Below are 144,179 nucleotides of genomic sequence, written 5' to 3' on the forward strand. Positions count from 1 at the left end.
CGATCGTGCTTATGCCGCTATAGAAGGCCAGCACATATTCACAATTTCTGCACTATGCGAGAAATTACGAACAGTACTGGGCCCATACAAATTCGTTGACCAGTACCGTGGCGATCTCGCGAGTGTACTCCAAGCTCCAAACGAGCACATCTTAGACTTCATCAATCGCGTTAAAGACCTTCGAACCGCGATTCAAGATGCCACAGATATTGGCCTTGATTACGAAGAACTAGATCGCTTCGTAGTAGATTGTTTTCTACGAGGTCTCCTTCCCCAGCTGCGTGCCGAAGTGCTTCATTGCCCTTCGCGAAATCCTGCCACTGTTTTCGAAGCAGCCATCTCTGCTTACAGGCAGTATGAGTCAGACCAGACTCGTCGACGAGAACTGATCCGCGAAGAAAACCGAGTCAGCTTCTCTGATAACCGGCCGTATCGCCAGCGTTCCACGTACGAGTCCGCTCGTGACATTCCAGAGCGAACTCAAGAACGCCGCGATAACAGACCGGACTTGTCTCAGCAGTCCTCGAGAAACTCAAACCGGGACTCTTATCGCTCCCCGACGCCGCAACGGCGATGGGAAAATAATCCTCGCGACCAAAACACGTACCGCGATGGTCGCACAGATCGCCCCTCAAGCCCTAACAAGTTTTGCAACTACTGCAAAGTCCCCGGGCACGATATTCACGAGTGCCGTAAGCGCGCTTTTAATAATAATAGGAGGTCGGGAAACGAGTCCGGCCTCCCGACCGAAGCCAACCCCAGGCGGGAGGCCGCATCTTCAACTCAAACTACAGCCCGCACCCAAACAGCTATCCGGACGAACGACCAGTCCAACGATTCGTCTCAGCAGTAAATCTTGCTGCAGACTCACCAATTCCGCGCGTAAAAATCTCCGCCCCTCAATTACAAAAGAAGTGTGAATTTTTGCTAGACACGGGTTCGGAGATCAATTTAATTCGTGCGTCAAGTCTAGAACCAAATCTACCTATAGATCATACAAACACTATAGAAGTCCAAGGAATAACCGAGGGATCCATTCCAACTCTCGGTCAAATTAAAATACACTTACAGGGTCAAAACCCTATCGAATTTCATGTCTTGGAAGAAAACTTCCCAATTAACATCGACGGAATCCTCGGTTCTCCCTTCTTCAGAAGAGGAGCCGAGATCTCCTTTGCGAATGAATACATAACGATAGGAAACATTCGGGTTCCCTTCTCGAACCCTTGCGCGCCCACGGCTGAGCCTCGCGATGAATTGACAGCAGAGGTTATTTCAATGCCTTCGTCTATGACCAACGATCTCGTTAAAACTCTAGCCGCCAAGCGTGAGGAACATTCGGCAAGGAACGTTCGAGTGTCATCCTCAAATCCTCGTGCACCCGCGGTCAGACCTTGCAGAGCTCCGGTGACGGAGGTTATTTCAATGCCTCCTCGGGATTCGATCGAGTACTCCCTAGAGAAAAACGCCGTGAAAAGCCGGCCGGAATCGAAGGAGACTCGAGAGATATCGGAGTACACTGCGGGAAGTCGGGTCGTGGAGCGTGAGGATCGAGTCCGAACAAAGACTCCTCCGAAATCCGAAGAATTCGTCCTCGAACCTCGTACCGTTGCGTGCATAGCGGTCGACGTCGAAGGACCCAAACAGGGATATATCCGCCATGTTAATGTAGCGCCGGATGTATTCCTGGGTGACTGCGTCGTCACCAATCGTAAAGGCAAAGCGAGCCTCCGGTGTTTTAACACCTCGTCGGAAAGAGTTTCATTTCGATTGCCCCCATTGGAGATGGAAGAAATCGAGTCGTACTCTCCCGACCTTTCTAATTCCGGGAACCATCCCGACGTATTCGGTAACCATCCCGACCTTTCTAATTCCGGGTATCATCCCGACGTATTCGGTAACCATCCCGACCATTCTAATTCCGGGTATCATCCCGACGCATTCGGTAACCATCCCGACCTATCCAATTCCGGGTATCATCCCGACGTATTCGGTAACCATCCCGACCTTTCTAATTCCGGGTATCATCCCGACGTATTCGGTAACCATCCCGACCTTTCTAATTCCGGGTATCATCCCGACGCATTCGGTAACCATCCCGACCTTACTAACTCCGGTAACCAGCCCGATTCTTATACTAACTCCGGTAACCAGCCCGATCCTTATACTAACTCCGGTAACCAGCCCGATTCTCATACTAACTCCGGTAACCAGCCCGATTCTTATTCTAACTCCGGTAACCAGCCCGATCTTTATACTAACTCCGGTAACCAGCCCGACTTTTATACTAACTCCGGTAACCAGCCCGATCAATTCCAAGACCAACTCCATTCCTACGACAATCAAAGATCTTCAAGACCCATATGTAAGCAGGTCTGTTCTATATTGCACAATAAACCCAGTGACAGTTCTAAACCAGAGAAGGATATCAAAGCCTCCAAAGTAAAAGAACTTCATAACTTACTTCGAAATCATATCTTTGATGATCCACAGAAACTCGATTCCTTTCAACTTCCATCTGCACGTTGCCATGCGAAGCGAAACGAATACGATAAAATTAATCTCTGCGCTACAGCGAAATACGCGTCAGGAAGAAAGAAATATAAATCCGAGTACCCTCGCGATAAAGGATACCCCTATGGGAATAAGCGAGCGAAATTCGAAGCCCAGCATCGGCAAAATCTCCTTCGACCACCGGAAGATATAGAACAAGTATTCCTACTCAAAGAACCCCGCAAAGGCAAATTCGATGCGCAATATACGGGTCCTCACGTAATTTGCGACATCCTAGACTCAAACAATGTAAAAATTAAAGTAGGGAACCATTTTAAGATTGTACATGCAAACAAACTCAAGCGTGCGCCGAATAATCCAACGCAAACCCCGCGTCAGCGAAACGTGACACTCATCTGGACACAGATAAGAAAAGACAAAAGTGTTAGTGAACAAAGTGATTCCCCACCCACCCTAAACCCCGAGAAAAGACAGTCGAAAAATGAACATTGCGAATACGACTTGTCGGACATTACAAAACCAGCCCCAGCCCCACGTGCCGACACCGACAACATTTCAGTGCGACCAGTGTTTCGTACAAATATAGGAAATACTCGCCGAGAACTGTGCTCCCTGCGCGGAGTACCCCCGGACGATGCATCGCATGAATGAGTGTGTGGTCGAGTGTTGAGCGAGAAATTTCTTCCTTGTAAGAAATTTCTTTTCCGCGTTGGGAGGTGTTACGTCGTCCGATGTACGACGTTGGCCTTGTACACACACTATGTATACAAGGTCTGATCTACATAAGATCCATACACCGTCCCCTAGACATAAGAACATAATATTAAGATCTCATATATTCTATTGTTCTAATCCTTATCTCCGTCTCTACCCATCACCATAACTTCACCTCGATCAACACCTTACCTCAGTTTCAACCCATCACCACGACACATAATGCAATAAAGTATTGCATCACTCTGGAAGCATCTAGAAGCTTCTAGAAACGTCGAGAAGTCCAAAGACTGCTGCATCAGCAGTCCCACGCTCGTAGAGGGCAATAGGACAGCCACGAGACTGCAGCGTCAGCAGAAATGCACGTGCAGTCCCCGGGAGCGAAGACGCTGCTGCGTCAGCGGTTCTCCCACTCCGACGACCGAAGAACAAAGAGACTGCAGCGTCAGCTATCCCCACTCCGAACGAAGGAGGCAAGGCAGAGCGGACGCTTGCATCAGTCCGCCTCCATCTCGCGACTCGAGCAGTCCGCCTTCAGCCAGCGACTCGCACAGACGTGCCTACCTGGCCTCAGCCGCCAGTCCGGCTTCTTCCGACTTCAAGAGCAGACGTGTTCAGTCTAGCTCCGCGAAAGTGAAGTGTGTCGATCCTTCACTCCTAATTCCAATTCCAATTCCAACTCTAACTCAACTCAACTCAAGTCCTAATTCTCATACATTAATCCTATAACATATTACAATATCCATTATTCATTAATCCAATTACTACTCCTATTATAATACTACTTACATATTGTATACCAGTGTACTTACCAGTTCTTATTTAATATATCGTTGTTATACCAGTGCTTCGATCTTGTTATTCTTGTGTTAGTTCAACACCATCTTCCAATTCAGTTCTTGCATCGAATATATTAAACTCGTGACATATCCGGACTTGGTCTAAAGTGCGCAGTGGAAACGCTGAGCCGCCAATAAGGAATTTGAAGCGAGTCATAGAGAAGTTCTCGTGCCACGTCTAGAATTGGTCTAAAGTGCGCAGTGGAAACGCTGAGCCGCCACTATAGACGTGAAGCGAGTTAACTACCAAAAAGGTTAATAACAAGTGGAAGTTCATTTTCATTATATTATTAATATTCCATCATTACTATTCCTTACCCATGCGACGCCCACGTCGAGCGGGACGCAAGTATCAACTTGCTAAATTGAGACGCGCGTTGAGAAATAAAGCGGTGCTCGATCAAATCATTGCCACTACCGAGTGGACAGAACTTCTGGGAACCACCGAGCACATTCCGTGTGACGCGTCCGATTACGTTTCTGTATACGGTTGCCCTTGCAACCCTCCTAAAGAGGTCAACCACGCGGACCTCTCGCGAGCTCCGACGCCAGTTCTACATCCGGTCGATTGTCCAGAGGTGATCGACATAGCCGACGACGACGACAGCCGAGACACGATCATCGTTCCCAGGGTCCGTTGCCGAATCATCCGTGACGTTCCTCTGCCAGCTCATCAACGTGTCGTCTTGCGGCCAGCATCCAAGGCCACTAACGTCGTCCCGAACCGAGCAGCAGCAACTTTGCCAGATCTTCCCCACCTCGAGGACATCTGTATAGAAGATCCGATGTACGACACCTACTGTCAGTACCGCCAGTTCCTGCTGCAACAATATTATTAGGCGTTAATACAACATTGCGGTGAGTCGTATAATAACTTGTATAATTGCTGAATCCTGTAAACTCACCGTTCTCGTTGCATTATCTCGCGCGTGATTCTTGTCGGGACACTTCTTGTAACCGCGTCGGACGTTCTTTTCTTGACTGCATCCATAGCAATATCGGTTGTCCTAGTGCATATGACAGCCCGCGGCTGTCTCGGCACGAAAGACCACTCCTCATTTTAATCATAATATCTCAACCGTCCGTCTGTCACTGTTCTCTTTTCTCTCTCCTGGTACCTGTAACAAAAACACAGTGACGGACGTGACAAGGCGATACCATGTTCCGTGCAGTCTATAATATGGGGGAAGTAGCTCATTGCATGGCTTTTCTGTCCCCGTATTTGAAATGATGTGGTCCCTTGGCTTCAGGAATTTTGATGTGTTCCGATACGTGATGGGTAGCTCATCATAACACCGTTCGGTTTTCCTCACTTGGACCGTGACTGGTATGCACTTTATTATGTGCACTACCTCTCCTGCTGGAACTGCGATAAATCCGACATCCTTCATGATGGCAGTGGCAACTTCTTCGGGTGCTGAATGTAATAATGTGAGGGCGTTCTGGAGAATCTGACGCTCTAGCTCACACTTCTGACGGATTACATCTTTGTAGAGTTGAGAAAATTGTTTCCGGAGGTGCTTCTCCACGTAAACAAATTTGCTGTTGACATACGTGAAGATGTCCAGATTGTTGACCAAGGTGTGTGTTTTCTCCTTGAATTTTCCTGAACTTCCAACTTCCAGAATGAACAGCTTGGGGTGTTCCGTTCGGATTATGACATATCCGCAAACTGAAGATCTGCCTGTCTCCGTGAGTGCAAAAGTCGTGTCCTGCGATGCTACGGTATACAGGGTTGGAGAAGGATTCACCTTGGAGGATAGTTTAGTGGCTATCCCTTCGTACAAGACATCATAATTATTGAATTTGCACGAGTCCGTCGGCGTGGTTTCCCAGAACGTATGGCCATCTTGTGCGTCTAAGCAGCTTCCTTTTTGAAGGGGGCAGGTTTGCCCAGTTTGTAGATGAATCTGTCCGGTTGACAATCTGATTGGAGCGATGTAGTCGCGGATCGTGATTCGGACTAAAGCTTGTACCACGACATCGGTCCAAGTCCCAAACGGATCACTATACGTGGTTCCAGCGCAGCTACCATCATTCTGAATAACTCCTGCTAACGTGAGGCCGTGAGAGGAGGTCGAGTTCGGCTGAATACCTGTGATCTGGGCGGCTGGGGTGATGAATATTGTCCCCGTCGTGTGTAGGCTCGAACAGGTTTCGCTGGAGATCGGTAATATATAGTCTTGTCGACCATTGGATACTACCGAATTATGTGAGTGCATGCCACAATAGTATATGGTTCTGTCTATTCCGATATGGCATTGCAAGACACGAGCTTGCGAGAATTCAGCTAGCTGCAGGAGCTGAATTCTTTCTAAATTTTCAGCTGGTGCGATGTCTTCTGGCTCGCAGTTAAGAGTGTCAATGGTTGAATACGTGGTAATATTCAAGGTTGAACCTCCACAGTCATATCCAATGAGTGTTGAGGCTTGCGTGGCAATAGAGAGCAAGATAGCTGCTTGTATCGGCTGCATGGTTGCTGTTATAGCGTTGTCGAGAGACTGATGATCTTCAGGGGTGACGGTTTCTCCTTGAAGATCTCGTTGCGTCGCAGGGATATCGTCTTCCTGCTGTGGAGTGGGGTGATGCTGACCAGAGGTTTTAAATTTCGCTCTTGGGTCGCTGCGATAGTTTATCGTTGGCGTAACGATATTGGAGCCTCTGTTAACGCTAGGAAGATTGAATTCGTTTCGCAAGATACATAACGAAAGCTTATAATCAGACTTAGTTGTCTCGGGCGAGTATAATATATCGGCTTTATTTCTTTTTCTTGCTGACGCGAATCTCGCGGAATTGTATTTGCCAGACGCATGGACTTTGTTTTCGGTCGCACGGATACTTGATCGTTGAAGCTGCAAGAGGTCTTGTTCCGGCGAGGATTTGAAGATAGGAGTTTGTGGCAAAACATAAACTCCTTTTGATTTAACTTTAGGAATGGAAATGTTTTCTAAATTGTTTTCGTATGAACATTCTAAAAGTTCATCTGAGGCGAAGGCGTTGATGTTTCTTTCCACACAGGACTTTGAATATAAATCGTCGGGATGGTTACCGGAATTCTTTAAAGAATCGGGATGGCTACCGGAATCGTCGGGATGGTTACCGGAATTATTTAAAGAATCGGGATGGCTACCGGAATCGTCGGGATGGTTACCGGAATTATTTAAAGAATCGGGATGGCTACCGGAATCGTCGGGATGGTTACCGGAATTATTTAAAGAATCGGGATGGCTACCGGAATCGTCGGGATGGTTACCGGAATTGATAGAAGACGCGAGTTGATCGTTAACGATCGTCTCGTGCGCGCGGCACGCACGAGCATTGAATAAGTCCGAATTGACTTCGGCTTGAATATTCGAAAAGGGAACCTCGATCTCTTCCACCTCCAACGTAGGCAGGGAGAAGGACGCCACTTCGGACGATGCGTTAAAGCATCGCAGGTATGCCTTTCCGTTACGGTTGGTGACTAAACAATCACCTAAGAACACATCGGGTTTTACATCTACTTTTCGCACATACCCTTCGCTTGGGCCCTTTACGTTGACGGCTATGCAGGCGGCGGTACGGCTTTCGACGGAATATTCCCGAGGATTCGAAAAGGGAATACGTAGGTTTTTATACTCTACGCATTCCTTCGCAAATGATATCTCTGCTCCCTCTCTGAAGAAGGGGGAGCCTAAGATACCATCTATATTAATTGGAAAACTGTCAGGCAGAACGTGTAGCGTGACTTTAATGGAATTTGCTAGCTCCGCATTGATATAACCGAGGGTCGCAATTTCTCCTTCTGTCACGCCATGGACGTGTATGACGCTGTCAGTTTTTAGATGAACGTCAGATTTGATACCAGACGCTCGGATTAAGTTGACCTCGGACCCGGTGTCCAAGAGGAACTCACACTCTTTTGAGAAGAGTGACGATTTTGCTTTTATTCGAGGGATAGGGGAGTCCGGCGCGAGATTTATTGCCGAGACTAATTTCGCGGATGGTCGTTCATTCTGCTGACCGTCCGGGTTATCTCTCCTATCTACTCGAATTTCATCTACTGCTGGTCGTCGCTGATGACGGCCAGCTGTGTTGCCTTTTGGCGATTCTCTTGGGATGCCTCCCGTCCTTTGGTCGCGTTTGTCGGGAGGCTTGATTCGTTTCCCGACTCATTTCTACTGTAATATTCGCGGCGGCGACATTCGTGTATGTCATGTCCCGTGCGCTTACAATATTTACAATACTTTTGATTCTCCGTAGGAAAGCGATCGCGACCTGGGGACTGGGAAGCGCGATCTTCGCGTTTATACGTTTCGCGCTGATTTGATTGCGACGGTTCGTGACGTCGCGGAGGAGGAGAGCGATACGCGTCTCTGTTATCGGGTTTCCTGTCTCGCCAGGATTCGCGAGGTGAAAAGGAAGGTCGTTGATCTTTCCTTTCCGAAGATCTGTTGCGCTGCTCAGGCGCATTCCTATCATAATAAGAGTTGCTTGATCGCTCTGGTGTGCGATTACGAGAGTCGGAGAATGCAACGCGGCGTCCGTCGTCGCGATAACGAACACGGTCAAGCTCGTACTGTTTGTACGCGGTTACTGCTTCATCGAATATTTTCTGTAATTCGAGTGACGCACAGAGCCTGACCTCGGCTCGAAGCGCTGGGATAAGACCACGCATGAAACAATCAATTGTGAATTTGTCAATCTCGTCTAGATTGGGGACCCCGCGGCCTGAATCTATGATCGCCGTTCTAAGGTCCTTTACTCGCGTAATATAATTCAACACGTGCTCGGACTGTCCCTGGTGTATCGAAGCTAATTCTCCGCGATACTGATCGATGAATTTATATGGGCCTAGTACATCTTTCAGGCGGTTGCACAATTCAGAGATTGTGTTAATATTTACGTCTTCAATCGCGGCGTATGCCTGTCCTCTAAGCTTATTGCATACTAATCTAGTGAGGGTACGCTCAGCTGTGGCTGGAACAGCTTCCAAGGCTCGCTTGCACGCGCGAACGAATTGTAGCACGGTTATGGAGGTGCCGTCAAAGGTAGGCACAAGTTCAACCGCTTGTTTAACGGTGAAATTCGAAGAATCGTGCATTATGGGTTCGCGGGGCGCAACGACTGGGCTAGCTGGAATTGATTGAGAATCTCTGGCCGATCGGATTTCTGCTATCTCGCGGCGTATATCCTCATACGTTACTCTTTGCTCACGCGTTTCTGTTTCGTATTGCAATTTGAGTTGAGTCAACGCGGCGGTTTGATTAATGAGAGCTGCTTCTCTACGAGCTAAATCTTTCTGGAATTCAATTAATTCCTCTTCCGTAGGAGGAACCTTCTTTCTAGCCTCGCTACGCGTTTCCATGATTGCGTCGCTTGAAAATTTCTAAGTATGAAATTCGCGAAAAATAATCCGACTATATAACGTGGGCGAAGGGGCGTTTTCTAAACCGCCCGTCGCACTTTAACGTTCACTAAAACTCTCGATGAATTTGTACTGAGTACGAACATCGCGAAAAATAATTTGAGTATGTAACGTGGGCGAAAGGGCATTTCCTTCACTGCCCGTCGCACTTTTAACTGACACTATGCTTTCACGGACTCTAAGTCTACTGCGTTAAATTGTCAAACAATGATGGAACGCGCAGGGGTTCGCGTGCTAACACTGATTCTATTTTTATTCCTCGATGCCGTGCTTCTAACATCGGTGACCAACGACTGTCCTACCGACTGCGCCAAATTTGTCACAACAAATTTTGGCAGAGGTAGGACACATGACGTATCCTACAAAAGTGTTGACGGTGTCTCTAACATCGGTGACCAACGAGTGTCCTACCGACTGCGCCAAATTCTGTCACGTCAATATTTGACAGGAACGATCTCCAATGGTTGACAGCTGGCGGCTACGGTATTGTAGACGGATGCGCTCGTTGAGGAAACGGCGTGGACGCTGTACGATACCGTGAATCTAACTCACGAATATCGTCCGCGTGATTGACGATATTTTAACTAGCGAAAACGGGCGTGGACGCTGTGCGATCCCGTGAATTTATCTCGCGAATATCGTCCGCGTGGTTGACGATATTTTGATTCGAGAAAACGGACGTGGATGCTGCGGAGCTTGCTATGCGAGCAAGTCTATCACTATCACGCACGTACGCGAACACGTTGAAACAGGAAATTGAATAAGGAATACTATTCGCGAACTTTCCAGTGAGAACTCTATCTCTAACTAACAACGTGTCACTTCAAACTACGAAGTTAGGAGCAAGGAAATAATAATTGGGATTTAGATTGACTCTGGTAAAACAAAGTATATTATAAACGTAAAAGAATACAAAGGTGTGACGTCGGTCGCACCTCCGACGTTAGCTTTAAGACTACATGTAAAATTAGATACATAAGAGCGAGCGTTCCCCTTTAAAGATTCCAAAACTCCTAAAAAATCCTTCATAACAATGAATCCTTAACACCACGTACATCTGACTGAAATCCATCAACATAACCTAAAATCCAAAATCTGTCAAAATCCTAAAATAGCCAAAAATGGCCCAAACTCGAAGATTAAAATATCATTGGACTCGTGAGCGAAAATCATGAAACTAACCTAAAAATTTGTAGGTTATGTTCTCAATTCGCGTTTGTTTAGACTTTACCAAAATTTCGATTTTTGGTAATTTTCAAAAGTACTTAGAATATTTTCAAACATATGATCGGTCGACAAATGATGTCAACTAATCATATGACATATAAAATTTACATCGAAACGCCTTGCAAAAGCAAGCGCTCGAAAATATTCTAAGTCCCAATTTATTTAAATAAATAAATAGGTACGCCAATGGTTACCACTTAATTTTCGAGTCCTGCACCACTGGGAACGAAAACTGCTGACTCTAGTGCGGCGGCCATCGCGCTGTTTACGACGAAGACCGGCACAAAGAGGACACGGTCCCCTTTTGCGAAGTCAGCATTTTTCGAACGAACGTTATTCGTCGACGAACGTTCGATTCTCCCCAGTCCTCTCCGGGGACCCGAGTGGGTCAGTCGAGTTTTCGTCAATCTTCCAAGTCCAGACTATTTAGACATAGTCTTTCCAAATCCAGATTGTTTAGACACAATCTTCCCAAATCCATACTGTTTAGACACAGTCCCTAATACCATTCAGTAATATCGTATTCTTATTCGTTTAATTCAAATATTACTTCGTTTATTCAATTAAACATTTTTATTGCGTTTCATATTTCGTACTTAGTACGTATTTCGATTTCGTTAATAGTAAGCATCTTTACCTTTGTATTCTTTTACGTTATTAATATACTTTGTTTTACCAGAGTCAATCTAAATCCCAATTATTATTTCCTTGCTCCTAACTTCGTAGTTTGAAGTGACACGTTGTTAGTTAGAGATAGAGTTCTCACTGGAAAGTTCGCGAATAGTATTCCTTATTCAATTTCATGTTACGTGTTCGCGTACGTGCGTGGTAGTGATAGACTTGCTCGCATAGCAAGCTCCGCAGCATCCACGTCCGTTTTCTCGAATCAAAATATCGTCAACCACGCGGACGATATTCGCGAGATAAATTCACGGGATCGCACAGCGTCCACGCCCGTTTTCGCTAGTTAAAATATCGTCAATCACGCGGACGATATTCGTGAGTTAGATTCACGGTATCGTACAGCGTCCACGCCCGTTTCCTCAACGAGCGCATCCGTCTACAATACTGTAGCAGCCAGCTGTCAATCATTGGAGGTCGTTCCTGTCAAATATTGACGTGACAGAGTTTGGCGCAGTCGTCAATCCTTGAAGGTCGTTTCCAGCCATTTGGATCAACGCCTGTCAAGCAGAGCGGACCGAATTCAAGGTCATCAGCGCAACCGTAGCCGTTCATCCGTTGCGAATTCATTTCTCGTGTCAATCGACAAACAAGCGAAGCGTAAAAGTAAGTGGAACATATTATCGCGTATGTTTCAGGGTCGCGTGCATCTTTCATCTGTGTAAGACTGCATGCAGGTGTCGGCATCGGGTCCTAGTCTGTTGATAAAAAGACCAACACTTTTATTAAATGTCAGTCAGTGGAAGAGCAGAGTAGCCGGGCCGCGGTATTCTCTTCTCTTGCTCTTATAGCCCCGCCAGGACGTGACAAATTTGGCGCAGTCGGTAGGACACTCGTTGGTCACCGATGTTAGAGACACCGTCAACACTTTTGTAGGATACGTCATGTGTCCTACCTCTGCCAAAATTTGTTGTGACAAATTTGGCGCAGTCGGTAGGACAGTCGTTGGTCACCGATGTTAGAAGCACGGCATCGAGGAATAAAAATAGAATCAGTGTTAGCACGCGAACCCCTGCGCGTTCCATCATTGTTTGACAATTTAACGCAGTAGACTTAGAGTCCGCGAAAGCATAGTGTCAGTTAAAAGTGCGACGGGCAGTGAAGGAAATGCCCTTTCGCCCACGTTACATACTCAAATTATTTTTCGCGATGTTCGTACTCAGTACAAATTCATCGAGAGTTTTAGTGAACGTTAAAGTGCGACGGGCGGTTTAGAAAACGCCCCTTCGCCCACGTTATATAGTCGGATTATTTTTCGCGAATTTCATACTTAGAAATTTTCAAGCGACGCAATCATGGAAACGCGTAACGAGGCTAGAAAGAAGGTTCCTCCTACGGAAGAGGAATTAATTGAATTCCAGAAGGATTTAGCTCGTAGAGAAGCAGCTCTCATTAATCAAACCGCCGCGTTGACTCAACTCAAATTGCAATACGAAGCAGAAACGCGCGATCAGAGAGAAACGTACGAGGATATACGCCGCGAGATAGCAGAAATCCGATCGGCCAGAGATTCTCAATCAATTCCAGCTAGCCCAGTCGTTGCGCCCCGCGAACCCATAATGCACGATTCTTCGAATTTCACCGTTAAACAAGCGGTTGAACTTGTGCCTACCTTTGACGGCACCTCCATAACCGTGCTACAATTCGTTCGCGCGTGCAAGCGAGCCTTGGAAGCTGTTCCAGCCACAGCTGAGCGTACCCTCACTAGATTAGTATGCAATAAGCTTAGAGGACAGGCATACGCCGCGATTGAAGACGTAAATATTAACACAATCTCTGAATTGTGCAACCGCCTGAAAGATGTACTAGGCCCATATAAATTCATCGATCAGTATCGCGGAGAATTAGCTTCGATACACCAGGGACAGTCCGAGCACGTGTTGAATTATATTACGCGAGTAAAGGACCTTAGAACGGCGATCATAGATTCAGGCCGCGGGGTCCCCAATCTAGACGAGATTGATAAATTCACAATTGATTGTTTCATGCGTGGTCTTATCCCAGCGCTTCGAGCCGAGGTCAGGCTCTGTGCGTCACTCGAATTACAGAAAATATTCGACGAAGCAGTAACCGCGTACAAACAGTACGAGCTTGACCGTGTTCGTTATCGCGACGACGGACGCCGCGTTGCATTCTCCGACTCTCGTAATCGCACACCAGAGCGATCAAGCAACTCTTATTATGATATGAATGCGCCTGAGCAGCGCAACAGATCTTCGGAAAGGAAAGATCAACGACCTTCCTTTTCACCTCGTGAATCCTGGCGAGACAGGAAATCCGATAACAGAGACGCGTATCGCTCTCCTCCTCCGCGACGTCACGAACCGTCGCAATCAAATCAGCGCGAAACGTATAAACGCGAAGATCGCGCTTCCCAGTCCCCAGGTCGCGATCGCTTTCCTACGGAGAATTAAAAGTATTGTAAATATTGTAAGCGCACGGGACATGACATACACGAATGTCGCCGCCGCGAATATTACAATAAAAATGAGTCGGGAAACGAATCAAGCCTCCCGACAAACGCGACCAAAGGACGGGAGGCATCCCAAGAGAATCGCCAAAAGGCAACACAGCTGGCCGTCATCAGCGACGACCAGCAGTAGATGAAATTCGAGTAGATAGGAGAGATAACCCGGACGGTCAGCAGAATGAACGACCATCCGCGAAATTAGTCTCGGCAATAAATCTCGCGCCGGACTCCCCTATCCCTCGAATAAAAGCAAAATCGTCACTCTTCTCAAAAGAGTGTGAGTTCCTCTTGGACACCGGGTCCGAGGTCAACTTAATCCGAGCGTCTGGTATCAAATCTGACGTTCATCTAAAAACTGACAGCGTCATACACGTCCATGGCGTGACAGAAGGAGAAATTGCGACCCTCGGTTATATAAATGCGGAGCTAGCAGATTCCATTAAAGTCACGCTACACGTTCTGCCTGACAGTTTTCCAATTAATATAGATGGTATCTTAGGCTCCCCCTTCTTCAGAGAGGGAGCAGAGATATCATTTGCGAAGGAATGCGTAGAGTATAAAAACCTACGTATTCCCTTTTCGAATCCTCGGGAATATTCCATCGAAAGCCGTACCGCCGCCTGCATAGCCGTCAACGTAAAGGGCCCAAGCGAAGGGTATGTGCGAAAAGTAGATGTAAAACCCGATGTGTTCTTAGGTGATTGTTTAGTCACCAACCGTAACGGAAAGGCATACCTGCGATGCTTTAACGCATCGTCCGAAGTGGCGTCCTTCTCCCTGCCTACGTTGGAGGTGGAAGAGATCGAGGTTCCCTTTTCGAATATTCAAGCCGAAGTCAATTCGGACTTATTCAATGCTCGTGCGTGCCGCGCGCACGAGACGATCGTTAACGATCAACTCGCGTCTTCTATTAATTCCGGTAACCATCCCGACGATTCCGGTAGCCATCCCGATTCTTTAAATAATTCCGGTAACCATCCCGACGATTCCGGTAGCCATCCCGATTCTTTAAATAATTCCGGTAACCATCCCGACGATTCCGGTAGCCATCCCGATTCTTTAAATAATTCCGGTAACCATCCCGACGATTCCGGTAGCCATCCCGATTCTTTAAATAATTCCGGTAACCATCCCGACGATTCCGGTAGCCATCCCGATACTTTAAAGAATTCCGGTAACCATCCCGACGATTTATATTCAAAGTCCTGTGTGGAAAGAAACATCAACGCCTTCGCCTCAGATGAACTTTTAGAATGTTCATATGAGAACAATTTAGAAAACATTTCTATTCCTAAAGTTAAATCAAAAGGAGTTTATGTTTTGCCGCAAACTCCTATCTTCAAATCCTCGCCGGAACAACACCTCTTCCAGCTTCAACGATCAGGTATCCGTGCGACCGAAAACAAAGTCCATGCGTCTGGCAAATACAATTCCGCGAGATTCGCGTCAGCAAGAAAAAGAAATAAAGCCGATATATTATACTCGCCCGAGACAACTAAGTCTGATTATAAGCTTTCGTTATGTATCTTGCGAAACGAATTCAATCTTCCTAGCGTTAACAGAGTCTCCAATATCGTTACGCCAACGATAAACTATCGCAGCGACCCAAGAGCGAAATTTAAAACCTCTGGTCAGCATCACCCCACTCCACAGCAGGAAGACGATATCCCTGCGACACAACGAGATCTTCAAGGAGAAACCGTCACCCCTGAAGATCATCAGTCTCTCGACAACGCTATAACAGCAACCATGCAGCCGATACAAGCAGCTATCTTGCTCTCTATTGCCACGCAAGCCTCAACACTCATTGGATATGACTGTGGAGGTTCAACCTTGAATATTACCACGTATTCAACTATTGACACTCTTAACTGCGAGCCAGAAGACATCGCACCAGCTGAAAATTTAGAAAGAATTCAGCTCCTGCAGCTAGCTGAATTCTCGCAAGCTCGTGTCTTGCAATGCCATATCGGAATAGACAGAACCATATACTATTGTGGCATGCACTCACATAATTCGGTAGTATCCAATGGTCGACAAGACTATATATTACCGATCTCCAGCGAAACCTGTTCGAGCCTACACACGACGGGGACAATATTCATCACCCCAGCCGCTCAGATCACAGGTATTCAGCCGAACTCGACCTCCTCTCACGGCCTCACGTTAGCAGGAGTTATTCAGAACGATGGTAGCTGCGCTGGAACCACGTATAGTGATCCGTTTGGGACTTGGACCGATGTCGTGGTACAAGCTTTAGTCCGAATCACGATCCGCGACTACATCGCTCCAATCAGATTGTCAACCGGACAGATTCATCTACAAACTGGGCAAACCTGCCCCCTTCAAAAAGGAAGCTGCTTAGACGCACAAGATGGCCATACGTTCTGGGAAACCACGCCGACGGACTCGTGCAAATTCAATAATTATGATGTCTTGTACGAAGGGATAGCCACTAAACTATCCTCCAAGGTGAATCCTTCTCCAACCCTGTATACCGTAGCATCGCAGGACACGACTTTTGCACTCACGGAGACAGGCAGATCTTCAGTTTGCGGATATGTCATAATCCGAACGGAACACCCCAAGCTGTTCATTCTGGAAGTTGGAAGTTCGGGAAAATTCAAGGAGAAAACACACACCTTGGTCAACAATCTGGACATCTTCACGTATGTCAACAGCAAATTTGTTTACGTGGAGAAGCACCTCCGGAAACAATTTTCTCAACTCTACAAAGATGTAATCCGTCAGAAGTGTGAGCTAGAGCGTCAGATTCTCCAGAACGCCCTCACATTATTACATTCAGCACCCGAAGAAGTTGCCACTGCCATCATGAAGGATGTCGGATTTATCGCAGTTCCAGCAGGAGAGGTAGTGCACATAATAAAGTGCATACCAGTCACGGTCCAAGTGAGGAAAACCGAACGGTGTTATGATGAGCTACCCATCACGTATCGGAACACATCAAAATTCCTGAAGCCAAGGGACCACATCATTTCAAATACGGGGACAGAAAAGCCATGCAATGAGCTACTTCCCCCATATTATAGACTGCACGGAACATGGTATCGCCTAACACCGTCATTGATGGAGGCCATCACTCCTTCGGAGCTTCACCCCCTCGCCAAGTCAACCTGGAAATACATAGATCCGAAGAACTTGGCAACGGGAGGCATTTATTCACAAGACGACCTGGACAAACTACAGGATCATATAATGTTTCCTGTAGAGAAGGTAGCAGTCATAAATTCAATCGCACAGGGTGCGACGGGAAGACAGTTTGCAGCAGGAAACATTAATATGTTCAATCTGCTCGATGAAAACTCCCTACAGCAGATAGCGGAGTCTACAGCACAGAAATTATGGTCCGGATTCACTACATTCGGATCAATAAGTGCTGGAATAATCGGAGTGTACGTAGCGATTCGAACGATCAAAACAATCATCAGTACGATCGTTAACGGCATCGCATTACACTCACTATACGGCTGGAGCCTGCATCTCGTCGTCGCCATCTGGAGTTCACTGACCCGGTTCTTTATATTCATGAAGCAGAGAGACAACAGGACTTCAGCGGCCATCGAGGACAAAGCCAGTGATAGTGCCAGTGTCGGAGAATTCCGAACCCGTCCTCCCTTGACGAAACGAACGTTAATTTGCGATTCCCTTGACCCAGCGTTGCGAGACAGGGATGACATTTCAGTGCATCCTGTCTACCGCCACCCAGAGGCAGAGATTCCACTGCGTGAAATCTCTTCTCTAAGGGGGGAGGTGTGACGTCGGTCGCACCTCCGACGTTAGCTTTAAGACTACATGTAAAATTAGATACATAAGAGCGAGCGTTCCCCTTTAAAGATTCCAAAACTCCTAAAAAATCCTTCATAACAATGAATCCTTAACACCACGTACATCTGACTGAAATCCATCAACATAACCTAAAATCCAAAATCTGTCAAAATCCTAAAATAGCCAAAAATGGCCCAAACTCGAAGATTAAAATATCATTGGACTCGTGAGCGAAAATCATGAAACTAACCTAAAAATTTGTAGGTTATGTTCTCAATTCGCGTTTGTTTAGACTTTACCAAAATTTCGATTTTTGGTAATTTTCAAAAGTACTTAGAATATTTTCAAACATATGATCGGTCGACAAATGATGTCAACTAATCATATGACATATAAAATTTACATCGAAACGCCTTGCAAAAGCAAGCGCTCGAAAATATTCTAAGTCCCAATTTATTTAAATAAATAAATAGGTACGCCAATGGTTACCACTTAATTTTCGAGTCCTGCACCACTGGGAACGAAAACTGCTGACTCTAGTGCGGCGGCCATCGCGCTGTTTACGACGAAGACCGGCACAAAGAGGACACGGTCCCCTTTTGCGAAGTCAGCATTTTTCGAACGAACGTTATTCGTCGACGAACGTTCGATTCTCCCCAGTCCTCTCCGGGGACCCGAGTGGGTCAGTCGAGTTTTCGTCAATCTTCCAAGTCCAGACTATTTAGACATAGTCTTTCCAAATCCAGATTGTTTAGACACAATCTTCCCAAATCCATACTGTTTAGACACAGTCCCTAATACCATTCAGTAATATCGTATTCTTATTCGTTTAATTCAAATATTACTTCGTTTATTCAATTAAACATTTTTATTGCGTTTCATATTTCGTACTTAGTACGTATTTCGATTTCGTTAATAGTAAGCATCTTTACCTTTGTATTCTTTTACGTTATTAATATACTTTGTTTTACCAGAGTCAATCTAAATCCCAATTATTATTTCCTTGCTCCTAACTTCGTAGTTTGAAGTGACACGTTGTTAGTTAGAGATAGAGTTCTCACTGGAAAGTTCGCGAATAGTATTCCTTATTCAATTTCATGTTACGTGTTCGCGTACGTGCGTGGTAGTGATAGACTTGCTCGCATAGCAAGCTCCGCAGCATCCACGTCCGTTTTCTCGAATCAAAATATCGTCAACCACGCGGACGATATTCGCGAGATAAATTCACGGGATCGCACAGCGTCCACGCCCGTTTTCGCTAGTTAAAATATCGTCAATCACGCGGACGATATTCGTGAGTTAGATTCACGGTATCGTACAGCGTCCACGCCCGTTTCCTCAACGAGCGCATCCGTCTACAATACTGTAGCAGCCAGCTGTCAATCATTGGAGGTCGTTCCTGTCAAATATTGACGTGACAGAGTTTGGCGCAGTCGTCAATCCTTGAAGGTCGTTTCCAGCCATTTGGATCAACGCCTGTCAAGCAGAGCGGACCGAATTCAAGGTCATCAGCGCAACCGTAGCCGTTCATCCGTTGCGAATTCATTTCTCGTGTCAATCGACAAACAAGCGAAGCGTAAAAGTAAGTGGAACATATTATCGCGTATGTTTCAGGGTCGCGTGCATCTTTCATCTGTGTAAGACTGCATGCAGGTGTCGGCATCGGGTCCTAGTCTGTTGATAAAAAGACCAACACTTTTATTAAATGTCAGTCAGTGGAAGAGCAGAGTAGCCGGGCCGCGGTATTCTCTTCTCTTGCTGTTATAGCCCCGCCAGGACGTGACAAAGGTAAAGATGCTTATTATTAACGAAATCGAAATACGTACTAAGTACGAAATATGAAACGCAATAAAAATGTTTAATTGAATAAACGAAGTAATGTTTGAATTAAACGAATAAGAATAAGATATTATTGAATGGTATTAGGGACTGTGTCTAAACAGTATGGATTTGGAAAGATTGTGTCTAAACAATCTGGATTTGGAAGATTGACGAAAACTCGACTGACCCACTCGGGTCCCCGGAGAGGACTGGGGAGAATCGAACGTTCGTCGACGAACAACGTTCGTTCGAAAAATGCTGACTTCGCAAAAGGGGACCGTGTCCTCTTTGTGCCGGTCTTCGTCGTAAACAGCGCGATGGCCGCCGCACTAGAGTCAGCAGTTTTCGTTCCCAGTGGTGCAGGACTCGAAAATTAAGTGGTAACCATTGGCGTACCTATTTATTTATTTAAGTAAATTGGGACTTAGAATATTTTCGAGCGCTTGCTCTTGCAAGGCGTTTCGATGTAAATTTTATATGTCATATGATTAGTTGACATCATTTGTCGACCGATCATATGTTTGAAAATATTCTAAGTACTTTTGAAAATTACCAAAAATCGAAATTTTGGTAAAGTCTAAACAAACGCGAATTGAGAACATAACCTACAAATTTTTAGGTTAGTTTCATGATTTTCGCTCACGAGTCCAATGATATTTTAATCTTCGAGTTTGGGCCATTTTTGGCTATTTTAGGATTTTGACAGATTTTGGATTTTAGGTTATGTTGATGGATTTCAATCAAATGTACGTGGTGTTAAGGATTCATTGTTATGAAGGATTTTTAGGAGGTTTGGAATCTTTAAAGGGGAACGCTCGCTCTTATGTATCTAATTTTACATGTAGTCTTAAAGCTAACGTCGGAGGTGCGACCGACGTCACAATATATATATATTGCTAGCAATAAGTACACACCCATTGTAACACGAACATAATAGTTATAAGTGCATGTTACCGTCGTGCGTAAGCGATCCACGCACCGCCTATTCTCCGCTCTATCTTTCATTTTCCTTTCCCATTCCACTCATAAATCTTATTCCAAACCCAATCCCGTCAACTGTCCCTGTTGCCACGCGACGTTCGGTAGTACGTCATCGCGCCAGCGATCCCTACTCCTCGCGTTAGCGCTCCCTGACCTGCCAACCATTCCCACTCCTAATTACCCACTCCATTGACACCTCCCAAATCTAAGGAGCTCAATGGAGCATCCCATTCTTTTTAGCAGTTCCATTCCGGACTCCACCTGGAGTCATCCCCTCTCTTCTAAATCTCGCGTTCTAGTTCTTGCGTTATTAACATTAAGTATTCTGTGTAGCCTTCAACGGCATATTCCTTCAGTTCCTTTTTATTAAAGTTCACATTTTGCATTTAAATCGACCTCTAATTATTCCGACTCCCTAACACTCGTCGTATGTGGTATCGAATCCTTCGTTGCATTCTTCACACAGATTCTTTATATATTGTGTGACAGAGCCCATCAGGTAGCTCGGTACAATCTACGGATTCTGTGTGAAGCCAGCTATTGTTTCTACTAACGTAAATTCACGCTTGTTACCCGCACGATACCACATGCCTCGTCGCGCCGGGCGTAAATACCAATTGAAGAAGCTCCTCCGCGACTACTTCCGCGAAGAGGCCGTCAAAGACGAATTCACTAGAGTCATCGGTGTGCGCGGAGTTCCGATAATCATTCGCGATACGACATTCACAGGGAAAGTTCGCATCGTTCCGATCCAGAAGGAGCAGATTCCTTGGAGGGCACCTGTTCGACTTTCGCTGCAGCCTATCGATCTCGTCAGAGATCGATCCTCTTATCAGTCAGCTGAGCACGCTGCCTACCCGGCTCCCCAAGACTAACGAAGGCTGGGGGATTCATATTACGAGAACGGCGACCAGTATCGCTGTTGACTAGGTCAGGGTCCGGCCCTCGACCTCGCTCGAGACCGATCTTCTTATCTGCCGGCCGAGCGCGTGGCACGCCCGTGTTACGTCACGCCCCACGTCCTAGGCAAAGAAGATGACCCCAGGAGGCGGCACGTGGAATTGAAGAGGAAACGGTCTTTTACGCCAAGACAGCCAGACGGGCAGTCATATGCGCTAGGACACCGATAGTCATTTGAGACCGACACCCGCTAGCAGTCAACGCGGATGGCGATACTTCTACGCTGACGCAACGAACGCGGTGAGTTGACATGGAACAAAAGGGGTTACAAAAGATACGAATTCTCACCGGTTAGTTGTTGTATCTTAGTAGTACTGTTGAAGGAGCTGAGCTCGTCGGTCAGCATGGGTCTGGTATAACGGGTCGTCCAGACAGATCTCATCGAGATGAGGAAGGTTTGGCAGCTGTCTCGCTGGGGTACGCACGACAATGCGTCTGTTGGACGGTAGGTACTCGTCCTTGATGATCCTACAGCGAACGTGCGGCAAGATTATGGTGCTCCTGCTGTCATCGTCATCAGAGCTGGTGACGAGATCAATGACCTCGTAACGAACGGCAGGCGGGTTGTTGTTGTCACTGGACAGGTTTATGGTATTCCTGACGTCGTCGTCGTCGTCAGAGATGTCAACGAGATCGGCTATCTCGTAGCGACCAGCAGACGGTTTGGTGACAGGTGAAGAACGCGAGAGGTCCGCGTGGTCGACCTCTGTGTTCGGAATCGGACGGCACGGACAACCGTATACCGATACGTAATCTGACGCGTCGCACTCGATATTCTCGGTCGTTCCGAGAAGTTCAGTCCAATCAGTCGAACTTAAGACGCGGTTTAAGATGGCTGTTTGATTTAATGCCCGTTTGAACTTGGCCAGTTGATACTTTCGGCCTGCACGACGTGTACGACGCATAAGGGATGGGTATGGAAGGAACTGTTTCGGAAGAGTTAATACTCTGAAAATCCTTTTGTCGGATTTTGTCTAAGTCCCAAACGTGAAAGAAAAATTGGCCAGGGGTTCCCCGTAGGCGCTGGCCAGAGGTAATTTACCTGACTCGAAAATGTCCACTCGTTAATCGGCACTACCCAGCAGAGCAGACGAACTGGCCTCCGAGCCGGGTCACCGTGCGACAACGAGGGCACTATTAAAACAGTCACTTCACTTTAGACACTGATATGTTTCCTTTCACAAACTGTCACTTTAACTTCGATAATCTTTTGACTAAGTGTCACCTCGTTGACGTATTGCCTCGGCGGAGCTGTAAGCTTCTCCCTTTGTGACCGAGGTTGAACACGTAAGCGAGAGCTCAATTATTTATTATTAATATTAAATGCGTTTATCTGATTTGGAAAGTTATTATTTCCAAACGTCTACTCGTCAACCACTACTTCTCAGCGGAGCGGACGAACTGACCTCCAAGCCGAGTTCTGTATGATTAACGAGGGCACGATTCGAATTTCGAAAAGAAACTGTCACTGGATTTAGTAGAATGATGTGGAAATTAACTTCACGTAGCACTGGTAAAATATAATATATATATTGAAATAAAGAACGTTGAGTACACTTGAGTATAAACTTGGTAGTATAATAATAAATGAATTAAACGTAATAATCGTATACGGAGTATGAGTTAGTAAGAGTTAGAATTGGAATTGATTTAGGAATTGAATTGGAATGGATTTGGAATAGAATAGTAGAACAAACGTCGATGAACGTCGAAGCGCGAATTAGAAGAGCGCAGATCGACACGTCTGCTCGCTTCGCTGGCTTGGGCCAGACTGACTGATGTCGTTGTGTGAGAATGGAGTGAGCGCAGACCGACACGTCCGCTCACTTCGCTGGCTAGCACCAGACTGATGCAAGAGGCAGCTCTGCGTAGCCTCCTTCGCTCGGAGTGGGGGTTGCTGACGCTGCAGTCCCTTTGTCCTCGCTCGTCGGAGTGGTGACGGGCAGTGATGCCAGAATCATGGGTCGTGGGTTTTTTCCCCTCCGCTCGCTCAGCCGACTCGACCCCCCACTATGACGCACTGTCGTCGCCACGTTGCTTCTACTGCGCACGCGCTACACACGAACGTATCTCTACTCTGTCCGTGTGAGTGCCTGTTCGATTGCACGCGCGCTACACACACTAGCGTACCTCTACTCTGTCCGTGTGCACTGCTTGTGCGCTTGCGCCAGCCACAATCTATTTTTAGCACTCTCCATCCACATCCACGCCTGCTTGACGGAAACGAAACTGATTCTGAAATTCGGCCGTCGAGCCGTCGCGTCGAGCGTATCAATCGCAATCTGGAGCTAGCCTTCGAGTCCCCGCGTGCAGCGAGTTTTATTTTTATTTTTCATTACTTTTTTAATTACATTTTTTAACCTTCCAAAAAATTTAAATATATATTATATGTATATTCGTAAGTTTGAACCCTTTATCTCAACCAGGAGGGTAGTGAAAGGGTAAAAACTAATTATTGGTTTTTCCCACATTTTCCCTATTTAATGGTATACTTAAAAATTCTAGAAAAATTCTACAAAATTGTAGATATTATTCCTTATGATTGTGAATTTTTTCAGATTTTTTGCAAATAGTAAGTATGAAAAATCGTATAGCCGGATATAAGATGGTCAAAAGTGCTCATCCAAATTAATTTTTAATCACACCATGTTCAATAAAAAATTACGAAAAAATTCATTAACATTCTGCCTAATAGCATACACGCGATTGAGACCAATTTCAAACTTTTTGGTTGTAAATAGCCAATGGGTATAGCCGGATAAGATAGTCAAAAATGCCCTTTATCGATGTGCCATTCGATAGAACACCAAGAAAAAACATACTGTGCAAAATTTCAACCCTGTATCTCGATCGGGAGGGTAGTTATATATCGGGTAAAATCGAAAAGTCAGTTTTTGGCCTATTTTCCCTAGTTAATGACGTTTAGAAATTCTGAAAAAAATCTGACACATGTCAAGAACCCAAATACATACTTTGCAATTAGTTTCAGATTTTTAAAAGGGAAATCCTGCTTGTAAAAAATCAAAAACCTCAAAAAAATCGAAAATATGCAGATTTCACATGGAAGTTCTAGAGTGTCCACATTTGTATTTTTACAGTAGCAGTATATTGTTATAAGTATTGTTCATGAATTTTTTCAGATTTTTCGGTTTGGTGCGCTGTTGTTAAAAAAAATAAAAGCCGATATTTTCGACGTTTTTTCCGCGAAGAACTAAGCTAACCTTAAAATTGTTACGTTCTATTTATTCTGTAAGTCTATCAGGCTCTGATAAACCTTGAGCATTCTACAAAAGCAATTAAAAAATGAAATCAACTTAATTAATATTTCTACAGTATAGACATTACATCTAGAAATATAAATCACGTTTCCAACAATTCAGTTGGCTCAGCGCGTTAGGCGTTCGATTGTGGACCGGCCTATGCTAGATTCGCGCCCGTCGTGTATTTTTTTTATTTCATCTCAATTCTCTTCTTTTTTTATATCTAACTTCACACTAGTCAAGGATATTTTTGTAGAATTCTTTTAAAAGCAATATTAAGAAATTTAAAATGTATTTTAAGGTAAAATACACCAAATATAGTAGTTGTGTCTAACAGAGTCCTAAGGCGAGTAAAGAAAAGAAAAGGTAAACGTATAAAGGTGAACAAAGGTAAAAGTTAATGAAACATCAAAAGTTTGTCATTCTAAATATGCTTTTATAGATCCGTTAGTTTATTGACAAGTATCGGAACATCTGCTTTCACTGTGAAATATTTCATTAGCAACCCTGAGTGGTACATACACAACAATTGCTGTTCCGCATAAGAGACGAGGTACCAAATTGAATGCCTCAAAAGAAGTAAACAACAATAGAGCCACTTCTACAACTTGAATTTCTTTCTTTTCTCTATAACAAAGTATTTAAAACTCGAAGACACATAAATGGAATTACTGCTGAAAATGTTGAGTACTGCCAGAAGTTCCTCCAATTTTCAACATAAATAAATCTTTCAATTCATCGATAAAATAAAATATGCTTTACAGAAAACACGATAAAAAGAAACTGAGATAATTAAGATCCACACAAGCTATGTATGTATTATAATTTTTTTGCGAATTTCACCTTAAAATATTTTTTTTGAATATGTAGATATTGCTTCTAAAAGAAATCTACAAACACACCATTGATTATTATATAGTCAGACATAAAAAAAAAGAATTAATCAAGTAAAAAAAATGTATACCTATGCCGGGAGCGAACCTAGTATAAGCAGATCAACAGTCGAACGCCTAACGCGCTTTTTTTTTTTTAAACATGTTTATTGAATATATTAGTACAATCAGAGTTAACAGGAGTCAACAAACATAATAAAAATCTCCACACAGTATTGCTATGTTAAGCTGATTGTTCGCTCGCGTGCGAATCTCGGTGCTTGACAAATCTTTGGACGGTGGAAGAATAAATAGGAACTGTGTAACGGTTGGATTACTTGTAAGCTGAGGCGCCTTAACGGATAATGGAAGGGAGAATGGGGAAAAAGTTTTATTTAAAAAAAACCCCCTTAACAGTCTTTGGTATAGGATGTTTGCTTAAGTACTACTTAGGGACTAACTTATTACTAACAACGATATATACATATTGTATACATATAATATTAGGTAGCTATCGTGCCACGGTACAATATGATGATGTTGAGTTTTACATGTAGATCTCTCAAGTCATTTAAGTGGCCCTAGTGTGATGTTGGGCACTATAATTTTCCGCTCGAGTCGCTCTCACATGTGAGTGTCATTTGGTGAGAGCCACCAGCATTTTTTTTTATCTAGTCGATGAAAATCTTGATGATCTTTCCTAGGTATGAACGCCTAACGCGCTGAGCCAACTGAATTGTTGGAAACGTGATTTATATTTCTAGATGTAATGTCTATACTGTAGAAATATTAATTAAGTTGATTTCATTTTTTAATTGCTTTTGTAGAATGCTCAAGGTTTATCAGAGCCTGATAGACTTACAGAATAAATAGAACGTAACAATTTTAAGGTTAGCTTAGTTCTTCGCGGAAAAAACGTCGAAAATATCGGCTTTTATTTTTTTTAACAACAGCGCACCAAACCGAAAAATCTGAAAAAATTCATGAACAATACTTATAACAATATACTGCTACTGTAAAAATACAAATGTGGACACTCTAGAACTTCCATGTGAAATCTGCATATTTTCGATTTTTTTGAGGTTTTTGATTTTTTACAAGCAGGATTTCCCTTTTAAAAATCTGAAACTAATTGCAAAGTATGTATTTGGGTTCTTGACATGTGTCAGATTTTTTTCAGAATTTCTAAACGTCATTAACTAGGGAAAATAGGCCAAAAACTGACTTTTCGATTTTACCCGATATATAACTACCCTCCCGATCGAGATACAGGGTTGGAATTTTGCACAGTATGTTTTTTCTTGGTGTTCTATCGAATGGCACATCGATAAAGGGCATTTTTGACTATCTTATCCGGCTATACCCATTGGCTATTTACAACCAAAAAGTTTGAAATTGGTCTCAATCGCGTGTATGCTATTAGGCAGAATGTTAATGAATTTTTTCGTAATTTTTTATTGAACATGGTGTGATTAAAAATTAATTTGGATGAGCACTTTTGACCATCTTATATCCGGCTATACGATTTTTCATACTTACTATTTGCAAAAAATCTGAAAAAATTCACAATCATAAGGAATAATATCTACAATTTTGTAGAATTTTTCTAGAATTTTTAAGTATACCATTAAATAGGGAAAATGTGGGAAAAACCAATAATTAGTTTTTACCCTTTCACTACCCTCCTGGTTGAGATAAAGGGTTCAAACTTACGAATATACATATAATATATATTTAAATTTTTTGGAAGGTTAAAAAATGTAATTAAAAAAGTAATGAAAAATAAAAATAAAACTCGCTGCACGCGGGGACTCGAAGGCTAGCTCCAGATTGCGATTGATACGCTCGACGCGACGGCTCGACGGCCGAATTTCAGAATCAGTTTCGTTTCCGTCAAGCAGGCGTGGATGTGGATGGAGAGTGCTAAAAATAGATTGTGGCTGGCGCAAGCGCACAAGCAGTGCACACGGACAGAGTAGAGGTACGCTAGTGTGTGTAGCGCGCGTGCAATCGAACAGGCACTCACACGGACAGAGTAGAGATACGTTCGTGTGTAGCGCGTGCGCAGTAGAAGCAACGTGGCGACGACAGTGCGTCATAGTGGGGGGTCGAGTCGGCTGAGCGAGCGGAGGGGAAAAAACCCACGACCCATGATTCTGGCATCACTGGTGACGGGTGCAAGACTGCTGACGTTGCAGTCTCTTTGTCCTCGCTCTCGACAGAGTGGTGACGCGTGCAAGACTGCTGACGTTGCGATCTCTTTGTTCTCGAGGTGGCGTTTACTCGAGCGGAGTTGAGGATTTGAACAAGTTGTAAGTGTAGATGAGGGTTTGAACAAGTGAAAGTAAGTTCGGAGTGATGGTTGGGTTTAGAACAACTGGGAGAGTCGAGATTTAAGTAGTGATGGGTATTAGAATGTGACGTCGGTCGCACCTCCGACGTTAGCTTTAAGACTACATGTAAAATTAGATACATAAGAGCGAGCGTTCCCCTTTAAAGATTCCAAAACTCCTAAAAATCCTTCATAACAATGAATCCTTAACACCACGTACATCTGATTGAAATCCATCAACATAACCTAAAATCCAAAATCTGTCAAATTCCTAAAATAGCCAAAAATGGCCCAAACTCGAAGATTGAAATATCATTGGACTCGTGAGCGAAAATCATGAAACTAACCTAAAAATTTGTAGGTTATGTTCTCAATTCGCGTTTGTTTAGACTTTACCAAAATTTCGATTTTTGGTAATTTTCAAAAGTACTTAGAATATTTTCAAACATATGATCGGTCGACAAATGATGTCAACTAATCATATGACATATAAAATTTACATCGAAACGCCTTGCAAAAGCAAGCGCTCGAAAATATTCTAAGTCCCAATTTATTTAAATAAATAAATAGGTACGCCAATGGTTACCACTTAATTTTCGAGTCCTGCACCACTGGGAACGAAAACTGCTGACTCTAGTGCGGCGGCCATCGCGCTGTTTACGACGAAGACCGGCACAAAGAGGACACGGTCCCCTTTTGCGAAGTCAGCATTTTTCGGACGAACGTTATTCGTCGACGAACGTTCGATTCTCCCCAGTCCTCTCCGGGGACCCGAGTGGGTCAGTCGAGTTTTCGTCAATCTTCCAAGTCCAGACTATTTAGACATAGTCTTTCCAAATCCAGATTGTTTAGACACAATCTTCCCAAATCCATACTGTTTAGACACAGTCCCTAATACCATTCAGTAATATCGTATTCTTATTCGTTTAATTCAAATATTACTTCGTTTATTCAATTAAACATTTTTATTGCGTTTCATATTTCGTACTTAGTACGTATTTCGATTTCGTTAATAGTAAGCATCTTTACCTTTGTATTCTTTTACGTTATTAATATACTTTGTTTTACCAGAGTCAATCTAAATCCCAATTATTATTTCCTTGCTCCTAACTTCGTAGTTTGAAGTGACACGTTGTTAGTTAGAGATAGAGTTCTCACTGGAAAGTTCGCGAATAGTATTCCTTATTCAATTTCATGTTACGTGTTCGCGTACGTGCGTGGTAGTGATAGACTTGCTCGCATAGCAAGCTCCGCAGCATCCACGTCCGTTTTCTCGAATCAAAATATCGTCAACCACGCGGACGATATTCGCGAGATAAATTCACGGGATCGCACAGCGTCCACGCCCGTTTTCGCTAGTTAAAATATCGTCAATCACGCGGACGATATTCGTGAGTTAGATTCACGGTATCGTACAGCGTCCACGCCCGTTTCCTCAACGAGCGCATCCGTCTACAATACTGTAGCAGCCAGCTGTCAATCATTGGAGGTCGTTCCTGTCAAATATTGACGTGACAGAGTTTGGCGCAGTCGTCAATCCTTGAAGGTCGTTTCCAGCCATTTGGATCAACGCCTGTCAAGCAGAGCGGACCGAATTCAAGGTCATCAGCGCAACCGTAGCCGTTCATCCGTTGCGAATTCATTTCTCGTGTCAATCGACAAACAAGCGAAGCGTAAAAGTAAGTGGAACATATTATCGCGTATGTTTCAGGGTCGCGTGCATCTTTCATCTGTGTAAGACTGCATGCAGGTGTCGGCATCGGGTCCTAGTCTGTTGATAAAAAGACCAACACTTTTATTAAATGTCAGTCAGTGGAAGAGCAGAGTAGCCGGGCCGCGGTATTCTCTTCTCTTGCTCTTATAGCCCCGCCAGGACGTGACAAATTTGGCGCAGTCGGTAGGACAGTCGTTGGTCACCGATGTTAGAAGCACGGCATCGAGGAATAAAAATAGAATCAGTGTTAGCACGCGAACCCCTGCGCGTTCCATCATTGTTTGACAATTTAACGCAGTAGACTTAGAGTCCGTGAAAGCATAGTGTCAGTTAAAAGTGCGACGGGCAGTGAAGGAAATGCCCTTTCGCCCACGTTACATACTCAAATTATTTTTCGCGATGTTCGTACTCAGTACAAATTCATCGAGAGTTTTAGTGAACGTTAAAGTGCGACGGGCGGTTTAGAAAACGCCCCTTCGCCCACGTTATATAGTCGGATTATTTTTCGCGAATTTCATACTTAGAAATTTTCAAGCGACGCAATCATGGAAACGCGTAACGAGGCTAGAAAGAAGGTTCCTCCTACGGAAGAGGAATTAATTGAATTCCAGAAGGATTTAGCTCGTAGAGAAGCAGCTCTCATTAATCAAACCGCCGCGTTGACTCAACTCAAATTGCAATACGAAGCAGAAACGCGCGATCAGAGAGAAACGTACGAGGATATACGCCGCGAGATAGCAGAAATCCGATCGGCCAGAGATTCTCAATCAATTCCAGCTAGCCCAGTCGTTGCGCCCCGCGAACCCATAATGCACGATTCTTCGAATTTCACCGTTAAACAAGCGGTTGAACTTGTGCCTACCTTTGACGGCACCTCCATAACCGTGCTACAATTCGTTCGCGCGTGCAAGCGAGCCTTGGAAGCTGTTCCAGCCACAGCTGAGCGTACCCTCACTAGATTAGTATGCAATAAGCTTAGAGGACAGGCATACGCCGCGATTGAAGACGTAAATATTAACACAATCTCTGAATTGTGCAACCGCCTGAAAGATGTACTAGGCCCATATAAATTCATCGATCAGTATCGCGGAGAATTAGCTTCGATACACCAGGGACAGTCCGAGCACGTGTTGAATTATATTACGCGAGTAAAGGACCTTAGAACGGCGATCATAGATTCAGGCCGCGGGGTCCCCAATCTAGACGAGATTGATAAATTCACAATTGATTGTTTCATGCGTGGTCTTATCCCAGCGCTTCGAGCCGAGGTCAGGCTCTGTGCGTCACTCGAATTACAGAAAATATTCGACGAAGCAGTAACCGCGTACAAACAGTACGAGCTTGACCGTGTTCGTTATCGCGACGACGGACGCCGCGTTGCATTCTCCGACTCTCGTAATCGCACACCAGAGCGATCAAGCAACTCTTATTATGATATGAATGCGCCTGAGCAGCGCAACAGATCTTCGGAAAGGAAAGATCAACGACCTTCCTTTTCACCTCGTGAATCCTGGCGAGACAGGAAATCCGATAACAGAGACGCGTATCGCTCTCCTCCTCCGCGACGTCACGAACCGTCGCAATCAAATCAGCGCGAAACGTATAAACGCGAAGATCGCGCTTCCCAGTCCCCAGGTCGCGATCGCTTTCCTACGGAGAATCAAAAGTATTGTAAATATTGTAAGCGCACGGGACATGACATACACGAATGTCGCCGCCGCGAATATTACAATAAAAATGAGTCGGGAAACGAATCAAGCCTCCCGACAAACGCGACCAAAGGACGGGAGGCATCCCAAGAGAATCGCCAAAAGGCAACACAGCTGGCCGTCATCAGCGACGACCAGCAGTAGATGAAATTCGAGTAGATAGGAGAGATAACCCGGACGGTCAGCAGAATGAACGACCATCCGCGAAATTAGTCTCGGCAATAAATCTCGCGCCGGACTCCCCTATCCCTCGAATAAAAGCAAAATCGTCACTCTTCTCAAAAGAGTGTGAGTTCCTCTTGGACACCGGGTCCGAGGTCAACTTAATCCGAGCGTCTGGTATCAAATCTGACGTTCATCTAAAAACTGACAGCGTCATACACGTCCATGGCGTGACAGAAGGAGAAATTGCGACCCTCGGTTATATAAATGCGGAGCTAGCAGATTCCATTAAAGTCACGCTACACGTTCTGCCTGACAGTTTTCCAATTAATATAGATGGTATCTTAGGCTCCCCCTTCTTCAGAGAGGGAGCAGAGATATCATTTGCGAAGGAATGCGTAGAGTATAAAAACCTACGTATTCCCTTTTCGAATCCTCGGGAATATTCCATCGAAAGCCGTACCGCCGCCTGCATAGCCGTCAACGTAAAGGGCCCAAGCGAAGGGTATGTGCGAAAAGTAGATGTAAAACCCGATGTGTTCTTAGGTGATTGTTTAGTCACCAACCGTAACGGAAAGGCATACCTGCGATGCTTTAACGCATCGTCCGAAGTGGCGTCCTTCTCCCTGCCTACGTTGGAGGTGGAAGAGATCGAGGTTCCCTTTTCGAATATTCAAGCCGAAGTCAATTCGGACTTATTCAATGCTCGTGCGTGCCGCGCGCACGAGACGATCGTTAACGATCAACTCGCGTCTTCTATTAATTCCGGTAACCATCCCGACGATTCCGGTAGCCATCCCGATTCTTTAAATAATTCCGGTAACCATCCCGACGATTCCGGTAGCCATCCCGATTCTTTAAATAATTCCGGTAACCATCCCGACGATTCCGGTAGCCATCCCGATTCTTTAAATAATTCCGGTAACCATCCCGACGATTCCGGTAGCCATCCCGATACTTTAAAGAATTCCGGTAACCATCCCGACGATTTATATTCAAAGTCCTGTGTGGAAAGAAACATCAACGCCTTCGCCTCAGATGAACTTTTAGAATGTTCATATGAGAACAATTTAGAAAACATTTCTATTCCTAAAGTTAAATCAAAAGGAGTTTATGTTTTGCCGCAAACTCCTATCTTCAAATCCTCGCCGGAACAACACCTCTTCCAGCTTCAACGATCAGGTATCCGTGCGACCGAAAACAAAGTCCATGCGTCTGGCAAATACAATTCCGCGAGATTCGCGTCAGCAAGAAAAAGAAATAAAGCCGATATATTATACTCGCCCGAGACAACTAAGTCTGATTATAAGCTTTCGTTATGTATCTTGCGAAACGAATTCAATCTTCCTAGCGTTAACAGAGTCTCCAATATCGTTACGCCAACGATAAACTATCGCAGCGACCCAAGAGCGAAATTTAAAACCTCTGGTCAGCATCACCCCACTCCACAGCAGGAAGACGATATCCCTGCGACACAACGAGATCTTCAAGGAGAAACCGTCACCCCTGAAGATCATCAGTCTCTCGACAACGCTATAACAGCAACCATGCAGCCGATACAAGCAGCTATCTTGCTCTCTATTGCCACGCAAGCCTCAACACTCATTGGATATGACTGTGGAGGTTCAACCTTGAATATTACCACGTATTCAACTATTGACACTCTTAACTGCGAGCCAGAAGACATCGCACCAGCTGAAAATTTAGAAAGAATTCAGCTCCTGCAGCTAGCTGAATTCTCGCAAGCTCGTGTCTTGCAATGCCATATCGGAATAGACAGAACCATATACTATTGTGGCATGCACTCACATAATTCGGTAGTATCCAATGGTCGACAAGACTATATATTACCGATCTCCAGCGAAACCTGTTCGAGCCTACACACGACGGGGACAATATTCATCACCCCAGCCGCTCAGATCACAGGTATTCAGCCGAACTCGACCTCCTCTCACGGCCTCACGTTAGCAGGAGTTATTCAGAACGATGGTAGCTGCGCTGGAACCACGTATAGTGATCCGTTTGGGACTTGGACCGATGTCGTGGTACAAGCTTTAGTCCGAATCACGATCCGCGACTACATCGCTCCAATCAGATTGTCAACCGGACAGATTCATCTACAAACTGGGCAAACCTGCCCCCTTCAAAAAGGAAGCTGCTTAGACGCACAAGATGGCCATACGTTCTGGGAAACCACGCCGACGGACTCGTGCAAATTCAATAATTATGATGTCTTGTACGAAGGGATAGCCACTAAACTATCCTCCAAGGTGAATCCTTCTCCAACCCTGTATACCGTAGCATCGCAGGACACGACTTTTGCACTCACGGAGACAGGCAGATCTTCAGTTTGCGGATATGTCATAATCCGAACGGAACACCCCAAGCTGTTCATTCTGGAAGTTGGAAGTTCGGGAAAATTCAAGGAGAAAACACACACCTTGGTCAACAATCTGGACATCTTCACGTATGTCAACAGCAAATTTGTTTACGTGGAGAAGCACCTCCGGAAACAATTTTCTCAACTCTACAAAGATGTAATCCGTCAGAAGTGTGAGCTAGAGCGTCAGATTCTCCAGAACGCCCTCACATTATTACATTCAGCACCCGAAGAAGTTGCCACTGCCATCATGAAGGATGTCGGATTTATCGCAGTTCCAGCAGGAGAGGTAGTGCACATAATAAAGTGCATACCAGTCACGGTCCAAGTGAGGAAAACCGAACGGTGTTATGATGAGCTACCCATCACGTATCGGAACACATCAAAATTCCTGAAGCCAAGGGACCACATCATTTCAAATACGGGGACAGAAAAGCCATGCAATGAGCTACTTCCCCCATATTATAGACTGCACGGAACATGGTATCGCCTAACACCGTCATTGATGGAGGCCATCACTCCTTCGGAGCTTCACCCCCTCGCCAAGTCAACCTGGAAATACATAGATCCGAAGAACTTGGCAACGGGAGGCATTTATTCACAAGACGACCTGGACAAACTACAGGATCATATAATGTTTCCTGTAGAGAAGGTAGCAGTCATAAATTCAATCGCACAGGGTGCGACGGGAAGACAGTTTGCAGCAGGAAACATTAATATGTTCAATCTGCTCGATGAAAACTCCCTACAGCAGATAGCGGAGTCTACAGCACAGAAATTATGGTCCGGATTCACTACATTCGGATCAATAAGTGCTGGAATAATCGGAGTGTACGTAGCGATTCGAACGATCAAAACAATCATCAGTACGATCGTTAACGGCATCGCATTACACTCACTATACGGCTGGAGCCTGCATCTCGTCGTCGCCATCTGGAGTTCACTGACCCGGTTCTTTATATTCATGAAGCAGAGAGACAACAGGACTTCAGCGGCCATCGAGGACAAAGCCAGTGATAGTGCCAGTGTCGGAGAATTCCGAACCCGTCCTCCCTTGACGAAACGAACGTTAATTTGCGATTCCCTTGACCCAGCGTTGCGAGACAGGGATGACATTTCAGTGCATCCTGTCTACCGCCACCCAGAGGCAGAGATTCCACTGCGTGAAATCTCTTCTCTAAGGGGGGAGGTGTGACGTCGGTCGCACCTCCGACGTTAGCTTTAAGACTACATGTAAAATTAGATACATAAGAGCGAGCGTTCCCCTTTAAAGATTCCAAAACTCCTAAAAATCCTTCATAACAATGAATCCTTAACACCACGTACATCTGATTGAAATCCATCAACATAACCTAAAATCCAAAATCTGTCAAATTCCTAAAATAGCCAAAAATGGCCCAAACTCGAAGATTGAAATATCATTGGACTCGTGAGCGAAAATCATGAAACTAACCTAAAAATTTGTAGGTTATGTTCTCAATTCGCGTTTGTTTAGACTTTACCAAAATTTCGATTTTTGGTAATTTTCAAAAGTACTTAGAATATTTTCAAACATATGATCGGTCGACAAATGATGTCAACTAATCATATGACATATAAAATTTACATCGAAACGCCTTGCAAAAGCAAGCGCTCGAAAATATTCTAAGTCCCAATTTATTTAAATAAATAAATAGGTACGCCAATGGTTACCACTTAATTTTCGAGTCCTGCACCACTGGGAACGAAAACTGCTGACTCTAGTGCGGCGGCCATCGCGCTGTTTACGACGAAGACCGGCACAAAGAGGACACGGTCCCCTTTTGCGAAGTCAGCATTTTTCGGACGAACGTTATTCGTCGACGAACGTTCGATTCTCCCCAGTCCTCTCCGGGGACCCGAGTGGGTCAGTCGAGTTTTCGTCAATCTTCCAAGTCCAGACTATTTAGACATAGTCTTTCCAAATCCAGATTGTTTAGACACAATCTTCCCAAATCCATACTGTTTAGACACAGTCCCTAATACCATTCAGTAATATCGTATTCTTATTCGTTTAATTCAAATATTACTTCGTTTATTCAATTAAACATTTTTATTGCGTTTCATATTTCGTACTTAGTACGTATTTCGATTTCGTTAATAGTAAGCATCTTTACCTTTGTATTCTTTTACGTTATTAATATACTTTGTTTTACCAGAGTCAATCTAAATCCCAATTATTATTTCCTTGCTCCTAACTTCGTAGTTTGAAGTGACACGTTGTTAGTTAGAGATAGAGTTCTCACTGGAAAGTTCGCGAATAGTATTCCTTATTCAATTTCATGTTACGTGTTCGCGTACGTGCGTGGTAGTGATAGACTTGCTCGCATAGCAAGCTCCGCAGCATCCACGTCCGTTTTCTCGAATCAAAATATCGTCAACCACGCGGACGATATTCGCGAGATAAATTCACGGGATCGCACAGCGTCCACGCCCGTTTTCGCTAGTTAAAATATCGTCAATCACGCGGACGATATTCGTGAGTTAGATTCACGGTATCGTACAGCGTCCACGCCCGTTTCCTCAACGAGCGCATCCGTCTACAATACTGTAGCAGCCAGCTGTCAATCATTGGAGGTCGTTCCTGTCAAATATTGACGTGACAGAGTTTGGCGCAGTCGTCAATCCTTGAAGGTCGTTTCCAGCCATTTGGATCAACGCCTGTCAAGCAGAGCGGACCGAATTCAAGGTCATCAGCGCAACCGTAGCCGTTCATCCGTTGCGAATTCATTTCTCGTGTCAATCGACAAACAAGCGAAGCGTAAAAGTAAGTGGAACATATTATCGCGTATGTTTCAGGGTCGCGTGCATCTTTCATCTGTGTAAGACTGCATGCAGGTGTCGGCATCGGGTCCTAGTCTGTTGATAAAAAGACCAACACTTTTATTAAATGTCAGTCAGTGGAAGAGCAGAGTAGCCGGGCCGCGGTATTCTCTTCTCTTGCTCTTATAGCCCCGCCAGGACGTGACAAGAACAAGTTTAGGGAAAGTTGTGGGTGAAGTAGTGATGGGTTTAAGAGGTTGTTATGTACTTAATATTTAGTCTTAACCTAGAATCGAGGTACGGTCCTCGATTCGACCAACGTCGGAGGTCGTCCGACGTAACACCTCCCTCGCCGGAGAAGAGATTTCTCGGAATGAAATCTCTCGGTCCGAGGTTGTGTTCGGTGAACGCTCGCATTACAATTTTTGGTCTTGAGACGCATCGTTAGTGAGCGATCCGCGCAGGGAGCTCAGTTCTCGGCGCACGTTGACTGTATTAACAGTACGAAACACTGGATGCACTGAGATGTTGTCTGATTCTGCGCGAGGAGTTGGGGTAGGTTTCGCAATGTCCGACAGTCTATAATCGCAATGTTCATTATCTGACTGTCTTTTATTGGGGTCTTGGGAGGGAATGGGCTCACTTATGTCATTTTCACTTTCACTTTTCCGATATCTGACAGCGTATGTGTATGTTTCGTCTCTTTGTTTCAGGAAAATGAAGAATCTTGTCAAGGAACTCCAGATGGCGACGATGAGGTGGAGGCTCCAGCCGTATAACGAATGGAGAGCGATGCCATTGATGATTGTGCTGATAATAGTTTTTATTGTGCGAATTGCCACATATATTCCTATTAATCCAGCGGTTACGGATCCGAACGTGGTAAATCCTGACCATAACTTCTGTGCGGTAGATTCAGCTATTTGTTGAAGCGACTCTTCGTCGAGCAGGTTGAACATGTTAATATTTCCTGCTGCGTATTGTCTACCTGAGGCGCCTTGTGCAATAGTATTTATTACGGCTACCTTTTCTACAGGGAACATTATGTGATCCTGCAGTTTGTCGAGGTCGTCTTGCGAATATATGCCTCCAGTCGCAAGGTTTTTGGGGTCCACGTATTTCCATGTGGCCTTAGAGATTGGATGGAGTTCTGACGGTGCAATAGTTTCTGTTAGTGATGGAGTGAGTCGGTACCATGTTCCATGTATTCTGTAATATGGAGATAATAACTCGCTGCACGGCTTCTCTGTACCGGTGTTTGAAATAATGTGGTCCTTTGGTTTCAGGAATCTTGAAGAATTCTTGTACGTGACGGGCAGTTCGTCATAACAGCGTTCCGTTTTCCGGATCTGGACTGTCACTGGGATACATTTGATAATATGGACCACTTCACCTGCTGGGACTGCAATAAATCCAGCGTCTTTCATGATGGCGGTTGCCACTTCTTCAGGGGCTGTGTGCAGCTGAGTGAGTGCGTTCTGGAGAATTTGTCGTTCTAGTTCGCACTTTTGACGAATGACGTCCTTATATAGTTGAGAAAATTGTGTACGGAGATGTTTCTCTACGTAGACGAATTTGCTGTTGACATAGGTGAATATGTCGAGATTGTTGACGAGGGTGGGTGACTTCTCCTTGAATTTCCCTGACTTCCCCGTTTCTAGTATGAACAGTTTTGGATGTTCTGTACGGATTATGATAAATCCGCAGACTGAAGATCGTCCTGTCTCGGTTAGTGCAAATGTTGTATCCTGAGAGGCAACTGTATACAAGGTTGGCGAGGATTTTAACTGTGGGGATAGCTTGGTCGCTAGCCCTTCGTATAGAACATCGTAGTTGTTGAATCTGCATGAATCTGTTGGTGCGGGTTCCCAGAATGTGTATCCGTCCTGCGAATCGAGGCAGTTGCCTTTCTGAAGAGGACAGGTTTGTCCGGATTGTAAATGAATTTGTGCTGTGGATAGCTTTATCGGTGCAATGTAGTCCCGTATCGTGATGCGTATTATGGCTTGCACCACGACGTCCGTCCAGGTTCCAAAAGGATCGTTGTAGGTTGTGCCTGAGCAGCTTCCGTCATTCTTGATTTCTCCTGCCATTGTGAGGCTACGAGAGGTTGTGGAATTTGGCTGGACTCCTGTGATCTGTGCCGCTGGCGTAATATACAGAGTTCCAGTAGTGTGTAGATTAGAGCATGTTTCACTGGTGGTGGTTAGGAGATACTCTTGTCTACCATTGGCGACGACGGAATTATGCGAATGCATGCCACAGTAGTAGATCGTTCTGTCTATTTCAATGTGGCATTGGAGGACTCGGGCTTGCGAAAACTCGGCTAGCTGCAGAAGTTGAATTCGCTCTAAACTCTCGATCGGTGTGACATCTTCGGGTTCGCAATTCAGGTTATCGATGGTAGAGTACGTAGTGACGTTGAGTGTCGGTCCACCGCAATCATATCTAATGAGGGTATAAACTTGCGTGGTAATGGTGCATAGGATGGCAACTTGTAACGGATACATGTTTGTGGTTGCGAAATTGTCTGAAGACTGGAGCTCCTCTGGAATGATCCTATCTTCCGAGGGGCTGAGTCGTGATGCGACAAGCTTATCTTCCGGCTGTAGAAGGAGATTTTGTCGACGCTGGGTTTCGGATTTCGCTCGTTTGTCGGTGTTGACCGGACGCGTGATTAACGCGGATTCTAATTTCGCGTCAGCGGAGGACTGTAATGAAATCTCCTGGGAGGGTTTCTTATCGCAAGTCGCAGGAGATGCTACAATCATTGTTCGCGGGTTATCGCAGAGGTATAGTATAATACGAAATTTGTTTCTCCTTTTTGCTGACGCGTATTTTACAGACGTATAATTCCTAGATGGATGAAACTCGCTTTGCGGTGCACGGATACTTGACCGTTTAGATTGGAAGAGATCATGTTCCGGCGAAAAATCAGAGGTAGGTTTTTGAAATGAAATATAGACTCTCTTTGACTCTGATTTAGAAATTATCGCGGGATGATCTTTTATGATCGACTCGTATACTCGGTCTATACGAGGTAGAGTTTTATGCTTTATTTTATGTAGACGTTCTGTCGTCTTTAGAGAATCAAAGGCGGGGACATTTCCTTTCAACCTAGACTCGGAATAGAAACAATCGGACTTGATACCGGAGCTTGTAGAATAAACCTTCATAGGTTTGAATTCGTGGGAGTCTTCTTTGGACTCTGGATTAAAATTGTCGGGATGGTTACCGAATACGTCGGGATGGTTACCGGAATTGAAAAGGTCGGGATGGTTACCGAATGCGTCGGGATGGTTACCGGAATTAGAAAGGTCGGGATGGTTACCGAATACGTCGGGATGGTTACCGGAATTAGAAAGGTCGGGATGGTTACCGAATGCGTCGGGATAGTACCCGGAATTAGTTGAATAACGCTCGATCTCTTCCACCTCTAACACGGGTAATCGGAATGAGATCGGACGCGGAGATGTGTTGAAACATCTGAGGCTCGCTTTGCCTCCGCGATTAGTGACTACACAGTCACCGAGGAATACATCCGGCGCTACGCTGACGCGGCGGATATATCCCTGTTTCGGGCCCTGTACGCTGACTGCAATGCAGGCGGCTGTTCGTGGCTCAACGGCAAACTCATTAGAGTCTGCTGCAGTCCTTGATTCGGACTGTTGATTTTGATTTTTGCGCTTATCGACCGGTTCCTCTACGATATTATTCGATGTGATACGAATCTCTCCCGGTTGCACCCGACGTTTTGAGAGAGGGAATGTTTCTTCCTCTGTCCTTGCGGCGTGCTTTTCAAGAGAGACCTCCGTCTTTGGAGAAGGCATTGAAATAACCCTCGTCATTGAACTATCGCGGGGCTCAGTCGGCAGTGCGCGTGAATTAGAGAACGGAATTGAAATGTTTCCGACTAAAACGAATTGTTTTGCAAAGGAAATCTCAGCTCCTCCTATAAAGAAGGGCGAGCCGAGAATCCCGTTAACACTGACTGGGAATTCGTCCCCGAGCACGTGGAATTTGATAGGGATTGTCCCCTGAATGAATATAACGACTTCGCCGAGTGTTACTATGGAACCCTCGGTTATTCCATGAACTTCGATCGTGCTCGTGGGATCAATGGTTATCCCAGGTTTTAAACTAGACGCGCGTATCAAATTGACTTCCGAGCCCGTGTCTAATAAGAATTCACTTTTCTCGCGAAGCTGAGGGGCGGAGATTTGTACGCGCGGGATCGGCGAGTCTACTGTGACGTCGGTCGCACCTCCGACGTTAGCTTTAAGACTACATGTAAAATTAGATACATAAGAGCGAGCGTTCCCCTTTAAAGATTCCAAAACTCCTAAAAAATCCTTCATAACAATGAATCCTTAACACCACGTACATCTGACTGAAATCCATCAACATAACCTAAAATCCAAAATCTGTCAAAATCCTAAAATAGCCAAAAATGGCCCAAACTCGAAGATTAAAATATCATTGGACTCGTGAGCGAAAATCATGAAACTAACCTAAAAATTTGTAGGTTATGTTCTCAATTCGCGTTTGTTTAGACTTTACCAAAATTTCGATTTTGGGTAATTTTCAAAAGTACTTAGAATATTTTCAAACATATGATCGGTCGACAAATGATGTCAACTAATCATATGACATATAAAATTTACATCGAAACGCCTTGCAAAAGCAAGCGCTCGAAAATATTCTAAGTCCCAATTTATTTAAATAAATAAATAGGTACGCCAATGGTTACCACTTAATTTTCGAGTCCTGCACCACTGGGAACGAAAACTGCTGACTCTAGTGCGGCGGCCATCGCGCTGTTTACGACGAAGACCGGCACAAAGAGGACACGGTCCCCTTTTGCGAAGTCAGCATTTTTCGAACGAACGTTATTCGTCGACGAACGTTCGATTCTCCCCAGTCCTCTCCGGGGACCCGAGTGGGTCAGTCGAGTTTTCGTCAATCTTCCAAGTCCAGACTATTTAGACATAGTCTTTCCAAATCCAGATTGTTTAGACACAATCTTCCCAAATCCATACTGTTTAGACACAGTCCCTAATACCATTCAGTAATATCGTATTCTTATTCGTTTAATTCAAATATTACTTCGTTTATTCAATTAAACATTTTTATTGCGTTTCATATTTCGTACTTAGTACGTATTTCGATTTCGTTAATAGTAAGCATCTTTACCTTTGTATTCTTTTACGTTATTAATATACTTTGTTTTACCAGAGTCAATCTAAATCCCAATTATTATTTCCTTGCTCCTAACTTCGTAGTTTGAAGTGACACGTTGTTAGTTAGAGATAGAGTTCTCACTGGAAAGTTCGCGAATAGTATTCCTTATTCAATTTCATGTTACGTGTTCGCGTACGTGCGTGGTAGTGATAGACTTGCTCGCATAGCAAGCTCCGCAGCATCCACGTCCGTTTTCTCGAATCAAAATATCGTCAACCACGCGGACGATATTCGCGAGATAAATTCACGGGATCGCACAGCGTCCACGCCCGTTTTCGCTAGTTAAAATATCGTCAATCACGCGGACGATATTCGTGAGTTAGATTCACGGTATCGTACAGCGTCCACGCCCGTTTCCTCAACGAGCGCATCCGTCTACAATACTGTAGCAGCCAGCTGTCAATCATTGGAGGTCGTTCCTGTCAAATATTGACGTGACAGAGTTTGGCGCAGTCGTCAATCCTTGAAGGTCGTTTCCAGCCATTTGGATCAACGCCTGTCAAGCAGAGCGGACCGAATTCAAGGTCATCAGCGCAACCGTAGCCGTTCATCCGTTGCGAATTCATTTCTCGTGTCAATCGACAAACAAGCGAAGCGTAAAAGTAAGTGGAACATATTATCGCGTATGTTTCAGGGTCGCGTGCATCTTTCATCTGTGTAAGACTGCATGCAGGTGTCGGCATCGGGTCCTAGTCTGTTGATAAAAAGACCAACACTTTTATTAAATGTCAGTCAGTGGAAGAGCAGAGTAGCCGGGCCGCGGTATTCTCTTCTCTTGCTCTTATAGCCCCGCCAGGACGTGACACTACTGCGAGGTTAACTGCAGAGACGAATCGTCGATCTGGTCTTCGGGGAGCTCGTTCGTTCGAACGGCGGTCTGCGTGAATGTTTGGTTGCGCTTTGTTGGGGCGGCCTCCCGCTGTTGATTCGTTCCTGTCGGGAGGCCTGACTCGTTTCCCGAGCGCAGGTTATTGTTATAGGCTCTTTTTCGACATTCGTGAATGTCATGCCCGGGAGTTTTGCAATAGTTGCAAAACTTGCGGGGCTCTCCCGAACGTCTGTCGCGATTTGAATTCGGGTCCCGGTTTTCGCGCTGCGGGTTTTGTTCGCGAGGGGTTTCGGATCGCCACTGCGGAGTTGGAGAACGATAAGAGTTGCGGTTCGAGTTTCTCCACGAGTCTCGACGTTGGTCGGACCCGTTATCGCGACGCTCATCCGGTCTGTTGTCGCGACGTTCAGGGATGCGTTCGCGAGAATTGAAATTGTCAGAAGAGCGTGGGCGATAGGAGCTTCTGTTATCTGAGAAGCTTACCTTGCGGGAATCGTCACGATTAGATTCGCGACGACGGTTTTGATACAGCTCATATTGCTTATATGCAGAGATGGCTGCTTCGAAGATCTCTGCCGAATTCTGAGAACGGCAATGCAAAACTTCGCTGCGAAGTTGTGGGAGTAGACCGCGAAGGAAGCACTCGACTGTAAAACGATCGATTTCTCTGCAGTCGTAATGTCCTTCGGTAGAATCGCTGATGGCGGTTCGTAAATCTTTGACTCGATTTATGAAGTCAAGAATATGCTCATTGTTGCCCTGGGCTACGCTTGCCAATTCGCCACGGTACTGGTCCACGAATTTGTAGGGTCCCAGTACTGTTCGTAGCTTATCGCAAAGTTGTGAGATCGTACGTATGTTTTCGCCTTCAATGGCAGCGTACGCACGATCGGAAAGTTTATTGCAGATTAGTTTAGTAAGGGCACGTTCTATGGATTCGGGGATAGAATCACGCGCGCGTTTGCAGGCGCGGATGAATTTTAGGACGGGAATCGATGTTCCGTCGAATTTGGGTACGAGTTCTGCGGCTTGTTTCAACGCGAAATTTCCTGTTGGCTCATATTGCGGGGTTTCGCGTGGCTCTGATAATGAAGGTTCTCGCGTGTTAGAGACGTTACTGGGGCCTGGTGTAGGCGCTTGGTGACGTAAGTTTTGGTTCAAGGCTTGAATATTGTGGAGCTCTTTGCGTATTTCATCGAGCATGTTATTTTGATTCTGTGCGTCTTCTTCATATTTAAGACGCAATTTAGCAATGAATTCGGTTTGCTCTTTTAAATATTCCTCTTTACGGGCGAGATCTTGCGCGTAAAGAAGTAGCTCTTCCTCGGTTGGCGGAGGAAGGTCTTGATTAGGATCCGCTCGGGGATCCGTTTGGGATCGTGTGATTGGGCGAGACATTTTGCGATATTAGTGTGAATTCTTACTCGACACACGATATAGAGAACAAATGTCAGACGTACAAAAACAATTTGTTAATGGTTCGACTACCGGCGACCGTTTTCGTGTCCTACCGACTGCGCCAAATTTTGTTACGTCACGCCCCACGTCCTAGGCAAAGAAGATGACCCCAGGAGGCGGCACGTGGAATTGAAGAGGAAACGGTCTTTTACGCCAAGACAGCCAGACGGGCAGTCATATGCGCTAGGACACCGATAGTCATTTGAGACCGACACCCGCTAGCAGTCAACGCGGATGGCGATACTTCTACGCTGACGCAACGAACGCGGTGAGTTGACATGGAACAAAAGGGGTTACAAAAGATACGAATTCTCACCGGTTAGTTGTTGTATCTTAGTAGTACTGTTGAAGGAGCTGAGCTCGTCGGTCAGCATGGGTCTGGTATAACGGGTCGTCCAGACAGATCTCATCGAGATGAGGAAGGTTTGGCAGCTGTCTCGCTGGGGTACGCACGACAATGCGTCTGTTGGACGGTAGGTACTCGTCCTTGATGATCCTACAGCGAACGTGCGGCAAGATTATGGTGCTCCTGCTGTCATCGTCATCAGAGCTGGTGACGAGATCAATGACCTCGTAACGAACGGCAGGCGGGTTGTTGTTGTCACTGGACAGGTTTATGGTATTCCTGACGTCGTCGTCGTCGTCAGAGATGTCAACGAGATCGGCTATCTCGTAGCGACCAGCAGACGGTTTGGTGACAGGTGAAGAACGCGAGAGGTCCGCGTGGTCGACCTCTGTGTTCGGAATCGGACGGCACGGACAACCGTATACCGATACGTAATCTGACGCGTCGCACTCGATATTCTCGGTCGTTCCGAGAAGTTCAGTCCAATCAGTCGAACTTAAGACGCGGTTTAAGATGGCTGTTTGATTTAATGCCCGTTTGAACTTGGCCAGTTGATACTTTCGGCCTGCACGACGTGTACGACGCATAAGGGATGGGTATGGAAGGAACTGTTTCGGAAGAGTTAATACTCTGAAAATCCTTTTGTCGGATTTTGTCTAAGTCCCAAACGTGAAAGAAAAATTGGCCAGGGGTTCCCCGTAGGCGCTGGCCAGAGGTAATTTACCTGACTCGAAAATGTCCACTCGTTAATCGGCACTACCCAGCAGAGCAGACGAACTGGCCTCCGAGCCGGGTCACCGTGCGACAACGAGGGCACTATTAAAACAGTCACTTCACTTTAGACACTGATATGTTTCCTTTCACAAACTGTCACTTTAACTTCGATAATCTTTTGACTAAGTGTCACCTCGTTGACGTATTGCCTCGGCGGAGCTGTAAGCTTCTCCCTTTGTGACCGAGGTTGAACACGTAAGCGAGAGCTCAATTATTTATTATTAATATTAAATGCGTTTATCTGATTTGGAAAGTTATTATTTCCAAACGTCTACTCGTCAACCACTACTTCTCAGCGGAGCGGACGAACTGACCTCCAAGCCGAGTTCTGTATGATTAACGAGGGCACGATTCGAATTTCGAAAAGAAACTGTCACTGGATTTAGTAGAATGATGTGGAAATTAACTTCACGTAGCACTGGTAAAATATAATATATATATTGAAATAAAGAACGTTGAGTACACTTGAGTATAAACTTGGTAGTATAATAATAAATGAATTAAACGTAATAATCGTATACGGAGTATGAGTTAGTAAGAGTTAGAATTGGAATTGATTTAGGAATTGAATTGGAATGGATTTGGAATAGAATAGTAGAACAAACGTCGATGAACGTCGAAGCGCGAATTAGAAGAGCGCAGATCGACACGTCTGCTCGCTTCGCTGGCTTGGGCCAGACTGACTGATGTCGTTGTGTGAGAATGGAGTGAGCGCAGACCGACACGTCCGCTCACTTCGCTGGCTAGCACCAGACTGATGCAAGAGGCAGCTCTGCGTAGCCTCCTTCGCTCGGAGTGGGGGTTGCTGACGCTGCAGTCCCTTTGTCCTCGCTCGTCGGAGTGGTGACGGGTGCAAGACTGCTGACGTTGCAGTCTCTTTGTTCTCGAGGTGGCGTTTACTCGAGCGGAGTTGAGGATTTGAACAAGTTGTAAGTGTAGATGAGGGTTTGAACAAGTGAAAGTAAGTTCGGAGTGATGGTTGGGTTTAGAACAACTGGGAGAGTCGAGATTTAAGTAGTGATGGGTATTAGAACAAGTTTAGGGAAAGTTGTGGGTGAAGTAGTGATGGGTTTAAGAGGTTGTTATGTACTTAATATTTAGTCTTAACCTAGAATCGAGGTACGGTCCTCGATTCGACCAACGTCGGAGGTCGTCCGACGTAACACCCGACTCACCCAGGGCGAACGGAGCCCGGAAGGATCATCTTACGAGAGCGGCGGCTAGTATAGTTATTGTCTAGGTCAAGATCCGGTGAGTGCTATCTGTAAACTGTAGGGAACCCGTAGCGTCGTGACCCGAGTTAGACACGGTTAGACTCGCCGTGTGGACTCAAAAGCTGAGTTAATTATTAGCGTCTTGATCCGCGAGCTCCTTTGTTGTTTTAAGCAACAAATTTAGATCGCGGGACGTAACAAAGAGTACATTAATTATATGTAGATATAACACGTGCCACGGAAAAATGAGTAGATTGTTCGATTTTTAATATTAATGTGATTTTGAATTAAAATATTGACAACGAAGAGCGAAGGACTACAAAATTACACGAATGTATAGAATTGATTTCACAGCTCCCGAATAATTCTGTGTGAAAAAGATAATTTAGATAAGTATTTTTTGCCTATAAAATATAATAATTTTTCTGAGTAATGAATACGATACTTTGTGATTTTTTATATTTTTCTTTTACATGTGGTGTACAAAGCAGATCTACTAGCAGAACTATTTTAATTGGAACGCGCGGTCAGATCCTGATTATTGCAAGAAAAATGTTCTCACGGTGAGTAATATGTAACTTGTGATCTTGAAAACCATTATATTCTTAGATAGAAAGCATTAATAATTGAAGTTTATACACGACATATATGATCGTGCTTTATACAATCTTTTTTAAACCAGTTAATCAGCGTGTAATGTCACAGCAGCGTTTAGAATGATAACTGTAAATGTATACTGAATTTCCCCAATCAGATGTACCTTCTTTGATATAGATATATAAACCCTTTTACTTGTCATTTTAACTACATAATATAATGTGAGAAGTAAACCTTGCGGTTGAGTTTTAATTCTTGTATTTTGTCACGTCCTGGCGGGGCTATAAGAGCAAGAGAAGAGAATACCGCGGCCCGGCTACTCTGCTCTTCCACTGACTGACATTTAATAAAAGTGTTGGTCTTTTTATCAACAGACTAGGACCCGATGCCGACACCTGCATGCAGTCTTACACAGATGAAAGATGCACGCGACCCTGAAACATACGCGATAATATGTTCCACTTACTTTTACGCTTCGCTTGTTTGTCGATTGACACGAGAAATGAATTCGCAACGGATGAACGGCTACGGTTGCGCTGATGACCTTGAATTCGGTCCGCTCTGCTTGACAGGCGTTGATCCAAATGGCTGGAAACGACCTTCAAGGATTGACGACTGCGCCAAACTCTGTCACGTCAATATTTGACAGGAACGACCTCCAATGATTGACAGCTGGCTGCTACAGTATTGTAGACGGATGCGCTCGTTGAGGAAACGGGCGTGGACGCTGTACGATACCGTGAATCTAACTCACGAATATCGTCCGCGTGGTTGACGATATTTTGATTCGAGAAAACGGACGTGGATGCTGCGGAGCTTGCTATGCGAGCAAGTCTATCACTACCACGCACGTACGCGAACACGTAACATGAAATTGAATAAGGAATACTATTCGCGAACTTTCCAGTGAGAACTCTATCTCTAACTAACAACGTGTCACTTCAAACTACGAAGTTAGGAGCAAGGAAATAATAATTGGGATTTAGATTGACTCTGGTAAAACAAAGTATATTAATAACGTAAAAGAATACAAAGGTAAAGATGCTTACTATTAACGAAATCGAAATACGTACTAAGTACGAAATATGAAACGCAATAAAAATGTTTAATTGAATAAACGAAGTAATATTTGAATTAAACGAATAAGAATACGATATTACTGAATGGTATTAGGGACTGTGTCTAAACAGTATGGATTTGGGAAGATTGTGTCTAAACAATCTGGATTTGGAAAGACTATGTCTAAATAGTCTGGACTTGGAAGATTGACGAAAACTCGACTGACCCACTCGGGTCCCCGGAGAGGACTGGGGAGAATCGAACGTTCGTCGACGAATAACGTTCGTTCGAAAAATGCTGACTTCGCAAAAGGGGACCGTGTCCTCTTTGTGCCGGTCTTCGTCGTAAACAGCGCGATGGCCGCCGCACTAGAGTCAGCAGTTTTCGTTCCCAGTGGTGCAGGACTCGAAAATTAAGTGGTAACCATTGGCGTACCTATTTATTTATTTAAATAAATTGGGACTTAGAATATTTTCGAGCGCTTGCTTTTGCAAGGCGTTTCGATGTAAATTTTATATGTCATATGATTAGTTGACATCATTTGTCGACCGATCATATGTTTGAAAATATTCTAAGTACTTTTGAAAATTACCCAAAATCGAAATTTTGGTAAAGTCTAAACAAACGCGAATTGAGAACATAACCTACAAATTTTTAGGTTAGTTTCATGATTTTCGCTCACGAGTCCAATGATATTTTAATCTTCGAGTTTGGGCCATTTTTGGCTATTTTAGGATTTTGACAGATTTTGGATTTTAGGTTATGTTGATGGATTTCAGTCAGATGTACGTGGTGTTAAGGATTCATTGTTATGAAGGATTTTTTAGGAGTTTTGGAATCTTTAAAGGGGAACGCTCGCTCTTATGTATCTAATTTTACATGTAGTCTTAAAGCTAACGTCGGAGGTGCGACCGACGTCACACCTCCCCCCTTAGAGAAGAGATTTCACGCAGTGGAATCTCTGCCTCTGGGTGGCGGTAGACAGGATGCACTGAAATGTCATCCCTGTCTCGCAACGCTGGGTCAAGGGAATCGCAAATTAACGTTCGTTTCGTCAAGGGAGGACGGGTTCGGAATTCTCCGACACTGGCACTATCACTGGCTTTGTCCTCGATGGCCGCTGAAGTCCTGTTGTCTCTCTGCTTCATGAATATAAAGAACCGGGTCAGTGAACTCCAGATGGCGACGACGAGATGCAGGCTCCAGCCGTATAGTGAGTGTAATGCGATGCCGTTAACGATCGTACTGATGATTGTTTTGATCGTTCGAATCGCTACGTACACTCCGATTATTCCAGCACTTATTGATCCGAATGTAGTGAATCCGGACCATAATTTCTGTGCTGTAGACTCCGCTATCTGCTGTAGGGAGTTTTCATCGAGCAGATTGAACATATTAATGTTTCCTGCTGCAAACTGTCTTCCCGTCGCACCCTGTGCGATTGAATTTATGACTGCTACCTTCTCTACAGGAAACATTATATGATCCTGTAGTTTGTCCAGGTCGTCTTGTGAATAAATGCCTCCCGTTGCCAAGTTCTTCGGATCTATGTATTTCCAGGTTGACTTGGCGAGGGGGTGAAGCTCCGAAGGAGTGATGGCCTCCATCAATGACGGTGTTAGGCGATACCATGTTCCGTGCAGTCTATAATATGGGGGAAGTAGCTCATTGCATGGCTTTTCTGTCCCCGTATTTGAAATGATGTGGTCCCTTGGCTTCAGGAATTTTGATGTGTTCCGATACGTGATGGGTAGCTCATCATAACACCGTTCGGTTTTCCTCACTTGGACCGTGACTGGTATGCACTTTATTATGTGCACTACCTCTCCTGCTGGAACTGCGATAAATCCGACATCCTTCATGATGGCAGTGGCAACTTCTTCGGGTGCTGAATGTAATAATGTGAGGGCGTTCTGGAGAATCTGACGCTCTAGCTCACACTTCTGACGGATTACATCTTTGTAGAGTTGAGAAAATTGTTTCCGGAGGTGCTTCTCCACGTAAACAAATTTGCTGTTGACATACGTGAAGATGTCCAGATTGTTGACCAAGGTGTGTGTTTTCTCCTTGAATTTTCCCGAACTTCCAACTTCCAGAATGAACAGCTTGGGGTGTTCCGTTCGGATTATGACATATCCGCAAACTGAAGATCTGCCTGTCTCCGTGAGTGCAAAAGTCGTGTCCTGCGATGCTACGGTATACAGGGTTGGAGAAGGATTCACCTTGGAGGATAGTTTAGTGGCTATCCCTTCGTACAAGACATCATAATTATTGAATTTGCACGAGTCCGTCGGCGTGGTTTCCCAGAACGTATGGCCATCTTGTGCGTCTAAGCAGCTTCCTTTTTGAAGGGGGCAGGTTTGCCCAGTTTGTAGATGAATCTGTCCGGTTGACAATCTGATTGGAGCGATGTAGTCGCGGATCGTGATTCGGACTAAAGCTTGTACCACGACATCGGTCCAAGTCCCAAACGGATCACTATACGTGGTTCCAGCGCAGCTACCATCGTTCTGAATAACTCCTGCTAACGTGAGGCCGTGAGAGGAGGTCGAGTTCGGCTGAATACCTGTGATCTGAGCGGCTGGGGTGATGAATATTGTCCCCGTCGTGTGTAGGCTCGAACAGGTTTCGCTGGAGATCGGTAATATATAGTCTTGTCGACCATTGGATACTACCGAATTATGTGAGTGCATGCCACAATAGTATATGGTTCTGTCTATTCCGATATGGCATTGCAAGACACGAGCTTGCGAGAATTCAGCTAGCTGCAGGAGCTGAATTCTTTCTAAATTTTCAGCTGGTGCGATGTCTTCTGGCTCGCAGTTAAGAGTGTCAATAGTTGAATACGTGGTAATATTCAAGGTTGAACCTCCACAGTCATATCCAATGAGTGTTGAGGCTTGCGTGGCAATAGAGAGCAAGATAGCTGCTTGTATCGGCTGCATGGTTGCTGTTATAGCGTTGTCGAGAGACTGATGATCTTCAGGGGTGACGGTTTCTCCTTGAAGATCTCGTTGTGTCGCAGGGATATCGTCTTCCTGCTGTGGAGTGGGGTGATGCTGACCAGAGGTTTTAAATTTCGCTCTTGGGTCGCTGCGATAGTTTATCGTTGGCGTAACGATATTGGAGACTCTGTTAACGCTAGGAAGATTGAATTCGTTTCGCAAGATACATAACGAAAGCTTATAATCAGACTTAGTTGTCTCGGGCGAGTATAATATATCGGCTTTATTTCTTTTTCTTGCTCTTCTTCTTCTTCTGAGGGAATACTCTCTTCTCGCTCATCGAAGACATCTGGTCCGGTCAAGGAAGGCGGAAATATAGGAGAAAAGGAAAGAGTTTCTTCGACTCCCAGATCCCGTAGTAATCCTTGATCGGCGATTGAAATAAGAGGCGGGGATGCTGCGCGGGGGTCATCAGAATGCGATGGCGTACCCATCGATGGTCCCGGTGACGAGGCTGCCGATGATCTTCTCCTTTTTGGGGGCATTGACTTCGGTGGGGGCATGAGAATTGAATCGTCTCTATCTTTCTTCCTGCGGCGTGCGTCGAAAAGAGGAGTCCCCGGGCTTGACAATGGCGTCCTAGGCGGAGTCGTTTCCTCTGAATCGGTCCATGAGATGGGCAATGCCACCGGATTCCGGGATAGGGCATCCGCATTAGAGTTGGCTCTGCCAGGTTTGTAGATAACCTGGTATTCGAACTCTGCCAATTTTAATCTCCACCGGAGGAGCCGGGATGTGGGATCCTTTACGGATGTCATCCACACCAGCGGTCTGTGATCGGTGATGAGTAAGAATTTCCTGCCGTAAATGTACGGGCGGAAATATTGGACGGCGAATATTATGGCTAAACACTCCTTTTCTATTGTGGAGTAGTTTAGTTCAGCGCCGTGAAGGATACGTGACGCGTACGCGATAGGGCGATCCTTTCCCACGTCGCCTTGGCTTAGGACAGCGCCGATCGCGTACCCTGAGGCGTCGCACGTTACGTTGAATGGTTTCCCAAAATCTGGGTACTGGAGGACAGGCTCCGTGCACAATGCCTGTCGTAAAGTCTCGAAGGCTTCCTCCTGCTTTGACCCCCACACGAATTTCGTATCCTTGGTAAGGAGTTGGGTGAGGGGTTTGGAAATATGAGCGAATCTATCTATGAATCTGCGGTAATAGCCCGCTAGACCTAAAAATTCGCGGACGTTCTTTGCGTTTTTCGGTCGAGGATAATTTTGGACCGCGTTAATTTTTTTAGGGCATGGCCGTACGCCATCCTCGCTAATCTGGTGTCCTAGGTAAGCCACCTCTCTGTGCAAAAACCCGCATTTAGACGGTTGTAATTTCAAATTGGCGGCTCTCAATCGGCGAGCCAATTTATCAAATTTCGCTTTGTGTTCTTCTAGGGAACGCGCGTATATGACTATATCGTCAAGATAAACGAAGAGTTCGTTACCCTGGAGACCGGTTAGGATCGTATCCATTAGTCGCTGGAACGTAGCCGGCGCATTACGCAATCCGAACGGCATTCTATTATACTGGTAGTGTCCGAACGGAGTTGAGAAGGCGGTTTTTGCGGCGTCCTCCTTTTCCATGCCTATTTGGTGAAACCCGCTTGCCAGATCAAATACGCTAAAATATTTGGCACTACCCAGCTGATCTAAGATCTCGTTTATGCTGGGCAGTGGATAAGCGTCTGCTATTGACTTCTCGTTTAAAGCGCGATAGTCAATTACCATTCTCCATTTCTTATTTCCTTCGGCATCCGCTTTCTTCGGTACGATCCACAAAGGGGAGTTATACGGTGAACTAGAGGGTGCGACTATATCATTTTGTAAGAGTTCACACATTTGTTTGTCGATCTCCTCTTTGTGAATCGGCGGATACCGGTATTGCTTGGTATGTACGGGGATGTCGTCCGTCGTGGGGATTTTATGTGTTACAGCGTTAGTTTTCCCCAGACGATCCCCTTGAAGGTGGAAGAGATCATTATTCTCCTCCAATAAAGATTTGACATGGTCTATCTCGTCGTGATCGAGGTGATCCATGGGAATAGTTTCCATAAGCTCATTAACGCGAGCATTACGGGACTTGGTAATGGAATGGACCCTTTTGGGTATGAATTCGAAGCCTTTCATAAGGGGTTTCGAGTATGAGTGATCGGGATGGTTACCGGAATTGCTTAGGAAATCGGGATGGCTACCGGAATCGTCGGGATGGTTACCGGAATTATTTAAAGAATCGGGATGGCTACCGGAATCGTCGGGATGGTTACCGGAATTATTTAAAGAATCGGGATGGCTACCGGAATCGTCGGGATGGTTACCGGAATTATTTAAAGAATCGGGATGGCTACCGGAATCGTCGGGATGGTTACCGGAATTAATAGAAGACGCGAGTTGATCGTTAACGATCGTCTCGTGCGCGCGGCACGCACGAGCATTGAATAAGTCCGAATTGACTTCGGCTTGAATATTCGAAAAGGGAACCTCGATCTCTTCCACCTCCAACGTAGGCAGGGAGAAGGACGCCACTTCGGACGATGCGTTAAAGCATCGCAGGTATGCCTTTCCGTTACGGTTGGTGACTAAACAATCACCTAAGAACACATCGGGTTTTACATCTACTTTTCGCACATACCCTTCGCTTGGGCCCTTTACGTTGACGGCTATGCAGGCGGCGGTACGGCTTTCGATGGAATATTCCCGAGGATTCGAAAAGGGAATACGTAGGTTTTTATACTCTACGCATTCCTTCGCAAATGATATCTCTGCTCCCTCTCTGAAGAAGGGGGAGCCTAAGATACCATCTATATTAATTGGAAAAATGTCAGGCAGAACGTGTAGCGTGACTTTAATGGAATTTGCTAGCTCCGCATTGATATAACCGAGGGTCGCAATTTCTCCTTCTGTCACGCCATGGACGTGTATGACGCTGTCAGTTTTTAGATGAACGTCAGATTTGATACCAGACGCTCGGATTAAGTTGACCTCGGACCCGGTGTCCAAGAGGAACTCACACTCTTTTGAGAAGAGTGACGATTTTGCTTTTATTCGAGGGATAGGGGTGTTACGTCGGACGACCTCCGACGTTGGTCGAATCGAGGACCGTACCTCGATTCTAGGCTAAGATTAAATATTAAGTACATAATACCTCTTAAACCCATCGCTATCAAACTCTTGTTCTAAATCTAATATCTCTTAAACCCATCGCTATCAAACTCTTGTTCTAATTCTAATACATCTTAAACCCATCACTACTTCACCCACGACTTTTCCTAAACTTGTTCTAATACCCATCACTACTTAAATCTCGACTCTCCCAATTGTTCTAAACCCAACCACCACTCCAAACTCTCAATCTTACCTAACACTTGTTCAAACCCTCATCTACACTTATAACTTGTTTAAACCCTCATCTACACTTAACACTTGTTCAAACCCTCATCTACACTTACAACTTGTTCAAATCCTCAACTCCGCTCGAGTAAACGCCACCTCGAGAACAAAGAGATCGCAACGTCAGCAGTCTTGCACGCGTCACCACTCTGTCGAGAGCGAGGACAAAGAGACTGCAACGTCAGCAGTCTTGCACCCGTCACCACTCCGACGAGCGAGGACAAAGGGACTGCAGCGTCAGCAACCCCCACTCCGAGCGAAGGAGGCTACGCAGAGCTGCCTCTTGCATCAGTCTGGTGCTAGCCAGCGAAGTGAGCGGACGTGTCGGTCTGCGCTCACTCCATTCTCACACAACGACATCAGTCAGTCTGGCCCAAGCCAGCGAAGCGAGCAGACGTGTCGATCTGCGCTCTTCTAATTCGCGCTTCGACGTTCATCGACGTTTGTTCTACTATTCTATTCCAAATCCATTCCAATTCAATTCCTAAATCAATTCCAATTCTAACTCTTACTAACTCATACTCCGTATACGATTATTACGTTTAATTCATTTATTATTATACTACCAAGTTTATACTCAAGTGTACTCAACGTTCTTTATTTCAATATATATATTATATTTTACCAGTGCTACGTGAAGTTAATTTCCACATCATTCTACTAAATCCAGTGACAGTTTCTTTTCGAAATTCGAATCGTGCCCTCGTTAATCATACAGAACTCGGCTTGGAGGTCAGTTCGTCCGCTCCGCTGAGAAGTAGTGGTTGACGAGTAGACGTTTGGAAATAATAACTTTCCAAATCAGATAAACGCATTTAATATTAATAATAAATAATTGAGCTCTCGCTTACGTGTTCAACCTCGGTCACAAAGGGAGAAGCTTACAGCTCCGCCGAGGCAATACGTCAACGAGGTGACACTTAGTCAAAAGATTATCGAAGTTAAAGTGACAGTTTGTGAAAGGAAACATATCAGTGTCTAAAGTGAAGTGACTGTTTTAATAGTGCCCTCGTTGTCGCACGGTGACCCGGCTCGGAGGCCAGTTCGTCTGCTCTGCTGGGTAGTGCCGATTAACGAGTGGACATTTTCGAGTCAGGTAAATTACCTCTGGCCAGCGCCTACGGGGAACCCCTGGCCAATTTTTCTTTCACGTTTGGGACTTAGACAAAATCCGACAAAAGGATTTTCAGAGTATTAACTCTTCCGAAACAGTTCCTTCCATACCCATCCCTTATGCGTCGTACACGTCGTGCAGGCCGAAAGTATCAACTGGCCAAGTTCAAACGGGCATTAAATCAAACAGCCATCTTAAACCGCGTCTTAAGTTCGACTGATTGGACTGAACTTCTCGGAACGACCGAGAATATCGAGTGCGACGCGTCAGATTACGTATCGGTATACGGTTGTCCGTGCCGTCCGATTCCGAACACAGAGGTCGACCACGCGGACCTCTCGCGTTCTTCACCTGTCACCAAACCGTCTGCTGGTCGCTACGAGATAGCCGATCTCGTTGACATCTCTGACGACGACGACGACGTCAGGAATACCATAAACCTGTCCAGTGACAACAACAACCCGCCTGCCGTTCGTTACGAGGTCATTGATCTCGTCACCAGCTCTGATGACGATGACAGCAGGAGCACCATAATCTTGCCGCACGTTCGCTGTAGGATCATCAAGGACGAGTACCTACCGTCCAACAGACGTGTTACGTCGTCCGATGTACGACGTTGGCCTTGTACACACACTATGTATACAAGGTCTGATCTGCATAAGATCCATACACCGTCCCCTAGACATAAGAGCATAGTATTAAGATCTCATTATTCTATTGTTCTAATCCTTATCTCCGTCTTTACCCATCACCATAACTTCACCTTGATCAACACCTTACCTCAGTTTCAACCCATCACCACGACACATAATGCAATAAAGTATTGCATCACTCTGGAAGCATCTAGAAGCTTCTAGAAACGTCGAGAAGTCCAAAGACTGCTGCATCAGCAGTCCCACGCTCGTAGAGGGCAATAGGACAGCCACGAGACTGCAGCGTCAGCAGAAATGCACGTGCAGTCCCCGGGAGCGAAGACGCTGCTGCGTCAGCGGTTCTCCCACTCCGACGACTGAAGAACAAAGAGACTGCAGCGTCAGCTATCCCCACTCCGACCGAAGGAGGCAAGGCAGAGCAGGCGCTTGCATCAGTCCGCCTTCAGCCAGCGACTCGCACAGACGTGCCTACCTGGCCTCAGCCGCCAGTCCGGCTTCTTCCGACTTCAAGAGCAGACGTGATCAGTCTAGCTCCGCGAAAGTGAAGTGTGTCGATCCTTCACTCCTAATTCCAATTCCAATTCCAACTCTAACTCAACTCAACTCAACTCCTAATTCTCATACATTATTCCTATAACATATTACAATATCCATTATTCATTAATCCAATTACTACTCCTATTATAATACTACTTACATATTGTATACCAGTGTACTTACCAGTTCTTATTTAATATATCGTTGTTATACCAGTGTTTCGATCTTGTTATTCTTGTGTTAGTTCAACACCATCTTCCAATTCAGTTCTTGCATCGAATATATTAAACTCGTGACATATCCGGACTTGGTCTAAAGTGCGCAGTGGAAACGCTGAGCCGCCAATAAGGAATTTGAAGCGAGTCATAGAGAAGTTCTCGTGCCACGTCTAGAATTGGTCTAAAGTGCGCAGTGGAAACGCTGAGCCGCCACTATAGACGTGAAGCGAGTTAACTACCAAAAAGGTTAATAACAAGTGGAAGTTCATTTTCATTATATTATTAATATTCCATCATTACTATTCCTTACCCATGCGACGCCCACGTCGAGCGGGACGCAAGTATCAACTTGCTAAATTGAGACGCGCGTTGAGAAATAAAGCGGTGCTCGATCAAATCATTGCCACTACCGAGTGGACAGAACTTCTGGGAACCACCGAGCACATTCCGTGTGACGCGTCCGATTACGTTTCTGTATACGGTTGCCCTTGCAACCCTCCTAAAGAGGTCAACCACGCGGACCTCTCGCGAGCTCCGACGCCAGTTCTGCATCCGGTCGATTGTCCAGAGGTGATCGACATAGCCGACGACGACGACAGCCGAGACACGATCATCGTTCCCAGGGTCCGTTGCCGAATCATCCGTGACGTTCCTCTGCCAGCTCATCAACGTGTCGTCTTGCGGCCAGCATCCAAGGCCACTAACGTCGTCCCGAACCGAGCAGCAGCAACTTTGCCAGATCTTCCCCACCTCGAGGACATCTGTATAGAAGATCCGATGTACGACACCTACTGTCAGTACCGCCAGTTCCTGCTGCAACAATATTATTAGGCGTTAATACAACAATGCGGTGAGTCGTATAATATCTTGTATAATTGTTGAATCCTGTAAACTCACCGTTCTCGTTGCATCCTCTCGCGCGCGATTCTTGTCGGGACACTCCTTGTAACCGCGTCGGACGTTCTTTTCTTGACTGCATCCATAGCAATATCGGTTGTCCTAGTGCATATGACAGCCCGCGGCTGTCTCGGCACGAAAGACCACTCCTCATATTAATCTTCATATCTCAACCGTCCGTCTGTCATTGTTCTCTTTTCTCTCTCCTGGTACCTGTAACAAAAACACAGTGACGGACGTGACAAATTTGGCGCAGTCGGTAGGACATCGAAGTGGTCGCCGATATTTGCATTAATAAGCCGACGCGTGTCAGTGCGAAATTCACATTTCTAAATCCCATTCATATCTTTCAAAATGTCTCGCCCAATCACGCGATCTCAAAGGGATCTCCAAGCAGATCCTAACGCAGACCTTCCCCCAATGACCGAGGAAGAGTTACTCCTTTATGCGCAAGACCTCGCCCGTAGAGAGCAATATCTCAAAGAAGAAACTGATTTTATTGCCAAATTGCGTCTCAAATATGAAGAAGACGCACAAAACCAAAAGAATATGCTCGACGAAATACGAAAAGAGCTTCATAACATCCAAATCACGAGTCAAAGCCTACGTCAACAATCGCCTACACCAGGCCCTAGTAACGTCTCTAATATGCGGGAACCTTCACCGCCAGAGCCACGCGAAATCCCACAGTATGAACCTACTGGTAATTTCGCTCTAAAACAAGCCGCCGAGCTTGTCCCTAGATTCGACGGTACTTCGTCTTCCGTCCTACAATTCATACGTGCATGCAAACGCGCGCGTGACACCGTACCGGCCACTGCAGAGCGTGCCCTCACGAAATTGCTCTGCAATAAACTCCACGCTCGTGCTTATGCCGCTATAGAAGGCCAGCACATATTCACAATTTCTGCACTATGCGAGAAATTACGAACAGTACTGGGCCCATACAAATTCGTTGACCAGTACCGTGGCGATCTCGCGAGTGTACTCCAAGCTCCAAACGAGCACATCTTAGACTTCATCAATCGCGTTAAAGACCTTCGAACCGCGATTCAAGATGCCACAGATATTGGCCTCGATTACGAAGAACTAGATCGCTTCGTAGTAGATTGTTTTCTACGAGGTCTCCTTCCCCAGCTGCGTGCCGAAGTGCTTCATTGCCCTTCGCGAAATCCTGCCACTGTTTTCGAAGCAGCCATCTCTGCTTACAGGCAGTATGAGTCAGACCAGACTCGTCGACGAGAACTGATCCGCGAAGAAAAACGAGTCAGCTTCTCTGATAACCGGCCGTATCGCCCGCGTTCCACGAATGAATCCGTTCGTGACATTCCAGAGCGAACTCAAGAACGCCGCGATAACAGACCGGACTCGTCTCAGCAGTCCTCGAGAAACTTAAACCGGGACTCTTATCGCTCCCCGACGCCGCAACGGCGATGGGAAAATAATCCTCGCGACCAAAACACATACCGCGATGGTCGCACAGATCGCCCCTCAAGCCCTAACAAATTTTGCAACTACTGCAAAACCCCCGGGCACGATATTCACGAGTGCCGTAAGCGCACTTTCAATAATAATAGGAGGTCGGGAAACGAGTCCGGCCTCCCGACCGAAGCCAACCCCAGGCGGGAGGCCGCATCTTCAACCCAAACTACAGCCCGCACCCAAACAGCTATCCGGACGAACGACCAGTCCGACGATTCGTCTCAGCAGTAAATCTTGCTGCAGACTCGCCAATTCCGCGCGTAAAAATCTCCGCCCCTCAATTACAAAAGAAGTGTGAATTTTTGTTAGACACGGGTTCGGAGATCAATCTAATTCGTGCGTCAAGTCTAGAACCAAATCTACCTATAGATCATACGAACACTATAGAAGTCCAAGGAATAACCGAGGGATCCATTCCAACTCTCGGTCAAATCAAAATACACTTACAGGGTCAAAACCCTGTCGAATTTCATGTCTTGGGAGAAAGCTTCCCAATTAACATCGACGGAATCCTCGGTTCTCCCTTCTTCAGAACAGGAGCCGAGATCTCCTTTGCGAATGAATACATAACGATAGGAAACATTCGGGTTCCCTTCTCGAACCCTTGCGCGCCCACGGCTGAGCCTCGCGATGAATTGGCAGCAGAGGTTATTTCAATGCCTTCGTCTATGACCAACGATCTCGTTAAAACTCCAGCCGCCGAGCGTGAGGAACATTCGGCAAGGAACGTTCGAGTGTCTTCCTCAAATCCTCGTGCACCCGCGGTCAGACCTTGCAGAGCTCCGGTGACGGAGGTTATTTCAATGCCTCCTCGGGATTCGATCGAGTACTCCCTAGAGAAAAACGCCGTGAAAAGCCGGCCGGAATCGAAGGAGACTCGAGAGATATCGGAGTACACTGCGAGAAGTCGGATCGTGGAGCGTGAGGATCGAGTCCGAACAAAGACTCCTCCGAAATCCGAAGAATTCGTCCTCGAACCTCGTACCGTTGCGTGCATAGCGGTCGACGTCGAAGGACCTAAACAGGGATATATCCGCCGTGTTAATGTAGCGCCGGATGTATTCCTGGGTGACTGCGTCGTCACCAATCGTAAAGGCAAAGCGAGCCTCCGGTGTTTTAACACCTCGTCGGAAAGAGTTTCATTTCGATTGCCCCCATTGGAGATGGAAGAAATCGAGTCGTACTCTTCCGACCTTTCTAATTCCGGGTATCATCCCGACGTATTCGGTAACCATCCCGACCTTTCTAATTCCGGGTATCATCCCGACGCATTCGGTAACCATCCCGACCTTTCTAATTCCGGGTATCATCCCGACGTATTCGGTAACCATCCCGACCTTTCTAATTCCGGGAACCATCCCGACGCATTCGGTAACCATCCCGACCTTACTAATTCCGGGAACCATCCCGACGCATTCGGTAACCATCCCGACCTTTCTAATTCCGGGAACCATCCCGACGTATTCGGTAACCATCCCGACCTTACTAACTCCGGTAACCAGCCCGATTCTCATACTAACTCCGGTAACCAGCCCGATCTTTATACTAACTCCGGTAACCAGCCCGATTCTCATACTAACTCCGGTAACCAGCCCGATCTTTATACTAACTCCGGTAACCAGCCCGACTTTTATACTAACTCCGGTAACCAGCCCGATCAATTCCAAGACCAACTCCATTCCTACGACAATCAAAGATCTTCAAGACCCATATGTAAGCAGGTCTGTTCTATACTGCACAATAAACCCAGTGACAGTTCTAAACCAGAGAAGGATATCAAAGCCTCCAGAGTAAAAGAACTTCATAACTTACTTCACAATCATATCTTTGATGATCCACAGAAACTCGATTCCTTTCAACTTCCATCTGCACGTTGCCATGCGAAGCGAAACGAATACGATAAAATTAATCTCTGCGCTACAGCGAAATACGCGTCAGCAAGAAAGCAATATAAATCAGAGTACCCTCGCGATAAAGGATATCCCTATGAGAATAAGCGAGCGAAATTCGAAGCCCAGCATCGGCAAAATCTCCTTCGACCACCGGAAGATATAGAACATGCGCAATATACGGGTCCTCACGAAATTTGCGACATCCTAGACTCAAACAATGTAAAAATTAAAGTAGGGAACCATTTTAAGATTGTACATGCAAACAAACTCAAGCGTGCGCCGAATAATCCAACGCAAACCCCGCGTCAGCGAAACGTGACACTCATCTGGACGCAGATAAGAAAAGACAAAAGTGAAAGTGTTAGTGAACAAAGTGATTCCCCACCCACCCTAAACCCCGAGAAAAGACAGTCGAATAATGAACATTGCGAATACGACTTGTAGGACATTACAAAACCAGCCCCAGCCCCACGTGCCGACACCGACAACATTTCAGTGCGACCAGTGTTTCGTACAAATACTCGCCGAGAACTGTGCTCCCTGCACGGAGTACCTCCGGACGATGCGTCGCATGAATGAGTGTGTGATCGAGTGTTGAGCGAGAAATTTCTTCCTTGTAAGAAATTTCTTTTCCGCGTTGGGAGGTGTTACGTCGTCCGATGTACGACGTTGGCCTTGTACACACACTATGTATACAAGGTCTGATCTGCATAAGATCCATACACCGTCCCCTAGACATAAGAGCATAGTATTAAGATCTCATTATTCTATTGTTCTAATCCTTATCTCCGTCTTTACCCATCACCATAACTTCACCTTGATCAACACCTTACCTCAGTTTCAACCCATCACCACGACACATAATGCAATAAAGTATTGCATCACTCTGGAAGCATCTAGAAGCTTCTAGAAACGTCGAGAAGTCCAAAGACTGCTGCATCAGCAGTCCCACGCTCGTAGAGGGCAATAGGACAGCCACGAGACTGCAGCGTCAGCAGAAATGCACGTGCAGTCCCCGGGAGCGAAGACGCTGCTGCGTCAGCGGTTCTCCCACTCCGACGACTGAAGAACAAAGAGACTGCAGCGTCAGCTATCCCCACTCCGACCGAAGGAGGCAAGGCAGAGCAGGCGCTTGCATCAGTCCGCCTTCAGCCAGCGACTCGCACAGACGTGCCTACCTGGCCTCAGCCGCCAGTCCGGCTTCTTCCGACTTCAAGAGCAGACGTGTTCAGTCTAGCTCCGCGAAAGTGAAGTGTGTCGATCCTTCACTCCTAATTCCAATTCCAATTCCAACTCTAACTCAACTCAACTCAACTCCTAATTCTCATACATTATTCCTATAACATATTACAATATCCATTATTCATTAATCCAATTACTACTCCTATTATAATACTACTTACATATTGTATACCAGTGTACTTACCAGTTCTTATTTAATATATCGTTGTTATACCAGTGTTTCGATCTTGTTATTCTTGTGTTAGTTCAACACCATCTTCCAATTCAGTTCTTGCATCGAATATATTAAACTCGTGACATATCCGGACTTGGTCTAAAGTGCGCAGTGGAAACGCTGAGCCGCCAATAAGGAATTTGAAGCGAGTCATAGAGAAGTTCTCGTGCCACGTCTAGAATTGGTCTAAAGTGCGCAGTGGAAACGCTGAGCCGCCACTATAGACGTGAAGCGAGTTAACTACCAAAAAGGTTAATAACAAGTGGAAGTTCATTTTCATTATATTATTAATATTCCATCATTACTATTCCTTACCCATGCGACGCCCACGTCGAGCGGGACGCAAGTATCAACTTGCTAAATTGAGACGCGCGTTGAGAAATAAAGCGGTGCTCGATCAAATCATTGCCACTACCGAGTGGACAGAACTTCTGGGAACCACCGAGCACATTCCGTGTGACGCGTCCGATTACGTTTCTGTATACGGTTGCCCTTGCAACCCTCCTAAAGAGGTCAACCACGCGGACCTCTCGCGAGCTCCGACGCCAGTTCTGCATCCGGTCGATTGTCCAGAGGTGATCGACATAGCCGACGACGACGACAGCCGAGACACGATCATCGTTCCCAGGGTCCGTTGCCGAATCATCCGTGACGTTCCTCTGCCAGCTCATCAACGTGTCGTCTTGCGGCCAGCATCCAAGGCCACTAACGTCGTCCCGAACCGAGCAGCAGCAACTTTGCCAGATCTTCCCCACCTCGAGGACATCTGTATAGAAGATCCGATGTACGACACCTACTGTCAGTACCGCCAGTTCCTGCTGCAACAATATTATTAGGCGTTAATACAACAATGCGGTGAGTCGTATAATATCTTGTATAATTGTTGAATCCTGTAAACTCACCGTTCTCGTTGCATCCTCTCGCGCGCGATTCTTGTCGGGACACTCCTTGTAACCGCGTCGGACGTTCTTTTCTTGACTGCATCCATAGCAATATCGGTTGTCCTAGTGCATATGACAGCCCGCGGCTGTCTCGGCACGAAAGACCACTCCTCATATTAATCTTCATATCTCAACCGTCCGTCTGTCATTGTTCTCTTTTCTCTCTCCTGGTACCTGTAACAAAAACACAGTGACGGACGTGACAGACGCATTGTCGTGCGTACCCCAGCGAGACAGCTGCCAAACCTTCCTCATCTCGATGAGATCTGTCTGGACGACCCGTTATACCAGACCCATGCTGACCGACGAGCTCAGCTCCTTCAACAGTACTACTAAGATACAACAACTAACCGGTGAGAATTCGTATCTTTTGTAACCCCTTTTGTTCCATGTCAACTCACCGCGTTCGTTGCGTCAGCGTAGAAGTATCGCCATCCGCGTTGACTGCTAGCGGGTGTCGGTCTCAAATGACTATCGGTGTCCTAGCGCATATGACTGCCCGTCTGGCTGTCTTGGCGTAAAAGACCGTTTCCTCTTCAATTCCACGTGCCGCCTCCTGGGGTCATCTTCTTTGCCTAGGACGTGGGGCGTGACGTAACAAAATTTGGCGCAGTCGGTAGGACACGAAAACGGTCGCCGGTAGTTGAACCATTAACAAATTGTTTTCGTACGTCTGACATTTGTTCTCTATATCGTGTGTCGAGTAAGAATTCACACTAATATCGCAAAATGTCTCGCCCAATCACACGATCCCAAACGGATCCCCGAGCGGATCCTAATCAAGACCTTCCTCCGCCAACCGAGGAAGAGCTACTTCTTTACGCGCAAGATCTCGCCCGTAAAGAGGAATATTTAAAAGAGCAAACCGAATTCATTGCTAAATTGCGTCTTAAATATGAAGAAGACGCACAGAATCAAAATAACATGCTCGATGAAATACGCAAAGAGCTCCACAATATTCAAGCCTTGAACCAAAACTTACGTCACCAAGCGCCTACACCAGGCCCCAGTAACGTCTCTAACACGCGAGAACCTTCATTATCAGAGCCACGCGAAACCCCGCAATATGAGCCAACAGGAAATTTCGCGTTGAAACAAGCCGCAGAACTCGTACCCAAATTCGACGGAACATCGATTCCCGTCCTAAAATTCATCCGCGCCTGCAAACGCGCGCGTGATTCTATCCCCGAATCCATAGAACGTGCCCTTACTAAACTAATCTGCAATAAACTTTCCGATCGTGCGTACGCTGCCATTGAAGGCGAAAACATACGTACGATCTCACAACTTTGCGATAAGCTACGAACAGTACTGGGACCCTACAAATTCGTGGACCAGTACCGTGGCGAATTGGCAAGCGTAGCCCAGGGCAACAATGAGCATATTCTTGACTTCATAAATCGAGTCAAAGATTTACGAACCGCCATCAGCGATTCTACCGAAGGACATTACGACTACAGAGAAATCGATCGTTTCACAGTCGAGTGCTTCCTTCGCGGTCTACTCCCACAACTTCGCAGCGAAGTTTTGCATTGCCGTTCTCAGAATTCGGCAGAGATCTTCGAAGCAGCCATCTCTGCATATAAGCAATATGAGCTGTATCAAAACCGTCGTCGCGAATCTAATCGTGACGATTCCCGCAAGGTAAGCTTCTCAGATAACAGAAGCTCCTATCGCCCACGCTCTTCTGACAATTTCAATTCTCGCGAACGCATCCCTGAACGTCGCGACAACAGACCGGATGAGCGTCGCGATAACGGGTCCGACCAACGTCGAGACTCGTGGAGAAACTCGAACCGCAACTCTTATCGTTCTCCAACTCCGCAGTGGCGATCCGAAACCCCTCGCGAACAAAACCCGCAGCGCGAAAACCGGGACCCGAATTCAAATCGCGACAGACGTTCGGGAGAGCCCCGCAAGTTTTGCAACTATTGCAAAACTCCCGGGCATGACATTCACGAATGTCGAAAAAGAGCCTATAACAATAACCTGCGCTCGGGAAACGAGTCAGGCCTCCCGACAGGAACGAATCAACAGCGGGAGGCCGCCCCAACAAAGCGCAACCAAACATTCACGCAGACCGCCGTTCGAACGAACGAGTTCCCCGAAGACCAGATCGACGATTCGTCTCTGCAGTTAACCTCGCAGTAGACTCGCCGATCCCGCGCGTACAAATCTCCGCCCCTCAGCTTCGCGAGAAAAGTGAATTCTTATTAGACACGGGCTCGGAAGTCAATTTGATACGCGCGTCTAGTTTAAAACCTGGGATAACCATTGATCCCACGAGCACGATCGAAGTTCATGGAATAACCGAGGGTTCCATAGTAACACTCGGCGAAGTCGTTATATTCATTCAGGGGACAATCCCTATCAAATTCCACGTGCTCGGGGACGAATTCCCAGTCAGTGTTAACGGGATTCTCGGCTCGCCCTTCTTTATAGGAGGAGCTGAGATTTCCTTTGCAAAACAATTCGTTTTAGTCGGAAACATTTCAATTCCGTTCTCTAATTCACGCGCACTGCCGACTGAGCCCCGCGATAGTTCAATGACGAGGGTTATTTCAATGCCTTCTCCGAAAACGGAGGTCTCTCTTGAAAAGCACGCCGCAAGGACAGAGGAAGAAACATTCCCTCTCTCAAAACGTCGGGTGCAACCGGGAGAGATTCGTATCACATCGAATAATATCGTAGAGGAACCGGTCGATAAGCGCAAAAATCAAAATCAACAGTCCGAATCAAGGACTGCAGCAGACTCTAATGAGTTTGCCGTTGAGCCCCGAACAGCCGCCTGCATTGCAGTCAGCGTACAGGGCCCGAAACAGGGATATATCCGCCGCGTCAGCGTAGCGCCGGATGTATTCCTCGGTGACTGTGTAGTCACTAATCGCGGAGGCAAAGCGAGCCTCAGATGTTTTAACACATCTTCGCGTCCGATCTCATTCCGATTACCCGTGTTAGAGGTGGAAGAGATCGAGCGTTATTCAACTAATTCCGGGCACTATCCCGACGCATTCGGTAACCATCCCGACCTTTCTAATTCCGGTAACCATCCCGACGTATTCGGTAACCATCCCGACCTTTCTAATTCCGGTAACCATCCCGACGCATTCGGTAACCATCCCGACCTTTTCAATTCCGGTAACCATCCCGACGTATTCGGTAACCATCCCGACAATTTTAATCCAGAGTCCAAAGAAGACTCCCGCGAATTCAAACCTATGAAGGTTTATTCTACAAGCTCCGGTATCAAGTCCGATTGTTTCTATTCCGAGTCTAGGTTGAAAGGAAATGTCCCCGCCTTTGATTCTCTAAAGACGACAGAACGTCTACATAAAATAAAGCATAAAACTCTACCTCGTACAGACCGAGCATACGAGTCGATCATAAAAGATCATCCCGCGATAATTTCTAAATCAGAGTCAAAGAGAGTCTATATTTCATTTCAAAAACCTACCTCTGATTTTTCGCCGGAACATGATCTCTTCCAATCTCAACGGTCAAGTATCCGTGCACCGCAAAGCGAGTTTCATCCATCTAGGAATTATACGTCTGTAAAATACGCGTCAGCAAAAAGGAGAAACAAATTTCGTATTATACTATACCTCTGCGATAACCCGCGAACAATGATTGTAGCATCTCCTGCGACTTGCGATAAGAAACCCTCCCAGGAGATTTCATTACAGTCCTCCGCTGACGCGAAATTAGAATCCGCGTTAATCACGCGTCCGGTCAACACCGATAAGCGAGCGAAATCCGAAACCCAGCGTCGACAAAATCTCCTTCCACAACCGGAAGATAAGCTTGTCGCATCACGACTCAGCCCCTCGGAAGATAGGATCATTCCAGAGGAGCTCCAGTCTTCAGACAATTTCGCAACCACAAACATGTATCCGTTACAAGTTGCCATCCTATGCACCATTACCACGCAAGTTTATACCCTCATTGGATATGATTGCGGTGGACCGACACTCAACGTCACTACGTACTCTACCATCGATAACCTGAATTGCGAACCCGAAGATGTCACACCGATCGAGAGTTTAGAGCGAATTCAACTTCTGCAGCTAGCCGAGTTTTCGCAAGCCCGAGTCCTCCAATGCCACATTGAAATAGACAGAACGATCTACTACTGTGGCATGCATTCGCATAATTCCGTCGTCGCCAATGGTAGACAAGAGTATCTCCTAACCACCACCAGTGAAACATGCTCTAATCTACACACTACTGGAACTCTGTATATTACGCCAGCGGCACAGATCACAGGAGTCCAGCCAAATTCCACAACCTCTCGTAGCCTCACAATGGCAGGAGAAATCAAGAATGACGGAAGCTGCTCAGGCACAACCTACAACGATCCTTTTGGAACCTGGACGGACGTCGTGGTGCAAGCCATAATACGCATCACGATACGGGACTACATTGCACCGATAAAGCTATCCACAGCACAAATTCATTTACAATCCGGACAAACCTGTCCTCTTCAGAAAGGCAACTGCCTCGATTCACAGGACGGATACACATTCTGGGAACCCGCACCAACAGATTCATGCAGATTCAACAACTACGATGTTCTATACGAAGGGCTAGCGACCAAGCTATCCCCACAGTTAAAATCCTCGCCAACCTTGTATACAGTTGCCTCTCAGGATACAACATTTGCACTAACCGAGACAGGACGATCTTCAGTCTGCGGATTTATCATAATCCGTACAGAACATCCAAAACTGTTCATACTAGAAACGGGGAAGTCAGGGAAATTCAAGGAGAAGTCACCCACCCTCGTCAACAATCTCGACATATTCACCTATGTCAACAGCAAATTCGTCTACGTAGAGAAACATCTCCGTACACAATTTTCTCAACTATATAAGGACGTCATTCGTCAAAAGTGCGAACTAGAACGACAAATTCTCCAGAACGCACTCACTCAGCTGCACACAGCCCCTGAAGAAGTGGCAACCGCCATCATGAAAGACGCTGGATTTATTGCAGTCCCAGCAGGTGAAGTGGTCCATATTATCAAATGTATCCCAGTGACAGTCCAGATCCGGAAAACGGAACGCTGTTATGACGAACTGCCCGTCACGTACAAGAATTCTTCAAGATTCCTGAAACCAAAGGACCACATTATTTCAAACACCGGTACAGAGAAGCCGTGCAGCGAGTTACTATCTCCATATTACAGAATACATGGAACATGGTACCGACTCACTCCATCACTAACAGAAACTATTGCACCGTCAGAACTCCATCCAATCTCTAAGGCCACATGGAAATACGTGGACCCCAAAAACCTTGCGACTGGAGGCATATATTCGCAAGACGACCTCGACAAACTGCAGGATCACATAATGTTCCCTGTAGAAAAGGTAGCCGTAATAAATACTATTGCACAAGGCGCCTCAGGTAGACAATACGCAGCAGGAAATATTAACATGTTCAACCTGCTCGACGAAGAGTCGCTTCAACAAATAGCTGAATCTACCGCACAGAAGTTATGGTCAGGATTTACCACGTTCGGATCCGTAACCGCTGGATTAATAGGAATATATGTGGCAATTCGCACAATAAAAACTATTATCAGCACAATCATCAATGGCATCGCTCTCCATTCGTTATACGGCTGGAGCCTCCACCTCATCGTCGCCATCTGGAGTTCCTTGACAAGATTCTTCATTTTCCTGAAACAAAGAGACGAAACATACACATACGCTGTCAGATATCGGAAAAGTGAAAGTGAAAATGACATAAGTGAGCCCATTCCCTCCCAAGACCCCAATAAAAGACAGTCAAATAATGAACATTGCGATTATAGACTGTCGGACATTGCGAAACCTACCCCAACTCCTCGCGCAGAATCAGACAACATCTCAGTGCATCCAGTGTTTCGTACTGTTAATACAGTCAACGTGCGCCGAGAACTGAGCTCCCTGCGCGGATCGCTCACTAACGATGCGTCTCAAAACCAAAAATTGTAATGCGAGCGCTCACCGAACACAACCTCGGACCGAGAGATTTCACTCCGAGAAATCTCTTCTCCGGCGAGGGAGGTGTTACGTCGGACGACCTCCGACGTTGGTCGAATCGAGGACCGTACCTCGATTCTAGGCTAAGATTAAATATTAAGTACATAATACCTCTTAAACCCATCGCTATCAAACTCTTGTTCTAAATCTAATATCTCTTAAACCCATCGCTATCAAACTCTTGTTCTAATTCTAATACATCTTAAACCCATCACTACTTCACCCACGACTTTTCCTAAACTTGTTCTAATACCCATCACTACTTAAATCTCGACTCTCCCAATTGTTCTAAACCCAACCACCACTCCAAACTCTCAATCTTACCTAACACTTGTTCAAACCCTCATCTACACTTATAACTTGTTTAAACCCTCATCTACACTTAACACTTGTTCAAACCCTCATCTACACTTACAACTTGTTCAAATCCTCAACTCCGCTCGAGTAAACGCCACCTCGAGAACAAAGAGATCGCAACGTCAGCAGTCTTGCACGCGTCACCACTCTGTCGAGAGCGAGGACAAAGAGACTGCAACGTCAGCAGTCTTGCACCCGTCACCACTCCGACGAGCGAGGACAAAGGGACTGCAGCGTCAGCAACCCCCACTCCGAGCGAAGGAGGCTACGCAGAGCTGCCTCTTGCATCAGTCTGGTGCTAGCCAGCGAAGTGAGCGGACGTGTCGGTCTGCGCTCACTCCATTCTCACACAACGACATCAGTCAGTCTGGCCCAAGCCAGCGAAGCGAGCAGACGTGTCGATCTGCGCTCTTCTAATTCGCGCTTCGACGTTCATCGACGTTTGTTCTACTATTCTATTCCAAATCCATTCCAATTCAATTCCTAAATCAATTCCAATTCTAACTCTTACTAACTCATACTCCGTATACGATTATTACGTTTAATTCATTTATTATTATACTACCAAGTTTATACTCAAGTGTACTCAACGTTCTTTATTTCAATATATATATTATATTTTACCAGTGCTACGTGAAGTTAATTTCCACATCATTCTACTAAATCCAGTGACAGTTTCTTTTCGAAATTCGAATCGTGCCCTCGTTAATCATACAGAACTCGGCTTGGAGGTCAGTTCGTCCGCTCCGCTGAGAAGTAGTGGTTGACGAGTAGACGTTTGGAAATAATAACTTTCCAAATCAGATAAACGCATTTAATATTAATAATAAATAATTGAGCTCTCGCTTACGTGTTCAACCTCGGTCACAAAGGGAGAAGCTTACAGCTCCGCCGAGGCAATACGTCAACGAGGTGACACTTAGTCAAAAGATTATCGAAGTTAAAGTGACAGTTTGTGAAAGGAAACATATCAGTGTCTAAAGTGAAGTGACTGTTTTAATAGTGCCCTCGTTGTCGCACGGTGACCCGGCTCGGAGGCCAGTTCGTCTGCTCTGCTGGGTAGTGCCGATTAACGAGTGGACATTTTCGAGTCAGGTAAATTACCTCTGGCCAGCGCCTACGGGGAACCCCTGGCCAATTTTTCTTTCACGTTTGGGACTTAGACAAAATCCGACAAAAGGATTTTCAGAGTATTAACTCTTCCGAAACAGTTCCTTCCATACCCATCCCTTATGCGTCGTACACGTCGTGCAGGCCGAAAGTATCAACTGGCCAAGTTCAAACGGGCATTAAATCAAACAGCCATCTTAAACCGCGTCTTAAGTTCGACTGATTGGACTGAACTTCTCGGAACGACCGAGAATATCGAGTGCGACGCGTCAGATTACGTATCGGTATACGGTTGTCCGTGCCGTCCGATTCCGAACACAGAGGTCGACCACGCGGACCTCTCGCGTTCTTCACCTGTCACCAAACCGTCTGCTGGTCGCTACGAGATAGCCGATCTCGTTGACATCTCTGACGACGACGACGACGTCAGGAATACCATAAACCTGTCCAGTGACAACAACAACCCGCCTGCCGTTCGTTACGAGGTCATTGATCTCGTCACCAGCTCTGATGACGATGACAGCAGGAGCACCATAATCTTGCCGCACGTTCGCTGTAGGATCATCAAGGACGAGTACCTACCGTCCAACAGACGCATTGTCGTGCGTACCCCAGCGAGACAGCTGCCAAACCTTCCTCATCTCGATGAGATCTGTCTGGACGACCCGTTATACCAGACCCATGCTGACCGACGAGCTCAGCTCCTTCAACAGTACTACTAAGATACAACAACTAACCGGTGAGAATTCGTATCTTTTGTAACCCCTTTTGTTCCATGTCAACTCACCGCGTTCGTTGCGTCAGCGTAGAAGTATCGCCATCCGCGTTGACTGCTAGCGGGTGTCGGTCTCAAATGACTATCGGTGTCCTAGCGCATATGACTGCCCGTCTGGCTGTCTTGGCGTAAAAGACCGTTTCCTCTTCAATTCCACGTGCCGCCTCCTGGGGTCATCTTCTTTGCCTAGGACGTGGGGCGTGACGTAACAGGGGAGTCCGGCGCGAGATTTATTGCCGAGACTAATTTCGCGAATGGTCGTTCATTCTGCTGACCGTCCGGGTTATCTCTCCTATCTACTCGAATTTCATCTACTGCTGGTCGTCGCTGATGACGGCCAGCTGTGTTGCCTTTTGGCGATTCTCTTGGGATGCCTCCCGTCCTTTGGTCGCGTTTGTCGGGAGGCTTGATTCGTTTCCCGACTCATTTCTACTGTAATATTCGCGGCGGCGACATTCGTGTATGTCATGTCCCGTGCGCTTACAATATTTACAATACTTCCGATTCTCCGTAGGAAAGCGATCGCGACCTGGGGACTGGGAAGCGCGATCTTCGCGTTTATACGTTTCGCGCTGATTTGATTGCGACGGTTCGTGACGTCGCGGGGGAGGAGAGCGATACGCGTCTCTGTTATCGGTTTTCCTGTCTCGCCAGGATTCACGAGGTGAAAAGGAAGGTCGTTGATCTTTCCTTTCCGAAGATCTGTTGCGCTGCTCAGGCGCATTCCTATCATAATAAGAGTTGCTTGATCGCTCTGGTGTGCGATTACGAGAGTCGGAGAATGCAACGCGGCGTCCGTCGTCGCGATAACGAACACGGTCAAGCTCGTACTGTTTGTACGCGGTTACTGCTTCATCGAATATTTTCTGTAATTCGAGTGACGCACAGAGCCTGACCTCGGCTCGAAGCGCTGGGATAAGACCACGCATGAAACAATCAACTGTGAATTTGTCAATCTCGTCTAGATTGGGGACCCCGCGGCCTGAATCTATGATCGCCGTTCTAAGGTCCTTTACTCGCGTAATATAATTCAACACGTGCTCGGACTGTCCCTGGTGTATCGAAGCTAATTCTCCGCGATACTGATCGATGAATTTATATGGGCCTAGTACATCTTTCAGGCGGTTGCACAATTCAGAGATTGTGTTAATATTTACGTCTTCAATCGCGGCGTATGCCTGTCCTCTAAGCTTATTGCATACTAATCTAGTGAGGGTACGCTCAGCTGTGGCTGGAACAGCTTCCAAGGCTCGCTTGCACGCGCGAACGAATTGTAGCACGGTTATGGAGGTGCCGTCAAAGGTAGGCACAAGTTCAACCGCTTGTTTAACGGTGAAATTCGAAGAATCGTGCATTATGGGTTCGCGGGGCGCAACGACTGGGCTAGCTGGAATTGATTGAGAATCTCTGGCCGATCGGATTTCTGCTATCTCGCGGCGTATATCCTCGTACGTTTCTCTCTGCTCACGCGTTTCTGTTTCGTATTGCAATTTGAGTTGAGTCAACGCGGCGGTTTGATTAATGAGAGCTGCTTCTCTACGAGCTAAATCTTTCTGGGATTCAATTAATTCCTCTTCCGTAGGAGGAACCTTCTTTCTAGCCTCACTACGCGTTTCCATGATTGCGTCGCTTGAAAATTTCTAAGTATGAAATTCGCGAAAAATAATCCGACTATATAACGTGGGCGAAGGGGCGTTTTCTAAACCGCCCGTCGCACTTTAACGTTCACTAAAACTCTCGATGAATTTGTACTGAGTACGAACATCGCGAAAAATAATTTGAGTATGTAACGTGGGCGAAAGGGCATTTCCTTCACTGCCCGTCGCACTTTTAACTGACACTATGCTTTCGCGGACTCTAAGTCTACTGCGTTAAATTGTCAAACAATGATGGAACGCGCAGGGGTTCGCGTGCTAACACTGATTCTATTTTTATTCCTCGATGCCGTGCTTCTAACATCGGTGACCAACGACTGTCCTACCGACTGCGCCAAATTTGTCACAACAAATTTTGGCAGAGGTAGGACACATGACGTATCCTACAAAAGTGTTGACGGTGTCTCTAACATCGGTGACCAACGAGTGTCCTACCGACTGCGCCAAATTTGTCACGTCCTGGCGGGGCTATAAGAGCAAGAGAAGAGAATACCGCGGCCCGGCTACTCTGCTCTTCCACTGACTGACATTTAATAAAAGTGTTGGTCTTTTTATCAACAGACTAGGACCCGATGCCGACACCTGCATGCAGTCTTACACAGATGAAAGATGCACGCGACCCTGAAACATACGCGATAATATGTTCCACTTACTTTTACGCTTCGCTTGTTTGTCGATTGACACGAGAAATGAATTCGCAACGGATGAACGGCTACGGTTGCGCTGATGACCTTGAATTCGGTCCGCTCTGCTTGACAGGCGTTGATCCAAATGGCTGGAAACGACCTTCAAGGATTGACGACTGCGCCAAACTCTGTCACGTCAATATTTGACAGGAACGACCTCCAATGATTGACAGCTGGCTGCTACAGTATTGTAGACGGATGCGCTCGTTGAGGAAACGGGCGTGGACGCTGTACGATACCGTGAATCTAACTCACGAATATCGTCCGCGTGGTTGACGATATTTTGATTCGAGAAAACGGACGTGGATGCTGCGGAGCTTGCTATGCGAGCAAGTCTATCACTACCACGCACGTACGCGAACACGTAACATGAAATTGAATAAGGAATACTATTCGCGAACTTTCCAGTGAGAACTCTATCTCTAACTAACAACGTGTCACTTCAAACTACGAAGTTAGGAGCAAGGAAATAATAATTGGGATTTAGATTGACTCTGGTAAAACAAAGTATATTAATAACGTAAAAGAATACAAAGGTAAAGATGCTTACTATTAACGAAATCGAAATACGTACTAAGTACGAAATATGAAACGCAATAAAAATGTTTAATTGAATAAACGAAGTAATATTTGAATTAAACGAATAAGAATACGATATTACTGAATGGTATTAGGGACTGTGTCTAAACAGTATGGATTTGGGAAGATTGTGTCTAAACAATCTGGATTTGGAAAGACTATGTCTAAATAGTCTGGACTTGGAAGATTGACGAAAACTCGACTGACCCACTCGGGTCCCCGGAGAGGACTGGGGAGAATCGAACGTTCGTCGACGAATAACGTTCGTTCGAAAAATGCTGACTTCGCAAAAGGGGACCGTGTCCTCTTTGTGCCGGTCTTCGTCGTAAACAGCGCGATGGCCGCCGCACTAGAGTCAGCAGTTTTCGTTCCCAGTGGTGCAGGACTCGAAAATTAAGTGGTAACCATTGGCGTACCTATTTATTTATTTAAATAAATTGGGACTTAGAATATTTTCGAGCGCTTGCTTTTGCAAGGCGTTTCGATGTAAATTTTATATGTCATATGATTAGTTGACATCATTTGTCGACCGATCATATGTTTGAAAATATTCTAAGTACTTTTGAAAATTACCAAAAATCGAAATTTTGGTAAAGTCTAAACAAACGCGAATTGAGAACATAACCTACAAATTTTTAGGTTAGTTTCATGATTTTCGCTCACGAGTCCAATGATATTTTAATCTTCGAGTTTGGGCCATTTTTGGCTATTTTAGGATTTTGACAGATTTTGGATTTTAGGTTATGTTGATGGATTTCAGTCAGATGTACGTGGTGTTAAGGATTCATTGTTATGAAGGATTTTTTAGGAGTTTTGGAATCTTTAAAGGGGAACGCTCGCTCTTATGTATCTAATTTTACATGTAGTCTTAAAGCTAACGTCGGAGGTGCGACCGACGTCACAATTTTAAATTATCATAACCGCTCCGTAATTTGTGCGTGCCAATGTATGAAATAAGTAAAGGAAAGTAAGTAGATATAGAAAGTAAGATTGATTGCGAATTAAAATAGTGACAACGAAGAGCGAAGGACTGAAAAATTACACGAATATGTAGAATTGCTTTCACAGCTCCTGAATAATTCTGTGTGAAAAAGATAAATTAGATAAGTATTTTTTGCCTATAAAATATAATAATTTTTCTGAGTAATGAATACGATACTTTGTGATTTTTTATATTTTTCTTTTACATGTGGTGTACGAAGCAGAATTACTAGCTGAACTATTTTAATTGGAACACACGGTCAGATCCTGATTATTGCAATGACAATGTTCTAACGGTAAAAAGCATTGATAATTTAACTTTCTATTCTTTGTATGATTTGAAATATTCATAATATGGAGAATAAATAATAATTATCAGTAGATAAGAAACATTTTTTAATAAATTTTAGTGCAAATTTCATCCCGATATCTCTGATGGTTCAAGAGTTATAGTAAAATGTCAGGATCCAACCTGCTGTGTTCGGTCGTCGTATGCTGTGTATCGCGCGGTGCAGCATTCAAACAAATTTTTAACAACATTCCTTGTTAGAACTAATTTTACGGAAAGTTTCTATCTATAAAGTAAATATCATCGACCATATTTTCATTTTTATGTTCTTCAGAATGTGACGTCGGTCGCACCTCCGACGTTAGCTTTAAGACTACATGTAAAATTAGATACATAAGAGCGAGCGTTCCCCTTTAAAGATTCCAAAACTCCTAAAAAATCCTTCATAACAATGAATCCTTAACACCACGTACATCTGACTGAAATCCATCAACATAACCTAAAATCCAAAATCTGTCAAAATCCTAAAATAGCCAAAAATGGCCCAAACTCGAAGATTAAAATATCATTGGACTCGTGAGCGAAAATCATGAAACTAACCTAAAAATTTGTAGGTTATGTTCTCAATTCGCGTTTGTTTAGACTTTACCAAAATTTCGATTTTTGGTAATTTTCAAAAGTACTTAGAATATTTTCAAACATATGATCGGTCGACAAATGATGTCAACTAATCATATGACATATAAAATTTACATCGAAACGCCTTGCAAAAGCAAGCGCTCGAAAATATTCTAAGTCCCAATTTATTTAAATAAATAAATAGGTACGCCAATGGTTACCACTTAATTTTCGAGTCCTGCACCACTGGGAACGAAAACTGCTGACTCTAGTGCGGCGGCCATCGCGCTGTTTACGACGAAGACCGGCACAAAGAGGACACGGTCCCCTTTTGCGAAGTCAGCATTTTTCGAACGAACGTTATTCGTCGACGAACGTTCGATTCTCCCCAGTCCTCTCCGGGGACCCGAGTGGGTCAGTCGAGTTTTCGTCAATCTTCCAAGTCCAGACTATTTAGACATAGTCTTTCCAAATCCAGGTTGTTTAGACACAATCTTCCCAAATCCATACTGTTTAGACACAGTCCCTAATACCATTCAGTAATATCGTATTCTTATTCGTTTAATTCAAATATTACTTCGTTTATTCAATTAAACATTTTTATTGCGTTTCATATTTCGTACTTAGTACGTATTTCGATTTCGTTAATAGTAAGCATCTTTACCTTTGTATTCTTTTACGTTATTAATATACTTTGTTTTACCAGAGTCAATCTAAATCCCAATTATTATTTCCTTGCTCCTAACTTCGTAGTTTGAAGTCACACGTTGTTAGTTAGAGATAGAGTTCTCACTGGAAAGTTCGCGAATAGTATTCCTTATTCAATTTCATGTTACGTGTTCGCGTACGTGCGTGGTAGTGATAGACTTGCTCGCATAGCAAGCTCCGCAGCATCCACGTCCGTTTTCTCGAATCAAAATATCGTCAACCACGCGGACGATATTCGCGAGATAAATTCACGGGATCGCACAGCGTCCACGCCCGTTTTCGCTAGTTAAAATATCGTCAATCACGCGGACGATATTCGTGAGTTAGATTCACGGTATCGTACAGCGTCCACGCCCGTTTCCTCAACGAGCGCATCCGTCTACAATACTGTAGCAGCCAGCTGTCAATCATTGGAGGTCGTTCCTGTCAAATATTGACGTGACAGAGTTTGGCGCAGTCGTCAATCCTTGAAGGTCGTTTCCAGCCATTTGGATCAACGCCTGTCAAGCAGAGCGGACCGAATTCAAGGTCATCAGCGCAACCGTAGCCGTTCATCCGTTGCGAATTCATTTCTCGTGTCAATCGACAAACAAGCGAAGCGTAAAAGTAAGTGGAACATATTATCGCGTATGTTTCAGGGTCGCGTGCATCTTTCATCTGTGTAAGACTGCATGCAGGTGTCGGCATCGGGTCCTAGTCTGTTGATAAAAAGACCAACACTTTTATTAAATGTCAGTCAGTGGAAGAGCAGAGTAGCCGGGCCGCGGTATTCTCTTCTCTTGCTCTTATAGCCCCGCCAGGACGTGACAAATTTGGCGCAGTCGGTAGGACACTCGTTGGTCACCGATGTTAGAGACACCGTCAACACTTTTGTAGGATACGTCATGTGTCCTACCTCTGCCAAAATTTGTTGTGACAAATTTGGCGCAGTCGGTAGGACAGTCGTTGGTCACCGATGTTAGAAGCACGGCATCGAGGAATAAAAATAGAATCAGTGTTAGCACGCGAACCCCTGCGCGTTCCATCATTGTTTGACAATTTAACGCAGTAGACTTAGAGTCCGCGAAAGCATAGTGTCAGTTAAAAGTGCGACGGGCAGTGAAGGAAATGCCCTTTCGCCCACGTTACATACTCAAATTATTTTTCGCGATGTTCGTACTCAGTACAAATTCATCGAGAGTTTTAGTGAACGTTAAAGTGCGACGGGCGGTTTAGAAAACGCCCCTTCGCCCACGTTATATAGTCGGATTATTTTTCGCGAATTTCATACTTAGAAATTTTCAAGCGACGCAATCATGGAAACGCGTAGTGAGGCTAGAAAGAAGGTTCCTCCTACGGAAGAGGAATTAATTGAATTCCAGAAGGATTTAGCTCGTAGAGAAGCAGCTCTCATTAATCAAACCGCCGCGTTGACTCAACTCAAATTGCAATACGAAGCAGAAACGCGCGATCAGAGAGAAACGTACGAGGATATACGCCGCGAGATAGCAGAAATCCGATCGGCCAGAGATTCTCAATCAATTCCAGCTAGCCCAGTCGTTGCGCCCCGCGAACCCATAATGCACGATTCTTCGAATTTCACCGTTAAACAAGCGGTTGAACTTGTGCCTACCTTTGACGGCACCTCCATAACCGTGCTACAATTCGTTCGCGCGTGCAAGCGAGCCTTGGAAGCTGTTCCAGCCACAGCTGAGCGTACCCTCACTAGATTAGTATGCAATAAGCTTAGAGGACAGGCATACGCCGCGATTGAAGACGTAAATATTAACACAATCTCTGAATTGTGCAACCGCCTGAAAGATGTACTAGGCCCATATAAATTCATCGATCAGTATCGCGGAGAATTAGCTTCGATACACCAGGGACAGTCCGAGCACGTGTTGAATTATATTACGCGAGTAAAGGACCTTAGAACGGCGATCATAGATTCAGGCCGCGGGGTCCCCAATCTAGACGAGATTGATAAATTCACAATTGATTGTTTCATGCGTGGTCTTATCCCAGCGCTTCGAGCCGAGGTCAGGCTCTGTGCGTCACTCGAATTACAGAAAATATTCGACGAAGCAGTAACCGCGTACAAACAGTACGAGCTTGACCGTGTTCGTTATCGCGACGACGGACGCCGCGTTGCATTCTCCGACTCTCGTAATCGCACACCAGTGTCACGTCCGTCACTGTGTTTTTGTTACAGGTACCAGGAGAGAGAAAAGAGAACAGTGACAGACGGACGGTTGAGATATTATGATTAAAATGAGGAGTGGTCTTTCGTGCCGAGACAGCCGCGGGCTGTCATATGCACTAGGACAACCGATATTGCTATGGATGCAGTCAAGAAGAGAACGTCCGACGCGGTTACAAGAAGTGTCCCGACAAGAATCACGCGCGAGATGATGCAACGAAAACGGTGAGTTTACAGGATTCAGCAATTATACAAGACATTATACGACTCACCGCAATGCTGTATTAACGCCTAATAATATTGTTGCAGCAGGAACTGGCGGTACTGGCAGTAGGTGTGGTACATCGGGTCTTCTATACAGATGTCCTCGAGGTGGGGAAGATCTGGCAGAGTTGCTGCTGCTCGGTTCGGGACGACATTAGTGGCCTTGGATGCTGGCCGCAAGACGACACGTTGATGAGTTGGCAGAGGGACGTCACTGATGATTCGGCAACGGACCCTGGGAACGACGATCGTGTCTCGGCTGTCGTCGTCGTCGGCTATGTCGATCACCTCCGGATGATCGACCGGATGCAGAACTGGCGTCGGAGCTCGCGAGAGGTCCGCGTGATTGACCTCTTTAGGAGGGTTGCAAGGGCAACCGTATACAGAAACGTAATCGGACGCGTCACACGGAATGTGCTCGGTGGTTCCCAGAAGTTCGGTCCACTCGGTAGTGGCAATGATTTGATCGAGCACCGCTTTATTTCTCAACGCGCGTCTCAATTTAGCAAGTTGATACTTGCGTCCCGCTCGACGTGGGCGTCGCATGGGTAAGGAATAGTAATGATGGAATATTAATAATATAATGAAAATGAACTTCCACTTGTTATTAACCTTTTTGGTAGTTAACTCGCTTCACGTCTATAGTGGCGGCTCAGCGTTTCCACTGCGCACTTTAGACCAATTCTAGACGTGGCACGAGAACTTCTCTATGACTCGCTTCAAATTCCTTATTGGCGGCTCAGCGTTTCCACTGCGCACTTTAGACCAAGTCCGGATATGTCACGAGTTTAATATATTCTATGCAAGAACTGAATTGGAAGATGGTGTTGAACTAACACAAGAATAACAAGATCGAAGCACTGGTATAACAACGATATATTAAATAAGAACTGGTAAGTACACTGGTATACAATATGTAAGTAGTATTATAATAGGAGTAGTAATTGGATTAATGAATAATGGATATTGTAATATGTTATAGGAATAACGTATGAGAATTAGGACTTGAGTTGAGTTGAGTTAGAGTTGGAATTGGAATTGGAATTAGGAGTGAAGGATCGACACACTTCACTATCGCGGAGCTAGACTGAACACGTCTGCTCTTGAAGTCGGAAGAAGCCGGACTGGCACGTCCGTGCGAGTCGCTCGCTTGGAGCGGACCGTTCGAGTCGCTGGCTGAAGGCGGACTGATGCAAGCGTCCGTTCTGCCTTGCCTCCTTCGGTCGGAGTGGGGATAGCTGATGCTGCAGTCTCTTTGTTCTTCAGTCGTCGGAGTGGGAGAACCGCTGACGCAGCAGCGTCTTCGCTCCCGGGGACTGCACGTGCATTTCTGCTGACGCTGCAGTCTCGTGGCTGTCCTATTGCCCTCTACGAGCGTGGGACTGCTGATGCAGCAGTCCTTGGACTTCTCGACGTTTCTAGAAGCTTCTAGATGCTTCCAGAGTGATGCAATACTTTATTGCATTATGTGTCGTGGTGATGGGTTGAAACTGAGGTAAGGTGTTGATCAAGGTGAAGTTATGGTGGTGGGTAGAGACGGAGATAAGGATTAGAACAATACAATATATGAGATCTTAATATTATGCTCTTATGTCTAGGGGACGGTGTATGGATCTTATGCAGATCAGACCTTGAATACATAATGTATGTACAAGGCCAACGTCGTACATCGGACGACGTAACACCTCCCAACGCGGAAAAGAAATTTTTTACAAGGAAGAAATTTCTCGCTCAACACTCGATCACACACTCATTCATGCGACGCATCGTCCGGAGGTACTCCGCGCAGGGAGCACAGTTCTCGGCGAGTATTTCCTATATTTGTACGAAACACTGGTCGCACTGAAATGTTGTCGGTGTCGGCACGTGGGGCTGGGGCTGGTTTTATGCAACTTATTTCGCTTTGTTCATTTTGCATAATTGGGGTTTTGGGTGGGTGGGGAATCACTGGTGTCACTGTCACTTTTGTCTCAGGTGACGAGATTACGGCTTTGGCACAAACACTCTGCATCTCTAATTTGCTTGAGTATTGGTGTCTTCGTCCGAGGAAGAGGTGCTTGAGTTTTCGTCCTCTTCTTCGTCGTCCGTGAGAATTTCGCCTCTTTCTCTTCTTATTCTGGCAGTGTCTGTTGCTGCCTGATCCAGTGCGAGGAGGAAGCTGCAGTGGATGCATTCCAATATTGGGGTTTCCCTCAATATGGGTTTTGTACACGCGTCGCATGCGTTCTTCCTTTTCCTTGTAAGAACGTGCGTGTATACGATGACCCTCCTGACTACCGCAGTGAGGCTGCAGGCAAGGCATAGTTCTCTGCCATTTAGGGAGATTCTGTGTCTGCCATTGTAGCAGAATATTCCCTGGTATCTGTAGATGAAGTCTCCGGCTTTGTTCGCCGATGGTCTCGCCGGTCGTAAGTGTCCGCACATGTTGATCGTGTTTGTGGATACTGGACACGATGTGGTAGGCGGCTGGGAACAGGCTGGGATTCTGGCTGTAGGAACTTCTTCGAAGTGCTGCTGTCGTTTGTTCTGTATCTTCCGGCGGTGGAAGGAGATTCTGTCGACGCTGGGTTTCGGATTTCGCTCGCTTATCGGTGTTGACCGGACGCGTGATTATCGCGGATTCTAATTTCGCGTCAGCGGAGGACTGTAATGAAATCTCCTGGGAGGGTTTCTTATCGCAAATCGCAGGAGACGATCATTGTTCGCGGGTTATTGCAAAGGTATAGTATAATACGAAATTTGTTTCTCCTTTTTGCTGACGCGTATTTTACAGACGTATAATTCCTAGATGGATGGAAATCGCTTTGCGGTGCACGGATACTTGACCGTTGAGACTGGAAGAGATCATGTCCCGGCGAAAAATCAGAGGTAGGTTTTTGAAATGAAATATAGACTCTCTTTGACTCTGATTTAGAAATTATCGCGGGATGATCTTTTATGATCGACTCGTATGCTCGGTCTATACGAGGTAGAGTTTTATGCTTTATTTTATGTAGACGTTCTGTCGTCTTTAGAGAATCAAAGGCGGGGACATTTCCTTTCAACCTAGACTCGGAATAGAAACAATCGGACTTGATACCGGAGCTTGTAGAATAAACCTTCATAGGTTTGAATTCGCGGGAGTCTTCTTTGGACTCTGGATTAAAATTGTCGGGATGGTTACCGAATACGTCGGGATGGTTACCGGAATTGAAAAGGTCGGGATGGTTACCGAATGCGTCGGGATGGTTACCGGAGTTAGAATAAGAATCGGGCTGGTTACCGGAGTTAGAATAAGGATCGGGCTGGTTACCGGAGTTAGAATAATGATCGGGCTGGTTACCGGAGTTAGTATAAGAATCGGGCTGGTTACCGGAGTTAGTAATGTCGGGATGGTTACCGAATACGTCGGGACGATACCCGGAATTAGAAAGGTCGGGATGGTTACCGAATGCGTCGGGATAGTACCCGGAATTAGAAAGGTCGGGATGGTTACCGAATGCGTCGGGATAGTACCCGGAATTAGAAAGGTCGGAAGAGTACGACTCGATTTCTTCCATCTCCAATGGGGGCAATCGAAATGAAACTCTTTCCGACGAGGTGTTAAAACACCGGAGGCTCGCTTTGCCTTTACGATTGGTGACGACGCAGTCACCCAGGAATACATCCGGCGCTACATTAACACGGCGGATATATCCCTGTTTAGGTCCTTCGACGTCGACCGCTATGCACGCAACGGTACGAGGTTCGAGGACGGATTCTTCGGATTTCGGAGGAGTCTTTGTTCGGACTCGATCCTCACGCTCCACGACCCGACTTCTCGCAGTGTACTCCGATATCTCTCGAGTCTCCTTCGATTCCGGCCGGCTTTTCACGGCGTTTTTCTCTAGGGAGTACTCGATCGAATCCCGAGGAGGCATTGAAATAACCTCCGTCACCGGGGCTCTGCAAGGTCTGACCGCGGGTGCACGAGGATTTGAGGAAGACACTCGAACGTTCCTTGCCGAATGTTCCTCACGCTTGGCGGCTGGAGTTTTAACGAGATCGTTGGTCATAGACGAAGGCATTGAAATAACCTCTGCTGCCAATTTATCGCGAGGCTCAGCCGTGGGCGCGCAAGGGTTCGAGAAGGGAACCCGAATGTTTCCTATCGTAATGTATTCGTTCGCAAAGGAGATCTCGGCTCCTGTTCTGAAGAAGGGAGAACCGAGGATTCCGTCGATGTTAATTGGGAAGTTTTCTTCCAAGACATGAAATTCAATAGGGTTTTGACCCTGTAAGTGTATTTTAATTTGACCGAGAGTTGGAATGGATCCCTCGGTTATTCCTTGGACTTCTATAGTGTTCGTATGATCTATAGGTAGATTTGGTTCTAGACTTGACGCACGAATTAAATTGATCTCCGAACCCGTGTCTAACAAAAATTCACACTTCTTTTGTAATTGAGGGGCGGAGATTTTTACGCGCGGAATTGGTGAGTCTGCAGCAAGATTTACTGCTGAGACGAATCGTCGGACTGGTCGTTCGTCCGGATAGCTGTTTGGGTGCGGGCTGTAGTTTGGGTTGAAGATGCGGCCTCCCGCCTGGGGTTGGCTTCGGTCGGGAGGCCGGACTCGTTTCCCGACCTCCTATTATTATTGAAAGCGCGCTTACGGCACTCGTGAATATCGTGCCCGGGGACTTTGCAGTAGTTGCAAAATTTGTTAGGGCTTGAAGGGCGATCTGTGCGACCATCGCGGTACGTGTTTTGGTCGCGAGGATTATTTTCCCATCGCCGTTGCGACGTCGGGGAGCGATAAGAGTCCCGGTTTAAGTTTCTCGAGGACTGCTGAGACGAGTCCGGTCTGTTATCGCGGCGTTCTTGAGTTCGCTCTGGAATGTCACGAGCGGACTCGTACGTGGAACGCTGGCGATACGGCCGGTTATCAGAGAAGCTGACTCGTTTTTCTTCGCGGATCAGTTCTCGTCGACGAGTCTGGTCTGACTCATACTGCCTGTAAGCAGAGATGGCTGCTTCGAAAACAGTGGCAGGATTTCGCGAAGGGCAATGAAGCACTTCGGCACGCAGCTGGGGAAGAAGACCTCGTAGAAAACAATCTACTACGAAGCGATCTAGTTCTTCGTAATCAAGGCCAATGTCTGTGGCATCTTGAATCGCGGTTCGAAGGTCTTTGACGCGATTGATGAAGTCTAGGATGTGCTCGTTTGGAGCTTGGAGTACACTCGCGAGATCGCCACGGTACTGGTCAACGAATTTGTATGGGCCCAGTACTGTTCGTAATTTCTCGCATAGTGCAGAAATTGTGAATATGTGCTGGCCTTCTATAGCGGCATAAGCACGATCGTGGAGTTTATTGCAGAGCAATTTTGTGAGGGCACGCTCTGCAGTGGCCGGTACGGTGTCACGCGCGCGTTTGCATGCGCGTATGAATTGTAGGACGGAAGACGAAGTTCCGTCGAATCTAGGGACAAGCTCGGCGGCTTGTTTTAGAGCGAAATTGCCAGTAGGTTCATACTGTGGGATTTCGCGTGGCTCTGGCGGTGAAGGTTCCCGCATATTAGAGACGTTACTAGGGCCTGGTGTAGGCGATTGTTGACGTAGGCTTTGACTCGTGATTTGAATGTTGCGAAGCTCTTTTCGTATTTCGTCGAGCATATTTTTTTGGTTTTGTGCGTCTTCTTCATATTTGAGACGCAATTTGGCAATGAAATCTGTTTCCTCTTTGAGATATTGCTCTCTACGGGCGAGGTCTTGTGCGTATAGGAGTAGCTCTTCCTCGGACGTTGGGGGAAGGTCTGCGTTAGGATCTGCTTGGAGATCCCTTTGAGATCGCGTGATTGGGCGAGACATTTTGAAAGATATGAATGGGATTTAAGAAATGTGAATTTCGCACTGACACGCGTCGGGGCTTATTAATGCAAATATCGGCGACCACTTCGATGTCCTACCGACTGCGCCAAATTTGTCACGTCCGTCACTGTGTTTTTGTTACAGGTACCAGGAGAGAGAAAAGAGAACAGTGACAGACGGACGGTTGAGATATTATGATTAAAATGAGGAGTGGTCTTTCGTGCCGAGACAGCCGCGGGCTGTCATATGCACTAGGACAACCGATATTGCTATGGATGCAGTCAAGAAGAGAACGTCCGACGCGGTTACAAGAAGTGTCCCGACAAGAATCACGCGCGAGATGATGCAACGAAAACGGTGAGTTTACAGGATTCAGCAATTATACAAGACATTATACGACTCACCGCAATGCTGTATTAACGCCTAATAATATTGTTGCAGCAGGAACTGGCGGTACTGGCAGTAGGTGTGGTACATCGGGTCTTCTATACAGATGTCCTCGAGGTGGGGAAGATCTGGCAGAGTTGCTGCTGCTCGGTTCGGGACGACATTAGTGGCCTTGGATGCTGGCCGCAAGACGACACGTTGATGAGTTGGCAGAGGGACGTCACTGATGATTCGGCAACGGACCCTGGGAACGACGATCGTGTCTCGGCTGTCGTCGTCGTCGGCTATGTCGATCACCTCCGGATGATCGACCGGATGCAGAACTGGCGTCGGAGCTCGCGAGAGGTCCGCGTGATTGACCTCTTTAGGAGGGTTGCAAGGGCAACCGTATACAGAAACGTAATCGGACGCGTCACACGGAATGTGCTCGGTGGTTCCCAGAAGTTCGGTCCACTCGGTAGTGGCAATGATTTGATCGAGCACCGCTTTATTTCTCAACGCGCGTCTCAATTTAGCAAGTTGATACTTGCGTCCCGCTCGACGTGGGCGTCGCATGGGTAAGGAATAGTAATGATGGAATATTAATAATATAATGAAAATGAACTTCCACTTGTTATTAACCTTTTTGGTAGTTAACTCGCTTCACGTCTATAGTGGCGGCTCAGCGTTTCCACTGCGCACTTTAGACCAATTCTAGACGTGGCACGAGAACTTCTCTATGACTCGCTTCAAATTCCTTATTGGCGGCTCAGCGTTTCCACTGCGCACTTTAGACCAAGTCCGGATATGTCACGAGTTTAATATATTCTATGCAAGAACTGAATTGGAAGATGGTGTTGAACTAACACAAGAATAACAAGATCGAAGCACTGGTATAACAACGATATATTAAATAAGAACTGGTAAGTACACTGGTATACAATATGTAAGTAGTATTATAATAGGAGTAGTAATTGGATTAATGAATAATGGATATTGTAATATGTTATAGGAATAACGTATGAGAATTAGGACTTGAGTTGAGTTGAGTTAGAGTTGGAATTGGAATTGGAATTAGGAGTGAAGGATCGACACACTTCACTATCGCGGAGCTAGACTGAACACGTCTGCTCTTGAAGTCGGAAGAAGCCGGACTGGCACGTCCGTGCGAGTCGCTCGCTTGGAGCGGACCGTTCGAGTCGCTGGCTGAAGGCGGACTGATGCAAGCGTCCGTTCTGCCTTGCCTCCTTCGGTCGGAGTGGGGATAGCTGATGCTGCAGTCTCTTTGTTCTTCAGTCGTCGGAGTGGGAGAACCGCTGACGCAGCAGCGTCTTCGCTCCCGGGGACTGCACGTGCATTTCTGCTGACGCTGCAGTCTCGTGGCTGTCCTATTGCCCTCTACGAGCGTGGGACTGCTGATGCAGCAGTCCTTGGACTTCTCGACGTTTCTAGAAGCTTCTAGATGCTTCCAGAGTGATGCAATACTTTATTGCATTATGTGTCGTGGTGATGGGTTGAAACTGAGGTAAGGTGTTGATCAAGGTGAAGTTATGGTGGTGGGTAGAGACGGAGATAAGGATTAGAACAATACAATATATGAGATCTTAATATTATGCTCTTATGTCTAGGGGACGGTGTATGGATCTTATGCAGATCAGACCTTGAATACATAATGTATGTACAAGGCCAACGTCGTACATCGGACGACGTAACACCAGAGCGATCAAGCAACTCTTATTATGATATGAATGCGCCTGAGCAGCGCAACAGATCTTCGGAAAGGAAAGATCAACGACCTTCCTTTTCACCTCGTGAATCCTGGCGAGACAGGAAATCCGATAACAGAGACGCGTATCGCTCTCCTCCTCCGCGACGTCACGAACCGTCGCAATCAAATCAGCGCGAAACGTATAAACGCGAAGATCGCGCTTCCCAGTCCCCAGGTCGCGATCGCTTTCCTACGGAGAATCAAAAGTATTGTAAATATTGTAAGCGCACGGGACATGACATACACGAATGTCGCCGCCGCGAATATTACAATAAAAATGAGTCGGGAAACGAATCAAGCCTCCCGACAAACGCGACCAAAGGACGGGAGGCATCCCAAGAGAATCGCCAAAAGGCAACACAGCTGGCCGTCATCAGCGACGACCAGCAGTAGATGAAATTCGAGTAGATAGGAGAGATAACCCGGACGGTCAGCAGAATGAACGACCATCCGCGAAATTAGTCTCGGCAATAAATCTCGCGCCGGACTCCCCTATCCCTCGAATAAAAGCAAAATCGTCACTCTTCTCAAAAGAGTGTGAGTTCCTCTTGGACACCGGGTCCGAGGTCAACTTAATCCGAGCGTCTGGTATCAAATCTGACGTTCATCTAAAAACTGACAGCGTCATACACGTCCATGGCGTGACAGAAGGAGAAATTGCGACCCTCGGTTATATAAATGCGGAGCTAGCAGATTCCATTAAAGTCACGCTACACGTTCTGCCTGACAGTTTTCCAATTAATATAGATGGTATCTTAGGCTCCCCCTTCTTCAGAGAGGGAGCAGAGATATCATTTGCGAAGGAATGCGTAGAGTATAAAAACCTACGTATTCCCTTTTCGAATCCTCGGGAATATTCCATCGAAAGCCGTACCGCCGCCTGCATAGCCGTCAACGTAAAGGGCCCAAGCGAAGGGTATGTGCGAAAAGTAGATGTAAAACCCGATGTGTTCTTAGGTGATTGTTTAGTCACCAACCGTAACGGAAAGGCATACCTGCGATGCTTTAACGCATCGTCCGAAGTGGCGTCCTTCTCCCTGCCTACGTTGGAGGTGGAAGAGATCGAGGTTCCCTTTTCGAATATTCAAGCCGAAGTCAATTCGGACTTATTCAATGCTCGTGCGTGCCGCGCGCACGAGACGATCGTTAACGATCAACTCGCGTCTTCTATTAATTCCGGTAACCATCCCGACGATTCCGGTAGCCATCCCGATTCTTTAAATAATTCCGGTAACCATCCCGACGATTCCGGTAGCCATCCCGATTCTTTAAATAATTCCGGTAACCATCCCGACGATTCCGGTAGCCATCCCGATACTTTAAAGAATTCCGGTAACCATCCCGACGATTTATATTCAAAGTCCTGTGTGGAAAGAAACATCAACGCCTTCGCCTCAGATGAACTTTTAGAATGTTCATATGAGAACAATTTAGAAAACATTTCTATTCCTAAAGTTAAATCAAAAGGAGTTTATGTTTTGCCGCAAACTCCTATCTTCAAATCCTCGCCGGAACAACACCTCTTCCAGCTTCAACGATCAGGTATCCGTGCGACCGAAAACAAAGTCCATGCGTCTGGCAAATACAATTCCGCGAGATTCGCGTCAGCAAGAAAAAGAAATAAAGCCGATATATTATACTCGCCCGAGACAACTAAGTCTGATTATAAGCTTTCGTTATGTATCTTGCGAAACGAATTCAATCTTCCTAGCGTTAACAGAGTCTCCAATATCGTTACGCCAACGATAAACTATCGCAGCGACCCAAGAGCGAAATTTAAAACCTCTGGTCAGCATCACCCCACTCCACAGCAGGAAGACGATATCCCTGCGACACAACGAGATCTTCAAGGAGAAACCGTCACCCCTGAAGATCATCAGTCTCTCGACAACGCTATAACAGCAACCATGCAGCCGATACAAGCAGCTATCTTGCTCTCTATTGCCACGCAAGCCTCAACACTCATTGGATATGACTGTGGAGGTTCAACCTTGAATATTACCACGTATTCAACTATTGACACTCTTAACTGCGAGCCAGAAGACATCGCACCAGCTGAAAATTTAGAAAGAATTCAGCTCCTGCAGCTAGCTGAATTCTCGCAAGCTCGTGTCTTGCAATGCCATATCGGAATAGACAGAACCATATACTATTGTGGCATGCACTCACATAATTCGGTAGTATCCAATGGTCGACAAGACTATATATTACCGATCTCCAGCGAAACCTGTTCGAGCCTACACACGACGGGGACAATATTCATCACCCCAGCCGCTCAGATCACAGGTATTCAGCCGAACTCGACCTCCTCTCACGGCCTCACGTTAGCAGGAGTTATTCAGAACGATGGTAGCTGCGCTGGAACCACGTATAGTGATCCGTTTGGGACTTGGACCGATGTCGTGGTACAAGCTTTAGTCCGAATCACGATCCGCGACTACATCGCTCCAATCAGATTGTCAACCGGACAGATTCATCTACAAACTGGGCAAACCTGCCCCCTTCAAAAAGGAAGCTGCTTAGACGCACAAGATGGCCATACGTTCTGGGAAACCACGCCGACGGACTCGTGCAAATTCAATAATTATGATGTCTTGTACGAAGGGATAGCCACTAAACTATCCTCCAAGGTGAATCCTTCTCCAACCCTGTATACCGTAGCATCGCAGGACACGACTTTTGCACTCACGGAGACAGGCAGATCTTCAGTTTGCGGATATGTCATAATCCGAACGGAACACCCCAAGCTGTTCATTCTGGAAGTTGGAAGTTCGGGAAAATTCAAGGAGAAAACACACACCTTGGTCAACAATCTGGACATCTTCACGTATGTCAACAGCAAATTTGTTTACGTGGAGAAGCACCTCCGGAAACAATTTTCTCAACTCTACAAAGATGTAATCCGTCAGAAGTGTGAGCTAGAGCGTCAGATTCTCCAGAACGCCCTCACATTATTACATTCAGCACCCGAAGAAGTTGCCACTGCCATCATGAAGGATGTCGGATTTATCGCAGTTCCAGCAGGAGAGGTAGTGCACATAATAAAGTGCATACCAGTCACGGTCCAAGTGAGGAAAACCGAACGGTGTTATGATGAGCTACCCATCACGTATCGGAACACATCAAAATTCCTGAAGCCAAGGGACCACATCATTTCAAATACGGGGACAGAAAAGCCATGCAATGAGCTACTTCCCCCATATTATAGACTGCACGGAACATGGTATCGCCTAACACCGTCATTGATGGAGGCCATCACTCCTTCGGAGCTTCACCCCCTCGCCAAGTCAACCTGGAAATACATAGATCCGAAGAACTTGGCAACGGGAGGCATTTATTCACAAGACGACCTGGACAAACTACAGGATCATATAATGTTTCCTGTAGAGAAGGTAGCAGTCATAAATTCAATCGCACAGGGTGCGACGGGAAGACAGTTTGCAGCAGGAAACATTAATATGTTCAATCTGCTCGATGAAAACTCCCTACAGCAGATAGCGGAGTCTACAGCACAGAAATTATGGTCCGGATTCACTACATTCGGATCAATAAGTGCTGGAATAATCGGAGTGTACGTAGCGATTCGAACGATCAAAACAATCATCAGTACGATCGTTAACGGCATCGCATTACACTCACTATACGGCTGGAGCCTGCATCTCGTCGTCGCCATCTGGAGTTCACTGACCCGGTTCTTTATATTCATGAAGCAGAGAGACAACAGGACTTCAGCGGCCATCGAGGACAAAGCCAGTGATAGTGCCAGTGTCGGAGAATTCCGAACCCGTCCTCCCTTGACGAAACGAACGTTAATTTGCGATTCCCTTGACCCAGCGTTGCGAGACAGGGATGACATTTCAGTGCATCCTGTCTACCGCCACCCAGAGGCAGAGATTCCACTGCGTGAAATCTCTTCTCTAAGGGGGGAGGTGTGACGTCGGTCGCACCTCCGACGTTAGCTTTAAGACTACATGTAAAATTAGATACATAAGAGCGAGCGTTCCCCTTTAAAGATTCCAAAACTCCTAAAAAATCCTTCATAACAATGAATCCTTAACACCACGTACATCTGACTGAAATCCATCAACATAACCTAAAATCCAAAATCTGTCAAAATCCTAAAATAGCCAAAAATGGCCCAAACTCGAAGATTAAAATATCATTGGACTCGTGAGCGAAAATCATGAAACTAACCTAAAAATTTGTAGGTTATGTTCTCAATTCGCGTTTGTTTAGACTTTACCAAAATTTCGATTTTTGGTAATTTTCAAAAGTACTTAGAATATTTTCAAACATATGATCGGTCGACAAATGATGTCAACTAATCATATGACATATAAAATTTACATCGAAACGCCTTGCAAAAGCAAGCGCTCGAAAATATTCTAAGTCCCAATTTATTTAAATAAATAAATAGGTACGCCAATGGTTACCACTTAATTTTCGAGTCCTGCACCACTGGGAACGAAAACTGCTGACTCTAGTGCGGCGGCCATCGCGCTGTTTACGACGAAGACCGGCACAAAGAGGACACGGTCCCCTTTTGCGAAGTCAGCATTTTTCGAACGAACGTTATTCGTCGACGAACGTTCGATTCTCCCCAGTCCTCTCCGGGGACCCGAGTGGGTCAGTCGAGTTTTCGTCAATCTTCCAAGTCCAGACTATTTAGACATAGTCTTTCCAAATCCAGGTTGTTTAGACACAATCTTCCCAAATCCATACTGTTTAGACACAATCCCTAATACCATTCAGTAATATCGTATTCTTATTCGTTTAATTCAAATATTACTTCGTTTATTCAATTAAACATTTTTATTGCGTTTCATATTTCGTACTTAGTACGTATTTCGATTTCGTTAATAGTAAGCATCTTTACCTTTGTATTCTTTTACGTTATTAATATACTTTGTTTTACCAGAGTCAATCTAAATCCCAATTATTATTTCCTTGCTCCTAACTTCGTAGTTTGAAGTGACACGTTGTTAGTTAGAGATAGAGTTCTCACTGGAAAGTTCGCGAATAGTATTCCTTATTCAATTTCATGTTACGTGTTCGCGTACGTGCGTGGTAGTGATAGACTTGCTCGCATAGCAAGCTCCGCAGCATCCACGTCCGTTTTCTCGAATCAAAATATCGTCAACCACGCGGACGATATTCGCGAGATAAATTCACGGGATCGCACAGCGTCCACGCCCGTTTTCGCTAGTTAAAATATCGTCAATCACGCGGACGATATTCGTGAGTTAGATTCACGGTATCGTACAGCGTCCACGCCCGTTTCCTCAACGAGCGCATCCGTCTACAATACTGTAGCAGCCAGCTGTCAATCATTGGAGGTCGTTCCTGTCAAATATTGACGTGACAGAGTTTGGCGCAGTCGTCAATCCTTGAAGGTCGTTTCCAGCCATTTGGATCAACGCCTGTCAAGCAGAGCGGACCGAATTCAAGGTCATCAGCGCAACCGTAGCCGTTCATCCGTTGCGAATTCATTTCTCGTGTCAATCGACAAACAAGCGAAGCGTAAAAGTAAGTGGAACATATTATCGCGTATGTTTCAGGGTCGCGTGCATCTTTCATCTGTGTAAGACTGCATGCAGGTGTCGGCATCGGGTCCTAGTCTGTTGATAAAAAGACCAACACTTTTATTAAATGTCAGTCAGTGGAAGAGCAGAGTAGCCGGGCCGCGGTATTCTCTTCTCTTGCTCTTATAGCCCCGCCAGGACGTGACAAGAATCATTTGTTTAGTCAGCGACCACCACTTGTTATTTCATCTGACGCACGCAACGCGTAGCTAACGAATATTACAATACAATATTGTTAGAATCAATTATATTCAAGGTAATGATCGTATTTTCATATTCATTCTATAAAATGTGTAATCGTAATTTTACCGTGTCGTCAATGTTTTACCAATTTTTTTACATATGTCGAATTATGGCTGTTTAAAATTCATTGTATTGCCGATAATATTTTGTTTCTCTCAAAGTAATCATACTGTTAATAGGTGGAAAAAATCGCAGGTAAAGTGAAAGGTTCTTTTGTCTTTGTACACAACGATTACGTGTACAATAAAGATCATCGCAGTGAAAATATTTATCGTTGCAACACACGACGCACCACACGATGTTGTGGGGCTGTGATGGTTCTCAGCGATGGGACTATTACGCTATTAAAATCCCACAATCATTCTAAATTGTTTCATACAATCCAGCGGGAGAAAATGAAAAGTGATATGCTTCAACTATGTCGGGAGACATTGATCCCATTAAAAAAAATCTTCGATGACATCTGTAGACAGTAATTATTGTACCATATTTTTGAAAGAAACTTTGAACAATATGAAATAGATTTAAAAATTATCAGAAAACTAAATAAAATTCTTTTTTTGTGTAGGTATCCTATTGCTGCAAGCACATTATCATATAACAGTATAAAAGCTGTACTTTTCCGAGAAAGACAAAAAAGCTATCCACAAGTTGCACCTAATTTAATCGCCATAAATGACTGCATTGAGACTCATTCTATCATGGATAACATTACTAAAATAGTAATAAAGGATGAAGAGGGTAAAGCAGCCATTTTGTTCACTACAGGCACACTTTTGAACGTTCTTGATACCTCCCACTGTATCTATGCTGATGGTATTTTCTCCGTAAGTAGTATACAAGTGAAAGTAAAGTATATATTGTCACGTTAACCTTTTTCCGACGAGCGGTTTGACTCGCGGAAGCCGGTCAACTTCGGGCCTTGCAGGCGCTGAGACCAGGCCGCGTGCAAGCCGAGTACACGCGGTCCGCCCGAGACAAACGAGACTCGAGGATTCGACGATTTCCTCACGACAAACGAAAGGTTCGGGCGCCAGGCACCGCAAGGATGCCACACGAAACGCGGAACACGGCTCGAGCTCGGAGAAGCCGAGGTCGAGAGTCGAATCTTCGAGATACGCGGATCGAAAACGACGTCGCGACTGGGCCAGATGGTTCGAACACGGGGTGACTAGGACAGCCCTCTCGGCAGGACGGATCTCACAGGGAATCGAATAATTCGACTACGATATGGTCTCGAGCTATTTATTGTAGCAGTCGTTCAATTACAAAATCTGCGGCCACGTGACCGCGACCCGAGAGCCCGCGCTCTTCATACAAGATAGCGAGAAGATGGTCGTTCGCCGCGCGGTTGTCTTACCGATTTTGCTCGCACGATACCGCTGACAATTACCGTGATTTCGTTCGCAACGAACTTCGGAAACGCGAGGCGCAGATGACCGGCGAACTGCGAGACTGTCGCGATGACTTCCGCCCGTGATTCGCCCCGACGCGTACGCTAACAATTACGCGATCGAACGCCGACGAAAACCCTTCGATGTTCGGCGAGAGACACAGGATTCGAGAAACACGAAGAGACCGAAAAGATTTACTCTCACGAAACGCGACTCCTCTTAGGACACTCTTTCGCACGTAATTTAGAGACGAAAACTCTCAAAATAATCTCGAAATCTCAAAGCATTCCCGAAACGAACGCGAGCGAATTATCGAGGACGGAATGGGAAGCATTCGTCCTCTCGCGACGAAGGTCGAGCCGTCGCGCAACGAAATACCGAATGGATCACAAGTGCGGCTTACCGTTTCTCGTTTTCGATGCCCTTTTTCGGAACTGCTCTCGATAGAGCGTGAGGCACGGCCGGAGCGTAGGTGGACTTCATCCTAGACACCACGAAAACCTCCAACGGGCACTTCTCGGTTTCCCGACGCTAAGTTACAATTAGTTCGCAACGCGAGTGCAGAACGCACGACATGCGATAACGAGAGCCAGCGCGACAGTGATCCATCGATTTTCGGCAATCTAGCGGATCGAACTCGGTTCCCCCCACTCGACCGCTTTTCCGAATTGCCTATGGCGTGTTTCCACGGCGTAACTCTGCGGCACAGGAGCGTTCCCTCTTCGCGCCCTAGGGCCCCGGGCAATCACGAAATTGGTCAAGGAGCCTATCGCTCGACTTGACCAGCGGAGGGGCTTCCTCTTCTTGGCTACGAGGGCACCGACCCCGGGGTAGCTCTCCCTTGCCGGGGCGAGACGGCGTCAGGTCTTCCAGTGCGTCACCTTGGACGAGATGTTTAAGAGAGCTTCTGTCCTGGCGGCGCCTCCGGTTTGTTGGCCGAGTGTCCTCGCACCAAGCTCTAATTTCTCGAAACGGCCATTCGCTTTTCCGTCGGGAGCTTCCTGGCCTTGGGGCGATTGTTCATTTCCCGTGACAATTCGGACGATCGGTGGTTCCTTCTGCGCGTTCCATATACGGCCCTGAAACTTGCCGTTCTCGGCACGCGCGACAGATGTCATTAGGAGGTCCTCGATAATATCGGAATCTCTTAGAGGAGCGCTCTCGAATCCTGTATCGGTAACGTGTCCCGTTAGAGGGCGGTCCGGTCCTTTATCGCTCTCAAATATGCGCGGAATTAACGGAGAAGGGACGTCGCAAAGGTTGCAACGTCACAACTCCCCCCCCCTTAAAATGGACCGGACCGACACGGTTTCGTCGCCCCCGTGATCCGCGGCTCGACAGGTAAGAGAGCGTTCCTCCCTAAGAGATGTCCTTTACAAAACGGAGCCTTCACCACGAAGTGACATGTCACGTCCTGGCGGGGCTATAAGAGCAAGAGAAGAGAATACCGCGGCCCGGCTACTCTGCTCTTCCACTGACTGACATTTAATAAAAGTGTTGGTCTTTTTATCAACAGACTAGGACCCGATGCCGACACCTGCATGCGGTCTTACACAGATGAATGATGCACGCGACCCTGAAACATACGCGATAATATGTTCCACTTACTTTTACGCTTCGCTTGTTTGTCGATTGACACAAGAAATGGGTTCGCAACGGATGAACGGCTACGGTTGCGCTGATGGCCTTGAATTCGGTCCGCTCTGCTTGACAGGCGTTGATCCAAATGGCTGGAAACGACCTTCAAGGATTGACGACTGCGCCAAATTCTGTCACGTCAATATTTGACAGGAACGATCTCCAATGGTTGACAGCTGGCGGCTACGGTATTGTAGACGGATGCGCTCGTTGAGGAAACGGCGTGGACGCTGTACGATACCGTGAATCTAACTCACGAATATCGTCCGCGTGATTGACGATATTTTAACTAGCGAAAACGGGCGTGGACGCTGTGCGATCCCGTGAATTTATCTCGCGAATATCGTCCGCGTGGTTGACGATATTTTGATTCGAGAAAACGGACGTGGATGCTGCGGAGCTTGCTATGCGAGCAAGTCTATCACTATCACGCACGTACGCGAACACGTTGAAACAGGAAATTGAATAAGGAATACTATTCGCGAACTTTCCAGTGAGAACTCTATCTCTAACTAACAACGTGTCACTTCAAACTACGAAGTTAGGAGCAAGGAAATAATAATTGGGATTTAGATTGACTCTGGTAAAACAAAGTATATTATAAACGTAAAAGAATACAAAGGTAAAGATGCTTATTATTAACGAAATCGAAATACGTACTAAGTACGAAATATGAAACGCAATAAAAATGTTTAATTGAATAAACGAAGTAATGTTTGAATTAAACGAATAAGAATAAGATATTATTGAATGGTATTAGGGACTGTGTCTAAACAGTATGGATTTGGAAAGATTGTGTCTAAACAATCTGGATTTGGAAGATTGACGAAAACTCGACTGACCCACTCGGGTCCCCGGAGAGGACTGGGGAGAATCGAACGTTCGTCGACGAACAACGTTCGTTCGAAAAATGCTGACTTCGCAAAAGGGGACCGTGTCCTCTTTGTGCCGGTCTTCGTCGTAAACAGCGCGATGGCCGCCGCACTAGAGTCAGCAGTTTTCGTTCCCAGTGGTGCAGGACTCGAAAATTAAGTGGTAACCATTGGCGTACCTATTTATTTATTTAAGTAAATTGGGACTTAGAATATTTTCGAGCGCTTGCTCTTGCAAGGCGTTTCGATGTAAATTTTATATGTCATATGATTAGTTGACATCATTTGTCGACCGATCATATGTTTGAAAATATTCTAAGTACTTTTGAAAATTACCAAAAATCGAAATTTTGGTAAAGTCTAAACAAACGCGAATTGAGAACATAACCTACAAATTTTTAGGTTAGTTTCATGATTTTCGCTCACGAGTCCAATGATATTTTAATCTTCGAGTTTGGGCCATTTTTGGCTATTTTAGGATTTTGACAGATTTTGGATTTTAGGTTATGTTGATGGATTTCAATCAAATGTACGTGGTGTTAAGGATTCATTGTTATGAAGGATTTTTAGGAGGTTTGGAATCTTTAAAGGGGAAAGCTCGCTCTTATGTATCTAATTTTACATGTAGTCTTAAAGCTAACGTCGGAGGTGCGACCGACGTCACACCTCCCCCCTTAGAGAAGAGATTTCACGCAGTGGAATCTCTGCCTCTGGGTGGCGGTAGACAGGATGCACTGAAATGTCATCCCTGTCTCGCAACGCTGGGTCAAGGGAATCGCAAATTAACGTTCGTTTCGTCAAGGGAGGACGGGTTCGGAATTCTCCGACACTGGCACTATCACTATCTTTGTCCTCGATGGCCGCTGAAGTCTTGTTGTCCCTCTGCTTCATGAATATAAAGAACCGGGTCAGTGAACTCCAGATGGCGACAACGAGATGCAGGCTCCAGCCGTATAGTGAGTGTAATGCGATGCCGTTAACGATCGTACTGATGATTGTTTTGATCGTGCGGATCGCTACATACACTCCGATTATTCCAGCACTTATTGATCCGAATGTAGTGAATCCGGACCATAATTTCTGTGCTGTAGACTCCGCTATCTGCTGTAGGGAGTTTTCATCGAGCAGGTTGAACATGTTGATGTTTCCTGCTGCAAACTGTCTTCCCGTCGCACCCTGTGCGATTGAATTTATGACTGCTACCTTCTCTACAGGAAACATTATATGATCCTGTAGTTTGTCCAGGTCGTCTTGTGAATAAATGCCTCCCGTTGCCAAGTTCTTCGGATCTATGTATTTCCAGGTTGACTTGGCGAGGGGGTGAAGCTCCGAAGGAGTGATGGCCTCCATCAATGACGGTGTTAGGCGATACCATGTTCCGTGCAGTCTATAATATGGGGGAAGTAGCTCATTGCATGGCTTTTCTGTCCCCGTATTTGAAATGATGTGGTCCCTTGGCTTCAGGAATTTTGATGTGTTCCGATACGTGATGGGTAGCTCATCATAACACCGTTCGGTTTTCCTCACTTGGACCGTGACTGGTATGCACTTTATTATGTGCACTACCTCTCCTGCTGGAACTGCGATAAATCCGACATCCTTCATGATGGCAGTGGCAACTTCTTCGGGTGCTGAATGTAATAATGTGAGGGCGTTCTGGAGAATCTGACGCTCTAGCTCACACTTCTGACGGATTACATCTTTGTAGAGTTGAGAAAATTGTTTCCGGAGGTGCTTCTCCACGTAAACAAATTTGCTGTTGACATACGTGAAGATGTCCAGATTGTTGACCAAGGTGTGTGTTTTCTCCTTGAATTTTCCTGAACTTCCAACTTCCAGAATGAACAGCTTGGGGTGTTCCGTTCGGATTATGACATATCCGCAAACTGAAGATCTGCCTGTCTCCGTGAGTGCAAAAGTCGTGTCCTGCGATGCTACGGTATACAGGGTTGGAGAAGGATTCACCTTGGAGGATAGTTTAGTGGCTATCCCTTCGTACAAGACATCATAATTATTGAATTTGCACGAGTCCGTCGGCGTGGTTTCCCAGAACGTATGGCCATCTTGTGCGTCTAAGCAGCTTCCTTTTTGAAGGGGGCAGGTTTGCCCAGTTTGTAGATGAATCTGTCCGATTGACAATCTGATTGGAGCGATGTAGTCGCGGATCGTGATTCGGACTAAAGCTTGTACCACGACATCGGTCCAAGTCCCAAACGGATCACTATACGTGGTTCCAGCGCAGCTACCATCATTCTGAATAACTCCTGCTAACGTGAGGCCGTGAGAGGAGGTCGAGTTCGGCTGAATACCTGTGATCTGGGCGGCTGGGGTGATGAATATTGTCCCCGTCGTGTGTAGGCTCGAACAGGTTTCGCTGGAGATCGGTAATATATAGTCTTGTCGACCATTGGATACTACCGAATTATGTGAGTGCATGCCACAATAGTATATGGTTCTGTCTATTCCGATATGGCATTGCAAGACACGAGCTTGCGAGAATTCAGCTAGCTGCAGGAGCTGAATTCTTTCTAAATTTTCAGCTGGTGCGATGTCTTCTGGCTCGCAGTTAAGAGTGTCAATGGTTGAATACGTGGTAATATTCAAGGTTGAACCTCCACAGTCATATCCAATGAGTGTTGAGGCTTGCGTGGCAATAGAGAGCAAGATAGCTGCTTGTATCGGCTGCATGGTTGCTGTTATAGCGTTGTCGAGAGACTGATGATCTTCAGGGGTGACGGTTTCTCCTTGAAGATCTCGTTGCGTCGCAGGGATATCGTCTTCCTGCTGTGGAGTGGGGTGATGCTGACCAGAGGTTTTAAATTTCGCTCTTGGGTCGCTGCGATAGTTTATCGTTGGCGTAACGATATTGGAGCCTCTGTTAACGCTAGGAAGATTGAATTCGTTTCGCAAGATACATAACGAAAGCTTATAATCAGACTTAGTTGTCTCGGGCGAGTATAATATATCGGCTTTATTTCTTTTTCTTGCTGACGCGAATCTCGCGGAATTGTATTTGCCAGACGCATGGACTTTGTTTTCGGTCGCACGGATACTTGATCGTTGAAGCTGCAAGAGGTCTTGTTCCGGCGAGGATTTGAAGATAGGAGTTTGTGGCAAAACATAAACTCCTTTTGATTTAACTTTAGGAATGGAAATGTTTTCTAAATTGTTTTCGTATGAACATTCTAAAAGTTCATCTGAGGCGAAGGCGTTGATGTTTCTTTCCACACAGGACTTTGAATATAAATCGTCGGGATGGTTACCGGAATTCTTTAAAGAATCGGGATGGCTACCGGAATCGTCGGGATGGTTACCGGAATTATTTAAAGAATCGGGATGGCTACCGGAATCGTCGGGATGGTTACCGGAATTATTTAAAGAATCGGGATGGCTACCGGAATCGTCGGGATGGTTACCGGAATTATTTAAAGAATCGGGATGGCTACCGGAATCGTCGGGATGGTTACCGGAATTGATAGAAGACGCGAGTTGATCGTTAACGATCGTCTCGTGCGCGCGGCACGCACGAGCATTGAATAAGTCCGAATTGACTTCGGCTTGAATATTCGAAAAGGGAACCTCGATCTCTTCCACCTCCAACGTAGGCAGGGAGAAGGACGCCACTTCGGACGATGCGTTAAAGCATCGCAGGTAGGCCTTTCCGTTACGGTTGGTGACTAAACAATCACCTAAGAACACATCGGGTTTTACATCTACTTTTCGCACATACCCTTCGCTTGGGCCCTTTACGTTGACGGCTATGCAGGCGGCGGTACGGCTTTCGACGGAATATTCCCGAGGATTCGAAAAGGGAATACGTAGGTTTTTATACTCTACGCATTCCTTCGCAAATGATATCTCTGCTCCCTCTCTGAAGAAGGGGGAGCCTAAGATACCATCTATATTAATTGGAAAACTGTCAGGCAGAACGTGTAGCGTGACTTTAATGGAATTTGCTAGCTCCGCATTGATATAACCGAGGGTCGCAATTTCTCCTTCTGTCACGCCATGGACGTGTATGACGCTGTCAGTTTTTAGATGAACGTCAGATTTGATACCAGACGCTCGGATTAAGTTGACCTCGGACCCGGTGTCCAAGAGGAACTCACACTCTTTTGAGAAGAGTGACGATTTTGCTTTTATTCGAGGGATAGGGGAGTCCGGCGCGAGATTTATTGCCGAGACTAATTTCGCGGATGGTCGTTCATTCTGCTGACCGTCCGGGTTATCTCTCCTATCTACTCGAATTTCATCTACTGCTGGTCGTCGCTGATGACGGCCAGCTGTGTTGCCTTTTGGCGATTCTCTTGGGATGCCTCCCGTCCTTTGGTCGCGTTTGTCGGGAGGCTTGATTCGTTTCCCGACTCATTTTTATTGTAATATTCGCGGCGGCGACATTCGTGTATGTCATGTCCCGTGCGCTTACAATATTTACAATACTTTTGATTCTCCGTAGGAAAGCGATCGCGACCTGGGGACTGGGAAGCGCGATCTTCGCGTTTATACGTTTCGCGCTGATTTGATTGCGACGGTTCGTGACGTCGCGGAGGAGGAGAGCGATACGCGTCTCTGTTATCGGATTTCCTGTCTCGCCAGGATTCACGAGGTGAAAAGGAAGGTCGTTGATCTTTCCTTTCCGAAGATCTGTTGCGCTGCTCAGGCGCATTCATATCATAATAAGAGTTGCTTGATCGCTCTGGTGTGCGATTACGAGAGTCGGAGAATGCAACGCGGCGTCCGTCGTCGCGATAACGAACACGGTCAAGCTCGTACTGTTTGTACGCGGTTACTGCTTCGTCGAATATTTTCTGTAATTCGAGTGACGCACAGAGCCTGACCTCGGCTCGAAGCGCTGGGATAAGACCACGCATGAAACAATCAATTGTGAATTTATCAATCTCGTCTAGATTGGGGACCCCGCGGCCTGAATCTATGATCGCCGTTCTAAGGTCCTTTACTCGCGTAATATAATTCAACACGTGCTCGGACTGTCCCTGGTGTATCGAAGCTAATTCTCCGCGATACTGATCGATGAATTTATATGGGCCTAGTACATCTTTCAGGCGGTTGCACAATTCAGAGATTGTGTTAATATTTACGTCTTCAATCGCGGCGTATGCCTGTCCTCTAAGCTTATTGCATACTAATCTAGTGAGGGTACGCTCAGCTGTGGCTGGAACAGCTTCCAAGGCTCGCTTGCACGCGCGAACGAATTGTAGCACGGTTATGGAGGTGCCGTCAAAGGTAGGCACAAGTTCAACCGCTTGTTTAACGGTGAAATTCGAAGAATCGTGCATTATGGGTTCGCGGAGCGCAACGACTGGGCTAGCTGGAATTGATTGAGAATCTCTGGCCGATCGGATTTCTGCTATCTCGCGGCGTATATCCTCGTACGTTTCTCTCTGATCGCGCGTTTCTGCTTCGTATTGCAATTTGAGTTGAGTCAACGCGGCGGTTTGATTAATGAGAGCTGCTTCTCTACGAGCTAAATCCTTCTGGAATTCAATTAATTCCTCTTCCGTAGGAGGAACCTTCTTTCTAGCCTCGTTACGCGTTTCCATGATTGCGTCGCTTGAAAATTTCTAAGTATGAAATTCGCGAAAAATAATCCGACTATATAACGTGGGCGAAGGGGCGTTTTCTAAACCGCCCGTCGCACTTTAACGTTCACTAAAACTCTCGATGAATTTGTACTGAGTACGAACATCGCGAAAAATAATTTGAGTATGTAACGTGGGCGAAAGGGCATTTCCTTCACTGCCCGTCGCACTTTTAACTGACACTATGCTTTCACGGACTCTAAGTCTACTGCGTTAAATTGTCAAACAATGATGGAACGCGCAGGGGTTCGCGTGCTAACACTGATTCTATTTTTATTCCTCGATGCCGTGCTTCTAACATCGGTGACCAACGAGTGTCCTACCGACTGCGCCAAATTTGTCACAACAAATTTTGGCAGAGGTAGGACACATGACGTATCCTACAAAAGTGTTGACGGTGTCTCTTGTCACGTCCGTCACTGTGTTTTTGTTACAGGTGTCACGTCCGTCACTGTGTTTTTGTTACAGGTACCAGGAGAGAGAAAAGAGAACAGTGACAGACGGACGGTTGAGATATTATGATTAAAATGAGGAGTGGTCTTTCGTGCCGAGACAGCCGCGGGCTGTCATATGCACTAGGACAACCGATATTGCTATGGATGCAGTCAAGAAAAGAACGTCCGACGCGGTTACAAGGAGTGTCCCGACAAGAATCGCGCGCGAGAGGATGCAACGAGAACGGTGAGTTTACAGGATTCAACAATTATACAAGATATTATACGACTCACCGCAATGTTGTATTAACGCCTAATAATATTGTTGCAGCAGGAACTGGCGGTACTGACAGTAGGTGTCGTACATCGGATCTTCTATACAGATGTCCTCGAGGTGGGGAAGATCTGGCAGAGTTGCTGCTGCTCGGTTCGGGACGACGTTAGTGGCCTTGGATGCTGGCCGCAAGACGACACGTTGATGAGCTGGCAGAGGAACGTCACGGATGATTCGGCAACGGACCCTGGGAACGATGATCGTGTCTCGGCTGTCGTCGTCGTCGGCTATGTCGATCACCTCTGGACAATCGACCGGATGTAGAACTGGCGTCGGAGCTCGCGAGAGGTCCGCGTGGTTGACCTCTTTAGGAGGGTTGCAAGGGCAACCGTATACAGAAACGTAATCGGACGCGTCACACGGAATGTGCTCGGTGGTTCCCAGAAGTTCGGTCCACTCGGTAGTGGCGATGATTTGATCGAGCACCGCTTTATTTCTCAACGCGCGTCTCAATTTAGCAAGTTGATACTTGCGTCCCGCTCGACGTGGGCGTCGCATGGGTAAGGAATAGTAATGATGGAATATTAATAATATAATGAAAATGAACTTCCACTTGTTATTAACCTTTTTGGTAGTTAACTCGCTTCACGTCTATAGTGGCGGCTCAGCGTTTCCACTGCGCACTTTAGACCAATTCTAGACGTGGCACGAGAACTTCTCTATGACTCGCTTCAAATTCCTTATTGGCGGCTCAGCGTTTCCACTGCGCACTTTAGACCAAGTCCGGATATGTCACGAGTTTAATATATTCGATGCAAGAACTGAATTGGAAGATGGTGTTGAACTAACACAAGAATAACAAGATCGAAGCACTGGTATAACAACGATATATTAAATAAGAACTGGTAAGTACACTGGTATACAATATGTAAGTAATATTATAATAGGAGTAGTAATTGGATTAATGAATAATGGATATAGTAATATGTTGTAGGAATAATGTATGAGAATTAGGACTTGAGTTGAGTTGAGTTAGAGTTGGAATTGGAATTGGAATTAGGAGTGAAGGATCGACACACTTCACTTTCGCGGAGCTAGACTGAACACGTCTGCTCTTGAAGTCGGAAGAAGCCGGACTGGCACGTCCGTGCGAGTCGCTCGCTTGGAGCGGACCGTTCGAGTCGCTGGCTGAAGGCGGACTGATGCAAGCGTCCGCTCTGCCTTGCCTCCTTCGTTCGGAGTGGGGATAGCTGACGCTGCAGTCTCTTTGTTCTTCAGTCGTCGGAGTGGGAGAACCGCTGACGCAGCAGCGTCTTCGCTCCCGGGGACTGCACGTGCATTTCTGCTGACGTTGCGATCTCTTTGTTCTCGAGGTGGCGTTTACTCGAGCGGAGTTGAGGATTTGAACAAGTTGTAAGTGTAGATGAGGGTTTGAACAAGTGAAAGTAAGTTCGGAGTGATGGTTGGGTTTAGAACAATTGGGAGAGTCGAGATTTAAGTAGTGATGGGTATTAGAACAAGTTTAGGGAAAGTTGTGGGTGAAGTAGTGATGGGTTTAAGAGGTATTAGAATTAGAACAAGAGTTTGGTAGCGATGGGTTTAAGAGGTTGTTATGTACTTAGTATTTAGTCTTAACCTAGAATCGAGGTACGGTCCTCGATTCGACCAACGTCGGAGGTCGTCCGACGTAACACCTCCCTCGCCGGAGAAGAGATTTCTCGGAGTGAAATCTCTCGGTCCGAGGTTGTGTTCGGTGAGCGCTCGCATTACAATTTTTGGTCTTGAGACGCATCGTTAGTGAGCGATCCGCGCAGGGAGCTCAGTTCTCGGCGCACGTTGACTGTATTAACAGTACGAAACACTGGATGCACTGAGATGTTGTCTGATTCTGCGCGAGGAGTTGGGGTAGGTTTCGCAATGTCCGACAGTCTATAATCGCAATGTCCATTTTTCGACTGTCTTTTCTCGGGGTTTAGGGTGGGTGGGGAATCACTTTGTTCACTAACACTTTCACTTTTGTCTTTTCTTATCTGCGTCCAGATGAGTGTCACGTTTCGCTGACGCGGGGTTTGCGTTGGATTATTCGGCGCACGCTTGAGTTTGTTTGCATGTACAATCTTAAAATGGTTCCCTACTTTAATTTTCACATTGTTTGAGTCTAAGATGTCGCAAATTTCGTGAGGACCCGTATATTGCGCATCGAATTTGCCCTTGCAGGGTTCTTTGAGTAGGAATACCTGTTCTATATCTTCCGGTGGTCGAAGGAGATTTTGCCGATGCTGGGCTTCGAATTTCGCTCGCTTATTCTCATAGGGATATCCTTTATCGCGAGGGTACTCTGATTTATATTGCTTTCTTGCTGACGCGTATTTCGCTGTAGCGCAGAGATTAATTTTATCGTATTCGTTTCGCTTCGCATGGCAACGTGCAGATGGAAGTTGAAAGGAATCGAGTTTCTGTGGATCATCAAAGATATGATTGTGAAGTAAGTTATGAAGTTCTTTTACTCTGGAGGCTTTGATATCCTTCTCTGGTTTAGAACTGTCACTGGGTTTATTGTGCAATATAGAACAGACCTGCTTACATATGGGTCTTGAAGATCTTTGATTGTCGTAGGAATGGAGTTGGTCTTGGAATTGATCGGGTTGGTTACCGGAGTTAGTATAAGAATCGGGCTGGTTACCGGAGTTAGTATGAGAATCGGGCTGGTTACCGGAGTTAGTATGAGAATCGGGCTGGTTACCGGAGTTAGTATGAGAATCGGGCTGGTTACCGGAGTTAGTAAGGTCGGGATGGTTACCGAATGCGTCGGGGTGGTTCCCGGAATTAGTAAGGTCGGGATGGTTACCGAATGCGTCGGGATAGTTCCCGGAATTAGAATGGTCGGGATGGTTACCGAATTCGTCGGGATAGTACCCGGAATTAGAAAGGTCGGGATGGTTACCGAATGCGTCGGGATGGTTCCCGGAATTAGAAAGGTCGGGATGGTTACCGAATGCGTCAGGATGATACCCGGAATTAGAAAGGTCGGGATGGTTACCGAATGCGTCGGGATGATACCCGGAAGTAGTATAAGAATCGGAAGAGTACGACTCGATTTCTTCCATCTCCAATGGGGGCAATCGAAATGAAACTCTTTCCGACGAGGTGTTAAAACACCGGAGGCTCGCTTTGCCTTTACGATTGGTGACGACGCAGTCACCCAGGAATACATCCGGCGCTACATTAACACGGCGGATATATCCCTGTTTAGGTCCTTCGACGTCGACCGCTATGCACGCAACGGTACGAGGTTCGAGGACGAATTCTTCGGAGTTCGGAGGAGTCTTTGTTCGGACTCGATCCTCACGCTCCACGATCCGACTTCTCGCAGTGTACTCCGATATCTCTCGAGTCTCCTTCGATTCCGGCCGGCTTTTCACGGCGTTTTTCTCTAGGGAGCACTCGATCGAATCCCGAGGAGGCATTGAAATAACCTCCGTCACCGGAGCTCTGCAAGGTCTGACCGCGGGTGCACGAGGATTTGAGGAAGACACTCGAACGTTCCTTGCCGAATGTTCCTCACGCTTGGCGGCTGGAGTTTTAACGAGATCGTTGGTCATAGACGAAGGCATTGAAATAACCTCTGCTGCCAATTTATCGCGAGGCTCAGCCGTGGGCGCGCAAGGGTTCGAGAAGGGAACCCGAATGTTTCCTATCGTTATGGATTGATTCGCAAAGGAGATCTCGGCTCCTGTTCTGAAGAAGGGAGAACCGAGGATTCCGTCGATGATAATTGGGAAGTTTTCTTCCAAGACATGAAATTCGATAGGGTTTTGACCCTCTAAGTGTATTTTAATTTGACCGAGAGTTGGAATGGATCCCTCGGTTATTCCTTGGACTTCTATAGTGTTCGTATAATCTATAGGTAGATTTGGTTCTAGACTTGATGCACGAATTAAATTGATCTCCGAACCCGTGTCTAACAAAAATTCACACTTCTTTTGTAATTGAGGGGCGGAGATTTTTACGCGCGGGATTGGTGAGTCTGCAGCAAGATTTACTGCTGAGACGAATCGTCGGACTGGTCGTTCGTCCGGATAGCTGTTTGGGTGCGGGCTGTAGTTTGGGTTGAAGATGCGGCCTCCCGCCTTGGGTTGGCTTCGGTCGGGAGGCCGGACTCGTTTCCCGACCTCCTATTATTATTAAAAGCGCGCTTACGGCACTCGTGAATATCGTGCCCGGGGACTTTGCAGTAGTTGCAAAATTTGTTAGGGCTTGAGGGGCGATCTGTGCGACCATCGCGGTACGTGTTTGGGTCGCGAGGATTATTTTCCCATCGCCGTTGCGGCGTCGGGGAGCGATAAGAGTCCCGGTTTGAGTTTCTTGAGGACTGCTGAGACGAGTCCGGTCTGTTATCGCGGCGTTCTTGAGTTCGTTCTGGGATATCACGAGCGGATTCATTCGTGGAACGCGGGCGATACGGCCGGTTATCAGAGAAGCTGACTCGTTTTTCTTCGCGGATCAGTTCTCGTCGACGAGTCTGGTCTGACTCATACTGCCTGTAAGCAGAGATGGCTGCTTCGAAAACAGTGGCAGGATTTCGCGAAGGGCAGTGAAGCACTTCGGCACGCAGCTGGGGAAGGAGACCTCGTAGAAAACAATCTACTACGAAGCGATCTAGTTCTTCGTAATCAAGGCCAATATCTGTGGCATCTTGAATCGCGGTTCGAAGGTCTTTAACGCGATTGATGAAGTCTAGGATGTGCTCGTTTGGAGCTTGGAGTACACTCGCGAGATCGCCACGGTACTGGTCAACGAATTTGTATGGGCCCAGTACTGTTCGTAATTTCTCGCATAGTGCAGAAATTGTGAATATGTGCTGGCCTTCTATAGCGGCATAAGCACGATCGTGGAGTTTATTGCAGAGCAATTTTGTGAGGGCACGCTCTGCAGTGGCCGGTACGGTGTCACGCGCGCGTTTGCATGCACGTATGAATTGTAGGACGGAAGACGAAGTTCCGTCGAATCTAGGGACAAGCTCGGCGGCTTGTTTTAGAGCGAAATTGCCAGTAGGTTCATACTGTGGGATTTCGCGTGGCTCTGGCGGTGAAGGTTCCCGCATATTAGAGACGTTACTAGGGCCTGGTGTAGGCGATTGTTGACGTAGGCTTTGACTCGTGATTTGGATGTTATGAAGCTCTTTTCGTATTTCGTCGAGCATATTCTTTTGGTTTTGTGCGTCTTCTTCATATTTGAGACGCAATTTGGCAATAAAATCAGTTTCCTCTTTGAGATATTGCTCTCTACGGGCGAGGTCTTGCGCATAAAGGAGTAACTCTTCCTCGGTCATTGGAGGAAGGTCTGCGTTAGGATCTGCTCGGAGATCCTTTTGAGATCGCGTGATTGGGCGAGACATTTTGAAAGATATAAATGGGATTTAAGAAATGTGAACTTCGCTCTGACACGCGTCGGGGCTTATTAATGCAAATATCGGCGACCACTTCGATGTCCTACCGACTGCGCCAAATTTGTCACGTCCGTCACTGTGTTTTTGTTACAGGTACCAGGAGAGAGAAAAGAGAACAGTGACAGACGGACGGTTGAGATATTATGATTAAAATGAGGAGTGGTCTTTCGTGCCGAGACAGCCGCGGGCTGTCATATGCACTAGGACAACCGATATTGCTATGGATGCAGTCAAGAAAAGAACGTCCGACGCGGTTACAAGGAGTGTCCCGACAAGAATCGCGCGCGAGAGGATGCAACGAGAACGGTGAGTTTACAGGATTCAACAATTATACAAGATATTATACGACTCACCGCAATGTTGTATTAACGCCTAATAATATTGTTGCAGCAGGAACTGGCGGTACTGACAGTAGGTGTCGTACATCGGATCTTCTATACAGATGTCCTCGAGGTGGGGAAGATCTGGCAGAGTTGCTGCTGCTCGGTTCGGGACGACGTTAGTGGCCTTGGATGCTGGCCGCAAGACGACACGTTGATGAGCTGGCAGAGGAACGTCACGGATGATTCGGCAACGGACCCTGGGAACGATGATCGTGTCTCGGCTGTCGTCGTCGTCGGCTATGTCGATCACCTCTGGACAATCGACCGGATGTAGAACTGGCGTCGGAGCTCGCGAGAGGTCCGCGTGGTTGACCTCTTTAGGAGGGTTGCAAGGGCAACCGTATACAGAAACGTAATCGGACGCGTCACACGGAATGTGCTCGGTGGTTCCCAGAAGTTCGGTCCACTCGGTAGTGGCGATGATTTGATCGAGCACCGCTTTATTTCTCAACGCGCGTCTCAATTTAGCAAGTTGATACTTGCGTCCCGCTCGACGTGGGCGTCGCATGGGTAAGGAATAGTAATGATGGAATATTAATAATATAATGAAAATGAACTTCCACTTGTTATTAACCTTTTTGGTAGTTAACTCGCTTCACGTCTATAGTGGCGGCTCAGCGTTTCCACTGCGCACTTTAGACCAATTCTAGACGTGGCACGAGAACTTCTCTATGACTCGCTTCAAATTCCTTATTGGCGGCTCAGCGTTTCCACTGCGCACTTTAGACCAAGTCCGGATATGTCACGAGTTTAATATATTCGATGCAAGAACTGAATTGGAAGATGGTGTTGAACTAACACAAGAATAACAAGATCGAAGCACTGGTATAACAACGATATATTAAATAAGAACTGGTAAGTACACTGGTATACAATATGTAAGTAATATTATAATAGGAGTAGTAATTGGATTAATGAATAATGGATATAGTAATATGTTGTAGGAATAATGTATGAGAATTAGGACTTGAGTTGAGTTGAGTTAGAGTTGGAATTGGAATTGGAATTAGGAGTGAAGGATCGACACACTTCACTTTCGCGGAGCTAGACTGAACACGTCTGCTCTTGAAGTCGGAAGAAGCCGGACTGGCACGTCCGTGCGAGTCGCTCGCTTGGAGCGGACCGTTCGAGTCGCTGGCTGAAGGCGGACTGATGCAAGCGTCCGCTCTGCCTTGCCTCCTTCGTTCGGAGTGGGGATAGCTGACGCTGCAGTCTCTTTGTTCTTCAGTCGTCGGAGTGGGAGAACCGCTGACGCAGCAGCGTCTTCGCTCCCGGGGACTGCACGTGCATTTCTGCTGACGTTGCGATCTCTTTGTTCTCGAGGTGGCGTTTACTCGAGCGGAGTTGAGGATTTGAACAAGTTGTAAGTGTAGATGAGGGTTTGAACAAGTGAAAGTAAGTTCGGAGTGATGGTTGGGTTTAGAACAATTGGGAGAGTCGAGATTTAAGTAGTGATGGGTATTAGAACAAGTTTAGGGAAAGTTGTGGGTGAAGTAGTGATGGGTTTAAGAGGTATTAGAATTAGAACAAGAGTTTGGTAGCGATGGGTTTAAGAGGTTGTTATGTACTTAGTATTTAGTCTTAACCTAGAATCGAGGTACGGTCCTCGATTCGACCAACGTCGGAGGTCGTCCGACGTAACACAGGTACCAGGAGAGAGAAAAGAGAACAGTGACAGACGGACGGTTGAGATATATGACAAGTAATTGAGGAGTGGTCTTTCGTGCCGAGACAGCCGCGGGCTGTCATATGCACTAGGACAACCGATATTGCTATGGATGCAGTCAAGAAGAGAACGTCCGACGCGGTTACAAGAAGTTCCGACAAGAATCACGCGCGAGATGATGCAACGAAAACGGTGAGTTTACAGGATTCAGCAATTATACAAGACATTATACGACTCACCGCAATGCTGTATTAACGCCTAATAGTAGTGTTGCAGTAGGAACTGGCGGTACTGGCAGTAGGTGTCGTACATCGGGTCTTCTATACAGATGTCCTCGAGGTGGGGAAGATCTGGCAGAGTTGCTGCTGCTCGGTTCGGGACGACATTAGTGGCCTTGGATGCCGGCCGCAAGACGACACGTTGATGAGTTGGCAGAGGAACGTCACTGATGATTCGGCAACGGACCCTGGGAACGATGATCGTGTCTTGGCTGTCGTCGTCATCGGCTATGTCGATCACCTCTGGACAATCGACCGGATGCAGAACTGGCGTCGGAGCTCGCGAGAGGTCCGCGTGGTTGACCTCTTTAGGAGGGTTGCAAGGGCAACCGTATACAGAAACGTAATCGGACGCGTCACACGGAATGTGCTCGGTGGTTCCCAGAAGTTCGGTCCACTCGGTAGTGGCAATGATTTGATCGAGCACCGCTTTATTTCTCAACGCGCGTCTCAATTTAGCAAGTTGATACTTGCGTCCCGCTCGACGTGGGCGTCGCATGGGTAAGGAATAGTAATGATGGAATATTAATAATATAATGAAAATGAAACTCCATTTGTTATTAACCTTTTAGGTAGTTAACTCGCTTCACGTCTATAGTGGCGGCTCAGCGTTTCCACTGCGCTCTTTAGACCAATTCTAGACGTGGCACGAGAACTTCTCTGTGACTCGCTTCAAATTCCTTATTGGCGGCTCAGCGTTTCCACTGCGCACTTTAGACCAAGTCCGGATATGTCACGAGTTTAATATATTCTATGCAAGAACTGAATTGGAAGATGGTGTTGAACTAACACAAGAATAACAAGATCGAAGCACTGGTATAACAACGATATATTAAATAAGAACTGGTAAGTACACTGGTATACAATATGTAAGTAATATTATAATAGGAGTAGTAATTGGATTAATGAATAATGGATATTGTAATATGTTATAGGAATAACGTATGAGAATTAGGACTTGAGTTGAGTTGAGTTAGAGTTGGAATTGGAATTGGAATTAGGAGTGAAGGATCGACACACTTCACTATCGCGGAGCTAGACTGAACACGTCTGCTCTTGAAGTCGGAAGAAGCCGGACTGACTCTGAGGCCAGGTAGGCACGTCTGTGCGAGTCGCTGGCTGAAGGCGGACTGATGCAAGCGTTCGCTCTGCCTTGCCTCCTTCGGTCGGAGTGGGGATAGCTGACGCTGCAGTCTCTTTGTTCTTCAGTCGTCGGAGTGGGAGAACTGCTGACGCAGCAGCGTCTTTGCTCCCGGGGACTGCACGTGCATTTCTGCTGACGCTGCAGTCTCGTGGCTGTCCTATTGCCCTCTACGAGCGTGGGACTGCTGATGCAGCAGTCTTTGGACTTCTCGACGTTTCTAGAAGCTTCTAGATGCTTCCAGAGTGATGCAATACTTTATTGCATTATGTGTCGTGGTGATGGGTTGAAACTGAGGTAAGGATTAGAACAATAGAATATATGAGATCTTAATATTATGCTCTTATGTCTAGGGGACGGTGTGTGGATCTTATGTAGATCAGACCTTGTATACATAGTGTGTGTACAAGGCCAACGTCGTACATCGGACGACGTAACACTCTAACATCGGTGACCAACGAGTGTCCTACCGACTGCGCCAAATTTGTCACGTCCTGGCGGGGCTATAAGAGCAAGAGAAGAGAATACCGCGGCCCGGCTACTCTGCTCTTCCACTGACTGACATTTAATAAAAGTGTTGGTCTTTTTATCAACAGACTAGGACCCGATGCCGACACCTGCATGCAGTCTTACACAGATGAAAGATGCACGCGACCCTGAAACATACGCGATAATATGTTCCACTTACTTTTACGCTTCGCTTGTTTGTCGATTGACACGAGAAATGAATTCGCAACGGATGAACGGCTACGGTTGCGCTGATGACCTTGAATTCGGTCCGCTCTGCTTGACAGGCGTTGATCCAAATGGCTGGAAACGACCTTCAAGGATTGACGACTGCGCCAAACTCTGTCACGTCAATATTTGACAGGAACGACCTCCAATGATTGACAGCTGGCTGCTACAGTATTGTAGACGGATGCGCTCGTTGAGGAAACGGGCGTGGACGCTGTACGATACCGTGAATCTAACTCACGAATATCGTCCGCGTGATTGACGATATTTTAACTAGCGAAAACGGGCGTGGACGCTGTGCGATCCCGTGAATTTATCTCGCGAATATCGTCCGCGTGGTTGACGATATTTTGATTCGAGAAAACGGACGTGGATGCTGCGGAGCTTGCTATGCGAGCAAGTCTATCACTACCACGCACGTACGCGAACACGTAACATGAAATTGAATAAGGAATACTATTCGCGAACTTTCCAGTGAGAACTCTATCTCTAACTAACAACGTGTCACTTCAAACTACGAAGTTAGGAGCAAGGAAATAATAATTGGGATTTAGATTGACTCTGGTAAAACAAAGTATATTAATAACGTAAAAGAATACAAAGGTAAAGATGCTTACTATTAACGAAATCGAAATACGTACTAAGTACGAAATATGAAACGCAATAAAAATGTTTAATTGAATAAACGAAGTAATATTTGAATTAAACGAATAAGAATACGATATTACTGAATGGTATTAGGGACTGTGTCTAAACAGTATGGATTTGGGAAGATTGTGTCTAAACAATCTGGATTTGGAAAGACTATGTCTAAATAGTCTGGACTTGGAAGATTGACGAAAACTCGACTGGCCCACTCGGGTCCCCGGAGAGGACTGGGGAGAATCGAACGTTCGTCGACGAATAACGTTCGTTCGAAAAATGCTGACTTCGCAAAAGGGGACCGTGTCCTCTTTGTGCCGGTCTTCGTCGTAAACAGCGCGATGGCCGCCGCACTAGAGTCAGCAGTTTTCGTTCCCAGTGGTGCAGGACTCGAAAATTAAGTGGTAACCATTGGCGTACCTATTTATTTATTTAAATAAATTGGGACTTAGAATATTTTCGAGCGCTTGCTTTTGCAAGGCGTTTCGATGTAAATTTTATATGTCATATGATTAGTTGACATCATTTGTCGACCGATCATATGTTTGAAAATATTCTAAGTACTTTTGAAAATTACCAAAAATCGAAATTTTGGTAAAGTCTAAACAAACGCGAATTGAGAACATAACCTACAAATTTTTAGGTTAGTTTCATGATTTTCGCTCACGAGTCCAATGATATTTTAATCTTCGAGTTTGGGCCATTTTTGGCTATTTTAGGATTTTGACAGATTTTGGATTTTAGGTTATGTTGATGGATTTCAGTCAGATGTACGTGGTGTTAAGGATTCATTGTTATGAAGGATTTTTTAGGAGTTTTGGAATCTTTAAAGGGGAACGCTCGCTCTTATGTATCTAATTTTACATGTAGTCTTAAAGCTAACGTCGGAGGTGCGACCGACGTCACAACGGTGTCTCTAACATCGGTGACCAACGAGTGTCCTACCGACTGCGCCAAATTTGTCACGTCCTGGCGGGGCTATAAGAGCAAGAGAAGAGAATACCGCGGCCCGGCTACTCTGCTCTTCCACTGACTGACATTTAATAAAAGTGTTGGTCTTTTTATCAACAGACTAGGACCCGATGCCGACACCTGCATGCGGTCTTACACAGATGAATGATGCACGCGACCCTGAAACATACGCGATAATATGTTCCACTTACTTTTACGCTTCGCTTGTTTGTCGATTGACACAAGAAATGGGTTCGCAACGGATGAACGGCTACGGTTGCGCTGATGGCCTTGAATTCGGTCCGCTCTGCTTGACAGGCGTTGATCCAAATGGCTGGAAACGACCTTCAAGGATTGACGACTGCGCCAAATTCTGTCACGTCAATATTTGACAGGAACGATCTCCAATGGTTGACAGCTGGCGGCTACGGTATTGTAGACGGATGCGCTCGTTGAGGAAACGGCGTGGACGCTGTACGATACCGTGAATCTAACTCACGAATATCGTCCGCGTGATTGACGATATTTTAACTAGCGAAAACGGGCGTGGACGCTGTGCGATCCCGTGAATTTATCTCGCGAATATCGTCCGCGTGGTTGACGATATTTTGATTCGAGAAAACGGACGTGGATGCTGCGGAGCTTGCTATGCGAGCAAGTCTATCACTATCACGCACGTACGCGAACACGTTGAAACAGGAAATTGAATAAGGAATACTATTCGCGAACTTTCCAGTGAGAACTCTATCTCTAACTAACAACGTGTCACTTCAAACTACGAAGTTAGGAGCAAGGAAATAATAATTGGGATTTAGATTGACTCTGGTAAAACAAAGTATATTATAAACGTAAAAGAATACAAAGGTAAAGATGCTTATTATTAACGAAATCGAAATACGTACTAAGTACGAAATATGAAACGCAATAAAAATGTTTAATTGAATAAACGAAGTAATGTTTGAATTAAACGAATAAGAATAAGATATTATTGAATGGTATTAGGGACTGTGTCTAAACAGTATGGATTTGGAAAGATTGTGTCTAAACAATCTGGATTTGGAAGATTGACGAAAACTCGACTGACCCACTCGGGTCCCCGGAGAGGACTGGGGAGAATCGAACGTTCGTCGACGAACAACGTTCGTTCGAAAAATGCTGACTTCGCAAAAGGGGACCGTGTCCTCTTTGTGCCGGTCTTCGTCGTAAACAGCGCGATGGCCGCCGCACTAGAGTCAGCAGTTTTCGTTCCCAGTGGTGCAGGACTCGAAAATTAAGTGGTAACCATTGGCGTACCTATTTATTTATTTAAGTAAATTGGGACTTAGAATATTTTCGAGCGCTTGCTCTTGCAAGGCGTTTCGATGTAAATTTTATATGTCATATGATTAGTTGACATCATTTGTCGACCGATCATATGTTTGAAAATATTCTAAGTACTTTTGAAAATTACCAAAAATCGAAATTTTGGTAAAGTCTAAACAAACGCGAATTGAGAACATAACCTACAAATTTTTAGGTTAGTTTCATGATTTTCGCTCACGAGTCCAATGATATTTTAATCTTCGAGTTTGGGCCATTTTTGGCTATTTTAGGATTTTGACAGATTTTGGATTTTAGGTTATGTTGATGGATTTCAATCAAATGTACGTGGTGTTAAGGATTCATTGTTATGAAGGATTTTTAGGAGGTTTGGAATCTTTAAAGGGGAACGCTCGCTCTTATGTATCTAATTTTACATGTAGTCTTAAAGCTAACGTCGGAGGTGCGACCGACGTCACAGACAAACACGCCCTACAAATACCCAACTCCTGCAATCGAAAAATCAAATTGTTCAGACCCGATCTGGGTTTCGGACGAGAGGCGCGAGCGTCAGTTGACCTTTTCATTTCTCGCAAACGGGACTCGAATGCTCGTGTATTCCGGTCACGAGGGTGTACTCGTCAAGGGTCTACGATAGACCCTGAGCGTCACTGCCCTCGTCGGGGGTCGCTTGGCGGTTCTTCTCGCGGCGATAGCGAGTCGGCTGGTCAGCCGTCCTCTCCTGCGGCGGAAGCGGGGTTAGGCGGTCGACGGGCAGCTCCGCTGGTTCCTACCCTGTCTCCCCCCTTGGTGGTAGCGGGGTTTAGCAATCGGTCGTCACCTTCTGCGGCGGTATCGGGGACAGTTACCTTCGACGTCCTTCCCCTCCGGGGCACTCGACTGGTATCCGATCGACGACACTTTTCCCGCCGCGGTTTTTCGTGCGGCGGATTTACTACGCTTTGCCGCCTAAGAACGAAATCCCCCTCTAATAAGCGTGTCTCCTTCTGACGGAGGTCGTACCGTTTCGTTTTTCCCCCCCCGAGAGGTGTTACCGTAAGGTCAACTGGCGGGTCTCGATTCGCATAGCGGCCCCGTGCCGGGCTCGGTTCTCGTCCGAAGTTCAAAACGCGAGCGAAGCTTGCAGTATTGTATGGTACGCGGTATTGTATGCGCAACGAAATGCGCCGTAACACCGGATTGACCAAGTGGCCGAAAACGCACGCCATTTCCGCATGCCCTCGTACGCCGATGTTGGTCCGAAATAATAGTCCGGAGGAGGATCGTTTTCCGTCGTTACCGTATCTGGTCTTCTTAATTTCGGGGGGGTGTTAGTCCCGTCGATACTTGCAAGGTCTCTACGTTTGGATCGGTAGGAGGGGTCAGGGTCGGTTGTTAGGCCGGACCCATCGTCCTCCACCCCCGGGTCCGTTTCGTAGGCGCTGTTATTCGACCCGTCCTCCTCCGACTGCGTCGACTTATCAACTTCTGCGACACCCGTTATGTCGGCCTGAATTTCGAATTTGTTTTCGCTAACGAGACGTTACTACGAGACTTCTCGACCCCAAGGTCTCTCGACCGCGCGGTGTTTACGCCGGGCGTCCGAGCGCTACCTTCCCCCCAATGTTTCGCTACTGTACGAAAACTGTTACTGGAAAGGCCAAACCGTCGTTGTCAACCGTAAATATTTTACCTACGCGGTATTTATCGTTCGCGACTTTGATTCGTACCATACAATACAGAAGTCGCGGAATGCCAACAATACGGCTGCCATTTCGGAGAGCGATCGCGCTCCCGTTCGAACACAAACGGAATTACCTCCGAAAAAAAAAAAATTTCCAAAATCAATCTGACCTTCCGATGAGGAACAGGGTAACGATTACTCGGTTGAAATTACCAACGGTCACCAACGTTTGAAATTCCCGAGAAAATGTTTCCGAAACCGGAAGACGTACTTCCTGAATTGAATATAACCAATTCTACCATCTTAGATAATCTCAAACAATACAACACCACAACCGCTACTATCATGCTGGCTCGCCGGAATCTTCCTCTTTTACGAAGAACGCACGGAAAGCTCGCAAAGCAACGGAACGTGGTTGTCCGTGGCCTCCGTTCGCTACGTTCGTGAGAGCAATCTCGCGCTTCGTTTTAATTTTCCCTTAATCGCTTATCCTGTGTCTCGCAATTCCCGTCGATTTTTATAATCCCGCTCGAGCGATCACGGCGTGCCGGAAGATCGGACCGCGATCGGCCCTGTGAGAGTCTTTCGTCAACCCGTGCCTCTCTCCGTGTTCAGGGAAAACCCTTTCGAGAGAGAGGTCCCTGTTCGGGCGCCAATTTGTCACGTTAACCTTTTTCCGACGAGCGGTTTGACTCGCGGAAGCCGGTCAACTTCGGGCCTTGCAGGCGCTGAGACCAGGCCGCGTGCAAGCCGAGTACACGCGGTCCGCCCGAGACAAACGAGACTCGAGGATTCGACGATTTCCTCACGACAAACGAAAGGTTCGGGCGCCAGGCACCGCAAGGATGCCACACGAAACGCGGAACACGGCTCGAGCTCGGAGAAGCCGAGGTCGAGAGTCGAATCTTCGAGATACGCGGATCGAAAACGACGTCGCGACTGGGCCAGATGGTTCGAACACGGGGTGACTAGGACAGCCCTCTCGGCAGGACGGATCTCACAGGGAATCGAATAATTCGACTACGATATGGTCTCGAGCTATTTATTGTAGCAGTCGTTCAATTACAAAATCTGCGGCCACGTGACCGCGACCCGAGAGCCCGCGCTCTTCATACAAGATAGCGAGAAGATGGTCGTTCGCCGCGCGGTTGTCTTACCGATTTTGCTCGCACGATACCGCTGACAATTACCGTGATTTCGTTCGCAACGAACTTCGGAAACGCGAGGCGCAGATGACCGGCGAACTGCGAGACTGTCGCGATGACTTCCGCCCGTGATTCGCCCCGACGCGTACGCTAACAATTACGCGATCGAACGCCGACGAAAACCCTTCGATGTTCGGCGAGAGACACAGGATTCGAGAAACACGAAGAGACCGAAAAGATTTACTCTCACGAAACGCGACTCCTCTTAGGACACTCTTTCGCACGTAATTTAGAGACGAAAACTCTCAAAATAATCTCGAAATCTCAAAGCATTCCCGAAACGAACGCGAGCGAATTATCGAGGACGGAATGGGAAGCATTCGTCCTCTCGCGACGAAGGTCGAGCCGTCGCGCAACGAAATACCGAATGGATCACAAGTGCGGCTTACCGTTTCTCGTTTTCGATGCCCTTTTTCGGAACTGCTCTCGATAGAGCGTGAGGCACGGCCGGAGCGTAGGTGGACTTCATCCTAGACACCACGAAAACCTCCAACGGGCACTTCTCGGTTTCCCGACGCTAAGTTACAATTAGTTCGCAACGCGAGTGCAGAACGCACGACATGCGATAACGAGAGCCAGCGCGACAGTGATCCATCGATTTTCGGCAATCTAGCGGATCGAACTCGGTTCCCCCCACTCGACCGCTTTTCCGAATTGCCTATGGCGTGTTTCCACGGCGTAACTCTGCGGCACAGGAGCGTTCCCTCTTCGCGCCCTAGGGCCCCGGGCAATCACGAAATTGGTCAAGGAGCCTATCGCTCGACTTGACCAGCGGAGGGGCTTCCTCTTCTTGGCTACGAGGGCACCGACCCCGGGGTAGCTCTCCCTTGCCGGGGCGAGACGGCGTCAGGTCTTCCAGTGCGTCACCTTGGACGAGATGTTTAAGAGAGCTTCTGTCCTGGCGGCGCCTCCGGTTTGTTGGCCGAGTGTCCTCGCACCAAGCTCTAATTTCTCGAAACGGCCATTCGCTTTTCCGTCGGGAGCTTCCTGGCCTTGGGGCGATTGTTCATTTCCCGTGACAATTCGGACGATCGGTGGTTCCTTCTGCGCGTTCCATATACGGCCCTGAAACTTGCCGTTCTCGGCACGCGCGACAGATGTCATTAGGAGGTCCTCGATAATATCGGAATCTCTTAGAGGAGCGCTCTCGAATCCTGTATCGGTAACGTGTCCCGTTAGAGGGCGGTCCGGTCCTTTATCGCTCTCAAATATGCGCGGAATTAACGGAGAAGGGACGTCGCAAAGGTTGCAACGTCACAATATGTAGGGTGTAACAGAGAACATGTGAGAATCAACTCAGGAACTGTAATTGTACTATATTTAAAAACATTGAGAAATATTCATATAAAAGTATGTCTATCTGTCTTGATGAGATTTTTCTGTTTTAATTTTGTCTTATCTAATTCCATCTGTGTGTGCATAAGATATTGAAAATGACTATCTTGCCAATTTCCAGAAAACTTGTAGAAGTCTTGTTATGGATCCGGTTACACTCTGAAAGACTCCTGGTGTTTGCCGAATTTGTTGAGAAGCTTGCGTGAATTCTTGCTTATGAGATATACCGGTTTACTGTGCAGTTTATGGACAGAGAGAGTTTGCTCTTTTTACAAAATCCGTTATATCTCGTAAACAAAGATAGATCAAGCATATGTTTATATGAATTTTTTTCATTGTTTTAGACGTACAATCAGTTTCTGAAGTGGGTCTCACATATTCTGTTACACCTTGTGTAATATATGTGTATGTATAGACACATGTTACGTCCCGGGACGTCGGACGGTTAAAAATATATAAATTCACCGACCGCGACACGGATAGAAAACGTACACGAAATTATTCCAGCTTTGAAACCACGCGGCGAGTACTTCCACGTCTGAATCGGGAACCGCGAAGCTACAGTCTTGACAATTTCACGCGTATACAATATAATCGGACTCACCGAGAAGAACGCCGTTAATACTATGAAGAATTGTCTGCGGAGGAGCTTCCTCGATGTCGTGATGAGAAGGAAGCGACGGACCGCATACGTAGACGCTCGCTCAAGCGTACGATGCGTTTCAGCTTTTCCTTGCAGCATACGATAACGCCCGCTACAGCGTACGATGAGGTTCAGCTTTTCCTTGCTGCATATGAAGACGCTCGCTAAAGCGTACGATGAATCCACGTAGTGAACGATGCGTCCGTTCAATTGTTGCGAACGATGGAATCGTTCGATTGTAGAATAAGCAGTGAGAACTGCTGGTTTGCGTTATAAGTAGCAATGATAATTGCTGATTTAATCGTTGCGAGCGGCTCGTTCGATGCGAACGTTGCGTTCGTTGATGAAGTAATGAAAATTACTGTTTGAATGCGTTGCGAGCGGCGAAGCTGCTCGTTCGATGCGAAGAATGAAGATTCTTCTACTCGTAGTACTTTCGAAGATTCGGAAATGGAACTCGAAGTTGAAATAAAATATAATAAACGGCGAACTGGGATCCCGTGAATAAATGTGACTCTAGGTTTAAGATTCAGGAAATAAAATATATTTGAAGCAAACTGTAGAGTACAACTCTATGAGATACAACGTCGGAATATTTCTAAGTACTAGAACCGGAGAAAATCGGAGAGAGGAGACAGGCTCGGAAGGAGGCCTGTGCTCGCTCGTAGTCGAGAAGCGAATCTGCACGACTGCTCAGCACGCTCGCTGCGTTCGACTGGCCGCCGGTGGAGTGGGGGAAGCGACGCAGTGGGGCGCGCCGCTGTACAGTGGTGGGGCGCGCTAGCGCGTGAAGCGTAGTGGCGAGCGTCTCAGGCGCTCGCGCGTTCATCGCAACAGAAACATAAAATCTTTAATATGTTATTAAAAATACTAAATATGCAATATAAAATACAGAACTTTGGTCAACTGCTCGGTAAGTATTCTAGGTACAAGGTAAGTATAAAAAGGTAAGTAAAATTATATATGTAAGGATCTTAAGACTAGGTGTTCGTGTTACATAATCTGTGTACTTATAACTATTAATATAACCTAGTATCTTGACTATAATACAGACGCTGAAAGGCGTCAACACGTCAGCGGACGTGACACACATAAGACAAACACACAACATTATGTCAGTGTTTAAAGTGTGTATAGTGTATATTATTATTAATATATAAGGTATTTCTAGGATTTTGTCTACTCTAATATTGCTGTTGTTTTTGCAAATCCAAATGTTTATTACACTGAGAAGTAACTTGTAAAAGAATTAGCAAATTGTGCGATTCGTGTTTTTTCAACTTTTTGAAGTAATCGACGATTTTTCACTAATAAATGAGTATAAATGTGTTGATATTGGAATGCCTCTGTGCCGAAAATTCATGATAATTTGAATGAGGCTATCAAGAAATACACTTGATATGACCTCTATTACTCTCAAGACAAAGAAAATATTTCTATAGAGATTTACTTTATTAATTATGTTCCAAGTCAAATATTTTTCGAGCGACTGCTGACCAGATGTAGCATCCTTACTTCCAGCACGGTATTTCATTACCCTGAACTTACGCTACTTGGACAGGCAAGGACCGCTTCTTGTAAGATAACAAAGATATTGGTCAGACAAGAAAATATTAAATTTATTAGTCCTTCAAATTATTATGAATTGTCTGGTCATTTCAAGATCAACATACGTGTTTAAAATCCATTTTTTTAAATCAGCTACACTAGTAAAAATGTGTCGCTGTTACAAAAAAAATCGTCGATAAACTTTAAAACTTGAAAAAAATTTTCTTGACGGAAAAAAACATGAAAATGAAAACAACTATTGTTTTGTATATTTTGTTATTTGTAAAAGTAATGAAGATATTAAAATAGATGAGATAAACGAAATACCTGGTATTCATATAATATGTAGTATAGACATAATACTGAATGTATATATGTATTATGTATCAACGAATTATATAATAGTTGGACTGTTTTTAATTTCTTAGAAGGAACAGAAAATGTTAAAAAATGTTCTTCCGAAAGTTGTTTCATATGAAGGGGGACATAATGTGATACAAATATTCTTTTAATACGAAATAATGGAAAAGATGTATATACATATATTATATTTTATTTCTATTCAATTCTATACAATTTGCATTTTATTTCTATTCAAGGTTTTACCTCCTAAACCACCAATTGCACAACTTTATATTATTCACATTGTATACATGGATACCGTAAGTATAATATACATTACCAAAGTATGTTATTTTAGTTTGTTATACTATAATTATATGATGTGTATAGGCAATGTTGGGCAAATTTTATTTTGATTATCGTACAAAGAATAATGTAAGAATTTATTCCTGAATCACGAGTAACGATATTATTTGGAGAAAAATTATTTATTAGTAACGAATAAATCTGTATCGTAATAAATAAATACTATGTTTTGTTATTCGAAATTAGTTCACGACAAATAGATTTGAAGATCAAAATGCACTCAACACTGACAGATGTTAATAGCACTTTAGGTGAAATATTTTTCGAGTTAACGTTTGATAATTGACGAAGTACCCTAAATTGAGAGAGCATTTACAGTGTTACGTCACGCCCCACGTCCTAGGCAAAGAAGATGACCCCAGGAGGCGGCACGTGGAATTGAAGAGGAAACGGTCTTTTACGCCAAGACAGCCAGACGGGCAGTCATATGCGCTAGGACACCGATAGTCATTTGAGACCGACACCCGCTAGCAGTCAACGCGGATGGCGATACTTCTACGCTGACGCAACGAACGCGGTGAGTTGACATGGAACAAAAGGAATTACAAAAGATACGAATTCTCACCGGTTAGTTGTTGTATCTTAGTAGTACTGTTGAAGGAGCTGAGCTCGTCGGTCAGCATGGGTCTGGTATAACGGGTCGTCCAGACAGATCTCATCGAGATGAGGAAGGTTTGGCAGCTGTCTCGCTGGGGTACGCACGACAATGCGTCTGTTGGACGGTAGGTACTCGTCCTTGATGATCCTACAGCGAACGTGCGGCAAGATTATGGTGCTCCTGCTGTCATCGTCATCAGAGCTGGTGACGAGATCAATGACCTCGTAACGAACGGCAGGCGGGTTGTTGTTGTCACTGGACAGGTTTATGGTATTCCTGACGTCGTCGTCGTCGTCAGAGATGTCAACGAGATCGGCTATCTCGTAGCGACCAGCAGACGGTTTGGTGACAGGTGAAGAACGCGAGAGGTCCGCGTGGTCGACCTCTGTGTTCGGAATCGGACGGCACGGACAACCGTATACCGATACGTAATCTGACGCGTCGCACTCGATATTCTCGGTCGTTCCGAGAAGTTCAGTCCAATCAGTCGAACTTAAGACGCGGTTTAAGATGGCTGTTTGATTTAATGCCCGTTTGAACTTGGCCAGTTGATACTTTCGGCCTGCACGACGTGTACGACGCATAAGGGATGGGTATGGAAGGAACTGTTTCGGAAGAGTTAATACTCTGAAAATCCTTTTGTCGGATTTTGTCTAAGTCCCAAACGTGAAAGAAAAATTGGCCAGGGGTTCCCCGTAGGCGCTGGCCAGAGGTAATTTACCTGACTCGAAAATGTCCACTCGTTAATCGGCACTACCCAGCAGAGCAGACGAACTGGCCTCCGAGCCGGGTCACCGTGCGACAACGAGGGCACTATTAAAACAGTCACTTCACTTTAGACACTGATATGTTTCCTTTCACAAACTGTCACTTTAACTTCGATAATCTTTTGACTAAGTGTCACCTCGTTGACGTATTGCCTCGGCGGAGCTGTAAGCTTCTCCCTTTGTGACCGAGGTTGAACACGTAAGCGAGAGCTCAATTATTTATTATTAATATTAAATGCGTTTATCTGATTTGGAAAGTTATTATTTCCAAACGTCTACTCGTCAACCACTACTTCTCAGCGGAGCGGACGAACTGACCTCCAAGCCGAGTTCTGTATGATTAACGAGGGCACGATTCGAATTTCGAAAAGAAACTGTCACTGGATTTAGTAGAATGATGTGGAAATTAACTTCACGTAGCACTGGTAAAATATAATATATATATTGAAATAAAGAACGTTGAGTACACTTGAGTATAAACTTGGTAGTATAATAATAAATGAATTAAACGTAATAATCGTATACGGAGTATGAGTTAGTAAGAGTTAGAATTGGAATTGATTTAGGAATTGAATTGGAATGGATTTGGAATAGAATAGTAGAACAAACGTCGATGAACGTCGAAGCGCGAATTAGAAGAGCGCAGATCGACACGTCTGCTCGCTTCGCTGGCTTGGGCCAGACTGACTGATGTCGTTGTGTGAGAATGGAGTGAGCGCAGACCGACACGTCCGCTCACTTCGCTGGCTAGCACCAGACTGATGCAAGAGGCAGCTCTGCGTAGCCTCCTTCGCTCGGAGTGGGGGTTGCTGACGTTGCAGTCCCTTTGTCCTCGCTCGTCGGAGTGGTGACGGGTGCAAGACTGCTGACGTTGCAGTCTCTTTGTCCTCGCTCTCGACAGAGTGGTGACGCGTGTGTGACGTCGGTCGCACCTCCGACGTTAGCTTTAAGACTACATGTAAAATTAGATACATAAGAGCGAGCGTTCCCCTTTAAAGATTCCAAAACTCCTAAAAAATCCTTCATAACAATGAATCCTTAACACCACGTACATCTGACTGAAATCCATCAACATAACCTAAAATCCAAAATCTGTCAAAATCCTAAAATAGCCAAAAATGGCCCAAACTCGAAGATTAAAATATCATTGGACTCGTGAGCGAAAATCATGAAACTAACCTAAAAATTTGTAGGTTATGTTCTCAATTCGCGTTTGTTTAGACTTTACCAAAATTTCGATTTTTGGTAATTTTCAAAAGTACTTAGAATATTTTCAAACATATGATCGGTCGACAAATGATGTCAACTAATCATATGACATATAAAATTTACATCGAAACGCCTTGCAAAAGCAAGCGCTCGAAAATATTCTAAGTCCCAATTTATTTAAATAAATAAATAGGTACGCCAATGGTTACCACTTAATTTTCGAGTCCTGCACCACTGGGAACGAAAACTGCTGACTCTAGTGCGGCGGCCATCGCGCTGTTTACGACGAAGACCGGCACAAAGAGGACACGGTCCCCTTTTGCGAAGTCAGCATTTTTCGAACGAACGTTATTCGTCGACGAACGTTCGATTCTCCCCAGTCCTCTCCGGGGACCCGAGTGGGTCAGTCGAGTTTTCGTCAATCTTCCAAGTCCAGACTATTTAGACATAGTCTTTCCAAATCCAGATTGTTTAGACACAATCTTCCCAAATCCATACTGTTTAGACACAGTCCCTAATACCATTCAGTAATATCGTATTCTTATTCGTTTAATTCAAATATTACTTCGTTTATTCAATTAAACATTTTTATTGCGTTTCATATTTCGTACTTAGTACGTATTTCGATTTCGTTAATAGTAAGCATCTTTACCTTTGTATTCTTTTACGTTATTAATATACTTTGTTTTACCAGAGTCAATCTAAATCCCAATTATTATTTCCTTGCTCCTAACTTCGTAGTTTGAAGTGACACGTTGTTAGTTAGAGATAGAGTTCTCACTGGAAAGTTCGCGAATAGTATTCCTTATTCAATTTCATGTTACGTGTTCGCGTACGTGCGTGGTAGTGATAGACTTGCTCGCATAGCAAGCTCCGCAGCATCCACGTCCGTTTTCTCGAATCAAAATATCGTCAACCACGCGGACGATATTCGCGAGATAAATTCACGGGATCGCACAGCGTCCACGCCCGTTTTCGCTAGTTAAAATATCGTCAATCACGCGGACGATATTCGTGAGTTAGATTCACGGTATCGTACAGCGTCCACGCCCGTTTCCTCAACGAGCGCATCCGTCTACAATACTGTAGCAGCCAGCTGTCAATCATTGGAGGTCGTTCCTGTCAAATATTGACGTGACAGAGTTTGGCGCAGTCGTCAATCCTTGAAGGTCGTTTCCAGCCATTTGGATCAACGCCTGTCAAGCAGAGCGGACCGAATTCAAGGTCATCAGCGCAACCGTAGCCGTTCATCCGTTGCGAATTCATTTCTCGTGTCAATCGACAAACAAGCGAAGCGTAAAAGTAAGTGGAACATATTATCGCGTATGTTTCAGGGTCGCGTGCATCTTTCATCTGTGTAAGACTGCATGCAGGTGTCGGCATCGGGTCCTAGTCTGTTGATAAAAAGACCAACACTTTTATTAAATGTCAGTCAGTGGAAGAGCAGAGTAGCCGGGCCGCGGTATTCTCTTCTCTTGCTCTTATAGCCCCGCCAGGACGTGACAAATTTGGCGCAGTCGGTAGGACACTCGTTGGTCACCGATGTTAGAGACACCGTCAACACTTTTGTAGGATACGTCATGTGTCCTACCTCTGCCAAAATTTGTTGTGACAAATTTGGCGCAGTCGGTAGGATGTTACGTCGTCCGATGTACGACGTTGGCCTTGTACACACACTATGTATACAAGGTCTGATCTGCATAAGATCCACACACCGTCCCCTAGACATAAGAGCATAGTATTAAGATCTCATTATTCTATTGTTCTAATCCTTATCTCCGTCTTTACCCATCACCATAACTTCACCTTGATCAACACCTTACCTCAGTTTCAACCCATCACCACGACACATAATGCAATAAAGTATTGCATCACTCTGGAAGCATCTAGAAGCTTCTAGAAACGTCGAGAAGTCCAAAGACTGCTGCATCAGCAGTCCCACGCTCGTAGAGGGCAATAGGACAGCCACGAGACTGCAGCGTCAGCAGAAATGCACGTGCAGTCCCCGGGAGCGAAGACGCTGCTGCGTCAGCGGTTCTCCCACTCCGACGACTGAAGAACAAAGAGACTGCAGCGTCAGCTATCCCCACTCCGAACGAAGGAGGCAAGGCAGAGCGGACGCTTGCAGCAGTCCGCCTTCAGCCAGCGACTCGCACGGACGTGCCTACCTGGCCTCAGCCGCCAGTCCGGCTTCAAGAGCAGACGTGTTCAGTCTAGCTCCGCGAAAGTGAAGTGTGTCGATCCTTCACTCCTAATTCCAATTCCAATTCCAACTCTAACTCAACTCAACTCAAGTCCTAATTCTCATACATTATTCCTACAACATATTACTATATCCATTATTCATTAATCCAATTACTACTCCTATTATAATACTACTTACATATTGTATACCAGTGTACTTACCAGTTCTTATTTAATATATCGTTGTTATACCAGTGCTTCGATCTTGTTATTCTTGTGTTAGTTCAACACCATCTTCCAATTCAGTTCTTGCATCGAATATATTAAACTCGTGACATATCCGGACTTGGTCTAAAGTGCGCAGTGGAAACGCTGAGCCGCCAATAAGGAATTTGAAGCGAGTCACAGAGAAGTTCTCGTGCCACGTCTAGAATTGGTCTAAAGTGCGCAGTGGAAACGCTGAGCCGCCACAATAGACGTGAAGCGAGTTAACTACCAAAAAGGTTAATAACAAGTGGAAGTTCATTTTCATTATATTATTAATATTCCATCATTACTATTCCTTACCCATGCGACGCCCACGTCGAGCGGGACGCAAGTATCAACTTGCTAAATTGAGACGCGCGTTGAGAAATAAAGCGGTGCTCGATCAAATCATTGCCACTACCGAGTGGACCGAACTTCTGGGAACCACCGAGCACATTCCGTGTGACGCGTCCGATTACGTTTCTGTATACGGTTGCCCTTGCAACCCTCCGACGCCAGTTCTGCATCCGGTCGATTGTCCAGAGGTGATCGACATAGCCGACGACGACGACAGCCGAGACACGATCATCGTTCCCAGGGTCCGTTGCCGAATCATCAGTGACGTCCCTCTGCCAACTCATCAACGTGTCGTCTTGCGGCCAGCATCCAAGGCCACTAACGTCGTCCCGAACCGAGCAGCAGCAACTCTGCCAGATCTTCCCCACCTCGAGGACATCTGTATAGAAGACCCGATGTACTACACCTACTGCCAGTACCGCCAGTTCCTGCTACAACAATATTATTAGGTGTTAATACAACATTGCGGTGAGTCGTATAATATCTTGTATAATTGCTGAATCCTGTAAACTCACCGTTTTCGTTGCATCATCTCGCGCGTGATTCTTGTCAGGACACTTCTTGTAACCGCGTCGGACGTTCTTTTCTTGACTGCATCATAGCAATATCGGTTGTCCTAGTGCATATGACAGCCCGCGGCTGTCTCGGCACGAAAGACCACTCCTCATTTAATCATAATATCTCAACCGTCCGTCTGTCACTGTTCTCTTTTCTCTCTCCTAGTACCTGTAACAAAAACACAGTGACGGACGTGACAAATTTGGCGCAGTCGGTAGGACATCGAAGTGGTCGCCGATATTTGCATTAATAAGCCCGACGCGTGTCAGTGCGAAGTTCACATTTCTTAAATCCCATTTATATCTTTCAAAATGTCTCGCCCAATCACGCGATCTCAAAAGGATCTCCGAGCAGATCCTAACGCAGACCTTCCTCCAATGACCGAGGAAGAGCTACTCCTTTATGCGCAAGACCTCGCCCGTAGAGAGCAATATCTCAAAGAGGAAACTGATTTTATTGCCAAATTGCGTCTCAAATATGAAGAAGACGCACAAAACCAAAAGAATATGCTCGACGAAATACGAAAAGAGCTTCATAACATCCAAATCACGAGTCAAACCCTACGTCAACAATCGCCTACACCAGGCCCTAGTAACGTCTCTAATATGCGGGAACCTTCACCGCCAGAGCCACGCGAAATCCCACAGTATGAACCTACTGGCAATTTTGCTCTAAAGCAAGCCGCCGAGCTTGTCCCTAGATTCGACGGAACTTCGTCTTCCGTCCTACAATTCATACGCGCATGCAAACGCGCGCGTGACACCGTACCGGCCACTGCAGAGCGTGCCCTCACAAAATTGCTCTGCAATAAACTCCACGATCGTGCTTATGCCGCTATAGAAGGCCAGCACATATTCACAATTTCTGCACTATGCGAGAAATTACGAACAGTACTGGGCCCATACAAATTCGTTGACCAGTACCGTGGCGATCTCGCGAGTGTACTCCAAGCTCCAAACGAGCACATCTTAGACTTCATCAATCGCGTTAAAGACCTTCGAACCGCGATTCAAGATGCCACAGATATTGGCCTTGATTACGAAGAACTAGATCGCTTCGTAGTAGATTGTTTTCTACGAGGTCTCCTTCCCCAGCTGCGTGCCGAAGTGCTTCATTGCCCTTCGCGAAATCCTGCCACTGTTTTCGAAGCAGCCATCTCTGCTTACAGGCAGTATGAGTCAGACCAGACTCGTCGACGAGAACTGATCCGCGAAGAAAAACGAGTCAGCTTCTCTGATAACCGGCCGTATCGCCAGCGTTCCACGTACGAGTCCCCTCGTGACATTCCAGAGCGAACCCAAGAACGCCGCGATAACAGACCGGACTCGTCTCAGCAGTCCTCGAGAAACTCAAACCGGGACTCTTATCGCTCCCCGACGCCGCAACGGCGATGGGAAAATAATCCTCGCGACCAAAACACGTACCGCGATGGTCGCACAGATCGCCCCTCAAGCCCTAACAAGTTTTGCAACTACTGCAAAGTCCCCGGGCACGATATTCACGAGTGCCGTAAGCGCGCTTTTAATAATAATAGGAGGTCGGGAAACGAGTCCGGCCTCCCGACCGAAGCCAACCCAAGGCGGGAGGCCGCATCTTCAACTCAAACTACAGCCCGCACCCAAACAGCTATCCGGACGAACGACCAGTCCGACGATTCGTCTCAGCAGTAAATCTTGCTGCAGACTCACCAATTCCGCGCGTAAAAATCTCCGCCCCTCAATTACAAAAGAAGTGTGAATTTTTGTTGGACACGGGTTCGGAGATCAATTTAATTCGTGCGTCAAGTCTAGAACCAAATCTACCTATAGATTATACGAACACTATAGAAGTCCAAGGAATAACCGAGGGATCCATTCCAACTCTCGGTCAAATTAAAATACACTTACAGGGTCAAAACCCTATCGAATTTCATGTCTTGGAAGAAAACTTCCCAATTAACATCGACGGAATCCTCGGTTCTCCCTTCTTCAGAACAGGAGCCGAGATCTCCTTTGCGAATGAATACATTATGATAGGAAACATTCGGGTTCCCTTCTCGAACCCTTGCGCGCCCACGGCTGAGCCTCGCGATAAATTGGCAGCAGAGGTTATTTCAATGCCTTCGTCTATGACCAACGATCTCGTTAAAACTCCAGCCGCCGAGCGTGAGGAACATTCGGCAAGGAACGTTCGAGTGTCTTCCTCAAATCCTCGTGCACCCGCGGTCAGACCTTGCAGAGCCCCGGTGACGGAGGTTATTTCAATGCCTCCTCGGGATTCGATCGAGTGCTCCCTAGAGAAAAACGCCGTGAAAAGCCGGCCGGAATCGAAGGAGACTCGAGAGATATCGGAGTACACTGCGAGAAGTCGGATCGTGGAGCGTGAGGATCGAGTCCGAACAAAGACTCCTCCGAAATCCGAAGAATTCGTCCTCGAACCTCGTACCGTTGCGTGTATAGCGGTCGACGTCGAAGGACCCAAACAGGGATATATCCGCCGTGTTAATGTAGCGCCGGATGTATTCCTGGGTGACTGCGTCGTCACCAATCGTAAAGGCAAAGCGAGCCTCCGGTGTTTTAACACCTCGTCGGAAAGAGTTTCATTTCGATTGCCCCCATTGGAGATGGAAGAAATCGAGTCGTACTCTCCCGACCTTTCTACTTCCGGGTATCATCCCGACGTATTCGGTAACCATCCCGACCTTTCTAATTCCGGGTATCATCCCGACGTATTCGGTAACCATCCCGACCATTCTACTTCCGGGTATCATCCCGACGTATTCGGTAACCATCCCGACATTACTAACTCCGGTAACCAGCCCGATTCTTATACTAACTCCGGTAACCAGCCCGATTCTTATACTAACTCCGGTAACCAGCCCGATAAAACCAAGGTCAGAATGACCTATTCCATCGCAAATTCCCACGAAGCTCGCGTGAAAGAGTTATTAGAAACTATCCCCATGGATCACCTCAGCGGCGACGAAATGAACCATGTTAAATCTTTGTTAGAAAAGCACAATGATCTTTTCCATCTCCAAGGGGATCGTTTGGGAAAAACAAATGCGGTGACTCACAAAATCATCACGACGGATGATATTCCAATCCATGTTAAACAGTATCGCTACCCACCAATCCACAAGGACGAAATCAACAAGCAAATGTCCGAACTCTTACGGAATGACATAGTCGTTCCATCTAACTCACCTTATAATTCCCCCTTGTGGATTGTTCCTAAGAAAGCGGACGCCGAGGGTAACAAAAAATGGCGCATGGTAATCGATTACCGCGCATTAAACGAGAAATCGGTGGCCGACGCGTACCCGCTACCTAGCATTAACGAAATCCTAGATCAGTTAGGCAGCGCCGCATACTTCAGTGTGTTTGACTTAGCCAGCGGATTCCATCAAATAGGAATGGAGAAGGAGGATGCCGCGAAGACCGCCTTCTCCACGCCTTTCGGCCACTACGAATTCAACAGAATGCCATTCGGTCTCCGTAATGCTCCGGCTACCTTCCAAAGATTAATGGACACAGTCCTCTGCGGCCTACAAGGCAACGAACTCTTCGTGTACCTCGATGATATCGTGATCTACGCGCGTTCACTAGAAGAACATTATGCCAAATTCAATAAACTAGCCCGCCGACTGCGCGGAGCCAACCTCAAATTACAGCCCTCGAAATGCGGCTTCCTTCATAAGGAAGTGGCATACCTGGGACATCAGATTAGTCAAGACGGCGTCAGACCATGTCCAAAGAAAATTAATGCCGTACAAAATTTCCCACGACCTAAGAACGCGAAAAACGTGCGCGAATTTCTAGGCCTTGCAGGGTACTACCGCAAATTTATTAATGACTTCGCTAAAATCTCCAAACCCCTAACCCAACTCCTCGCCAAAGAGCACAATTTCGAATGGGGTCCAAAACAAGAAAAGGCCTTCGAAGACCTACGACAAGCTCTGTGTGACGAACCGGTCCTTCAATACCCGGATTTCGATAAGCCGTTTAACGTCACCTGCGATGCATCTGGATATGCCATCGGCGCCGTACTAAGCCAAGGCGAAGTAGGCAAGGATCGTCCCGTTGCCTATGCCTCAAGGATCCTGCAGGGCGCCGAAGTGAACTATTCTACAATAGAGAAGGAGTGTTTAGCCATAATATTCGCAGTACAGTATTTTAGACCATATATTTACGGCCGAAAATTTACACTAATCACAGACCATAAACCGCTGGTCTGGATGACGTCAGTAAAAGACCCTACGTCGCGCCTCCTCAGATGGCGCCTAAAACTGGCCGAGTTTGAATATAAAGTCGTCTACAAACCTGGAAAAGCGAATTCTAACGCTGATGCCCTCTCCCGAAACCCAGTTACGTTGCCCCTCTCATGGAGCACCCCTGGAGGCACATCGCCGCCAAGAGCACCGTTATCAAATCCAGGAACCCCTCTCTTCGATAACCGCCGAAGGAGATGGGCCGACTCGCATCTTATGCCACCGCCTCAGTCAATTCCCCCGAGGAAGAGGAAATCATCGTCAAACTCAACATCTGAACCACCATCGAAAACGCCACCACGCCCTAGGGCGAGTTCAGATGACGACAGCCTTTTGGTATCACCACCCCTAGTACCCGCCTCCAGTCAAGAGGAGTCACCCATAACAGGACTAGAGGACATTTTAACCGCCGTCCCCAGCCTAATTCCCCAACCAACGGGACCAAACTGGCTCGATGAAGAAGAAGAAACCTTACCCTCCGAGGACGAGGAAGAAGATGAGGAGCCAAGACGCCAAGGGAGAATAACGTACCTCCGCGACCGACTAATTATGAGGAAAGATAATTTAGTATGTTTCACAACCCTGGATGGTCAACCTATAGACCCAGGAGCCGTAGACCTCCATAGACAAAGGAAACTGTCCGACGGTCGAGATCTGACCTTATTCAAAGCAAAGATAAGTAATTTCGGTAGCAACAAGCTGATACAGATACCCATCAAACCATCCCTGACTCACGAGGTTTCAACTGACGACCTAAAAGAATGTTTCCGGACATTACTTGATGTAGCCAACGAACTCAGACTGCGAACATTTTCAATCTCTAAAACCTATATAGACGACAATTCCATGGAGTACGTCTCGAACCTCCTCATCGCAACATTCGAAGACACCCCCGTACACATATTCTTCTGCGCAAACGAAATCCAGATACCGGCCGAAGATAGATGGAATGATATTATCGCAGAAAATCACGTCTCTGCGTACGCAGGGCACAAAGGAATTACAAAAACCCTGAAGAGAATCCGCGAAAGATATTGGTGGAGCGGTATGAAGATCCAGATAACGAACTACGTTAATAACTGCCTCAGTTGCCAACGTAATAAACTGACCAGGGTAAAAACGCGCCTGCCGATGAGAATAACGGATACACCCGGTAGGGCGTTCGATAAGGTGTCCATGGACATTGTAGGGCCCCTTCCAACAACCAACGACGGAAACACATACATCTTAACCATACAGGATCTATTAACGAAACACTCAACCGCAATCCCTCTTAAATCCGCCGATGCCATCAGCACTGCGGACGCATTTATAAACAATTTTATCTGCCGTTTCGGAACACCTAAAGCCATCCTAACGGATCAAGGAGCCAATTTCACAAGTTCCCTGATGAAGGCCATCGCAAAACGATTCAGAATAACTCGGCTGCAAACAACAGCCTTCCACCCTCAAAGCAACGGGTCAATCGAGAGATCCCACCACGTCTTAGCAGAATACCTGAAGCAATACGTCCACAAAAACAACTGGGACAAATGGGTCGATTTAGCAATGTTTAGTTACAATACAAGTGTCCACGAGGGCACAGATTTCACGCCGCACGAGTTAGTATTCGGCTCTTTGGCACGAGTCCCATCCGCCGATTCCTACTCCTACGAATGCGAAAACGACTCCTATACCCACTACCTCTCCCAATTGCAAAGAAAGATAACCGAAACCCAGATTCGCGCGCGCGGAAACTTAGTCTCCGCGAAAAGAAAATCAAAATCATACTACGACAGAAGAATTAACCCGGTAGAATTCAAGGTGGGAGAACAGGTATTCCTACTCAAAGAACCCTGCAAGGGCAAATTCGATGCGCAATATACGGGTCCTCACGAAATTTGCGACATCCTAGACTCAAACAATGTAAAAATTAAAGTAGGGAACCATTTTAAGATTGTACATGCAAACAAACTCAAGCGTGCGCCGAATAATCCAACGCAAACCCCGCGTCAGCGAAACGTGACACTCATCTGGACGCAGATAAGAAAAGACAAAAGTGAAAGTGTTAGTGAACAAAGTGATTCCCCACCCACCCTAAACCCCGAGAAAAGACAGTCGAAAAATGAACATTGCGAATACGACTTGTCGGACATTACAAAACCAGCCCCAGCCCCACGTGCCGACACCGACAACATTTCAGTGCGACCAGTGTTTCGTACAAATATAGGAAATACTCGCCGAGAACTGTGCTCCCTGCGCGGAGTACCTCCGGACGATGCGTCGCATGAATGAGTGTGAGATCGAGTGTTGAGCGAGAAATTTCTTCCTTGTAAGAAATTTCTTTTCCGCGTTGGGAGGTGTTACGTCGTCCGATGTACGACGTTGGCCTTGTACACACACTATGTATACAAGGTCTGATCTGCATAAGATCCACACACCGTCCCCTAGACATAAGAGCATAGTATTAAGATCTCATTATTCTATTGTTCTAATCCTTATCTCCGTCTTTACCCATCACCATAACTTCACCTTGATCAACACCTTACCTCAGTTTCAACCCATCACCACGACACATAATGCAATAAAGTATTGCATCACTCTGGAAGCATCTAGAAGCTTCTAGAAACGTCGAGAAGTCCAAAGACTGCTGCATCAGCAGTCCCACGCTCGTAGAGGGCAATAGGACAGCCACGAGACTGCAGCGTCAGCAGAAATGCACGTGCAGTCCCCGGGAGCGAAGACGCTGCTGCGTCAGCGGTTCTCCCACTCCGACGACTGAAGAACAAAGAGACTGCAGCGTCAGCTATCCCCACTCCGAACGAAGGAGGCAAGGCAGAGCGGACGCTTGCAGCAGTCCGCCTTCAGCCAGCGACTCGCACGGACGTGCCTACCTGGCCTCAGCCGCCAGTCCGGCTTCAAGAGCAGACGTGTTCAGTCTAGCTCCGCGAAAGTGAAGTGTGTCGATCCTTCACTCCTAATTCCAATTCCAATTCCAACTCTAACTCAACTCAACTCAAGTCCTAATTCTCATACATTATTCCTACAACATATTACTATATCCATTATTCATTAATCCAATTACTACTCCTATTATAATACTACTTACATATTGTATACCAGTGTACTTACCAGTTCTTATTTAATATATCGTTGTTATACCAGTGCTTCGATCTTGTTATTCTTGTGTTAGTTCAACACCATCTTCCAATTCAGTTCTTGCATCGAATATATTAAACTCGTGACATATCCGGACTTGGTCTAAAGTGCGCAGTGGAAACGCTGAGCCGCCAATAAGGAATTTGAAGCGAGTCACAGAGAAGTTCTCGTGCCACGTCTAGAATTGGTCTAAAGTGCGCAGTGGAAACGCTGAGCCGCCACAATAGACGTGAAGCGAGTTAACTACCAAAAAGGTTAATAACAAGTGGAAGTTCATTTTCATTATATTATTAATATTCCATCATTACTATTCCTTACCCATGCGACGCCCACGTCGAGCGGGACGCAAGTATCAACTTGCTAAATTGAGACGCGCGTTGAGAAATAAAGCGGTGCTCGATCAAATCATTGCCACTACCGAGTGGACCGAACTTCTGGGAACCACCGAGCACATTCCGTGTGACGCGTCCGATTACGTTTCTGTATACGGTTGCCCTTGCAACCCTCCGACGCCAGTTCTGCATCCGGTCGATTGTCCAGAGGTGATCGACATAGCCGACGACGACGACAGCCGAGACACGATCATCGTTCCCAGGGTCCGTTGCCGAATCATCAGTGACGTCCCTCTGCCAACTCATCAACGTGTCGTCTTGCGGCCAGCATCCAAGGCCACTAACGTCGTCCCGAACCGAGCAGCAGCAACTCTGCCAGATCTTCCCCACCTCGAGGACATCTGTATAGAAGACCCGATGTACTACACCTACTGCCAGTACCGCCAGTTCCTGCTACAACAATATTATTAGGTGTTAATACAACATTGCGGTGAGTCGTATAATATCTTGTATAATTGCTGAATCCTGTAAACTCACCGTTTTCGTTGCATCATCTCGCGCGTGATTCTTGTCAGGACACTTCTTGTAACCGCGTCGGACGTTCTTTTCTTGACTGCATCATAGCAATATCGGTTGTCCTAGTGCATATGACAGCCCGCGGCTGTCTCGGCACGAAAGACCACTCCTCATTTAATCATAATATCTCAACCGTCCGTCTGTCACTGTTCTCTTTTCTCTCTCCTAGTACCTGTAACAAAAACACAGTGACGGACGTGACAAGGACAGTCGTTGGTCACCGATGTTAGAAGCACGGCATCGAGGAATAAAAATAGAATCAGTGTTAGCACGCGAACCCCTGCGCGTTCCATCATTGTTTGACAATTTAACGCAGTAGACTTAGAGTCCGTGAAAGCATAGTGTCAGTTAAAAGTGCGACGGGCAGTGAAGGAAATGCCCTTTCGCCCACGTTACATACTCAAATTATTTTTCGCGATGTTCGTACTCAGTACAAATTCATCGAGAGTTTTAGTGAACGTTAAAGTGCGACGGGCGGTTTAGAAAACGCCCCTTCGCCCACGTTATATAGTCGGATTATTTTTCGCGAATTTCATACTTAGAAATTTTCAAGCGACGCAATCATGGAAACGCGTAACGAGGCTAGAAAGAAGGTTCCTCCTACGGAAGAGGAATTAATTGAATTCCAGAAGGATTTAGCTCGTAGAGAAGCAGCTCTCATTAATCAAACCGCCGCGTTGACTCAACTCAAATTGCAATACGAAGCAGAAACGCGCGATCAGAGAGAAACGTACGAGGATATACGCCGCGAGATAGCAGAAATCCGATCGGCCAGAGATTCTCAATCAATTCCAGCTAGCCCAGTCGTTGCGCCCCGCGAACCCATAATGCACGATTCTTCGAATTTCACCGTTAAACAAGCGGTTGAACTTGTGCCTACCTTTGACGGCACCTCCATAACCGTGCTACAATTCGTTCGCGCGTGCAAGCGAGCCTTGGAAGCTGTTCCAGCCACAGCTGAGCGTACCCTCACTAGATTAGTATGCAATAAGCTTAGAGGACAGGCATACGCCGCGATTGAAGACGTAAATATTAACACAATCTCTGAATTGTGCAACCGCCTGAAAGATGTACTAGGCCCATATAAATTCATCGATCAGTATCGCGGAGAATTAGCTTCGATACACCAGGGACAGTCCGAGCACGTGTTGAATTATATTACGCGAGTAAAGGACCTTAGAACGGCGATCATAGATTCAGGCCGCGGGGTCCCCAATCTAGACGAGATTGATAAATTCACAATTGATTGTTTCATGCGTGGTCTTATCCCAGCGCTTCGAGCCGAGGTCAGGCTCTGTGCGTCACTCGAATTACAGAAAATATTCGACGAAGCAGTAACCGCGTACAAACAGTACGAGCTTGACCGTGTTCGTTATCGCGACGACGGACGCCGCGTTGCATTCTCCGACTCTCGTAATCGCACACCAGAGCGATCAAGCAACTCTTATTATGATATGAATGCGCCTGAGCAGCGCAACAGATCTTCGGAAAGGAAAGATCAACGACCTTCCTTTTCACCTCGTGAATCCTGGCGAGACAGGAAATCCGATAACAGAGACGCGTATCGCTCTCCTCCTCCGCGACGTCACGAACCGTCGCAATCAAATCAGCGCGAAACGTATAAACGCGAAGATCGCGCTTCCCAGTCCCCAGGTCGCGATCGCTTTCCTACGGAGAATCAAAAGTATTGTAAATATTGTAAGCGCACGGGACATGACATACACGAATGTCGCCGCCGCGAATATTACAATAAAAATGAGTCGGGAAACGAATCAAGCCTCCCGACAAACGCGACCAAAGGACGGGAGGCATCCCAAGAGAATCGCCAAAAGGCAACACAGCTGGCCGTCATCAGCGACGACCAGCAGTAGATGAAATTCGAGTAGATAGGAGAGATAACCCGGACGGTCAGCAGAATGAACGACCATCCGCGAAATTAGTCTCGGCAATAAATCTCGCGCCGGACTCCCCTATCCCTCGAATAAAAGCAAAATCGTCACTCTTCTCAAAAGAGTGTGAGTTCCTCTTGGACACCGGGTCCGAGGTCAACTTAATCCGAGCGTCTGGTATCAAATCTGACGTTCATCTAAAAACTGACAGCGTCATACACGTCCATGGCGTGACAGAAGGAGAAATTGCGACCCTCGGTTATATAAATGCGGAGCTAGCAGATTCCATTAAAGTCACGCTACACGTTCTGCCTGACAGTTTTCCAATTAATATAGATGGTATCTTAGGCTCCCCCTTCTTCAGAGAGGGAGCAGAGATATCATTTGCGAAGGAATGCGTAGAGTATAAAAACCTACGTATTCCCTTTTCGAATCCTCGGGAATATTCCATCGAAAGCCGTACCGCCGCCTGCATAGCCGTCAACGTAAAGGGCCCAAGCGAAGGGTATGTGCGAAAAGTAGATGTAAAACCCGATGTGTTCTTAGGTGATTGTTTAGTCACCAACCGTAACGGAAAGGCATACCTGCGATGCTTTAACGCATCGTCCGAAGTGGCGTCCTTCTCCCTGCCTACGTTGGAGGTGGAAGAGATCGAGGTTCCCTTTTCGAATATTCAAGCCGAAGTCAATTCGGACTTATTCAATGCTCGTGCGTGCCGCGCGCACGAGACGATCGTTAACGATCAACTCGCGTCTTCTATTAATTCCGGTAACCATCCCGACGATTCCGGTAGCCATCCCGATTCTTTAAATAATTCCGGTAACCATCCCGACGATTCCGGTAGCCATCCCGATTCTTTAAATAATTCCGGTAACCATCCCGACGATTCCGGTAGCCATCCCGATTCTTTAAATAATTCCGGTAACCATCCCGACGATTCCGGTAGCCATCCCGATACTTTAAAGAATTCCGGTAACCATCCCGACGATTTATATTCAAAGTCCTGTGTGGAAAGAAACATCAACGCCTTCGCCTCAGATGAACTTTTAGAATGTTCATATGAGAACAATTTAGAAAACATTTCTATTCCTAAAGTTAAATCAAAAGGAGTTTATGTTTTGCCGCAAACTCCTATCTTCAAATCCTCGCCGGAACAACACCTCTTCCAGCTTCAACGATCAGGTATCCGTGCGACCGAAAACAAAGTCCATGCGTCTGGCAAATACAATTCCGCGAGATTCGCGTCAGCAAGAAAAAGAAATAAAGCCGATATATTATACTCGCCCGAGACAACTAAGTCTGATTATAAGCTTTCGTTATGTATCTTGCGAAACGAATTCAATCTTCCTAGCGTTAACAGAGTCTCCAATATCGTTACGCCAACGATAAACTATCGCAGCGACCCAAGAGCGAAATTTAAAACCTCTGGTCAGCATCACCCCACTCCACAGCAGGAAGACGATATCCCTGCGACACAACGAGATCTTCAAGGAGAAACCGTCACCCCTGAAGATCATCAGTCTCTCGACAACGCTATAACAGCAACCATGCAGCCGATACAAGCAGCTATCTTGCTCTCTATTGCCACGCAAGCCTCAACACTCATTGGATATGACTGTGGAGGTTCAACCTTGAATATTACCACGTATTCAACTATTGACACTCTTAACTGCGAGCCAGAAGACATCGCACCAGCTGAAAATTTAGAAAGAATTCAGCTCCTGCAGCTAGCTGAATTCTCGCAAGCTCGTGTCTTGCAATGCCATATCGGAATAGACAGAACCATATACTATTGTGGCATGCACTCACATAATTCGGTAGTATCCAATGGTCGACAAGACTATATATTACCGATCTCCAGCGAAACCTGTTCGAGCCTACACACGACGGGGACAATATTCATCACCCCAGCCGCTCAGATCACAGGTATTCAGCCGAACTCGACCTCCTCTCACGGCCTCACGTTAGCAGGAGTTATTCAGAACGATGGTAGCTGCGCTGGAACCACGTATAGTGATCCGTTTGGGACTTGGACCGATGTCGTGGTACAAGCTTTAGTCCGAATCACGATCCGCGACTACATCGCTCCAATCAGATTGTCAACCGGACAGATTCATCTACAAACTGGGCAAACCTGCCCCCTTCAAAAAGGAAGCTGCTTAGACGCACAAGATGGCCATACGTTCTGGGAAACCACGCCGACGGACTCGTGCAAATTCAATAATTATGATGTCTTGTACGAAGGGATAGCCACTAAACTATCCTCCAAGGTGAATCCTTCTCCAACCCTGTATACCGTAGCATCGCAGGACACGACTTTTGCACTCACGGAGACAGGCAGATCTTCAGTTTGCGGATATGTCATAATCCGAACGGAACACCCCAAGCTGTTCATTCTGGAAGTTGGAAGTTCGGGAAAATTCAAGGAGAAAACACACACCTTGGTCAACAATCTGGACATCTTCACGTATGTCAACAGCAAATTTGTTTACGTGGAGAAGCACCTCCGGAAACAATTTTCTCAACTCTACAAAGATGTAATCCGTCAGAAGTGTGAGCTAGAGCGTCAGATTCTCCAGAACGCCCTCACATTATTACATTCAGCACCCGAAGAAGTTGCCACTGCCATCATGAAGGATGTCGGATTTATCCCAGTTCCAGCAGGAGAGGTAGTGCACATAATAAAGTGCATACCAGTCACGGTCCAAGTGAGGAAAACCGAACGGTGTTATGATGAGCTACCCATCACGTATCGGAACACATCAAAATTCCTGAAGCCAAGGGACCACATCATTTCAAATACGGGGACAGAAAAGCCATGCAATGAGCTACTTCCCCCATATTATAGACTGCACGGAACATGGTATCGCCTAACACCGTCATTGATGGAGGCCATCACTCCTTCGGAGCTTCACCCCCTCGCCAAGTCAACCTGGAAATACATAGATCCGAAGAACTTGGCAACGGGAGGCATTTATTCACAAGACGACCTGGACAAACTACAGGATCATATAATGTTTCCTGTAGAGAAGGTAGCAGTCATAAATTCAATCGCACAGGGTGCGACGGGAAGACAGTTTGCAGCAGGAAACATTAATATGTTCAATCTGCTCGATGAAAACTCCCTACAGCAGATAGCGGAGTCTACAGCACAGAAATTATGGTCCGGATTCACTACATTCGGATCAATAAGTGCTGGAATAATCGGAGTGTACGTAGCGATTCGAACGATCAAAACAATCATCAGTACGATCGTTAACGGCATCGCATTACACTCACTATACGGCTGGAGCCTGCATCTCGTCGTCGCCATCTGGAGTTCACTGACCCGGTTCTTTATATTCATGAAGCAGAGAGACAACAGGACTTCAGCGGCCATCGAGGACAAAGCCAGTGATAGTGCCAGTGTCGGAGAATTCCGAACCCGTCCTCCCTTGACGAAACGAACGTTAATTTGCGATTCCCTTGACCCAGCGTTGCGAGACAGGGATGACATTTCAGTGCATCCTGTCTACCGCCACCCAGAGGCAGAGATTCCACTGCGTGAAATCTCTTCTCTAAGGGGGGAGGTGTGACGTCGGTCGCACCTCCGACGTTAGCTTTAAGACTACATGTAAAATTAGATACATAAGAGCGAGCGTTCCCCTTTAAAGATTCCAAAACTCCTAAAAAATCCTTCATAACAATGAATCCTTAACACCACGTACATCTGACTGAAATCCATCAACATAACCTAAAATCCAAAATCTGTCAAAATCCTAAAATAGCCAAAAATGGCCCAAACTCGAAGATTAAAATATCATTGGACTCGTGAGCGAAAATCATGAAACTAACCTAAAAATTTGTAGGTTATGTTCTCAATTCGCGTTTGTTTAGACTTTACCAAAATTTCGATTTTTGGTAATTTTCAAAAGTACTTAGAATATTTTCAAACATATGATCGGTCGACAAATGATGTCAACTAATCATATGACATATAAAATTTACATCGAAACGCCTTGCAAAAGCAAGCGCTCGAAAATATTCTAAGTCCCAATTTATTTAAATAAATAAATAGGTACGCCAATGGTTACCACTTAATTTTCGAGTCCTGCACCACTGGGAACGAAAACTGCTGACTCTAGTGCGGCGGCCATCGCGCTGTTTACGACGAAGACCGGCACAAAGAGGACACGGTCCCCTTTTGCGAAGTCAGCATTTTTCGGACGAACGTTATTCGTCGACGAACGTTCGATTCTCCCCAGTCCTCTCCGGGGACCCGAGTGGGTCAGTCGAGTTTTCGTCAATCTTCCAAGTCCAGACTATTTAGACATAGTCTTTCCAAATCCAGATTGTTTAGACACAATCTTCCCAAATCCATACTGTTTAGACACAGTCCCTAATACCACTCAGTAATATCGTATTCTTATTCGTTTAATTCAAATATTACTTCGTTTATTCAATTAAACATTTTTATTGCGTTTCATATTTCGTAC

At 46.0% G+C, this 144,179-nt stretch overlaps 1 protein-coding gene across 1 annotated transcript; it reads left to right on the forward strand.

Moving 5' to 3' along the window:
* The first annotated feature begins 93,661 nt into the window (after positions 1-93,661).
* On the forward strand, positions 93,662-94,594 carry LOC143219765 (uncharacterized). The gene is made up of 3 exons (XM_076445643.1): positions 93,662-93,735; positions 93,918-94,194; positions 94,291-94,594. The coding sequence occupies exons 2-3, from the start codon at positions 94,037-94,039 to the stop codon at positions 94,592-94,594; spliced, it is 462 nt and encodes a 153-aa protein (XP_076301758.1). The 5' UTR covers positions 93,662-93,735; positions 93,918-94,036.
* Positions 94,595-144,179: the final 49,585 nt, after the last annotated feature.

Source organism: Lasioglossum baleicum, unplaced genomic scaffold (genome assembly GCF_051020765.1).
Source record: "Lasioglossum baleicum unplaced genomic scaffold, iyLasBale1 scaffold0071, whole genome shotgun sequence".
Classification (NCBI taxonomy): domain Eukaryota; kingdom Metazoa; phylum Arthropoda; class Insecta; order Hymenoptera; family Halictidae; genus Lasioglossum; species Lasioglossum baleicum.

Coding starts and splice junctions, on each gene's coding strand:
- LOC143219765 (XM_076445643.1), top strand. CDS start 94,037: ATGGTTCTCAGCGATGGGACTATTACGCTATTAAAATCCCACAATCAT. Junction 94,195..94,290: donor TTCGATGACATCTGTAGACA/GTAATTATTGTA, acceptor TTTTTTGTGTAG/GTATCCTATTGCTGCAAGCA.